This window comes from Sinohyriopsis cumingii, chromosome 2, assembly GCF_028554795.1.
Source record: "Sinohyriopsis cumingii isolate HCF-2022 chromosome 2, ASM2855479v2, whole genome shotgun sequence".
In the NCBI taxonomy this organism is placed as follows: domain Eukaryota; kingdom Metazoa; phylum Mollusca; class Bivalvia; order Unionida; family Unionidae; genus Sinohyriopsis; species Sinohyriopsis cumingii.
Window position 1 is genome coordinate 67469926 of NC_142962.1, and position 144179 is coordinate 67614104.

The 144179-nt window shown below is 35.2% G+C and overlaps 1 protein-coding gene and 1 pseudogene across 2 annotated transcripts; one reads left to right on the forward strand and one right to left on the reverse strand.

Moving 5' to 3' along the window:
* Nucleotides 1–2172: 2172 nt before the first annotated feature.
* LOC149805085 (uncharacterized) lies at nucleotides 2173–60685 on the reverse strand (annotated as a pseudogene). The gene is made up of 16 exons (XR_016414229.1): nucleotides 60563–60685; nucleotides 34690–34903; nucleotides 31452–31574; nucleotides 23767–23942; nucleotides 12029–12140; nucleotides 11139–11365; nucleotides 10514–10642; nucleotides 9857–9970; nucleotides 7944–8065; nucleotides 7269–7377; nucleotides 6538–6621; nucleotides 5547–5727; nucleotides 4632–4712; nucleotides 3576–3636; nucleotides 2753–2821; nucleotides 2173–2416 (listed from the first exon to the last, which is right to left on the reverse strand). The product of XR_016414229.1 is annotated as an uncharacterized LOC149805085 (transcript).
* A 15443-nt stretch (nucleotides 60686–76128) lies between these two features.
* LOC149805086 (cadherin-related family member 1a-like) lies at nucleotides 76129–116344 on the forward strand. The gene is made up of 12 exons (XM_089933574.1): nucleotides 76129–76291; nucleotides 80267–80446; nucleotides 80755–80876; nucleotides 82931–83099; nucleotides 88435–88569; nucleotides 90338–90457; nucleotides 93698–93883; nucleotides 95012–95205; nucleotides 96741–96987; nucleotides 100324–100610; nucleotides 103609–103651; nucleotides 116265–116344. The coding sequence occupies exons 1-12, from the start codon at nucleotides 76129–76131 to the stop codon at nucleotides 116342–116344; spliced, it is 1926 nt and encodes a 641-aa protein (XP_089789700.1).
* Nucleotides 116345–144179: the final 27835 nt, after the last annotated feature.

Consider the following 144179-nt stretch of genomic DNA (forward strand, 5'->3'; position numbering starts at 1 on the left):
CAACACTGTTCTCAATTGACTCAATTTTTTTTCTGTCAATGAAATACGCAGCGCTTTCAAACAAGACCATAATTCCGTTATTGACAAAACCAATTTGAACCTCATTCCCGTATACTGTATCATCTGTTTTTATAATTTCACCTTCTACTTCGATAAATGCTTCAGTGGGCAAGAAATATCTACTTGTGTCTTGAACCTACAATTCAATTCGTCCTTGTTGATCTGGATGTTGTATGCCATAAGAATAATACTGAAAATCACGCACTGATTCATCCTTAAGTACTGGTGCATCCATGTCAAATGCTGGGTCGGATTGACGTTTAAACATTTTATTATAATTTGTTATCTTCTAAAACAAAGACCACTTCCTGACACCAGACTTGTATTTATTTGTTCAGCCCCTTGATTTATTAACGCTGCTAGTTTTTGATTTGCAGCTTGATTTATTACTTTACTAACATCTGCAGGCATCACTTTAGTGCTTGGTAATTTCATCGGTGGTTTTGGTCTGTGTATTAATCGTGCTAGTCTGTCTTTGATTGCCAAGAGTGCTTTACTGGCAATGTTACCGACAGCACCAGTAGCTTTATCACGAATTACGTCAATAGCTTTCATTGACAATTGTTTTACGATCGGTATTGCTTTAGGAGCCATTCCCGCAAATAAACCTTGAACAACATCACCAAATCCATCAGTTATTTTGTATACTGGCAATTGTGAATTTACCACCCTGACCATAACTGACCTACGATGAGAATCGTGTATGATCATTTTATATAATTATTTATTTATCTAACAACTAGTCACTATGATAGTCATCAACGAGCTCATTAATAAACTCTCGGTAGATATCGATATCCATGATACCACCTTGAAATAGTCACTGACAGATATCAGCTGCTTCATTAATTATTTCTGGTGAGTTATTCCCAGCTCGCTTTCCTCCTATGAGAACTTCTAGCCGTTGCGCATCATTGATGATATTGTTAGGACAGTCAATAAAACCACTTCCCAGACCACTGCCAGTAGCTCCTTCTTCTGTTGTTTCTGTGCTTTTCTTAAATAGTCTTAAGGGCGATCTTTCTCCTTTTGCTTTTTTAAGTAGCTCCTCAGACCTTTTAAGTTCCGACATCAACTTTTGCTGTGGTGAAGAAGACTGTTGTTGTTCTATCTGTTGCAGATGTGAAGGAAGTTGATATGAAGGTTCCTGCTGGGAGAGTTGTTGTTGTTCTATTTGTTTCACACTCTCTTTATAAAGTTTCTGTATTTCTTCAAAAAGATTTCTGTATTCTAAATCATCATATTTGGCTTGTTTTTGTTCTACATATGCGATATATCCACTTAATAAGATTATCATCAGTTACTTTTTCAGAACTGGGTTTTAAGATACTAGATTTATTAAATATACTAATTAATATTTTTTCGGGTAATTTTTCTCTTTTAATATTTCTAATATCTTTGACAAAACCCTCCCTAAATTTTGCAATCAGTTTAATATTTTTCTTTATTGGTTTAGACGCAAGTTCTTTTTTCACGTCGGCAACTTCAGTATGAATTTGTCCAATACCTTCAAGTATTTCTTCGCCGATGGGTGGAGGTTGAGCTACAGCTACGCCAGCGGGAAGGCCTCGTAAAATCTTTTTTGTTTGTTTAGTTCTCCTCACAATTTTTTCAGCTTGCTCAGCGGTCTGTTTTAACATTGAAAGAATACCTTTTTTCTTTCCTCCTCATCCTTAATATCTCCCAATAAAGCTCTTTCAGTGACCATCGCAGCTTTTTCAGTAGCTGTTGTAATGGGTTTAAATAATTGTTCTGTGCCTGTAGCATATTCAACTTGTGCTTCCTGCCACGCTTGTAATTTTTGTCTTACAGAATCTCTCACAGGAAGAAATTTTTTTATTGCTTCTAGTCGTTCTCGAGGTAATCTAGTGGTATATGCTTCTCCAATATTTGCCATTATCAATAACATAAATTTTTAATTCATTGCAGCAGGGAGGGCGACGACAACGAATTGGTTCATTTTTTGCAATCGAAGCACCATTAATGGGTTTTTCAACCAGAAACCACATTTGGACTAACTCAGGAGGACCTCCCAAGGAGGTTTATCTCCAAGGGTTCCTCTTGAAACATAGTCAACATTATTTCCGGTTGAAACCTTTTTTTTTTGAGACCTTATTTTGACATTTGGAACCTTCTAAATTTTGTAGGGTTCGCCCTCCCTGCTGCTCCTGCATATTTTTTCATCAATGACAAGAGAAAAGTTCTCTCAGTGGCAGAGTCTTTCAGGATGTTTATTAAAGTGGTCTTTTTCTTCTCTCTGTATAGTTTGAGATGCAACTGAAAATTCTCACTGGTGCCTGTCCATCTCTCTGTTAACTTTATCTTCTTCTCTGCCAAAACCAAGTTTTTCTCCAATCTAAAATGGTAGGAAAGTTCCAATTGAGATGTATATTTTTACTATATTTCCATAATTTTACTGCAGTTTCAAAATGAACTAAATAATGGATGTCATCGCAAAGTTATACACCCATTTTAAATACAAACATTTGTCTGAACTAGAAGAGTTATTGATTTAAATTTCTTATTAAGATATAACATGGATATATTGCTGCTTTAACCAATCTGTTATTTAAAACTGAATGAAAATAAGGTATCTAACAGTATTTTGCTGAACTGAAGATGGTTACATTTTAAAGAGTCCAATCCTTACCTGAAACTGATATGAAGATTAAGTAAATAACCAAAATCAAACCTTTCCAGTTCACTTTTCAGCATGCGTTCATCTTCTTGAGCATTTTCAGGCAAGGCATTAATTTTGTCTCTGAAATTAATCATATTCTATTTAAGTGAAAAAGTTCTTGCTGAATTTAGGACAAAAATTATCTTGTGTCTCATGTTTTGATATATATGAAATACCATTCTAAAGCATTGGTGCTTAATATTGGAAATAATACATTTATTTTTGTTTTGAAAGACAATAAAGTATATTTCATAAAAACTCGGTCCAGCTTTTTGACACTGAAATACACATGTTGTTTACAGTAAAATGACTTTAAAAGAGTCAAAAAGGATTCTTTAATTTAAGGCAGTCTTCATTCTCAAAATAAATTGGTAAACATTAGCTCATAAGAGTAACGAAACAATCAAAATAAAAAAGACCCCAAATGAGAACATGTATGTACTGGGTTTGATGGGCCATTGCCATAGAGTACTAATTAAGTTCAGGCATTCACCACAAAACCCAGATAAAACAAAGATAATGCAAAACAGGTAAAATCCTTAAAATGCCAACTTAAATTATTGCAATAAACGTAACCAATATAAAAAACACAAGATCTTCTGTGCATGCAAGTACTGGATTAGTAGTCAAGTTATGACATCAAAATGTTGTACTATTTGATGTGTGCAAGACAGGACTAAGAAAAGAAGCCAAGAGTTAAGATACATCATACACACAGCAATCTTAGAATGTACTAAAATGACTGTAAGGAAGTGGGTCCATCCTAGTCATGCAAGCAGTGTGCAAGTCTGTGTGTTTCTCTAGCAATGTGTCTGCCAAAAATTAATATAAGTACCTTATCTGATAGAACTGAAACAATGAACTACAGTACTTTTCAACAGAAGTAAGTTCACCACCTATAAAAAAAGTGAATGTTATTATAATGTGGCCTTAAAGATATAAAACTAATGGACTTTATTCCCATTTATACTCTTGTCTGGGAGTAAGTTTCACATTTATAATATTCATAATAATGGATGTAAAGTGGAAAATATCTCAGAGACATGTTTATTATATTCATGTTTTGACCTTCATCATTTAGTGTAACCTACAAATTCACGCTATTGGCAGCATTCATATATATATATATATATATATATATATATATATATATATATATATATATATATATATGTATATATGTATATATATTAGGAATTTCTTGCATTAAATTTCCTTTTCTTTCATTAAAAAGTATAGTTGATTTCAATATTATCCAATCAGTAATCAAGCTGCATATCAACTACTCAGTTTTAGTTACACAAAAGAAGGTAACAAAAAACAAAACAGGAACTTTAACAAAGTCTAGAAAAATGGTCATATGCATCTATCTTTCACATTTTTTGTTTGTGTTTGTGACTTGGACTTCTTAGTATCTGCCCACTGACTGATCTCTTCCATGGAAGCTTGCATGAAAATAAGATAAAACTAGTGATTAACAATATATATATATATATATATATATATATATATATATATGTATATATATAAAGGTACGATAGCAAATTTACAAATCGGCATCAGAATGTGGTGGAGATGAAATAAACGAAAAGCAGATCCATGTCTGTAAGACAATATACACACCAAACAAAGTCTGCTTAATGGTTCCTGCTCTATGCTAGTTACAAGGACTTGCAAAAACAATGATTTAAATGGATCAAAAAGGGCAACATGGTATTAAGATGAAAGTTTTACAAGGTATGTCCATCTATCACAGGCAAATTAAAATTTGTTAAGTGCAAGCAGCATTGGTGGTTACCATAACATCCATGTTTATATTGATAATAGCAGAAAATCAGACTTGTTATAGTTTATGAAATTTTTCACAGTTAATATTTGAAAGTTTTCATACCATGTGTTAACTTTTTCAATGACTCGAGTGAAGAAGTCTTCTGCTCAATGGCACGCAAGTGCTTCTGTTCTAGTCTGGAACCTGAAAAATAAACTGATGTTCTTACAGCACAGTAAAGATGTAAAAACTGGAGTGACACAATTTTACATTAATCTACAATGTTCACAATAAGTACAAGTCCTGGTGGAGAAATTAGTTTTAAAACAGCAAAAGCTCTGATCAAGATTAGGATTCTTTTAGTTCCAACAAGTTTTACAAGATGTATACAATGTATCAAGAAAGCATCATGGCACATATGAATTGACTTCCAATTATATAGCATAATTTGGAATGGGACAAACTGTTTAAATATATCTGGAAGGAGGCTGGGAATCGTATTTGTAAATTATTTCTTGTGTTGGTGCTGGTGAATCAGCTTTTGTATGTTTTCAAAATTCATAATTTCATTTGATATTTCCTATTAAAAACAAAAAGCTGGCTAGGGTTTGTATGTCATACCAACCAAAATATTCTGGTAAATTGCATTGTACACATCAATATCCAAATAAAAAACTTCAACATTGAACTTAATCTGAAAGACCGATTCAGATATTGATGTACCAAAGTAAAAATAAATGGACAAGCACATGGTCATGAAAGTGATTGGTATGAGCAACTTGAATCAGAGTGGACTCAACAAAATGCACCAGTCTCCACTCAAAAAAATGCACCATTCTTCACTCAATTGTTAAAATTATTATCCCCTGTTACAAAAAAGTCATCGGTAGAATGAAGTCTGAAGTTTGGTATGGAAAGACTAAATTAACTAAATAATTGATACTTAAGCTGACTTTGAAGCAATGTGTAGAAAAATATCATTTGTACAATTTATTATTTTCTCTTATGCTCAAATTTACAGCATAAGCATATACTTACATAGCTTCAGTTTCAGTTTCTCACTATAATGGAACAAGGCATCCACCAGAAGATCCTGTCTGTTGTCCAAGTTCATCTCTTTGGTGATTTTGGAAAATCTACGAAGATAGGACCAAAGACGCCCCATGCCTTCTCCATCTGTTAGGCCAGTCCCTGTCACATTTCTCTGTCCATACTGTAACTGTTTAATAATAATAATAATAATAATAAAAACTAATGATGACATTTCTTTTATGTATTTAATGCAAAGCATTCAAATTTCTGCCAGCTCATCTCTTGACTGTTCCAAGTAAGGAAATTCATGTCACAATGCATTTCCTTCATGAAATATCATTGGTTTTGGTTAATTTAGACTGTTTTAAAAGTTAAAAGATAATAGTCAAAAAAACATAAGATATGTAGTGAGATCTATGAAAGCAGTTCTAAGGAACCCAATGTCTAACATACATCCAAATGCCTGTCAGTATAACCACTGTTTCCAAATTTTAAAAAATATTGAACATTGTTGACAACAATGCAGTTTCCAGAACGGTTACCAATATTTCTCACCACCCTTGCATCAGTATTACAAGGTGCTGGGCACTCACACCACACTGCCATTATGGAAGATGACAAATATGAAATAGCTGCATAACTCAAATGAAAAAGGTCTAATGCAATGGGCTAAAAATTAAGGGTTTTTCTCCTTGAAACGGAAATAACAAATTTTTCACCATACTAAACATTTTTACTGGTCTGTAAAATTTGATAAACTATTGCCTAATTATGCTAGCAAGAATTTCCAAGCCCACAGACCAATGTGATGAGGTCAATGCATCAAAAACACTGCAGTCTCATTAAATAAAATATAAGTTTCAATGCAACACAAACGTATCACCACACTGCCTGAGAAACTTTACCAGCTTGATATACAGATATATGTAATAAGTAATACAATATGCCCCCACAATAACATATATAGTGGAGCATACAAATCCCACACAATATTTACCTGACATGACATATTATGTGCAAAACTATGAAAAACTGGAACACAAAAGCTGACCCAGTCTAAAATGTCATTCTTCCCATTTTTCTGAAGAAGAAAATATATATGTATACAATATTTATATATTTATTTATTACATCAAATCAAAGATCCTGATTATATGTTATCAAAGCATACAAGTATACATACAAATATGGTTAGAACAAAAATGGATACAGCACAACTTTGCCAAAAGTACAAAGTTATTTTGTTTCCCAGTTAAAGAGCAATGTGTACATAATCATCTGTACACAAGTTAATTGTTAGGTATCCCATGTGGTTCATTATCAACAAGTTATGCTGTACTAGCATGATGCATACACTATTAATATGATTAAAAAAATTATACACATATTAATTCCAATTTCATAAATCAAAATACTTGTTGTAGTACAGGTATATTTGGTTCATGTTCCAACAGATTTTGTTTACAATTCTTTATCATTAGGAACTCAACTTTAAACTAGTGGTATATGCCAGTGCTCTGCTGAAGTGCCCTTAAATCCTATATATACATACATACTAAGCCAACACTGTGGTAACATTATTTTAGCTGATTGAATCAAACAAGCCATTATTCAAAAATAAGAGCCAGAAATTGTTTCCATGTGAAGGACTAATATAAATAAAATCGTAAAAGAACACATGAACAACAATAACATCTGAACAGTTTACTACCTATATTGCAAACATACCATGAGATGTTTGTGAAGCATGCATGCAATATCATACATTGCAATGATCTTTTCCTCTTTTTGTCCCTCACGAATGAAATTCTCCAGTAGGTTTACTGCATAACTCAACCTAAATAGAAAGCAATATACAAAATGAATACATAGATGTTAAATTTTAAGATCCAAACTGAATCTGCTGCTTGACATTTTGCTATGTGGTAGGTTTAATTGACTGATTATCCAACACAAAAAAGAACTAAAAAAGGCATAATTATAAATGTTTTTGAAATAGGTCACCATATCATGTCTTCACCTTGAAACTCCATGTCAGTATGATGGAAAATGAACAGAAAACAGGTTTTGTGGAAAATGACGCTTGTAGGGTTTTTCTCCCAGAATCCGAAGTACATTTACTAACCATTAAACACAATGGACAACTTGTTGACATTTGATAACCTACCTCAAGTTCAATCATTCTGGATACTTTAATTTGAAAAACCAAAAGCTTACCAGACAGACATAAACACAGCCAGTGTAAGAGAAAGGAACAAAAACTAATGTCCTGCATAATAATTTCAACAAACAAGCACACCGTGACTCTATGAATGAATTTTGCATCATTCAGACACCTAAAACAGACTCGAACTTTACGACAAAATTAGACGAGGTTTATAATATCAAATATCGCCATGTCGCATGTTACAGAAAAGTACAGGGAACTCGTGCTTGCATACAGATCCGAAAACACCAGTCACATCAAGCTTTTAATTTTTTATTTTGGATCTAAGAATGCTTCCAGCCTGAAAACTGGAACAACCCTGAAAAATATCAGTACCTTTCAGTCATGAATATTAGAGATAGTACTTGGTATACTGTATTTATACTTGGTGGACTGTACTGTCTAATTTGGTTGTGCATCTTTTTCATGCATCATTAATTTATAAAAAAACTGATTATATTTTTTTATATTTAATTCTATAACTTTCATAAAAGTAAAAAAGATAAAGGTGAAATATGTAGTGATCAATTATTTAATATGTAATATTGTTATCTATAATTTATTATGTAATATTGTTATCTATAATTATTTGGATACCCAAATTAAATGAATGTTCTCGTTCACTTGGTTTATAAAATCTCTCATCTACCAAGTAAAAAAAACTATTTATTCTTCCCTCCCTGGACCCATCCTGTAGCTCTCTTGAGAGTGAGAGGGAGAGAACTAAATGGTTTGTGGTCTGTTTTACTTAACTGATAAGATCTTCCCCATTCTTTTTCTCAGATTTCATTTTTAAAAAATAATACAGATTAAGATGACCATTTATTTAGATGTAGCAATAACAAGATTATCAAGACTGCAGCTCTGAGAACTATACTGGCTGACAAAATAGCACCACTTCATCAAGGCCTTATTAGACATCATTACAGCTATACTGGCTGTCAGAATAGCACCTTTTCATCAAGGCCTCATTAGACAGCTATACTGACTGTCAGAATAGCACCACTTCATCAAGGCCTCATTAGACAGCTATAGTGGCTGTCAGAATAGCACCACTTCATCAAGGCCTCATTAGACAGCCATACTGGCTGTCAGAATAGCACCATTTCATCAAGGCCTCATTAGACAACTATACTGGCTGTCAGAATAGCACCATTTCATCAAGGCCTCATTAGACATCATTATGAAGTAGCAAAAAACAATGTCAATATGACTTTCTGTTCAGGAAGGGAAATCATAGGAAGTTACATACGGCCACTGATGTGGCCATATTGGCTGTACAAGTGGCAACATTTTCATTTATGACCAACTAGACATCTCAAGTCTTTCAGCGAAAACCCCATGACAATAAGATTTTCTAGTCATGATGAGTTCTGATATCAAGATTTTCAAGATGGCTGCTGTGGCAGCCATATTAGAGGACTAAGGAGCAGCAACATTTTGAATTTGGACCAGGTGAACAATGGGATGAACATATGTGTAAAATTTCATGTCCAGTAGTTTAGGAGGAGTAGCAACAATAGACTTATGCTGATAGACAGATGACAAACAGGTCATCGCATAAGCTCATCAGGACTATGACCTGTAGAGCAAATTTTTGAAAAATATATTACATAAACTAATAAGATACAATATCTGAACTAGTAACTAGTTTTTTTTTCAAAACACTGCATACAATTTATAGACTGTAATAAATCACAATACAAGGTTACGACTTAATGATCATTGCAATATTTCATTTATGCAACTGAAAAAATGAATACGTTTATACCTAATAGTTGGCTTCATTGCAGCATCTCCATTCTACACACAGAACATAATCACTTCCATTTTCATCTTCAATCATAGATATTCTAATAAAAATGAGCTAGTGCCTTATCGCTGTATATTTAGAATTGAAAATGATCAATCAAATAATATAACCAACATAAACAGCTTCAAATAATTATCACTGAGAAAAATGATTCTATTTGGCTGAAAAACGTGTTGTGTGCATAATGATCATTTACTGGTGGGTAACATCTGCCTATTTGAGTCATTATGTTTCATGAATGACAGGTCCTCAATAAACTTTAAAGTTTTTAACTGCTTTCACAACACTGATACATACTTCTGATCTTTTAGGATCACTGTAGCTATCCACAAAGCTGTCAACCTGGTCCTGGTTCATGAAGTAGCTATTTTCATGTCTTGCTTTCCCCAGACCTTGTCCATGCCCAGAAGACTGTTTGTGAACTAACCCAAAGTTTGCATCCATGCAAATTACTTTTGTAAATCCCCGTTTAAAATTATGATAGTAATTATTTACTCATTCAAAAAGTAAACCATTTTATGAATGAATATGGAAAAACTGAGTAATTCTCAGAAGTTTTCTTCTAATATTTATTTTGCACTCCACACTATAAAGTTTAGATTGCCAGCTTAAAAGGTATTATACACAAAATTTTGTCATAAAATATAAGTTTACAAATGAAGTCAATCAGATGTGGTTTATATAGTGATTAGAAGGGAAAACAATAGCCATGGGCCATTTTGATATTGAATTTGGAAAACTCCAATGAAGTATATCAAATGAGCCATGCAATATTTTAAACCTATGTATAAAATTATAAATCAGGGCCAAATAAAATCATCAAAATTGTCTGAAAATTAGAAATTTCCCATACATTCTCCATACCACTTGGCAAAATTACTAGATTATTTTACTATTTAAAAAAAAAAACAATATAAAATTGTTATATCTGCAAATTTTCATTTAGAAATCTACCTGGCTACATGGTGGGCATTTTCCAAAATCTAACTGGCCTGTGAGGTTCCTAGCACTATTGAAAATTGTGGCGTGATAGCGATACTCATTAGAACAGTCACCAATAATCAGTCTGTATATATTCTCTACCTGAAACAATGAAAGTGTACATTACATTTAGTGACAATTAAAAATAGAATTTAATATTCTAACCGTAATACTTGTAAATAAGACCATACATACTTTTCATATCGGCTTTAAAGCTGTACAGTTGTTTACAACTGTAGATTATAAAGTATGAAACAAAAGAGATTACTACTAAATGTTAGAAAGGAAAAATGCAGAATCTTCAAAACTCAGCATCCATGTAACGTATTCATTTTGTATCCTTGACAGGGATTATTAAGGATTTGTCCTCTTATGCCAAATATTTATCTACTTGCAAAAATTTCCAATTACTATAGTAAAATACATTTTTAATATTGCATATCATTTGACACACAATGGTTGAATTTCTCCACATTTAATATTTTATAATAAAATGAAAAAGAATTTATTACAATCTTTGACTTTTACAATGTATGGAGAAATACAATACTAATAATGCATTGAAAGCTCAAAAGTATTACCATGACAAAGTATATACCTCTCTTATGTCATGAATTTGATATTTTTTCATGCTGGAGAGAGCATCACAAAAGGCTCTCAGGGACAGTTGGCCCTCTAACTGCAACATGGTGGCTTGTTCCATTAGGTCCCTATGAATAGCTACTCCTGGTAACTCTGGTGTAGCAGGCCAGAGACCATATCGCAGAATTGTCACTGCTTCTTTTTCACAGTGACAAAATTGCATTTTTACTTTGTGTTGGGTACCTGAAAATAAAAATTATGACCTAGAAACGTGCTCATTGAATGCAGCTGCCCAACAGAAGTTAAATGAACCAAGATATGTCAAATGGACAAATGTAATGATGGCACAACAACTGTAGTGTTCCCATCACTGTCATCATAAAATGATTGCATTCTAAGGACAACTTAGCACCTGCAAAAATCAGTAAAGTGATGGTTGAATGAGCAATAATTACGAAATTCTGCCAGGCAGCCAGAAGCAGACATGTAAACTCAATATTTAATTACAAAATATACATAGTTGTAATTACCAGTAAGCTTAATCAGATAATAAATAAACATTTATTACCCATAATGTTAAATGTAACATTAATCACTTTTCTACTGGTTATTAACATAATTTTTAACACAGAGTCAGTACTAATTAAACTTAACAACTGTATCACTTGCAAGGCTATAATACTGTGCTGCAGGTAAAAGATTTGAAAAGTTCAAGTAAATCATCATGTACAGGTGACCATTCAAGGAGTCAAGATAAATGATAAAAACATGCCCCGATAATAATGAGCATGTATGTCCAAAGATAAAGTGCTATGTCTGAACATTAGGATACATGAATGCTTAAATAAGACTGATTTTGTCTGAGGACAAAAGATGGAGAAAGACAGAAATTTTAAATATGCTCACCTTTGCAATCAATAAAACACAAAGACTGTAAATATGAAGACACGCAGACTTCAGGATCTTTTCGCCTCAGCATATCTTCTGACCTAGCCACAAATGGAATGAAGAGTTTACCCTGTAGGAAAAACAGAGAAAACATATATTACAGAATCTGACATGTACATAAAGATGATAATCATCTCAATACATGCCAATCTGATCCCTACAAGAATGCAAAGTTTTTAAATAAATAGGGCCATAAGGTCTACTCAAGTCAAATTATTGTGGCTTTAAAGCCCTTACACTTTATGCAGGATCTATTCTAAAAGAAAACATTTAGAGATGAAATTCCACATCCATGTGAAAACAAGTGGGTATTACTATTACTCCTGGCAGTGGCATTAGATGATGAAGGCAAGTCCCCATTGTCATTAATATTAATTTCAATGCAGTTATTTCATATGATCTCTAAATTCATAGGAACTGCATTTATATTAGCCCAGCAGTTGTTATCAACTTCAAAAAACTTAAGTATTCATCATAAAGAAGTGAGACATCTTGTCATTCTTTAGGTTTTACTTAAGGTGGCAGGGTCCAGTTTCGTAATTTGGCCCCTGGCAAATTTCTTAACTTAAGGCTATGGTGTGACTTTTTCAGCTATTATTGTTTACTATTTATAGATATGGATATATTTGTGAACTAGGTGTTTTGGGCTTGTGTTGTTCTTGAAATTGATGTCAGTCATGTACACCTTCCATAGTTGCTCTGCAGTATGTTGATAGTGAAATACCAATAGTTGGCTAGGAAGAAGAGCTAGCCTCCCATAGCAGTAGACACGTGGGTTCAAGGCAAGCCGAGTATCTCAAAAACGGCTTGGATGACAACTATTCTGAATTGCATCAAACTATTTAGTAGACAATGTTTTTCAAAAGTTTCATCCAGGGAAAGGGCTTGCGTTTGCACTGTGAGTACTACATGCTGTCAAAAATGGCATTTGGATGTGAAAAATGCAGGTATAAAATAGGGGTTGGGGTGCATAAACCTCTTCTGCTATGAACTGCCATTGACTTCTCTGGTCAAGTGAATACTATTCTTATGCTCTGTTTTAATATAGGTATCTAAAAATATGGACCTTTTTGACCTCACTTGTGTATTTGATTTTTTATGATTTTTTATACTAGGTCACTGATTGCGGCATTAAATTTGTACATAAAAACTGGACCCTGCCCCCTAAAGCACTATCAACATACAAAAAAAAACTAGATGAAAGAGAAGCTTACCACATTTACATCGTTAAATTCATTCATTTTGATAAGTTAGTGGACTTGCCTAATTGACGGGACAAGATAAGAAATGATACAGTGTTGCTTTTAGTGCCTTATAAGAATCAATGCTGATGTTTAAGTGTGGAAAATAAGAAGCAATGGCGAAGCTTGGGGGTATACACTTAAAATATGTAAAATCTGCGGCACACACTGTTCTTTAAAAATGAGCCAGGTTTACAAATACAAATATTTAGCAAATTAATATATCTGAAACTATTTGTGAAGGTTGAAAATCAATTACACACCACATGGATAAATAAAGGAAAAAAAGGCAGTTCATGTATAATTGATTTTCAGGTTTAATGAGTTAAAAAATCCAGTCTAATATTAAGTTAAATTCTTATATTGAACAACAACTATAAAAATATAATAATAAATTTCAGAAATACAAAACACTATATAAAACAGTTTACAAATAGTGTCAAAGCACATAAGAAAGGTACATGCAGGTATATGAAGTTCATATATGGTGTTTTAATGACATCTTTGAAATATCAAATATTGAAACTATCTGAAAAACAAATGAAAAGCAGCCTTCACAGCAGTTTCTTGAACAAATGTGTTGAGGAGGGGATCGTTCCATCAGGTTTACGACTGAAACTGAAGATATACATAGGAAGCGGAAATGAAGATTTCCAAGATTCTATCGACAGACTGTTACATAAAGTCTTGCTAAACATAGTTGAGAGATTAGCAGAAGAACAACAAAAAATATCACAAAACGTTGGAAAACAGATGGAAAATGTTAGGGATGAGCTGAGGAAGAAAATAGATGGGCAAAGACTTTTCAGTTTCGACCAAGAAATATATCAAAAAACAGAATCAACGAAAAATGATATACTTCTGAAGCAAAATAAAAACTGAACAATTTACGAAAAAGTAAAGAAGAGAAAAAAAAATAAACAAGTAAAAAAATGGAGAACAGCATATAATCCATCAACAACCGAAAAAACAGCAGCAGAAAAGCAACAAATTATCACAACAGAAGAATAAAAGCAGCATAAAAGCAACAAATCAACACAACAACAGAGTAATAAACAGCAAGAAAAGAAGTATTCTAAACCCAAAGAAGCTACTGCAAGGAAGAGTAATACTCCTATAGCACCTCCCAAAACTTCAGTAACCCAAAGAGTCAACATAAGTAAGAATTTTGAAAATTCAAATAAGAACCAACAGGATGAACAACAGCGAAAAAACTTGACTCCCCAGGGCACAACAAAGAAGACATACGCAGAAGCCGTAAAACGGGGGGAATCAGAAACAGTGACCATGAGAAAGACGCTGACAAACCTGGTAAAGATTTTACAAGGTCTAATAGAGACATCACAAGACAAAATAATAGGAGGTTCCACAGATTCAAAAGTAGAAGAGAGTGGAAAAAAGAAACAAAGCGAAGAAAACAAATTAAGAGAGGTAAAGAAACAGTCTTAAACCTCTCATGTAGAATATTAACTGATAATGACTATATACTGTTAGGCAAAGGGCTAAAATTTTGTCCCAAACCAAAATGTCACAATAAAATTAAATTAGCTGAAGGAATTTTTAATTTCTCTATGCACTTAAAATTAAAAGAATTATTTTTATGATAAAGCATACAAGAATTCAGAGAATAAATCGATTTCTTTTCATTCTAAAAAAATGGGTTATTTTAACACAATTAAATCATCTTTTACACCAATAAAACTAGCATCAAATCACTTTTCAAAATTAAACCAGTTCTCGCTTATAGAAGACCCAAGAATTTGCAAGATTTTTTAATCAGAACTAAACAGACAGAAAATAAAAAAATACACTTTTCGTCATCTAAATGTAAGACACCGGTGTTCTCAATGTGCAAACATAAGAGAAAGTATTTCTTTCAGTAGTGCTAATATAAAAGAGGTATTTTCTCTATGCAATAACACTAACTGCATATCAACTGATGTGATTTATTTAATAACCTGTAAAAAATGTGGCATGCAATATGTTGGATAAACACTACAGCAAGTTTCTAAGAGAATGAATAATCATCGCTTTCATATAAAAAATTATAGAGATCCTCAGTTTTCCTCTAATGTTTCAACACACTTTAACACCAATAATCACTCTCTACTTGATTTTTCTTTCATGCCAATGGATATTGTGCATGGTGACATGAATAGACTCATAAAAGAAACTTACTGGATTCATAAGTTAGATACTCTGTATCCTAATGGACTTAATGCTAATGCACTATATAAAATTGTATAATTTAAACTGATATATTGTATATCCTTTATAACAATATAATTATATGTATGACTGTTTGTCTCTAGTTTATTTTATTTTTTTACTAATATATGGTGTTAGTAACTTTAAGTTTTCTTCATCATGTGATTATATATTTTAACCAATTAAATTCCTTATTACAAATACTGGGTAACAAAAAATAATTCAAAATTCATTCCATGATTTGTAATATTTTCAGTAATATGCAAATTCCTGACGATCTATACAATATATTACTGCAAAACATCAAGTGATGACAAAGGATAAAATAAAACCTGTATTGAAAGAACACAAATTCTGCCAAAACAAGTTGCAAGAAAAGCATCCTATAAAGATAACCGCCAGCAGCAGGGAGGGCGAGCCGACCCAGGGGTTCCGACAAAAAAATAAACCCTCCAGAGAAATCTAATCCAGAGAAAGGTTCTATTTACCGAATAAAGGCTTCCTGGAGGAGTTATATCTTTATTGACCCCCAGTCCGAAAATAAAACCCTGGTTCGAAGATCTAGCTGCAGAATAATATGTTCATGATTTTTTATTTATCTCTGATTTAAGATTGACGACCGCCTTGAGGCAGACGCCCTCCCTGCTGCTGTCGTGTTTAAATGGATTTTAAGATTTTCAGATTGTATTAAAATATTCTATCTAGGCCGACTCGATATCTGGTTCGTGGATCACATAAATTGACTGTCACAAATCCATATGGCGTAGACTGAGCTCGTCCAAAGAAATTTTTAAATTTATTTATATCCATATCACCGCTACACCACGTTTGATGAACATTTCTTAACGTATGTATATCTACACCGTTGAAGATCGCTAGCATGTTACAATTATCTCTGATTACTTTAGGAATTTGTGTATATCTCTGAGTTACATAAATGACGTCAGTATTTTTATGTCGTCCACGTGAAAAGATTCTAGCAGGATTAGTTTGTTTATCTAGCATGACGTCGTCGTATACCACCAAATTATTTATCGAACCATGTAGAACATCAACCGAAGGAGCTTCTTCTACATCAGTGATAAAATCAATTATATTCTCACCGTTATTCAACAACGTCGCATTTTCATTAAATTCCTTGAGTACCTGATAACATCGTTGATCTTCTACGGATGGTGCAACTAAATATAATTTATCCCATTTTAGCCATCTCATTATCAGATTCAACAATAACTGTGTTTTACCTGATCCAGATGGTCCTACAATAATCATTCTAATCGAATTAGGTAAGGCAACATGATGTTTCACTGGAACAGATTTCTTTATAGCCGAAAAATCAATTACATTCATGATATAATAATATCATGGATTTTTTATTGTGTACGGTGTAGAACACGAACACCAACGGTGGATCTAGTTACTGTTGTCACAAAAAATAATAGATCAGCCGTCACCGGTAAATGCGAAATATGTGGCACAAAAAAGTTTAGATTCTCTTCATCTGATCAAAAACCAGCTAAAGTAAAAACCATTAAAAAAAAAAGAAAAAGATACCGAGGTGATATTACCTCAGGATTATCGTCGTTACCAGGATTTTTTTGGTCCAAATATCCAGGAGAAAAACATCTACCAGGATATAACTACTGCGGACCAGGTACCAGACTCGATATCAGATTAAATGATCAAGATCAACCAAATCCTAGTGAGGACCCTGTAAATGCAATTGATCGGGCGTGTTACATTCACGATATTGAATATCGAAGCAAGGATCTGCAACAGCGACATCTAGCTGACATCAAATTGCTTCATGCGATAAATTCTATAAAAAATAAGACTATCAAAGAAAGATTAGCTAGCTGGGTGATTAATGCCGCTATGAAAGGCAAATTAGTTCTAGGTGGCAATTAATATTATATGGAAGAAATTTATTATTCTCCTGTTGGATTTTGGAAAGGTAAATCAGCGATCAAGAAACTAGCAAAAGCTGCTAAGGTAAAACCATCAGTAGCTGCTGCGTTTGTATCTAAACAGGCTATCTGGCAGATTTATCTACCACCACCAAGACGAATCGAATACGCACATTTTGATGTCAGCGTACCAAATGAGGTTGATCAGGCTGATATAATGTTTTTACCACACGATACCGTTAACGATAAAACCTACAAATACGTATTAACCGTGGTAGATATTGCTAGTAGATACAAAGAAGCTGAGCCGCTGATAACGAAAACAGCAACTGAGGTTGCTAACACATTTGAAAAAATATATCAACGAGGTCCATTAACGTGGCCGAGATTGCTTCAGGTTGATCCTGGACGAGAATTCCTTGGTGCTGTTACTTATTTGATGAACAAAAAGAATGTAGCAATACGACGTGGTAAAGTTAACATTCACAACGATCAGGCTATTGCTGAGCGATTTAACAAAACACTAGCCGAAAAACTATTTGGCTATCAATACGAGAGAGAATTCATTCAGGATAAACGATCTAGCGACTGGGTCATTAGGCTACCAAATGTTATATCAGCAATAAATAACGAGATAACAAGATCGATAAATATGAAACCAGCAATAGCTATACAAAAAAAAATTTATACCGATCCGTAGAAAGGATTTTTCAATTCGACCGGTCCTCGGTGATGTTATCGTTAGGTACTTACATAAACACGGTGAAGCTGAGGGTGGCAGGAAAAGAGCAACAGATCCTATCTGGAGTGTAACGAGACATAAAATAGTATCCGTAACAAGATCATCAGGTAGACCAGCTATATACACACTTGACGTTTTCGCTCCTCAACGTGGTTTTACTCGTGAAGAATTACAAGTAATCCCGGCTGATACTCAGTTACCACCTCAGTCACTCAAATAATCAATTCCGCGTCTGTTACACTCTAAACAGGCTAGAGTAACATTTTTTCTGTTATGTCCCAGATTATTATTTATTCTGTCCACGGTGAATTGTCTTGAATCGTTCTTTTGATATGTCCAAGTCATAACACAATTACAACCGGAACAGTGGTTACCCTGTTTTTCTTTCAGTGATAAAATGAAATCTACATCCAGATCGAATTCGTGATTATTTTTCTTATCAGATTGTTTATAGCTGAATAATTTTTTTTAATCACGTATTCGTTGGTTTCGTCGTTAATAACTGATCTATCTAGGGTGATTCTACCTAATTGAGATATTTTTCTCACTCTGGATACAGCTAAATATACTAGATTAGACCATTCTATGTTGTCATCTACAATCCAAACTCGACAATCTGAGATAGTTAATCCCAGTGAGGAGTGTATCGTCATAGTGTATCCCAACGTCCACGAAGATTTCTCCGCACTTAACATATCACTAACGAAACAGATATCAACAACAATAATATCATTCAATACAAGATTCTGTTTACCTTTACCAGGTATATCGACGTCAATATTTTGTAATCTGGTATCGATTGGCCTATAACACAGCGGAACAGGCATAAGAGGGAATTTTTCTTTATGTATCTTAAATAGTTTTTGCTGAAGTACGTCTCTGATTATTTTTCTACTAGCTACTATCAGATCGTTTGGTGTCCACATTGATAAGAAATCTTTCATTGATGTTTCTGGAATTACTTCTCTCATTACATCACGCTGAATTTTATTTGATTTTAATCGAATTAGTTTCTTAAATTCACTCAATCTGCCATCTAGCGATCTATAATCAGTGTCGACCTCCTCATAGTAGTCAACAAAATTCTTCAGCCACTCGTGAGGAGATTCACCATCAATAGGATTTGGTTGACCGTGATCGCCACACATAATTACAGCAGTATTTTTTGTTGATAGCCACTCTAAGAACATTTTTAATGTACCAGCAAATACTGTGCAAATTTCGTCCCATATAATTTTTTTATTTATATATTTTTCTCCCATCCTAGACGGACTCCACATACCACCGTTGTACTTGAAAAAATTATGATATATACACGAATTTACTCCTCGTTGTTTCATCTCCCTCGCTAACCGATGTGTTGGTGTCAACACAATCATATCAGAGTTCTTAAATAATTCTATCATTCTGGTCGTTTTTCCTGATCCTCCTGGTCCGTTTATGTAGATCATTTTATATCTCGTAGCAGGATCATACACAGATGGCGCTGCGGATGTTTCTGATACGCTATCTGAGTGGTATTTTTCTTCATCAGATACGTCAGCATCTTCACAGTGATGTAGAATATACTCGTCTTTCACTCGCCATGTTCCCCATGATCCATCTCCAGTTGGTTTTTCCAACTCCGGTAGGTATTTTTTATCAGTATAAAACGAATCTGTAGCTACTCTAACCGCGGTATCAGGAAATTTATTTATCATCGATAAAAGATTTATACTGGCATATGCTAACATTGACGATCTTAAATGAACATACTGAGGTGATTCTCCCTCAAGATAATTGACCACGGTACCTAATTTCATTCCATCAGCGACGTAAACATCTTCTCTGCTACAAAATATACCTCTCTCAGCGGTATCAGCTATTATAAAATCTAACTCAGCCTCATCCATGATCAATCTGCAATTACGTCTCTGATGATCGTAAGCACCGCCCTGAGTGAATTTGCCGATTATTTTTCTACCTAAATCCTTTGCGTCATCGTGTTCGGTAGGTAGCCAGACGCTAAATTGCTTCTGATACGAAATAATTACTTCGCTGACCGTCAGCAACGTTAACATGTCAGAATCTAGCATATATCTCAATAATACTATCGGAACCCATTTTTGTTCTGATAAGTGTCTTCCAACCCAAAGATAACATATTTTGTGTAACCCTGCAGCAAACTTGAATGATGTGACCTTAGCGAATCCTGTTAGGGGGAAATCTGGCAACGGACCATTAATTGATACTCTTGTCATCTCGTCGCATGGATTACCAAACTGAGTGAAGTATTTGCTACATTCTCCCATTCCTAAGAAACTACCTGGATAACACGCTATCATGTCAAACGAGATCATATCAATAAAATTGTATTTTGTGTTCCACAATCCACCATGACCGTATTCAACGCAACTCTGTTGGATATCTTTAAGAAAATCTTTTCTGGTTGGTTTCCATGAATTTTTCTCTCTTGCTGCGTGTGCAACAATAGACGGAATCGTGAAACAATTGACTAATAATTCTTTATTTACTGAATATTTTTCTGCTATCTCCGTCATAGAATCATGTAAAGATTCACTTCGATAAGTATCTCCGTTGGGTCTGACGAACTGATCGTATCGATCATCACTGGAAAACAACCAAACAGATACTGGATCTGATTTACTTATTTTATAAATAAAATCAAATATATTTCCCGCAGCGGTAGAATAGAATTTAATAAAACGATTCCGAGGAAAAACGGTTACTGCGCTACTCCAAGCATGTGAGTTATGATCAATTATTTCGATAGGAGATCCTTTGGATTTATACGCAGAAGAATACAATATCTCACCAGATATCATTTTCACAGTGATTGGGAATTTTAATTTCGCTGATAACACATCAACGTCACTTATTGATGAACCATCAGCAACTGATTCTGCCCATTTATTTATTTTTTCTTTTCTTAAGTCTGTTAATCCGTTAAAGCGTTTAATGTTCGTGAAATGTTCTATGACTCGTTCAGCTACACAATTTATCTTCACTGACATTTTCATCTTAGCAAGATTCTCATCAACAGGCTTATTTAGTCTGTAAATGCCATAGACAACAGCTGCTACAGGATATGCTCATACACAATATGGTTTATCTATTCCTGTTAGTAATCCTGGTTTAGAATTATTGCTCACCGTGACAGATTTTTTGCTATTAATTACAGGATCTCGTTTATCGCATGTAATCCAAACGTCGTTCTCGTTATTCACAATAAATTTTATTCTGAATATAAATTTATCAGTACCGAGCGAATTAATTATCTTTTTAGCTCGTGTATCGTTCATCGTGTTATCAATATCAGCTGCTCTCCATGTCGACCATACATGAGCTGCTCCGTCATCGTAAAATTCTTTCTTAGCCTGATCTAGCTCAGGAATAATATATTCTGCTTCGTCGAGATCAAAAACCATTTTGTTATATTTTAAACAAGTATATCTTTAAATATATAATGAATAACTGCAAATGGCTCATGGTTGGTTCGTTTACTTGTTGCGACAGATCGTGTAGAAAAGAATATTGCAGGATATATTTAGCTTACATACGACGAGGTGGAGTTGGTCCTACGAGATGCATCAGATGCAACATTGGAATTCGTGGAAAAACTAGATATGTGCAGAATGTGGCGGAAAAAGATACAGAGAGTAAAACGGCATTATGATAAAAAATCACCTAATAGCAATATTGCTATCAAGTGTGAGGAGGATTATTTAAGTAGGTTCTCAGACAAACTTTGATTTAGACAAATGGAATATAGTATATGAATTCCCAATACAGGAAGCATCCAATCATTGATGAATATGAAGCATCTGCTGATGGTACAGTCAGACATTGCAAAACAAAAAATAAGGTTGGTAGCGTTAATAATACTGGTTATCTTCGTTTACTTTTGGTAAGAGAAGAACGTGTTACAGCAATCACAGATTTGTGTTTGAGTGTTTTCATGGACCAATCGAACACGGATTAGTGACTGATCATATCGATGGAAATAAATTAAATAATTCCATAGATAACCTTCAGGCAATAACACTAAGTGAGAATATTCGGAAAGGTAATATTTGTTGCGGAAAAAAGATTTCTAAAGCTGTAAAATCAATAAATATAGAGACAGGTGAAGATTTATATTTTCAATCTATGACCTCTGCTGCAAAATATTTTGGCATCAATAATAATTCAGTGAGACTTTTTGCAGAGGGAATACAAAAATCAACCTTCTCATACAAATTTGGATCGTGGATCGAATTTAGTTATTTTCCTCTCGTATTAGATAAATAAATTATTTATACAATATGAATCAAGAAAATATTAATGAGATAATCAAATCTATTAAGATACTGAAAACAAAAGAAATACCGCTATCTGATGATCTAGATTCTGATAAGATCACTACGGATTTTGATACAATAACGCAACACAAACAAGAAAATAGATACACGCTGTCGTCCGAATATAGACTCATCAAAAAAATACAATCTGCGATGTATAAATCGCTCATTAATATTGATGAAGCTGGCATAGGTGATTTTGCTCCGTTGGCGCGTGTCGTTGAAAAGATTCGATCGTCGTTATCTGATGAATACGAGTCCAAAAAAAAATAGATACACGTGCACGACAATTGCGAAGATTGATAGATATTGAAAAACAATAAATATTTTATTTTATTTTCTGTAAATATTTTATTTTTTCTGTCAATATTTTTTTTCTGTTATTTTCAGTGATTTTTGGCTATTTTGGACGAAAAAATGACCATTTTGGTCGATTTTTGGCCATTTTGGTCGATTTCACTCATTAGATAGGTTAAGTAAGATATCCGATTCTTTAATTGATTTCAATTAGAGATGATGCAAGAGTCAATAAAAACCAGTAAATTTTGACCTTTTTGACTGTTTTTTGGCTGTTTTCTGAGTTAATTTTGTTGATTTTTGGTCGATTTTGGTTGATTTTTACTTGTTTTTGTTGACTCTTATATTTCTTCTAATTGAAATCAATTAGAGAATCGACCAGATTGGGTAACTCATCTAATGGGTAAAATGGGCAAAATAGTCAAAAAATCGACCAAAACAGTCAAAACATCGACCAAAACAGTCAAATTTCACTGAATTTTACAAAAAATCACTAAAATTCACTAGAATCTACAGATTATAAATATTTTTTATTTTTATGATTTTAGTAATAAATTTATACTCAGCGTTTCTCCACGTGTATTAGCAGATGTCCGGATTGATCAGTCAGGGAGAAATTCACTTGTTGCAACAATCTATTGTGGCATCTAAGATAAACAGGATTAATTGGCTCTTGTATCAGCAAAAATCCTGGTGGATCCTTTGGTGAAAACGAATACAAAACAAATCCTTGTTTCGCCTGATCAGAAACAGATGCATCAGCGATGTAGCTGCCTTCGACGATATCACAACTGAGACTGACCGCGATGGTGGTTGTTATATTGACTATCTCAGGCGAGAGATGTCTGCCGGTGCCATCCTCGGCGTTGTCGCGCTTGAGAATAGATGGTGGTGGTAGTTTTTTTCTCCATGCGGTGTGTAATTTAGGAAATAATTCATCGATGGTTTTATTAAATAATACTTCTAATTTGTTAACGTCGTAGCCAGGTACATTGAAATCATTTAATCCCGTTCCACTCAGCAACGAGTATGCACCTCTAAATGATTCTCGTTGCTGTCCCGATATGGAGTATCTTATCACACTCATCAATTTATCATCCAGCATCATTGTAGCTCCAACAAATCCACTTATCTCTCCTATAAAATCAATGATTTTAGCACATGATAGGTTAGATATATCAAGAATACATTCTTCAAAATAATTCTTTAGCAGCTGTAAATATTCATTAAATTTTTGCTCAAGCTCACCAAACAGACCGATAATATCGCTTAGTTCATAGTGATTGTTATTTATTGTCCACATCATATCATCTTTTTATCTGAAAATAAAACTTTTTTTGCGGTGAATCAGATCAAATGCACGATGATGTGGTGCAATATTTCTACTGCTCACTTCTTTAATTATACCTGTCCAATCGCGGTGTATGCTTATACCCTGGAGATTAAAATCCTCCCTCCGCGGTACTGGTGGTATCGGTGGTGGTGGTGGTCTAACCTCTTGCCAACCTAGTACGGTTCTTATTGAACTAGCATAAATATCAACCTGATAATTCGAGTTTATCTCGATAATTGATTTTGATGTTGGTTCGTGCACTGTTATCTTTATTCCTGGATCGGATCCTGTTATATTTTTTATTCTGTGCACGAGCTCATCATTGATCTGATCAATCTGATAACTACCCGCTGGCAATCCAACCACATTTCAATCAGGAGTACCATCGTCTTTGTTTTTATAAGCAAAAACAAAGGAATTATTTGAATGCAGTCCACCAAATGATTTTGATCTAATATTTGGCCAGCTGTAATAAACGCGTAACTCAGCTAATGCTATCTCGTCGATAGAGATAGGAGTAGGAAAAATGATACTGAATTCGGGTTTAGTTGAGCTAGCTGAGATCATGGTCGTTCTTGTCACCGTCGTGTTCGTTGCAATCTGTTGCAGCAGCTCGGTCATTATTTATATTGATATCTTTAATCGTTTGATTATAAATCCTATATATCAGCGCGAATTCTACGTCGGATATAACGCCGTCGTTGAGACTCTCTGACAGCAGCAAATATAATTTAGAGTACGCTGCCGATGCTGTATTCAGTTTATCTTTATACGCGATTAATTTTGTGTTGGTACACGAAGATATCTTTTTTGTTATGATACCGAATACACCAGCTAACGTGGTGATTGTCGAAACAATAACCGTGATAACAATAGGAACGGTCATCGTTAACGCGGATAGGATTATTCCAACACCAGTTATGACCGCTGAGACAGAATAAACAGTAACATCGATGATAACTAATCTGCGTTGATATTTTTTTATTTTTACCTGATAGACGTCGATGATACTCTTCAATGACATCTGCCACGCACGAGCTTGACTGTACCTGTATTCCATTATATTTATCGATCAAAAACTAAATGAAGGAGGTGTCTCAGCGATAAATTCTATGCACCACCATATGGGTGTATCTGGTGGTGGTGTTGGTTTATTAGCGTCAGTGGGTTCGAATTTAAATGTCTCTTCGATATCTTTATTTAACAAAATATTTAGCACGCCGAGAAATCTATCTGAGTGATGTCTCCATTTATATTTATCGCAGGTGATTCTGAATCTCTCTGAGGAAAAAATATTTATTCTGTATGCGCCAGTGACAGGTGCTGTATAATTGAAAGAAACATTTGATACATTCGTCCACTTGAATACTCCTGATGCAATAGCAGGCGTTAGATTGATGAATAAATCCTTCATCGCAGATGGAATTTTGCTAAGATCGATTTTACCATTGACTGAGGTATTAACGACGGCGAGTTTTTTTATTTATTTTATCTGTTTCATCTACGCCAGCCTTTTGAATCATCTGCTCAGACATGATCTTGATGTATCCGCTATTTCTCTAGATGGCATTGCTATTTTTCCTGGTGTCTTCTTTGACGACGTTAAAATCAGCCACGTGAGCGTTGTATTCGTTTCGTTTGATTATATCGCCTATCTTTACGTTGCTAGTCTTTAGTTTTCCATATTCATCCTGAAAAACAGCAACCTCACCAGGATCTGCTTCTGCTAACGATAAAATATTGTTAACGTCGTCCTTCGTAGCGTATCTTGATAAATCACCGGTATCAAATTTTTCTCTCTCTAGTATTTTTCTTATTGTTCTTGTTAACAGAGATCTACCGTAGATGTCAACCATTATACTCTTTGTTTTTGATCTAATTTATCTGATGTATACTCGTGTACTGTTTTATGATAGGGTTTCTTTGACCTGGATATCGCTGATAAAATATTGATTGCTTCATCACCACATATCGGTGGATCGGTTAGTGTTTGTGTCGGTAGCGTAGAGTACCACGTTGGAGTATTCAGTTGAGCTACATATTTTAAGAACTCTCTAGGTGGGGCTAACCCGTATGAGTCAGCATAGATAATCTCGCGCGGATTTATCGCGTACGCTACCCAATGAGTACCTGGTCCGGCGTTGCTGTCGAGATTTATAATCCCTGTTTCGTATTTATTCGGACGAGCCGGTAATTGATCTCGCATAAATACGCCTCTGAAAAATTTTATTTTTTGCTTTTTAAAAGCATTAATTAGATCGTAATTTGACATCGGTGTTATCTTCTGTACCACACCGAGGGAGTTCCTGGCAGAGGAACTCCTTTCCCGTAGTACCATGGAGGTGTCCCTGGTAATCGGAGTCCTCGTCTTTTTTTTTACCGTATCGTCCACCGGTGACTTTTTGTGCTAGTTTATGACCTGCGTATCCGACCGCACCTAACGCAGCCGCCTTTGCTACAGCTGGTGCAGCCGCGGCTATTAATGCTGGTATCACAGCTAATAGTGGGAAAATACCACCTACCTTAATCATATCCTTTATAGCGGCCGGAGATAGCGTGATTTGTGTTCCGGCATTAGATGACTTAGCTTTATTGAAATGTTTTTGTTGCATTTTAGTTATAGATAATTTATTTGGACCACCTTGAATCTGATCGTGTTTCAACGTCAATTTTGTCCCACATATTTTTGTTATATCTGATTGTAGCTTTTTTATCTGACCCGAAGTCAGAGTCACACTAACATGTTCATAGGGCATTTATAAAATTTACGATTGATTTAAATCACATTTTCTCCACAGGAGCGTCGACGATACTCATTTTACCCTCGATACCCTCGAGAATCATGGTCTTGTCGCTGAGTATAACAGCAATAGCTCTAAACGCAGCAGCAGGATCTGGTATTTTATTTATTCTAGCCTTAAAATGCATGTCGACAACAGATTGTTTTATCAAACCCATATGCTCCAGCGAAAAGTAATAGATAGGATAGAAATTTTTGAAATCTAACTGAGATATTTGTAATCCGGTATCAATATTTTGATCTCGGCCCATATAGCTCCACAAACGATGATAACCACGTGCTACTGAGCCTTCTGCATAATTTAATTGAATCTCTTCAACGGGCTCTTGATGTCTATTTACCCTTAGTGATACATCACTGGCATTGAAATGATCGAAAATCATATGAGTTTGACGCTGATCATTTAATCTAGTAGCCCGTTGAAGAGCCACAAAGATATGTCTTGGTGCAGATACACCTTGCTGAGATGCTATATGCCAGGTGAAGTTGCCGTTGATGTTACTCTGAATGCTATCTGTGAGCATAGTTAACCACGACATCACCGATTTACCGCCCTGATTCATGAAAGATAACAGATTTCTCTCTTCTTCTATCGATGGCGTCATTGATGGCATCCACAGAGTTAGTTTTTCTAATACAACCTTACCGTTGTTATCTGCAGCTCCAGTCCTCCAGATAGCGTCATTGCTGTCGCCTTTTCGATAAAAGACAACGGTATGTTTAGCTCCAAATATAACTTTTCTGAAATCTCTGCAGAATCCAAATATATGTGACAGCGGGATAGCACATGAAATTTTTTTATCGTCACCTGATAACATATCCCTACGCGCTTTAAATCCGAGATTATAACCAGCAATAGGTTTAATCATCAAGGGTTCTATGTTAGCAACATCTATTGCACCATCAGCGATACCTACCTTTGGTATTCTCATGAGAAATGGATCAGGATCAGCAAATTCTGTATTATCTTTAGTGAACATCATGCTAGGACCAGCTGATCTAGTGAAATCATCTGAGTACCTCGCTAGGCCTATTATTGTGGTTGCCACATCAACGTTGTCGTTTATTGATTCGATTTCTCTGCCATCGATCATGTATGCGGCACTTTTGAATAGCGCCATAATACCGTTATTGACTAATCCAAATTGACGTCGGCGGCGTAATTAGTATCGTTGCTTCTCACAATCTTACCAACCACCTCGATAAACGCCTCACACGGTAGAAAATATCTTGTTGTATCTTGTACTTGTAATTCGATTCTGCTACTGCTATTTGGTTCTCTTGCGTCGTACGAGTAATATTGGTAATCTCGCACTGAGTCGTCTCTCTCTGCTGGTTCGTCCAATCTAAAAGCTTTATTGGATGTCCGCGAGAACATATTTTATTAATAAAATATTTTATCGTCTAAAACGAAGACGCCCTCCGAATGCAGAGGTACTAATTATTTCCTGCTGTGGTTGTTGTACCTGTTCTAACGCCAACGATGTTAGGTTTTGATTAGCCGCGTCATTTATAATCTTGCTGATGTCGCCAGGCATCTCAGCCGTAACAGGCAATTTATCAAATGGCTTTGGTTTCCCTCTCACCAATCGCAGTATTCTATCTTTAATAGCGTCGTATGCTTTGCTGGCAGCAGTACCAGCGGTGCCTATGACTTTGTCGCGAACAACCCCTATGGCTTTCGACGATAGCTGCTTAGCTAGCGGACCAGCCTTAGGAGCTATTCGAGTGAAAAATTTAATAATTGAATCACCTATCCCCGATCCGTATTTGCGTTTATACACAGGTAACCTTGAATTCATGATACGAGCCTGTATCGCTCTCTGATGACTTTTATGCACGATCATCTTTATTTATAATCTAATTATTTAATCGCTGTGATAATCATCGACGAGTTCATCAATAAGATCGCGATAAATAGATACGTCGATGATTTTTCCTTGAAACAATCTTCGACAGATGTCGGTTGCCTCATTAACTATTTCGTGTGAGTTATTTCCAGCTCGTTTCCCCCCACAAGAACCTCCAGTCGAGATACATCGTTAACGACGCTATCGGGGCAGGTAGAATTATATCCACTACCAGTAGGAGGAGGTCGTAAAAATCCTTCTCTTTTTTTTGTTCCTTCTACTTTTTCACAAAAATCTTTATATTCTGGATCAGAAGAATCAATTTCTTTATTTTTATACACAGTATATACCATGAATGGCCATAAATCTTCTAATATCAATTTATCGTGATGTTTTGGTTTTATGTACTCATCTTTCATTTTATAACGAGAAGCAATTACAATCGCGTTTTCTTTGCTACTTTGAATTCTCCGGATAACTGCATCAATAAGTAAATCTTTATAACTATCCAAGACCCACAATTCACCAACAGGAGAAGTAGAGGGAGTACTTTGACTAGATGAAGCTATCTTAGTACCAGGACCACCTGTAGCACCAAGTGAGAGAGATTTTTGTTTCTTCTCGTTAACTTTTTGGAGAAAATTTTTAAAATCCGGATCATTAGATTCCATTTTTTTAATTTTTATGAACAGAATAAATTACTTGATTCCATAAATGTTCTGGCACTAAATCAGCATATCCTGATCTCAAATAAACGTCTCTATTTTCATAACTAGAAGCTGCGATATCAGCTGCTAAATTTTCACTAGCACGAATTGTATCAATAGCAGATTTTGAAAACATTTCGGAATAATTTACGGGTATTCCCTGAGGTACAGGATCAGATTGATATATTTTTTCTTGTTCATTCTTTTCCTCCTCTGGTTTTCCTTTTTCTGATAATTCTTTACTTTTTTCTATTTTCTGTTTTCTCTCTAATTGTTTTTGTTCTTTTTCTAATTGTTTTTGTTCTTTTTCTAATCGTTTTTGTTGTTTTTCTTTTGCTTTTCTATCCTCCTTCATTTTTTTCTCAAGTCCTTTAAGTCTTTTTTGTTTTTCCTTATATTCCCTTTCTTGTTGTTCTTGATATCCTTTCCTTTCCTTCCGATCATCTTCTTCGCGCTTAAATCCTCCAATATACGCATTATACTTTTCATCACTTATATCTAGTTTGCTAACATTTTGTTTCGCCTTAAATAATAAACCTATCCATTCTTTTCGAGTGTCAACAAAATGCTCAGGATGTAAATAAGGTCTCCTAAATGAAAAGTTTTTACTTGCGAATCGACCAAACTCAAACGCGTCTTCAACATCTTTTAGTGGTTCTCCTATCCTCATTTCATCTATTCCTTGATCAGTAAATCTTTTTGCAAGTAAAGCAGGACTTTGTATTTTTTTAGCCCTAACCACTGCCGGTACAACAGGTGCAGCAGCAGCAGGTTGCGGTCGTGTTTGTTCCTCAGTTTTTTTTTAACACAGGAAGGATACCGTGTTTTTTCACATCAAGATCTTTTATATCACCTAAAAGAATCTTTTCTGTTTTTTTGGTCACTGGTTTAAATAATTCCTGAGTCGCCTCCGCAAATCCTTCTTTTGCGTCTTGAATAGCTCGTATTTTTTTCTTAACAGCTTTTTGCACTGGTAGGTATTCTTCTATTGCTTTTAGTCACTCTCGTGCTATTCTTGATCTAAGTGATTCCCCTACATCCATGTTATTTTATTTTTATTTGTATCTTTAAATTGAAAATTAAAATTTATTTTTAATTCAATATTATATCTCATTAATAATCCGAATTCTAAAATCCATTTAAACACGACAGCAGCAGGGAGGGCGTCTACCTCAAGTCGGTCGTCAATCTTAAATCAGAGATAAATAAAAAATTATGAACATACTATTCTGCAGCTAGATCTTCGAACTAAAGTTTTATTTTCGGATTGGGGGTCAATAAAGATATAACTCCTCCAGGAAGCCTTTATTCGGTAAATAGAACCTTTCTCCGGATTAGATTTCTCTGGAGGGTTTATTTTTTTGTCGGAACCCCTGGGTCGGCTCGCCCTCCCTGCTGCTTAACCGCCAGTCCATTAAATGACATCATTTACAAAAAAGTAATCTGATAATTCCTGAATGGTTGTCCAATAAAAAAAACTACAGTATTTCAAGTTACAATACTCCTTACTGGGCAAAATGTCATTTGACAATAAGCAACTCAAGCCGATCAGCTAATGACTGGGCCAGCATGAGGATGGCTTGGAGGTTATAGGCTGTATTTGCATAGGTAATACTGTTTTCTTACTTTGACCTTAACCCCATGAACACCAAAATAGGGTGGGTGATCATATTTTGCATGGCACTTTAATTCCTGAATGCAGCCCCTGTAATTGTTTTGAGGGTGGGGGGAGAGGGTGTCTTAAGATAAAGTAATGAGTAATGTGTGGATATTTGTAATAGTTTCTATCTTACATAATCACTGAATCTGCAATATGATGTCAGTTTACCTTCCATATTTGGGGAGTATGAAATAAAACAGTCTGATGAACCTCATTACAACACATCTGACAATAATAAGCAATTGTGCTGCAATCAAGACATCAGATTATTTCCTGTTCCTCTCTGCAACACTTGCTGCATCTGTGTGTAGCTGGCGACATTTCTTCAACCCTTGCATCTAAAAGGTTTACTCTTAGAGCAGACCAAGCTTCTGCAAGCTTTTGCCTTCTGCTCTGGTATCTTGTCAAGGGTCCTCTACCTTAAAATATAAAGAAACAGTTATTTCTCAGAATAGACTGCTTTTGTAAGATCGGTCATCATGCTGCATCTCAAAAATAAGTGTTCATGACTTTATGATGTCACTGATACGTCACTTTTTACAAAGGTGTATTAGAGCACTATGAACTCTGCATGAGACAAAATGACCAACATAGCTTTGACTTATGTCTCTTTAAGTTTGTAATAACATTTACTAACTGAAATAATAGTGTGAAATAAAATGACCAATTAAACAAAACTGTAAGTTGGAAATCTTAAACACTAATAACCTAACCAATATAACCCCAATAACCGACTCATAATGGGAAAAATCACAAACTTTAAGAATTTCTAAATACTCATTCAGCCATTATGTTCTTGGAAATTCGGGGCACGTTACATTTCCCCATTGTGTATCTAGGTAGTGGCCTTGGAGATAAATATACAACCATTTGTTTGTATTGCAAACAAACGCAAACCAACTAATGCATTTTTACGTCACTTTGGATTGCTTGGGATTTAACTAAGCAGTGTGAATGCATATTTTATACAATCAAACTGACTATCATCAAAGAAGAAATTTTTAAATGCATTCAAATTTAATTACTGGCATTAAGTCAGAAGTTTTTGACATAATTCTTCCTGCTAAAAAGCACAGTTCCTGTTTCATGATACAATCAATTTAAACAGTGCTTACAGGACAAGAATTGTTGTATACATATTGAAAATTACAGTAAACATACTTGATTACACACCAACTCCAATACAACACTATAATCCTATGTACCATGAATTAGTCTCCAACACTATACTGTCTCAAGTCTCAAATACTTGAGTAGCATACGGCTGATGAAGCTTCATTCTGGTAGGTATGTGTTCTCAAAACACCTTGCATGTTTAAAAAAATTCAATTAACTCCAAACATGGGAGTACACTAGTTATTTCACATTATTATCTACAAACCTGCAAGGATCCTTCTCACAATATAAATAATCTTTTAATAAGCAAAATACTCAAACAGTTCAGAAGCAATCATCCTTGTAAGTTTTGATGGGAAAAAACTTGTTCTTCTGTATTTTAATAAACATTCACAAGTGAAGGCATGTGGGAATCATTACATAAGTATTCATGTAACCCTAAGTTTGTCACTAACATTTTCAAACAGAACATGTACAAAATTCAAGTAGTTAGAATTTCAAATTCTTTCATATCACCTTATCTAAAAAAATTAATTTTCTAAATAAGTACTAAGCTTTCCAAAACAAAATCTTTGACAATATTGAAGAAGCCAAGCTAATTAATAGGCTTAGGTTTTCCAATTCCCATAGAGAACATGACTTGCCTACAACCTAACTGTGTTGCTAATTAATAGGCTTAGGTTTTCCAATTCCCATTGAGAACATGACTTGCCTACAACCTAACTGTGTTGCTAATTAATAGGCTTAGGTTTTCCAATTCCCATTGAGAACATGACTTGCTTACAACCTGAATGTGTTGCTAATTAATAGGCTTAGGTTTTCCAATTCCCATTGAGAACATGACTTGCCTACAACCTAACTGTGTTGCTAATTAATAGGCTTAGGTTTTCCAATTCCCAATGAGAACATGACTTGCCTACAACCTAAATGTATTGCTAATTAATAGGCTTAGGTTTTCCAATTCCCATTGAGAACATGACTTGCCTACAACCTAACTGTGTTGCTAATTAATAGGCTTAGGTTTTCCAATTCCCAATGAGAACATGACTTGCCTACAACCTAAATGTGTTGCTAATTAATAGGCTTAGGTTTTCCAATTCCCAATGAGAACATGACTTGCCTACAACCTAAATGTGTTGCTAATTAATAGGCTTAGGTTTTCCAATTCCCATTGAGAACATGACTTGCCTACAACCTGAATGTGTTGCTAATTAATAGGCTTAGGTTTTCCAATTCCCAATGAGAACATGACTTGCCTACAACCTAAATGTGTTGCTAATTAATAGGCTTAGGTTTTCCAATTCCCAATGAGAACATGACTTGCCTACAACCTAAATGTATTGCTAATTAATAGGCTTAGGTTTTCCAATTCCCATTGAGAACATGACTTGCCTACAACCTAAATGTGTTGCTAATTAATAGGCTTAGGTTTTCCAATTCCCAATGAGAACATGACTTGCCTACAACCTAAATGTGTTGCTAATTAATAGGCTTAGGTTTTCCAATTCCCATTGAGAACATGACTTGCCTACAACCTAAGTGTGTTGCTAATTAATAGGCTTAGGTTTTCCAATTCCCAATGAGAACATGACTTGCCTACAACCTGAATGTGTTGCTAATTAATAGGCTTAGGTTTTCCAATTCCCATTGAGAACATGACTTGCCTACAACCTAACTGTGTTGCTAATTAATAGGCTTAGGTTTTCCAATTCCCAATGAGAACATGACTTGCCTACAACCTAAATGTGTTGCTAATTAATAGGCTTAGGTTTTCCAATTCCCAATGAGAACATGACTTGCCTACAACCTAAATGTGTTAGTTTACGGCTTCATCTATGTTCAATACACCCAACTGTTTTATTGCTGCCACTAACTTTAATATGCATTATTTGCTTTCCAATATATGTTTGTTCTTCATTTCTTTTTGATGGAGTTAAATATTGATAAAAAGTTTATCATAATACAGCAGTATAGCACAAACTGTGGTTTTATGCTAAGAAAGTTTCTCACAGGGTTGTAAATTTCTGGAAGTTAACTGTTTTCTGGGATATGCACAATGTCATATATGACTTGGATTATGGTAAACTATTGACCTCTATCTTCCTAATGACAATAGCACATAACTTTGCAGATCAAACCTTTTGGTTAGCATACTGAAATATGGACATCTCTGTAGACCTCTCTTTTATTACATTTAGCAACATTACTTGTACACTGTCATCATAAAAGTTCAAACATGATTTAGTGTTACTTTCTGCTAAACATCATCACATAACTGTCTTAAAAAAATCTATCTACTTACACTAAACAGCAGTACCCATTAAGACCTTGTTTACATTTTATAGTTATTTTTCAAGATCCATAAATATATTTTTTGTAAATAAACAAAACTATATGCATAAGAAATAATTCTATCACCTGCATCGTCATGAGAAGCTTGTAATGATGATGCTGAGGAACCTGGAATGCTCTCAAATTCAGTGGCAGTAGACTGAAATCCACTGGAATGATCTGGTGTGGGCACAGATGAGCTCCTCGAAAATGAAAATCTTACATATTCTGTTCTTCTTCTTGATCCAGAATATACAATTCTCTTCACTTTTGGAAACTTTTTTAAGAATCGCACCATTTTCTGCAAAGCAAATAATTCTAAGAATTCATAATAAAAACTGCTACTTGTAAGCTTTTGATAGTATCATGCACTGTTTTTCTTCCCATCATAAAAGACTGTCAGATTCAATACAGTGAAAGACCATCTTTTCCAGTCATCTTAATCATATTTCTTTTTAACAGCAATGTGTGTTGCCTATATCCTGTGTACTGCATGGGATCGCCATCACATTTTAAATCAATTACATTTGACCTTTAGTTGTGCAACTTATGAATACTTTCGATTATGCCGTACTAAATGGGAAAATCCTAAGTTTTATAAATTGTAAGGATTATTTGCGATTACTTTTGTTTAAACACATCATAATTTAACGATTTATTTCACAAAGGGGTAGGGGTGGGTGGGAGAAAACTAAACAATTTATATCAATATAATGATCTTCCAAATGATTACAGTAACAATGGTAACCAGCATGCATAATACCAGCCTAACATTTACTCAAACCAAAGACTATGCTTATCGATGATATACTTATATTCATTATAAAATTGGTCATATAGGCAAAATCCACTACTGTAAATATACAGCTATCTCTAAGAAGTAGATTTTATCTTCGATATAGGCCTATTGGCGAAAAACAATTATCAAGGTATAAAATAGAACCTGTATCATTAGCAGCAGGGAGGGCGAATCCTATAAAATTTAGAAGGTTCCAAATGTCGAAATAAACCCTCCAAAAAAAAAAAAGGGTTTCAACCGGAAATAAACCGTCGACTACGTTTCAAGAGGAACCCTTGGAGGGAGAAATCTCCTTGGGAGGTCCTCCTGAGTTAGTCCAAATACGGTTTCTGGTTGAAAAACTCATTAATGGCGCTTCGATTACAAAAAATGAACCAATTCGTTGTCGTCACCCTGCCTGCTGCTATGAATTAAAAATTTATGTTATTGATAATGGCTAACATCGGAGAAGCACATTCCGCTAGACTAGCTCGAGAGCGACTAGAAGCAATCAAAAAATTTCTTCCTGTGAGAGATTCTGTAAGACAAAAATTACAAGCGCGGCAACAAGCACAAGTTGAATACGCTACAGGCATGGAACAGTTGTTTAAACCCGTTACAACAGCTACTGAAAAAGTTGCTGCGGTCACTGAAAGAGCTTTATTGGGGGATATTAAGGATGAGGAGGAAAGAAGAAAGGGTATTCTTCCAATATTAAAACAGTCCGCTGAGCAAGCTGAAAAAATTGCGAGGAGAACTAAAAAAACAAAAAAGATTTTACAAGATCTTCCAACTGATATAGCTGCAGCTCAACTTGAAGGTATTGAACAAATTCGTACTGAAATTGCCGACGTGAAAAAAGAACTTGCGCCTAAACCAATAAAGGAAAATATTGGAATAATTGCAAAATTTAGGGAGGATTTTCTTGAAGATATTAAAGGTATTAAAATAAAAGAATTGCCTGAAAAAATATTACCTGGTATATTTAATAAATCTGGTATCTTGAAACCTGGTTTTGAAACAACAACTGATGATAATCTTATTAAATGGATATATCGTATACGTGAAAACAAACCAAGAGCCAGCGGTATTGAATATAGTTTTGATTACGACGTAAGGAAACTTCGTAAAAAGACTGTGAAACAAATAGAACAACAGATAGAACAACAGTCTTCTTCACCACAGCATAAACCCCTGCAGCGATTATATACCCGACAACATAATATATCGGGGAGTCCAATAGAAATGGAACAGATGTTAACAGGAAAGGATGATGATGATCCTCTGGCGCTACTGGCAGTGGTTTAGGAAGTGGTTTTATTGACTGTCCTAACAATATCATCAATGATGTGCAACGGTTAGAAGTTCTCATAGGAGGAAAACGAGCTGGAAACAACTCACCAGAAATAATTAATGAAGCAGCTGATATTTGCAGACGATTATTTCAAGGTGGTATTATGGATACTGGTATCTACCGAGAACTTATTAATGAGCTTGCTGATGACTACCTCAGTGACTAGTTGTTAGATAAATGAATAATTATATAAAATGATCATACACACTTCTCATCGTGGACCCGTACCAGTCAGGGTAATAAGCTCGCGATTACCAACCTATAGAGTAACTTACGGAGATGGACTCGGTGATGTTGTTCAGGGTTTATTCAGAAGGATAGCTCCCAAAGCAGTACCAATCGCAAAACAATTATCAATGAAATCTATTGATGTTGTTCGTGATAAAGCTACTGGCGCTATTGGTAATGTTGCCAGTAAAGCGTTCTTGGCAATTAAGGATAGACTAGCACGATTAATACCTAGACCAAAACCACCGGTGAAATTACCAAGCACCGAAGTGATGCCTGCAGATGTCAGCAAAGTAATAAATCAAGCTGCAAATCAAAAACTAGCAGAGTTGATAAATCAAGGGGCTGAACAAAATACAAGTTTTATATCAGGAAGTGGTCTTCGTTTTAGACGATAATAAATTATAATAAAATGTTTAAACGTCAATCTGACCCAGCGTTCGACATGGATGCACCAGTACTCAAGGACGAATCCTTGCGTGATTATCAGTATTATTCTTATGAGGCAATATCGCCAAATCAACGTGGACGAATTGAATTACTAGTTCAGGATACAAGTAGGTATTTCTTACCCGCTGAAGCATTTATTGAAGTCACAGGTGAATTTGTAACAAACGTCGTCGCTAATACCGAATACGGAGCTAATGTCAAAGTTGGATTTGTTAATAATGGCATCATGGCGTTATTTAAAAATGCCGCCTATACGATTGATGGAAAAGAAATTGAGACAATTCAGGATAATGTTGACGTTGCTACAACAATTATAGGTCTAGCAAGATATTCGGATGATTATATTAGATCAGCTGGCCCAACTATGATGTTCACTAAGGATAATTCTGATCGTCCTAATCCCGATCCATTTCTTCGTGTACAAGTACCACGAAATACCGCAGTTGACCCACAATCTGCTGGAGCGATAGATAGACCAGCTGCTGATTTTTTGATGCCTTATAATTCCAATCCAGATTACAACTTAGGATTCGCTACGCGTCAATTAATGTTAAAAGATGTTCGTAGAAGATTTTTGTGTGCAATTCCACTATCCCACATCTTTGGATTTTGCAGAAATGTTAGAAAGGTTATTTTTGGAGCCAAACACACAGTTGGTCTTCATCGAAAAGAGAATGATAATGATGCTATCTGGCGAGAAGGTGGCGTTGCTGAGGGTAAAGTAATATTATTTAAACTCACGTTATGGATGCCGGTAATGTCACCATCAATCACTGAGGAACAGCGTCTACTTTCTTTTATGGATCAAGGCGGTAAATCAATATTGTCGTGGTTAACGGTAACTACTGTCAGTAATCAAAATTTTGTCAACGGTTTATTCACTTGGCATATATCATCACAGCAGGGTGTTTCTGCACCAAGACATATCTTTGTTACTTTTCAGCTGGCTAACCGATTAAACAATCAAGAAAGAAATCCAATGGCATTTGACCAACTTGGCGTCTCTGAAGTATCTTTAAGAACAAACGGGCATCAAGAACCATCCGAGGATATAACGTTGAATTTTGAAAACAATCAAGTAGCACGTGCATATCTTCGCTTGATGACATTTATGGGAAGCGATCAAAACATAGACACTGGTTTGCAAATATCACAACTGGATTTTACAAGGTTGTTCCCGATTTATTACTTTTCGTTGGAGCATCTTGATTTAGTTAAGCAACCTGGCGTTGATGTACACTTTAGAGCCATGGTAAATTCAGCTGATAATTACAGAGAAATTGCTGTTATACTCAGTGACAAATCAATGATACTTGAAGGTATTAGTGGCCGAATGAGAATCATTGATGCACCAGTAGAAAACATGTAGACAATTAGATCAATCGCGTTTATTATAAAATGTCATATAGTCACGTTAATGTCACTTTGACTTCTGGTCAGATAAAGAAATTACAATCGAAAAACACAAAAGCATGTGGGGCAACGATAACACTAAAAATTGATCAAATCGCTAGCGGCGGTCCAAACAAGTTATCGCTGACTAAAAGCCAACTAAAACATTTCAATAAAGCAAAGCAAGCAAAAACCGGAGTTCAACTTGATTTCGCTCCAAAAGCTATCAAGGATATGGTTAAAACCGGTGGTATATTTCCACTTCTCGCAGCAATACCAGCGCTGATAGCTGCTGCTGCCCCAGCTGTCGCAAAAGCAACCGCGTTGGGAGCTGTTGGAACAGCTGCTCGGATGGCATTAAAGAAAGCAACTGGAAAAGGATACAAAAAAAAGGACGGGGTCTAAGACTTCCAGGAACTCCACCTTCATGGTACCCAAAACGGTTTTGACACAATACGAAGTACTGCACACACCGATGTCAAATTTTGATTTGCTCGATGCTGCTAAACAATTAGATATAACAAATTTCAAAGGTGTTTTTATGCGAGATCAATTACCACAACAACCGAATAATCCAGAAACTGGAATTATTAATCTCGATAACAGTGATGGTCCAGGAACTCACTGGGTTGCTTACGCGATCGATCCACGTGGAATTATCTATTTCGATTCGTATGGGTTAGCACCGCCAGTCGAATTTCTCAAATACGCACGTAGAGTACGAAGTACTCCAACTCCAATCTGGTATTCAACGCTACCAACACAAGCACTAACTGATCCACCAATATGTGGCCGTGAAGTATTAAATGTTCTCACCGCGATATCAAAATCAACCAAACCACCTCACAAAGTCGTGCACGAGTATATCGCGGGTCGATTTAAACAATCCTTAAGAGAATAATGGTAGATATTTACGAAAGATCTCTCATCGAAGCAAACATAAAAAAACGCGGTGAGGTAGATTTATCAAAATATGCGACCAAAGATGAAATTGACAATCTTTAACGTTATCCGGGATAGACCCAGATGAGGTTGTTATTTTTCAGGACCGGTACGGAAAACTAAAAACCAGCAATATCAAATGGAATGACATAGTTGGCAGGGTTCTCGGAGCTACCCCGGATAACATCCCTGTGTTTACTGACAGTGGAAAAATCAGGGATTCAAGTGTATCGTTTACAACCATCAGAGACGAGATGAAAAAAGTTGTATCAAATCGTTTAAAAAATACCGGTGACACAATGACAGGTGAACTCAGCATGAACGGAAACAAGATAACAGTGTTAAGAAATCCAACATCCCCGGAAGATGCCTCAAACAAACAATATGTTGACGCGCATTTCGCAACCCTAGAAGCGTTATTATCAAATCGTTTAAAAAATACCGGTGACACAATGACAGGTGAACTCAACATGAACGGGAACAAAATAATAGCTGTAACAACTCCAAAATCTGACAACGACGTCGTAAACAAATTATACGTTGACACCGTAGACAGTAAATTATCCACGCTGCGGGTCGAGTATGCGTTTTCAAGGCTTCGTAGAAACTTTCAAAAAATTAATGAAACCGCGGAAGGATTCTTCGGCACTCCGCTCACTGTCGATATAAATCTTTCTGATATCAAAACCAACATTGACACGATCAAACAAAGACAGCAGGATATCGTAAGTGGGATTCCTGAGATCGTTAGCAAAACCAGTTTGATTAAATTCCCACCTGGAGTTACTCCTGGGCATTTTAGCAACATCGTGTACACGGTATCATCTGGATTTGCAACATGGTCTAAACAAAATAATACTATCAAACACACCGCAACAGTTACTGGTGTGTCTGTGTTCAGTGCTGAAAAATTTGAGATTTTCACAAAATATCCCTGGCGATATTCCACCGATAAATTTTCCGGGGTTGTGACTGTAATAATAAATAGCGGAACCGAAGAGGAGTTTATACTGGAAGCAGCCGATAAGACATTAGAAGCAACATGTTACTGGTGGTGTTTGGAATTTGTAGCTGTAACACCTCAATTGGTTACTGCGTAAAATAATAAATGACTCCGTTAACAGAGTCAACGACAACGGCATCATCGACAACATTAGATGCGCAACAATATAGATACGATCAAGTACGCGAATGGCAAGCAGAGTTAAAAACCCTCATCGACAAATACAACCTAAAGGTAAAAAAATATAAACGACGAGCAGTCATCCTGGATGCGTTAGTATACTCAGTATCCGCGTTAGTTGCATCCACCGGAGTAGTATTATCAGCGCTAACACCAGTAACAATCGCAGTAACAATCGTCTCTTCATCAACTGCCATCGCAGGGGTTTTTAATATAATCGCAAAAAAAATATCCTCGTGCACGAGCACAAAATTGCACGATTACGTCATACAACTAAACACAGCCACAGCCGCATACTCAAAATTATCGTCGTTGATATCATCAAGCATCGATGATACAACAATATCAGATTCCAAATTCGCTCTAATGATTAATATATACGAAGACTGCACCCGCCATTTAAAAACAACAAAGATAAATAATGACAGAATTACTTCAGCAGATAGTCGAAAATACAACCCCCAAGAGAATTTCAATGATAACGGTCAGTTCGACTAACCCTGAATTTAGTATTAATTTTCCAACTGCAATTCCCGTGAAAGAAATCGCACTAGCACAATTACGAGTATACCACAGTTGGCCCAATATCAGATCAAAATCGTTTGGTGGATTACCAGCGAATAATTCGTTTGTGTTTGCACATAAAAACCGACCCGATGGCACTCCCGACTGGAACGTCATTGAGATACCAACCGGGTTTTTATCAAATTGATGAAATCGATGAGGAATTACAGCGTCGAATAAAAAATATCACAGGAAAAGAATCCAAGATAAAAATAACTGTTCATGAACCAACGCTGTCTTCTGCGATCGAAATAAGCATCCCAGACTACGCTGTGGATATATATCAGAGTTCGTTCAGAACAGTGTTAGGATGGCCTGAAATCCCACCCGAAGCACCACCGATACAACCAGAACTGAAAAAGTCTGATTATGTCACGGATAAGACTTCGTACCACGATATGGCACCATCATACAAAGATCTTTTACTTAAAATAAGAAATTCACCGTTGAGTAAAGATGGGCTTTATATTGAGAGTATAGACAAGGGAGGGGCTGAATTTTGGTCATTTGGTGGAAATCTACTTACTCCAAATCAAATATTTAGATACTTCAGCGAAATTAATCAAGAACATAAAAGAAAACTACAGCAATTGCGGCAACTCTTTCAAGAACATCTTTCCGATATAACTTCACGCGATGAAATCATTAAACACGTAGAAATGTTAAATCAACTTGCATCCGACATGGAACATATCGACTATCGGGTAATTCAGATAATGATTTCTCTCTCAGATGACGATAGTTTTAAGCAGCGATTTTTAACTGCGCGCTCGTTAACAACAGCAGATCTGCCAAATTATAAATTCCCTCAGTATAGTGTCCCCGAACAAAAAAAATCAGTCAGCGATCTCATTGATGAGTTCTTTGATGACATACTCGCTGCGCGGAGAAAAACACTACCGCGGGCAACTATTCTTCGGCACAACAATGACCCAACAGGGAAAGGCCGACATGTGTCCCCGGAAATTGTAAATATAACCCCTGTGGTCGCGGTCAGTCTTGTGTGTGATGTAATCGATGGCAGCTACAGCACGGACACGACAGTATCAAATCAAGCCCAGCAAGGAGTTGTTCTTTATTCATTCACCCTGAAAGACCCACGTGGATATCTGATTGTGCAAGAGCCGATCAATCAGGTTTATCTGCAGTGTTATAATCCACTGTTATCAAGAATAAATTTCAAACTAACAGATCAATCTAACCACCTTCTTGATTTAAGACATGAAACACTACATATTAATCTACTTGTGAAATCGTAAAGATTTCTATCCTAAGGATTTTCAATCTTCAGAATCTTATTCAAAAAAAAAAAATCCTGACAGTCAGGGTGGATATTTTTTTCTGTCGCTCAGAATTATAAGAAATTTATTTTTTACTGAAAAACTGTCAAATTTCTTAATTCTGAAGGGTAATATGCCTGTCAAAATCATTAAAATCGTCCGATTTCTCAATTCTGAAGGGTAATATGCCTGACAGAATCATGAAAATCGTCCGATTTGCTAATTCGGAAGGGTATTATGCCTGTCAAAATCATGAAAATCGACTGAAATTCACAAGCAAGTGCACGAGCAACAGTAAAAATATTTTATTTATATATATTTTGTACACATCGACCGATTTGATAATTCTGAAGGGTAATATGCCTGACAGAATCATGAAAATCGACCGATTTGCTAATTCGGAAGGGTAATATGCCTGACAGAATCATGAAAATCGACCGATTTGCTAATTCGGAAGGGTAATATGCCTGTCAAAATCATGAAAATCGTCCGCAATTCACAAGCAAGTATAATAATTTTATTTTTTGTGCACAAGCAACAGTAAAAATATTTTATTTATATATATTTTGTACACATCATCCGATTTGCTGATTCTGAAGGGTAATATGCCTGTCAAAATCATGAAAATCATCCGATTTCCTAATTCTGAAGGGTAATATGCCTGACAAATTCAGTAAAATACATATATCTGCAAAGAATTTTATTCCTGACAGACCCTGATTTCTAATTAATCAAACGAGTATTATATATGTACCAGCATGTGAAAGTTTTTATTCTCAACAACCAAGCACTTGAAAACTACATCAAAGAGGTGTTTATGCAATCCCCGGTCAGCACAGTTGATTTATTCATCGATGTATTCGGTAATGAAGACTTTTTATTAACACAGGAACAGTTAGATGAACTGCGGCAAAAACGTGCTTGCATGATCACATATGACAGAGACCAGATTTCAAATTACATGCATTCCTGCATTACACTTGATCGGCTTAAGGAAATATTTAACCCGGCAGGTCAGATTGATCCAGATGCAGATGATATAAGTGAATCAGATTGATTGATGCAGGTCAGATTGATGCAGGTAAAAAAAAAATCATGCAGGTCAGATTGATGTGGGTAAAAAATATATTTTTTTCTGTCAGTGCGAGACTGACATTCTACATTCAATTTCATTTCCACGTACCTGACTTCATTTCCTAGTAATCAAGGGATCTAACTCACGATCTGATATAATTTTTCTCAACTGTCTTGTACGCGTATTAATTACCTTCCTGGCTTCGTATTCTTCGGATAACGCTGACCTGATTTTTTCGATTGTACGGCAGAGAGGGACAAATTCATCTAGTTGCTGTTCTTCTATTGTAGCTAGTGATTTATATAACGCTGTCTGGATTTTTTAAAATAAATTTATACTGATCAGGCAAAATATACCGACCTTCCAATTTAGCCTCATATAGTGCTTCAAAATCAGACAATATTTTTTTCAGGATTTAATTCATCAGACGTATTAATTTTGTTTTCTTCTAATTTTTTTAATAGCAACAATTACTTCATTGATATTTTCGTAATTCATATTATTATAATTATATATTTAAAAGAAAAAAAAAATTGTACACCATTTATGTGAACTCCTAGGTTGTCTTATAACATCCGAGCAACTCCAGAATTTTTTTTTTTTTTTTTTTTTTTACACTATTGACCGTGTCCCCTCCAAATTGCCTTATGACATTTTGGTAGGTTTGACGATAGTGTAAGGACAGCACAAATATATACACTATTGACCGTGCCTCCTCCAAATTGTTTTATAACATTTTGGCAGGTTTGACGGGTAGTGTTGGACAGCATAAACATACACGGGGTTATATTCTACGATCAACAGGTTGCACACCCTCCCCCAAATCAATCCCGCGAGGTGTAAAATGTCACCCTGAGGGGGGTAACCCCAGTATATAATTCGGATCCTATAGTATATAAACTGACTGATACTTGAAAACTCAAAAATAGTTCACACGGTGGGCTGGGTTTTTTGTATTTCTTATCTTAAATATAATCGAGAAACAATGCAGATGAACCAAGAAACCAAACGAATTCAGTAAAACAAAGATATTGCTTGTGAAAAAAATGTAAATAAACGATTACACCTACCGATCCCTGACCTTGTCAACCCTGACCCTGTCACCCTGACTTTGTCAAGGGAAGTAATTGGAGATATTTACTTCCGTGTTAGGTAACACGGAGAACCGTTTACCTGTTTTAGTGTGTTTCCGTGTTAGATAACACGGAAAACCGTTTACCTGTTGTAGTGTGTATACGATTCGTTACAATCAACTGTTGACTTTTGGTTGTTGCAAAATAATACTTGAAATTAGTTCTACTTTTCCCGCAGAGGATAATGACATGTGTTATGCAATCTTCTGAAAGTCAAGGGGAGGGAACTAATTGCATGACACTTGCTTAACAGAGTTATCTCCCTTAAATTTATATAAAAAAAACCCCCTCGGATTGAAGTACACAATCTAACAATAATGAAAAACAATTTTTTGATTATGGTTTTTGGACAGAGCAGATTTGGTTATATTTTCTGCGACTTTCCATACTGAAGCGCTGCAGATATTAAAATACTTGCTAGCTGCATATATCGAACAAAATATTTTTTCTTCATTTGTCTTTAGATTTATAGATACAACGGTTTTGGCGCTATTATCATTACAGCCAATGTTTCCAGATTTACAATTCTCGCTCGGTGTGACGATTCTCAGATTGGATAAAGAATTATTAAATTTATTTTTGCCTATATGATCGATCACAAGACCGTCTTCGATCACTCCGTTAAATACCTCAAACACAAACGATGACAGAGATATTTTTTCCCCAGCACTAAACATTAGATAGCCAGTATTAGTAACAAAACCAACTGTTTTTTTCAACCTGCAATTTCTAATTTCACCATTACGTGACGCTTCGTAATTCTTGATGATAGGGTGTCGGACAAATTCCTGGGTCATTTTATATAATAATGTTATTTGTCTAATTTATATTTGTCTGAGAACTTAGTTATATAATCGCGCTCACATTTCAACGCGTCATAATTATTTTTTTTGTTATAATATCTTTTAAGTTCACGGTATCTTTTCCCCACGCAACCCGCGCATAACTGTGTTTACTCCTGACTCCAATACCACATTGCAGACACGGTACTGGTCCTGAACTCCCCCTTCGGATGCTTTGGGAATGTTCCCCGCATAATTCTTTTCTGCAGGATTTGTTACAAACAGTTACAGATCCTACCTTGAGCCACTTGCACTGATTGGTTTGAGACATTATATATATTATTTCTTATTTAAATGTTTATCTTAAATATAATATGGAGGAGTTTGAGAGATTATCTGCAATCAAACCCCGGAAAGCTTCTAGATTTGATCTTGACAGACTAATCCCTGATTCACGAAGGCGAGCTCTGACTGATCTGTTTGATATTATCAGAGATGCCAAAGACGAATTTCGTAATGATGGAACATCTCACGTGTGGTCCACATTCAAAATTATACACCACGACGATGTCAAGGACGCTACAATGAACGATACACGAACGAAAACAATTATCGATTACCTCAATCAGAAATATTTTTTCAGAGTAAAGTTTATTGTGCGCTCGGATGATGATACGTGGATTATCCGTGACAGACGTGACCCTGTCCTTGCTAATGGAAAAACCGCTCTGTTAAGTAAAGATTCCAAACGAGGAATGCTGACTGGGATTGACAAACCATATTACGCTCGAGCGTATCCTGTGACCGCGGTCATTTATGGAATTTATCCGATAAAAACACCCAACATTAATGATCTTGCCCCGATGAGATTTTCAAAGCTGAATTGTGTAGCCGAGCGAGTAACAGAATATTTTAAAAATGCGAAGCGTGGAAACGGTTTAACTGATCTGCGACGTGAAGAAATAAACAAATGGGCCGAATCGGTTAAGGATACAGGAGCGTCAATAAAAGATGTTGCCGAGTTATAAAAGGCATTAAGATTCCCCATAACCGTAGCAATGATAACAGGGGAAGTATTATACAAATCAAAATATAATCGGAATGGAGCTCCAATAAATAACATTGACCATAACTCTCACGCTTGGACCTCCGCGGTAACAATATTTCCACGAAATCGTGTTGTGAGATATTACTCGTCAGAGAGCTTTTGGGGTGGAATATTTGATGCTATCAGCCGAATAAGCAAAAACGACCCTGTGTCAGTATGGTTGTTTAAAAGTTCCGAAGAAGGCGAGTATGATCAATTTGTAAGACCTAACGGCGAATTATATCGTAAAGAATCTCTCCACAAAGAAATGAGAAAACTTGCACAGAGATACTCAGACAAATACTGAGCAATTATCAACTAATTGTTTTACAGTCCCGTCAGTTGCTGCCCATGCCGCGAGAGAGAGAGAAACTCATGGAGACCTACACACGCTGAGTTCCTTGAAGATGTCCAGAATAATTGTATCGAATACGGACACGGCGGTTTGTGGAACACCAAGTATAATATCGGTGAGATGATTTCCGTGGACATGACCGCGTGTTATCCCGGAAGTTTTCTTGGGATGGGCGAGTGCGCCGGATATTTTGAAAGATTTGGTCATCCTTGTCATGAGATGGTAAGAGTATCAATTAATGGTCCATTACCCGATTTTGATCTGATAGGATTTGCTCGTGTAACGTCGTTTGAATTCACTATGAATCTTCATCCGATTTGTTATGTTTGGTTTGGCAGACACTTCTCGGATAAACGTTGGGCGCCAATAGTGTTATTACGATATATGATCGACAGTAAAATATTGATATCGTTGGTTGTCAGTGAAGCGATCATATCGTACCGAAAACAGACTTCCGTTTGGTTACCAACACCGGAGCGTATCAGTCTCGATGAAGTCATCGAAGAATGCAAAAGATCTCGGTAGAAGAATAATCGGTAAATTTACTCAGGGTGGTGCATATGATCATAAACGACATCACTCACGATTGATTATGGATGATGTTGAACTAGATTATATAATTAATTATGCCACTGCGAGAGATATACTTTGTAATCGGGAAGACGCTTACTTGTCTGACGGAACACGGTTGGGTACAATTGTTAGTTACATTAATGAAGAATCACCTCAGTACACTCATTTAAGATCTTTGATGCTCGCTTATGTTTCTATAAATTTGATATCGATGATAAATAGATTTCCTGACACTGCAGTTAGAGTTGCTACGGATTCATTTTATATCGATAAAAGATATTCAGAATTACTGGCTCGTTTTACAAGCAATGATGAATCATGGAGTTCATGGAGAATAAAAAAAGAAATGTTACATTGCTATTGTGAATCCGCTGATGTTGAGATCAAAGATAGTTATTGTAAATCAGAATTATCAGAAATGTCGAATGCACCATCTGTGTACGATCCAGTATCCAGACACAAAACCGTTTATTTGAACGGAGCGGGTAGGTCTGGTAAGACAACTCGAATAATCGAATTATTTCGACAGAATTCAGATATGATTGTGCTAACACCTACACACAGACTTGCCAGGGAGATGAAACAACGAGGAGTCAATTCTAGTACTTATCACAGCTTTTTCAAATACAGTGGTGGTGTGTGGACTTCAGGTCGAATGGGGGAGAAATATATTCCAAAGGTTATTATCTGGGATGAAATATGTACGGTACCGTTAGAAACATTAAAAACATTTCTCGATTGGTTATTAACAAAAAATACAGCTGTGATAATGTGCGGCGATCACGGTCAGCCACCTCCGTTTGTTGGACCATCCCCACACGATTGGTTGAAGAATTTTGTTGATTATTACGAGGAGATAACTGATGATCATAGATCCCTCGATGCAGAATTAAAGGAATTTAAAACATTAATCAGACTACAACCGAATAAAATTCAGTGCGAAATTATGCGCAAGGTGATTTCAGAAACTTCCTTGAACGACTTTTGGAAAACGTGGAGATCAAACGATTTGATAGTGGCAAGTAGAAAGATAGTCAGAGACACACTTCAACAACAGTTATTTCAATTATACAAGAAAACATTTCCAACACTGCCAGTGCCATTGTGTTATAGACCAGCTGATACGCTGTTACAGAATATCGACGTTGATATACCAGGACAGTCAGGGGGGAAGCAGAATTTAGTATTAAATGATATTGTTACAGTTGATGTCAATGTTGTTGAAGATGCACTGCGCACCGATAAATCCCCGTGGACGCTAGGATACGCAATGACGATACATTCATCTCAAGGACTAACTATCTCTGATACAGTTGTTTGGATCATTGATGATCGAATCGAGTGTTCAAACTTAGTTTACTTGGCTGTGTCCAGAGTCAGAAGAATATCTCAGCTGCGATGAATTGTCTTGGATGAGTCAATGGCTGATGAAATTAATAATGAAAACAACAGTGATATAATAAGAAAAAAATTAGCTTGCTACAAACAGAGTGACAAAAAGAAATAATCGAGAATTTGACATTAATGTTGAATTTATCATGACACTGAAACAACAGCAGAATAATCACTGTGCAAGTTGTAATTGTATAATGTTGTGGCAGTATTCGGATAAACATTCAAGACAATTCACCGTGGATAGAAAAGATAATCGTCTTGGTCATACACGTGAAAATGTCATGCTGACCTGTCTTGAGTGTTATCGACGTACAGGCGCTAGTTAAGTGATGTAGGCGGTAATTGTGTGTCCTCGGGAATTACTTGTAATTGTTCACGTGTAAACCCACGTTGAGGAACAGTCGAATCCAGTCTGTAGATTGCTGGTCTACCAGTAGATCTAGTTATGTTAGATATCTTGTGTGTAGTGATGCTCCAGATAGGATCAGTCGCTCTTTTTTTTACTCTTTTCAAGCTCACCTGGTTCATATAAATATCTCACAGTGACATCACCCAGTATCGGCTGTGCTGAAAAATCACGTCGTTGTGGTATATGTTTTTTGGTAATTGCATTAATAGGTTTCATGTTGGTTGTTCGAGTAATTTCATTATTTAATACAGTTATCACGCTTGATAATCTTGCGACACATTCGCGTGATCTCTTGTCCTGAATGAATTCCTTCGCGTACTGATATCCAAATAACCGCTCAGCAAGTGTTCGATTAAATCACTCAACAATTGCCTGATCACGGTGAATTTCAGTTTGTCCCCGTCTGATGGTGACGTTATGTTGTTTCATCAGCGATGATACTGCACCCTGAAATTCTTTGCCAGGATCAACTTGTAAGAGATGTGGCCATCGTAGAAGTCCTCGTTGATAAATTCGTTCAAAAGCATTGGCTACTTCAGATGCTGTTTTAGTCGTTAACGGTTCCGCATCTTTTGTATCTACTTGCAACATCAACTACAGTTAACGCGTATTTATATGTTATTTGACGTGTTCGGATTTTAATGGTATCATGTGGCAGAAATAATATGTCAGCCTGATGAACTTCATTAGGAACACTGACACTGAAATGTGCAAAGTGAATTTGTTTAGGCGGTGGTTGGTAAATTTGCCATATTGCCTGTTTGGATAACCAATTTTTAGCAGTAACGCGTGTAACTGTTGCTGCTTCAGCGAGTTTACTAATTGCTGCGCTACCCCTCCAATATCCTTTTGGGGAATAATAAATCGACTCCATTTTAATTAATTACCAGCATCTAGTGTTAATTTACCTTTCATTGCGGATTTTATTAACCAGCTAGCTAATTTTTCCTTGAGAGATTTATCAGTGATGGAATTTAACGCGCGAATTAATGTCTATGCTAAAGATCATTACTTTTATAAGCTACATCATGAGCATGACACGCCTTATCAATAGCGTTTATCGGATACTCACCTGGTTTTGGTTGATCTTGGTCATCAAGTCTGATACCAAGTCGGGTTCCTGGACCGCAGTAACTATATCCTGGAAGATGTTTTTCTCCTGGGTATTTAGCCCACGGAGTCCCCGGTAGTTTTCCTAATTTTGCTGCAATATCACCTCCGTGTTGCTTTTTTTTTACTTGATTTTGGTTTTTCACCTGACTTGCCAGTGGAGATAAATTTAAATTTCTTTGTACCTCATCGCTCACACTTGCCCGTAACCGCAGATCTATTATTTTTTGTTGTAATGGTTGTTAGGTCACTTGTTGGCGTGCGCGCCCTGCATTTCACACAATATAAATTCATATTCTTTTTATATATTTTCTAATGGAAATCACTGGCTTTTCTGCAACAAGGAAACGAGAACCAGTTAAGCATCACGCAGCGCTACCAAATTCTGTTCGTATGATTATTATAGGTCCATCTGGAAGTGGCAAGACGCAGTTGTTACATAATTTAATAATGAAGTGGATGAGGTGGGATAAATTATATTTGGTAGCTCCATCTGTAGACGATCAACGATGCTATGATGTAATAAAAGATTTTAATGAAAGCGCAAAATAGTTAAATGAGAACGGGGACGGTGTTGTTGAATTTATCACTGATATTAATGAAGTACCAAGTATTGATGATATTGATGGGTCAATTAACAATTTAGTTGTTTACGATGACGTAATGCTGGATAGACAATCAAATCCAGCTAGGATATTTTCCAGAGGTAGACACAAAAACACATATGTCATATATGTAACCCAGCGGTATACACAGATCCCTAAAGTAATCAGGGATAACTGTAATATTCTTACTGTCTTTAACGGAGTTGATACTCACACGTTACGAAATATTCATCAGACCTGGTGTAGTGGTGATATGGACATAAACAAGTTTAGAAATTTCTTTACTCGTGCTAAAATAAACCCACACGAATTTGTAACAATAAATTTACACGATTCTCGAACACGGTATCGAGTTGGTCTTGATAAAAATTTTAATTGAGCAGCAGGGAGGGCGACGACAACGAATTGGTTCATTTGTTTGTAATCGAAGCGCTTTAATGAGTTTTTCAACCAGAAACCGTATTTGGACTAACTCAGGAGGACCTCCCAAGGAGATTTCTCCCTCCAAGGGTTCCTCTTGAAACGTAGTCGACGGTTTATTTCCGATTGAAACCCTTTTTTGGAGGGTTTATTTCGACATTTGGAACCTTCTAAATTTTGTAGGATTCGCCCTCCCTGCTGCTTCATTGCTTCATGGTCCTACACGCGCTAACTGCTATTTTATGTTAAAAGAAACAAATTCATACTTACTAAGATATATGAGAACGCTTGTTAGAAATACGCTGATAAATCTTCAAAGCAAGAACGCTTCTTTGAACTAGGATGAAATTTTTTTCTAAATAAAGCAGTATTTTCAGCTTGAAAATGGCGGTGAGGCTGTTGGTGATGGAGCTATTGGCAAACGAAATGACGCGAGAGTAGATGATTGGTCAGCAGAAAGTTCTGTTGAACTGATTGACACGGTCGCTTGCGGGAGTACGGTATACCGTGTCAAGTGATAAAGAGACTAACACAGTAGATATATTTCCTATTAAAGAGAGTGACTCCAGTCGTATGGGGTGTATATTTTCTAAGGCGTGAACGGTTGGCGGTACGGAAACATGATGAAGACAAACCATGCAGATGTGCGGTTGATATATATTTGGCAGGTTGTTTTATCTGTGGTCTTACATTAATTAGAGGAAAAGTTAGGTATAGATTGGACACGTCGGGCTTTCTAATTTACAACTGAAGTTGTATGGAAGTCTTTGGAAAGTTAGGGTAAACTTATGACTTCTAGCGAGAATCGCGCCAGGGTTTGACAACCGCTCAGTCAAGTAAATACCCCTGTGCGTGTAACAGTAGCTAAGAAATCAGTTTTTGGATTATTATTGCAACCTGCAGTAAGTGGGAGTGGGTGCTAGGTAGCTTAAACTTGAACCATGAGCTCTGTTACACGCATCGCGTTACCGAGCTAATCAAATACCTGCATGAGCATGGTTTAAAGACCTCCTGATAACAGTCGTTGGCAACTGAAAGGTTCTTAAACGCGCAAATGCTATACATTTTCTCCAACCACCTAATTAACACACATCACGAAACTCCAATTTCACATTTGCATGGTCTTTCTTGTTTCGCATATGTATGATTCGCCAGTAATAATTTTCGAGCCGAACAGTAATACTTCACGCTATGCAATGTAAATCACGACCCAAAAACATAATAGAAAGAACTGATCCTATCTCAAATTACTAACACATATACATACAAATATCCAAAATAATTCCTTATGTTAAGAATGGAGGGTCCATTTCACGGAACTAATCCATGTTATCATAAAATCTGGTGAATACTGTTAATCATAACTTATGCTGCTAGAAATGGGTTAATTACTCGAGCTGAGAAATATTTCTATCCAACACTGACTCCCTATAAACAACAAATAAATACTAAAATCTAAAATCGATAAGGTAAATACAAACAGTACATGCACTTGATCAGAGTGGCTCAATTTCAGGCCCGCGGGTAATTTTATTGTGGCCCGCACTCAAACAAAAACTCAGTCCTATAATTATAGTATTATATATATATATATATATATATATATATATATATATATATATATATATATATATGGCTCATGGACTTTATATTTTGGTCCATATAGTCCATTGTGTTAAAGATGTTGGACCAACCTGCATTAGGTTTATTTCTTTTTTTAGCACGAATTTTTTAATACAAAAATAAGTGCATGACAACAAAGGTTTCTGATCTCATATACAGCTTCAGATGATAAAAAGTGTAGATGTTTAGTATGGGAATGGGCGTCCACAGGAATTTGTCCAAGAAGGGGGTGGGGTGGGCAAAGAAAAGATCAAAGGGACACACTTTCAAAAAGTGACGCAGTTAGGTTCAAGGGGAGTCAAGCTACCACAGTCCTACAGTAGGATCTTGGTGGTTTAATATTTTGGGGTTTAGTTTAAACCTCACTGCAAGGGTATATATATATATATATATATATATATATATATATATATATATATATATATATATATATATATGTCAAACCCCCAAGCTGGAGCCATGGATATGGTTTCATTCTCCAGTGATGCTGATATTAATGTAGATATGTGTAAATTAGCTTATATAAAGCATTTTGTTCAAATGCTATTGTGACAAAGCAGTAAATACGATATGTCTACTTGAATGAGTTATTACTATGATCACTATTTAGGTGAGGAATTCATTTACTTTTCCTACACCGTCCACTTCTACATTAGTGTAGATACTTTAATTCACTTAACTCAGAGAGCAAATGCTGAAGCAGTAGAGCATTAACTCGTAATATAATGGAAGCTGGTTATATACCAGCCCAGGACACCGCGGATCGCCTATTTCCATCTGCCCTTGAAAAATGGACTAACGTACCACTCCTCTGCCTTATATAAGGAATACTGTGGTAAATGTGCCGCTAAAAGCCAACCAACCGATCAACGAATGAAATCGAACACGTCTACTTCACTTTGACTGCCACGAAGCCGGTTAGCATTGATAGAGATATTTCCAAATAAAAATGAATAATTGTACACAAAAATGTAAAAATGTGTCACTTTAATAGCTTTCCCAAAGGAAGCTAATATAACAATGATGAATGCTAAAAGAGTCACTAGAAAGCTATTTCAGCCACCATGTATCCTTCAGAGTTTTAATGTTTAACATTTAAAAGTGAAACTTTCAGGGAAGGGGGTACTTGGTCTTCTACTTTACCGGCTTATACTGAACTTTTATCATGACAAATAACTTTCAAGTTCAGTTTTCTTTGCATTCAAATTCCAAATTGTCGTATTGCATATTGTTTATTATCTAATCTTCTTTAATCATTGTACAATTAGCCTTTTTCATATTGTCACATGACGTAACTGGGCTTTTTCGTGGTTTTTATTGGCATATAATTGTTAGAAGTTCTTCGCTTGTTTTAAAATATGTCCCCAAGTTCTATATTTTACAATATACTTTCAAATGGTTTTGGGATGTAGCAATGGAAAGTTCATTCAGTATTTTATTCAGTAAATATTGTTGTTAACATGATATTTCTACCATTCAGGATTTTTGTCGAATTTGGTATTTTCACAACGACTGTTTACGTACTTGTGTATAATGTTTATATCAAGTGCTTGTTAAATTTATTTGTGCCATCTGATGGGTAAATCCATACAAATTTTTCTTAGGGTAAATTATTTCAATAAACAATTCACAAGTGGTGGAATTACCATGTCATCGTAATGTGCTTTTAACGCAAAGCACTGAAGCTTGGGTTTTAGTATTTCGACAGACTTCATTAGAGTATATAAAATTCCCTCGACACTAGTCAACAAACATTTAACGGACTCTCTCATATTCAAAATACGACCTACCTGATAAAGCGATTAAAACTTTCTTCAGAAATCGCATTGAAATTGCTCTAATATTGCTAATGCACAAAGATTACAAATCATCTTGTCATCTTCAACCATATTTGCTGACAAGTTTCTTCGCATGTAATATATATATATATATATATATATATATATATATATATATATATATATTAAAAATGCAGTTACTCATTTATTCGATTTCCTTTCACACCGGTCATAGATAAAACCCAAATAATCAATTTATTATGTAAAATGAGGAAGAGCTATATGTTTAAATATTTTGCTACATCGACTACACTTCCCTGTCTTATATTTTACTGAAGTATCCTGTATCATATCCATCGTCATGGTCATCATCATTACCAAAACCACCAGCACCACCATCAACATAATTAGTATTATTTCACCATTGTATAAAACTTAATAGCCGACAACTACATGTTTGCCCCCACCCCCACCCCCCGCTCTATAAATAATTCTGATGAGGCCCCTGTCTAGACGTGATCAGTAAACAGTGAATAGGCCATTCAAGCATGAAAAAGGAAATTCGAAACTATCTAAGGGAAACTTATATTTTATTTTATATCCATCAGTAAAAGTCTGGGGTCCTGATTTATGTACTAGCTTTAATAGAAAACCGTGAAACATCCATATTACACTTGATTGCTAAGACTGATAGCTTAAGTCAGGGTCTTTACTTCAGTTACATCAAGGCATTCATTTACAGAGTTAGGGCAACAATTCAGGCATGTACATCAAGGCATTCATTTACAGAATTACGGCAACAATTCAGGCATTTTAACTAAGATGACTGATCTTAGAAAATGTCAAATATTGTTGATAAAACGGGTATTCAGTTAAGAAAAACGATTTTTCTACTAAAAGATCTGTGACTGTGCATGAAGCGCTCATTCTTTCTGAAATCAGAATCTTTTTAGGCATTTTTTAAGTTATATATTTTCTTTTATCGTATTGTTACACGCACACGGGTATTTACTTGACCGAGCGGTTGTCAAACCCTGGCGCGATTCTCGCTAGAAGTCATAAGTTTACCCCGACTTTCCAAAGACTTCCATACAACCTCAGTTGTAAATCAGAAAGCCCGACGTGTCCATTCTATACCTAAATTTTCCTCTAATTAATGCAAGACCACAGATAAACCAAACTGCCAACTATCTATCAACCGTACATCTGCGTGTTTTGGCTTCATTATGTTTCCGTACCACCAACCGTTCACGCCTTAGAACATATATGAGTACTCCCTAACAATGGGAACTATTTTAACTCCGCCACCTTAGGCCAGTCAATGTATGCTTTCCAGGCACATTTCGCCGATATAACTGCACCATATTCGCCCACATGGCGACATAAACGGTGTCTGTCAAGTCCCTTTTTATTTATGCCCTTGTGTAATTTACCGGTTTAATACCGTAAGTACTGTCCTTGCAGTCACGCTACCAATGTATACCACTAGATTTTAATATGTACTATTTTACGACAGGGACATTCATTCGGTTTTGGTCGGAATTCACTACTAGTGAACCAGGACATCATGGAAACACACTAACACTTCACTCCGTGACGTTTGCACCTATTAATTAGCTCATTAGTTCGGGCCAGGAATATTTCCATGGCGCCGAATTCCAATAATCAAACAAGTAATCACACAAATCTAAGAATTGCTTAAAACGGGGCACTACAACCAAGTGCACATACTCTAAATTTACTACAGTATTCATGACGTAGTCAAGGCAGTACATGTCTCTCCTTTTCAATCTGCTTCAAAAGAAATGCTTTATATGAAAAATGCTATACACATTAGTTTTAAGTTGGTATTTTTACACTTTTAATATGCATAAACGATGTATAATAACTTGAGGCGAGACAATATCTGATTATGAGATTGTTGTATGTATGTATGTATGTATGTATATGTGTGTATATATATATATATATATATATATATATATATATATATATATATATATATATATATATATATATATATATATATATATGTGTGTGTGTGTGTGTGTGTGCGTGTGTGTGTGTTGCAATAGGGAAATATCTTTTAATCTTTCAGATTACAAATATTAAAACGTGTATACATTTAGATTTAGTTTGCTGTTGATGATGATCCGCTTTATTGAATATTATTTTCACCATGACTTTTAGCAATAACACCAACAGGACACTCTTGAGTTTTTCTTTTTCATTGAAATTCATGAATTAATTTCTTTGATTGGAAAGTTTAATCCCTGTCCTCTCCTGCGTTAATATTTAGCATGTGATGTCCATTTTCAGTTTCTTTAATTCCTTGACATGTCTATGTTTTTAGTGTTTAGTGTTGTTTAAATCATGAATGTTTTATTTTGCATGAATGCTGGTGAACGAAAACAATAAAATAAAAATAAAACAAATCATCCGCACAGACGCAACTGCCATACACTTGCACATAGAGTAGTTAAACATTTTACATGAATAATTTTAATGGTAATCTGAAAATCTTATTAATCTCTTTAAATCGATCCATCATTCCATCCATCTATTGATCGAAATACGTGTATCAGATATGTCGGTATACACTATATTACATATTCACGTCACGTACTTAACGGAAAGATTCTTTCATAGGATTAATATTTAGTACATATGCCATTCAAACAGACTTTAAATTCTGTTTATATTCCTTGTATGTTGATGATTACCCATTAGTCGCGGAGAATTTCATATCTATGTATATTACTTTCTGCATATACCTGAGTTTGTCAAGTAAAGAAAAATTAATCCACGGGGTGAAAAAGGTACGTGTTTTTAAAGACATATAGTGAGCATCCAACTCCATGCCTTGACCTTCAAAAAGTTTAAAAGTACATGTCTGAAATTAACTTTAAAAAATGCTTAAAATGACGTCTTATTCAGAGAGAGAGAGGGAGAGACAGACAGAGACAGACAGACAGATAGAGACACACAGATAGAGAGAGACAGAGATAGAATCACCATACCAGTCAAACCTTAAATAGAAACCACCTGCATATAAGTTACATATATATGTAGCAGCCAATTGTCCCAATTATATATACTGTCTGTTTACAAGTGGTGGAAAGTGTTGCGTGGAAAATAAGTTTCCCTACGTTTCGATTTAATGCAAGATCTTCCTCAGTAGTGTCATAATAGGCCATTTAGATTATGTAGTTGGGATAGGTCAACGCCCTTTCATACCCCATGACTTTACTACTTTTAGCCCGATCGTCATACGCGAGTGTATACGGTATGAGGCAGTAAAAAAACAACAACAAAAAAAAAACCGCTAACGTCATAGATTTTGCATAGACAAATTGGCTAGCGTTGAACTATGTAGTTGTTATTAATTTGCGGAAATAATGTTTGAAAATACAATTATTTATTTATTTTAAAATACAATTACTACACCCGAGTTACTTGTGCATAAAAGTGTATATCGATCATAGTGCGTGTTTGAAAGTCCAGGTGTTACAACGAAAAGTAATAAATTGATTGTAACGTGGTGAAGTCTTTCTGGGAAATTTACAGACCTGTATCAACGTTTTCATCCCGCCCTATAAAAGATATCAGCTTTGTTATATGCACATGTCCTATAATTACTTCTGAGGTCAAGCAAAATTTCTTTGGAGGGTTCTTGATGACCGTTTAACCACAAACCGGTCAAATGCAATTTTGAGCCACGCATCTCTTGAAAAATCACAAAGGCATGTTTTGGTGCGCAGACACCTTTTGAGCGCCGTTTTCTATCGAGTCTGTGGTACGAGTGTGAAATGACAACAGTGGCTTGCCTCCAGTACTTATAAACGACAACAAAGGTGTTTCTGCAGCCATTGACTTGATTATCAAAGGCATCCACAATGTTAATTTCGACAACTCAACTTGACTTTTATTGACGCCTTCTTCATGCCAAATTGCATCTTTTCTGTCAGTATAATGTAATTGTGTGCTAGTCTCCGAAAGACACTTTGCGAACTGCAAAACCCAAATACGCGACTGAGAGGAATCACACACGAAAACGATAATGAGGCTCCATTAAGTTCTCATCGACGCTGTGCGAATCCGACATTGTTATTCGGGATTGATGGTAATTACAGTTTGCGTTTTAGCAGTTCCTCCCGTATTGTTTGAGTTTTCTAGTGGTATGCTAAAACTGACCTGCATGGACGAATCCATCTTTGTAGAACATTGTAGATGGGACAACGTTACTTGCATAATCATCACTGTATCTGGAGAGTCCGAAAATTGTTGTAGCAATATCAACGTTACTCAAACATGCTTCAATTTCATTTCCATCGAAGAAATATCATGCGACATGAACGACACCATGATACAGTTGTTGACAAATCCACCCTTTTTACCGTCGTTGTAATCAGCATCATCGGTTCCCATAAGTTTTACATCGATTTAAAATAAAATTTCACACGGAAGAAAGCACCGAGACCTATATGGCGCTTGTACTTCTATTCTGTTATTATGATTAGGAACCTTAGCTGGTTGTAAATAATGATGAATATCTTTATTCCTTTGGTCCATATTCAAAGGCACTTCCATGTCAAATACTGGAACGGATACTTATTCAAATTTTACTATTGTTTATACAATACGAATTTCGTCTAATACCTTTTGATGGCTTCTCCTCTCGCGTCCACAAACATAATGTTCTTCCCATTCTGCACTTGCAATCATCGAATCGGTTATGCGTTCTTGCTGTTGATGCAAGTGAAATAGGCTTTGCTTATATCCGCGATGTCCTAGTCACTACTTGTTGTCGATCTTGAATCAAATGAATCGCTCGCAATCCCAGATTTTCAACCGATCCAGAGCAACTCTTTTAATGCTGTTAACGACTCGCATTGCAACCTGTTTAGCGATAGGTGCAGCGCGCGAAGACAGGGATCCGAACACCTCTGTTATACCTGTAAAAACATCACGTGCCACCACCAAGGCCAGTTCTGTAATATGTCATGTCGAGTTTTTTCGATTTAACAACTCGTAGGGGGTATCTTACATCCAGGCACGATTGTCATTGTATTAAATGCCAACTCCATCTCGAATGTGCAGATGTATTGTCAAACTTTCGATACGGAGATCAAGCATGTGCCCATTCTAGTTTACAAGAGTAAAACAAAGATGTATCAGCCGTAGATTATGATATAGAAGAGGCACTGGCGCTGCCGGAGTAATCTATGTAATATCACCCGAAAACAAAGTTTGCAAATATTTAAACAGTATGTAACATTGAGGAGCTATGGCTGCAGAAGCTCCACTTTCATAACTGCCACTGACCCCACCAATGCTTCCAACCGATCAATATGTTTGTTTACATGTTGCTTGCCCACAGACACATATTTAGACTCTGCGGGTTTGATAAATAAGCTTCGTTAAATTTAGCTTAACTTTCTTACTGTAAACAGCAATGAATCTGTCTTCAATGATTGAAATGCCAGGTCAGTAAAAAGCCTGCGAAGTTTGTCTTGTTCACTATTGTTGTCAAGATCAACTATGACCTGTTTGCGGAAGTTTTCCATTGTTTTTCCGATCACAGTTCCGATTCATGAGTTTAAAGAAATCTTTCTCAAGCTCGTTCGTGGCATTTTCCCTGAGATCTTTGTTCTTGTGGATGTATGGAGTCGTCCACACAAGTTGGCGTAACCTGAACACCCAATCAGTTCGTTGTATACGCATACCCAATCACATAATACGTTAGTGCACATCATGTACATGTAGTACTTATTTGCTCTTAGTTCTCAGGTTCTGAACAAGGTTGGCGCAATCTGCATAAGGGTGGCCGAACTCCTCAAAGATTCGACAGTGATACGGGAACATCCACGACTTCAATACAGCTATTGCTTCTGGTGCCAGTGGGTAGTCGTTCATCTGGATACTCCAAGTCGACTAAATAATACTACTCAAAGTCTCTGTCATGATCATACCCACATATTTTCTTTTTATATATCCCCATCTGTGGCATCGATTCATGTAAACTACGATTCATGATACAAGTTGGAGATTGGAGTAAATGTGCATATCGTAACTGTTTGGGTCAGCGGGGTCATACCCATGCACGAGAGTATTGTTCGTATAGGTCGAAATACCGCTACTTATTCCCCACTCAATAAAGAAGTGCTGATGAGTGTCTGTGAGAAACTCCAGTTTTACTTTTATTTTTGTAAATATCTCATCGCATGCCCTACCCGTTGACGAAAAGTAATATGCAGAATCGAGCTTATACTCACAGACAGCAGTATCACGAAACGTCTCGGAGACATCCGCTAGCAAAAGCACATCGGTGCGTAAATACAGGTCGTGAAAATCACTGAGGTTTTGACAGACTCTGACTAGACATTGTTTGCTGTGCAAAGTCCTTAGCAGAAATTACTTCCAGAGACAGCGGTGGCAACTGAGTTTCTTCAAACCTGGCCCAGTCGTTCGTGTACTTACATAAAAAGATTGCCTTTACGAGTAAGCAAAGTAAACATTCCATTATCAGTGGCACCACCGTATCGACGACTGGTTTGAAACGATTATTATTATTCGTTGCAAGGATGCTCGCGAGTTTGTCGAAGCTTAAATTATAACGTCATATCTTTCTCCATAGTGTTGGCAATAATGCTTATTGCTGTGTTTAATGCGACCTCGAACTCTGGCTTTAATCAGATATCCATCATGTCCACGCATATTATGAAGCACAATAGGGATTTTTATATTGTTACGGTAAATTCGTAACCGTAATTGCATAGGCTCAGTGATGTGACAGTGTTCACGGACCTTTTCGCTGTTGTAGCTGAAAGGTTCATTACAGATCCAACAATGTCTTGTCTTGGAAATACATTGGAGATAATCATGTCTGCAGTAAGGTAAATTGTTGCCGTGACATCGATTGATTTTATAAATACCTGTACCCTATTCTTGACGCAGCACAACATAATGAGCTTAGTTTGCCCGTCGCATCTGACTTCTATATTGCTTGGTTGTGGTACAATTATACGCTGAGGCTTTTTACTAATTTCACCACAGTAAAATCTATACGTGTTAAATAAACGCAGGCATCCTTGATACGGAATTATTTTACCATACAACTTACAATCTCGGTTAAATAACTTGGAAAGATTCTTGATCCATACGTAATGATAAATCGCCTCTGAATCACTCATATTGTTCAACAAAACAGGTCAATCTGGATACGCCTTTGCAAAGTTTTGATTTGTACATTTGGAGATAGTGCAAGCGCATAAAAACCTTTCTTCCAAGCGTACACGTTAACGGTGATACCACGGTTGAGCTCTTCAAACTATTTGATTGTGGTCTTAGCAACATGCACCGGAAATTTTTTGTAAACAACATTGAGTTCATTCGAATATTGCTGGTATTGTCTATGCTGATCTGAATTGTCACGTGCGGGATGTCCCACGGACGCGAGCGCCCATGTTAAAAGATTCATATAAGTTATTTTGCACGTTTATTACCGACTTCAGCTGCAGATACCTTACCTTTGGTATGTAACTCAATTCTCAGGATGGTATATTTAGGGAAGTATTCAGTTGAACTTTCACACACCTGTCAAATGTCCATCCTGATCATGTGATGGTTTATTTTTCCAACGTCTCCGACAATCTTTTCAAAGTGTTTTTTGTGGAGTTCGTCATTGATAGCCGCTGTCCCATTACAGATCAAGATCACACAAACACTGATGTGAATCCACGGTGTTGACATTTTAACCCATCCTTGTTTGATGACCTACAATTAAGTGACTTAGTCCAATGTACACCAAGAACAATATCTGTTTTAACTCCGGTGATACAAGAGAGCTGTAGTGTCGATATGATTCCTAGACACATCTTTGGCAGAAGTTTTCTAGCATCTTTGGTTTGTACGTATGCGTTGGGAATAATCGCATGATCATATTCAAAGAACCCTGATGTTTATGTAAAAGAAAAATAAACACAATTACGGACCTAATAACTCAAGTGTGCTGTCTTTTCATACACTACTCAGTGTTCGTATCCGATGCGCTTGCATGAATTTCTTTAGTTGATTGACGATATGCATAATGATATCTAACGGAAATTCATTGTTTAATTGCAAATTCCTTCAATGATTTTTTAAATCTTTTTTATATACTTTATCAGGACCAGAAAATGCAATCGCTTCAGTCGTGGTTATTATATCTTTTTATCGACAGTGTGGACGTCGTCGAGTGTTTCTACAAATCAAAAGGTTCTATACGTGTTGCTTTGGCGAATCTAAGTCGTCACGTAGATAATACTCGGGAACAGATCCACGTGGTAGGCAGAACTGATTTTACTCCGATACCACATTTAAGGCATGGTCTAGTGCCACTTATACTTATAATACACACATTCCATTCTTTGGTTTAATATATATTTAGTAAATGTATCACAATGTGCAAGCTGTTTTGCATCTTGCTCACTATGTAATTTGTCATATTTATTTTACAAGTCGGTGCGTGTTATGCCATTGCTTTATTATAATGCAGAACTCATCTCTCTTGATGATCTCTACTACTTCTACTGTATGCACTAAATGTTTTGATATTTTCATTGGAGTCTTAATTACTGTTTTTATTATCTGCATTGGGTGGTCTAGTCCACATAAGCGACTTCATTTTTTCATGCACAATCTCATATTCACTTATTTTTCTTCTCATAAAATTGACCAAGTTTGCCCCGTTTCTGTTCCAAGATAAATCTTCAGTCGATTCATTTATCAAGATGTTACATCATATAATATAATATAATATAATATAATATAATATAGTATAATATAATATAATATAACATAATATAATACAATGTAATGTAATGTAATGTAATGTAATGTACTATACCATACTATGCAATGCTATACTATACTATACTACACTATACTATACTATAATACAATACAATACAATCCAGTACAATATAATATAATATAATATAATATAATATAATATAATATAATATAATATAATATAATATTCTTATACAATCTCTGCAACAGTCGATAAAGAATATGACTACACAGATAGAAAAAAATATAGTTACGCAAAGAAACTAATATCAGCGGAATATTGTATTCTGTATAGTGCTGTTTAATAACACTGGACAACAAATTTTTACAAAAGTCATGTTACTGAAATAAAATTTGTCAATTCTTATCAATTTTTATGTGCTGAACACGAATATGACAGTCAAATTGCAAAATTGGCTCTAGCTTTTTTGTAATCTGCAAGAAATTAATGTTTACATAACGAAATGCATTCCAATAGTAAAAGGTCAACTGTAATAGCCTACCTATAAAAAATCAAGTCATTGACTACATCTTAGATTTCTTCGCCTGTCTCTTGTACAGCTGTTCGGGAGCATCTCTGAGGAGTGTCCAGCAGTAGTCAGCCAGCATTGTAGTGGACCATTTTCCCTGGTATCTTTGTTCCATTGTTGCGATATCTTGATGAAAACGTTCGCCGTGTTCATCACTAACAATACCACAGTTGCTAGGAAAGAAATCCAAATGGGAATGAAGGAAGTGAATCTTTAGAGACATATTGCAGCCAAGTTTCTTATACTTCATCAACATGTCTTCTACTAGTTCCTTATAGTTTTCTGCCCTAACATTTTCGAGGAAGTTTGTAGAAACTAGGCGAAAAGCATTCCATGCTTGTTTCGCGTCACCTTCCAGCAAGTTGTTGAACCGGTCATCTTTGAAAAGCTCTCGAATCTGAGGACCCACAAAAACTCCCTCTTTAATCTTTGCTTCGCTGAGTCGAGGGAATTTTTCATGCAGGTATCGGAATGCTGGCAAAGTCCGGTCAATGGCTTTCACGAAGTTCTTCATCAAACCTAGTTTGATGTGAAGGGGTGGTAGCAAGATTTTCTGAGCCTCAACCAGAGCTGGGTGTTGGATATTCTTCTCTCCAATGGCTACATTCTGCCTGTGAGTCCATTCCTTCCTCATGTAGTGCATTTCCCTTGCTCGGCTATCCCACTCGCATAAGAAACACATGTATTTTGTATATCCTTGCTGCAGTCCCATTAAAAGGGCAACTACCTTCAAATCACCACAGAGGTGCCAGCTGTACTTGTTATACTCAATGGAATTCAGTAGCTGCCTTAAGTTATCGTATGTCTCTTTCATGTGGACAGCATACGCTACTGGAATAGATGGAAGAATGTTTCCATTGTGCAAAAGCACAGCCTTGAGACTCAGTTTCGAAAAGTCCACAAATAGTCTCCATTCTTGTGGGTAATGAGTGATTTTTAAAGCATTCATGAGGCCCTCAATATCGGAACAGAATATCAGATTACTTTCCTTTCTGAAGAAAGGCTCCAATTGCTGGTGGCGCTTTCGATATGCAGTAATTGTGACATCTTCTTCTAGAAGATTCCATTGTTGGAGTCTTGATCCTAGCAATTCTGCCTTGTTCTTTGATAAGTCCAAATCACGAATCAGGTCATTTAGTTCTTCCTGTGTTATTCTGTGTGGGGTTGATGATGCACCACAGTGAAAATCTGGATCACTGCATGCTGATGGACCAGGAGAAGAACAGGTCGACTCACCTTTGTCTTCGTCAGATGAATCAAGAGAATATTCTGCTGGAGGTTCTGGAATAGGAAGTCCCTCACCATGTGGAACTGGTCTCAATGTAGACGGAATGTTTGGGTAGACTATTCTCGACTTCTTTCGCTTCGTTATTCCGCCGGAAAGAGGAGGAACCAAGCAGAAGTAACAGTCATTTAGGTGGTTGCTTGGCTCTCTCCACACCATTGGGACTGCAAACGGCATTGATGACCTTTTGCAATTCAACCACTGTGAAAGCTGTGTTGTACATGTAGCACAGCATATATGCGGAGCCCAAGGCTTGTCTTGGTCACCAACCTTGCATCCGAAGTAAAGATGATATGCCTTCTTCACTTGAGAATTGATACTTTTCTTCTGGTTGGCAAATGTCACTTCCCCACAAATATAGCAAAAATTGTCCGCGGTATTAACACACTTTCGAGGCATTACTGTTCTTTATTGTACGTAAATGGATAAAATAATAAGTTTTATGTAACAGTAGCTTGAACTGTCTCGCACAACGTCTAAAATATTTTAAATGCTGAACCTATCTGATTGGGCTTTATATAGTACACTGCTTACGTCAGCTTCAGCAGCCGCCTGGCATTAGTATAATAGGCCTACACATGTATAGTACACTGCTGACGTCAACTTACTTCAGCAGCCGCATGGCATTAGTATTGCATTGCATCAGAAAATGATGCAATCAACTGTGGATGATGTGAGCATGATGGTATTATGCAATGTTACATCATTATTCCGGATGTTGCTGCAGTCCTATTGGAGAAATTTACACAGTGAAACATAGAAAATGAGGTATATGAATATCTTCAAAACGAGAGCCAATACAAATTTTTCACGGTTATATTCGTGTTCGGCACACCAAAATACTACAGATTAGGGCCTTTTCAAGTCAGTAATGATTTCACTGTTGACCAGTGTAATCCTATTCCTGCAAAGGTATCTTTAGCCGCACAGAAAATGAATCTCTGTGGAATAATTACAATCAGTTAACAACGTATTTGGCCGACTGTGGCAGATTATGTTTTGTAAAGTTGTTTACGCTACCAAATGGTAAAATCATTTACGCCAGTCGATTTTGTTGCGCAAAATTCGTTAACGCAAGTAAAGAGTATCTACAATGATAACGCGGTTGGTACGCGGAATTATTTGCACCTGCGGTGGCAGTGTTTTGACGGTGTTATTTTGTCATCGTTTCTGCGACCAAAGGTGGTAGTTATTGTATTTAAAAATAATCATTGTATTTCAATACATTAATAACAGCTACATATATTTAAGTTAGCCAATTTTTTTTTACTGCCCATTCCGCATAAACTCGTGTGTTGCAATCGCAGTTAGATTAGTAAAGTCATAGCGTATTGAAGGGCGTTGACCTTTCACAGGTATCGAAATCTAAGCGGCTTATATGTATGTATGTATGTATGTATGTATGTATGTATGTATGTATGTTTTTTCTCCGTACTTCGATGGCAAAACCCATTTGATATAGTCAGCATATATAATCTATGCTAAATATTTTCTCGTAAGACCATATATTCTGAAATTTTGTATGATTTTGCATGTAAAGAGTTAACACAGTTAAAACATAAACTGGTTCATCGATATTTTCTTGTTTTTTTGTCTCAGAAATCTTATATGCTCGAACTATAGCGTACCTTTCAAAGTTACACTTATATATTGTCATTTATAGACCCACGTTTTATTTTCCGTATATAATGCGACAAACTGGCAACATGATATTAAGTAAATAATGTTATTCTGTTTCATTTTATGGAAGATTTTCTCACGTATTTGACCAATATCTCATTGACGTACCCATTTGTTGTTTGTTGAGTTTAATTATAGTAGCGTTCGCACAATTGTGCATATGCCACTTTTTTCTGACTGCACCGCAGCCTGCTAGTTGTTCCTGGGGAAGGGATGGTGCCACCTCCCCCAGGCTTTTATGGATTCAAGGAACCCTGAGAGTTTGGCCTCAATCTGTGGGTCCATAAAGGTCCCTACAGTTGAATGGTTGGCTGTCATTAGTGGGAAGGAGAGCTCGGGAACGGTCCTGCTTGCTTTACATCGCTGGTTTCTTGTTGCATTTGCCTTTTTTTTTTTTTTTTTTTTTCGAGATTTTTTTTTTTTTTTCGAGATTTTTTTTTTTCGAGATTTTTTTTTTTCTCTTCAGAATGTTCTAAAAGGAGGGGGGATGTTCTATGCTGTTTATAGAGGTTCTTAGTAGATATCATGTATGAAGAGAGATTTTCAAGATTATTATGGTATTACTAGTCGAGGTGTTTAGGGTGTGTTTCCTACGTTATGTTATTTATAAGTTTTTAGATATTACCTCTTTAAGTTATTTATTAATTGATGTTTTTAGAGATTGAATGTTATTTTCGGAGATATATAACAAATGTCTCATTGACATATCCAATAATTATTTTCTCTCATATTTATCCAGTATCTTATTGAAGTATCCAATCATTATTACATATTTTAAACAACATTGATTTGATAACATACAATGTACTTTTAATACACACGGAGTAGATTATAAAAAAAGCATTACAACTGTTAACTAGAATAATTTATAACACGATGGTTTTACGTAAATCATTGATGTATTCTTTGTTTTATCAAAATGTGAGTGAACGGCGCTTACACATTATTTTACTGAAAAAGGTTTTTTGTCTCGATGAATTTGTATTGTGCCTTTTGGCGAAGGAAAGTTGCATGGAAAATATCAATGATGGTTTTTTTTATTAGCATAAAAAATTAATGATTGCTGTTCTCAGTTCGAATTCCAAACTTCATTCAACAGTACACAAATAACCAAGTCTGGATGGATATTGGGTTTAACATAACCGTAAAAGTAATAAGACGTTTTCATTCAGATTAATTCGATAAGCCCAGCAATTCAATCATCGATATCTGACAGACTCATTTATTCCGTTGGAGTGGGGCATTGGAAAGCCCACTGTGACTAAAGTTGTTCACGGAAAAAAGTTGACCTAAAGAAAGTGAACGGTCGGCCCAACCAAATGCAGTAATTTGTATTTACCGTTCCTTAGAATATTATCTTTATCTCAAGAATGAACAAACTTGTGTACGTACGGGCTGTCGGATCCACAAATATAATTATGTCAATATGCTCTGCCTTACGGACGCAGCACCGGCTTTATGGACGTGCCGGTCCGGTGCGAAACGAGGACAATGGGACAGTAAAACATAATTTCTGTGTCACTGAGGAAATTCGGTGAGATAGTCATAGAGAAATACAGGTTTTGCTTTCAAAATCAAATTTATTTTTAAATAAACTTCTTTATTTATTACCGGTTTTAAACAAACCACCAAATTTTCGCTCCTTTCGCACCTCGCTAAGGCCGCTGCTGATGGACGGAGTATACTAATGGGAGAGAATCGCGCAAAACTGATCACAACCTCTAATTAGGCATCCGTACAATTCGGTTTCGTAATCACACAACCGTTTCGAAGGCATTTAGGCTGGATGGAAAGTGTTTTTTTCTTCTTCTCAATTTCTCCCTTATTTCAGAACATATACAATTTTCATTTTACTAATGTGATATGTCTTGATGTGCGCAATGTATCATTGAACTACGTATACATTAATGTATTCACTCTGTACTCCAGCTCGTAAATGTTCAACTTTAATAAGTCTGTTTTTATGCAAGCTATATCCGAGTCACGTAAAGTACTAAGACACTATCTACTCATACAATAACTGGTCAAACGTTTGTCCTGAAACTTTGGTCGATGCTTAGATGAAGACAATTTTCTGGCGAAGTGTAAAGCAAACGTAATGAATTTGGATTTAGGTTATGCTGAGTATTTCGCGTAGACAGCCTTATGCACAGTGGGAGTCTGACCCTTAACTTCAATAGACTGTCCAATGACCCATCACAAAGGAATAATTCAGTCTTTCAAATATCTGAGTGAATTAAGGCCCTTATTCGCAGTCGATTTACGCGTGAGCAAATCGTAAAAGATATTGACGTCGGGAACTACGATCTGTCCCATAGACCTTTCGTGTTTTTATGGTGAAATAAAAACTGAAAGACCTGATGCACATTTCAGTTATACCAGCTGGAAAGACAAGATATAGTAAGGACTAAACACTTTGAAGAATGAACTTTAATGTTATTATAGTCATATGTCTGTCAATCGTTAGATATACTGAGGAAGCGTACCCTTTTTCTGGCAAGTATTTATTCTGCATTATTTTATTATTAAAACAATCGTTATATGATTATTCAACGTTTATCTAAAAGTTAGAAAGGAAGCTGAATGAAATATCTAACAACATCATTTTTGCCTACGTAAATATTTTAATTATTATAAAGTTTTCTTAAATTTCCTTTTATTTCTTATTTAGGGATAATAGATTTCATGATTTAAAAAAAGTAATCGAATATAATATGCATTTTGTTATATGTGTGGAGTCTCAACAGTTAAAAAATGCTAGTGGGTTCCTAGCTCATTAGACAAACGTTTCATCTGCTCGATATGTAAAAGTAGAAGAACATATCGAAATACGAACAAAAATATTTATGAAGAGAGACAAGCTTACAAATATTGTTGTTGCTTCGATGGCTAGTTTTGGAGCCCAACCTACGATCTTATGAATGGAATTCTATTAAAGATTATATAGTATCGGTATAGACTTTTACAGATATATTACTTGAAATAAAAGGTAAAACGATAGCTTCGTTGTAGGTACATTACAGTTACTAAATTATTATAGCTTAAATGTGCTATTTATTTTCGCATTTCTACACATGCTATTGTATTTCCCGTTGACATTAGATAAATTCAGAAGAAAATAACCTCAATTTTTATAATTATGTACTTTTTATATTATTTTATGTTGAATGTACAATTAAACTAATATCAGACAAAATATATAACCTGTCTAAAATGTATCTTAAAACAACAGTTTGTTTACATAAGTATTGTAATAAATTTGGAGTATGCGCATTTGGTTATAGCACCCCATTTTAAGGAATTCTTAGATTTGTGTGATTCCTTGTTTGATTATTGGAACTCGGTGCAATAGAAATGTTAGCCACTTACTAGGAGCAAACGTCACAAAGTAAAGTGTTAGTGAGTTTCCATCATGCCATGGCTCACGTTTAGTGAATTCAGGTCGGAACCACATGAGTGTCCCTGTCGTTCCATAGTCCCTATTAAAATCTAGTGGTGTACATTGGTGGTGTGACTGCAGTGGCAGTATTTACGGTAGGAAACCGGTAAATTACACAACGGGATCAACAAGTATGGACTTGGCAGATACCGTTTATGTCGCCATGATGGAAAATGTGATGAAGTTTTACTGGCGAATGTGCCTTGAAACCATGAATTGACTGGCCAAAGGTGGCGTAGTTAAAATAGTTCCCTGCGTTAGTAGATAGTTGTATAGTTTCTTTGGCGTGAACTGCTGAGTGTATGGAAACTAGATGAAGAGAAACCATGCAGATGTGCGGTTGATATATATTTGGCAAGGTGTGAGATATGTGATCTTGCATTGATTAGAGTAAAATTTATGGATAGAATGGAAACGTCGGAGTTTCTAATTTACAACTTAAGTTGTATAGAAGTCTTTGAAAATCTGGGGTAAGCTTGCGACTTTTTGCGGCAGGGTTTGACACCGCTCGGTCAAGCAAATACCCCTGGATTGTAACATTATTATAGTGCATTAAGTCACAAGAATAGGTTTACAAAATAGTGTTTAAGACTTTCTACGAATAGAACAGACCAGCTTTACGTATAGTTTGTTAGGCAGCTAGAAAAGTATTTACAAAGCAATCACTCAGATTAATTATCTTACCATTATATTGATAAAAAGTTATTTTGCTGTATTAATTTTCTCTAAGTACGGCATTTTATTATTAAAAAAAATGGTACTGACCCACCATATTATTACTGTATGAAGCTGGGGGCTACATTGTATGTTTAGATATGAGGTAGTGATCGTGACGTCACACGAAGGCCACTGCTAAACAACCGCTGTGTAACAGGTGTACAGATCGGAATGATGCTTTTTTTTAAAAAACACATATATGAATGCAATAGTTTCAATGCGTGATAGATTATTATGCAACGTATGCATTCGTTTAATCGTAAATATGTATTATTACATTTATCTACGTGCTTATGAAGAGATGAAAGGCATATATCTCAGGGCGACCACATAATTTTTTTTTTCGGAGGAAGGGGCAAACATGTAGTGGTCAGCAACTAAGTGTTATGGATGTTGGACAAAACATATTTATAGGAGAAATGGGAGGGGCAGGAAGCCCCTTTCACCCCTTTTGTGCGAGCGCCCATGATATATCTAGACCAATTTAACTGTTTGCAGAAAGAAAACAGCATGATACATCCATGGAATACACATAATGTATATACACAAGATACATTTTATTGGTACACCACAATACTCCATCCCAAAGTGTAATAGACGACTCTGATAATATTTTCTTGACATTATTTGCATTACATCATAATCTGTATTTAACAATACTGTCTTTGTAAAATTCGTTATCTGTTCTTGTTTTGTGTGAATAAGTTCTACAAGACAATCCGTATTACGGAACATGATGTACTAGTAATTTTACTCGTATGTGGCCTGAACTATTAACCCAAGTATTGACTGGGGGTGAAACAACATGGCGGAATAAAAAGCAGTCTGAAGCAACGGGACCATGGTCTTCGTTTAGTACAAGATTGACTTTAGTACAAACACCATTGGTAAGGTGAACTTAGATATTGGAACTATATTAATGACCACTCATGTCGTTAAAATACTGATTTTTCACGAAGAAATCATATCACGAAAATTTGACTTGTAAAAATGAAGAGTTTTTATAAAAAGATTTCACGCAAAAGTCACTTTTCATGGGCTAAGAGGATTAAACATATATGACAATCATGAACAGGTCTCGATAAATTTTACACCCATACATTCGAGAAGCATGATGATATCCCAAAGGTCAGAACACTTAAGCTGTCCTCTCTACAATCAAAACTTAATTTTATTTACTCATTAAATTACCACGTCAACATGGATGACTATTGGTAACACTATCCAACTGAAATTGTCATCGCACAATATCAACTAAACTTAAGCTCAAAGAGCAGCAGAAGTAGAAAGTTATTTCTGCGATATATGAATCTGCTCATTTAAATTTTAAAAAAATATAGACGTAACAATAAAAATGAGTTAAAATCATAAATGCTATTAAAATTCTTCAGCAAAATGCAAAATATGCATGAAAATCGGGAACCATCACGTATAACCTAAAAACTCATATATTATTTGGATATACTACGACTATCACATGACTCTTTAACTTGTGAATTACGTTCAACAGATTGTACAGCTGTCGGTTACATTGGAGTATCAAACCCAACATTCTATGGGACGCAGAACAATTCACAAGTTTCCGGAACGGACACAGGTAGTTCTCTTCTCTTCTCTTCTCTTCTCTTCTCTTTCTCTCTCTCTCTCTGTCTCTCTCTCTCTCTCTCACACACACACACACACACACACTGAATATTTTGCATCGGCCGCTCCAATGAAGTTCAACAATAATGACTATAAAGATTACGACTATTGTTACCCCTTAAACTTAAAGCGAAGAGCACTGGGATATTGATGTAAATATAGTTCGTATGTTCGTATGTAGTTAGAGCGGTTGGTAAGTGGATGAGAATTTCCTACCATTCAAGCTCTTTTTTATTTAACAATCCAGAGACACTACCTTTAGGTTACATCCTGAAACAGGTTTCAACTTGAGAATTACGAAAATCCCCTTTTATACACCTATCCATACAGCTTTAGAAAGGGGAAAAATCAGATTAGAGATGGATTCTATGAACTTGCACGCGTATATAGATACGTACGATCTCATTTCTTTAAAGAACAAACAAATACAGACAATATCATCATGAATCTATTCAAAAATACAATCAACAAAAACAACAACAACAACAAAACAGCAACAACAGGGAACGTAAACGTTCATGGAATTTGATACAGCTGTTCCTAGTATTTCTTTATTAGAGTTTCTCTAATTGAGTCGTCTTCAAAGTGTTTATATTCCCTCACATATACAAAAACCACAACCATTTTGTTTCATGCAGATCAGTAAATATGTATCGATTATTCATATGATAAATTGTAAATCAAACTACGAGATTTCGGTATGCTTTTAATAATTTTGAGAGCCATGAATCTGTCTTTATGTATGTATCCATGCACGTTATTACGTAAATTTCTATATGCACGTCTGGCTGTAATCATATATGTATGGCTGTATCCTTTCATGCAGCAGTCTGTTTCTTTTCAAAACTAGGTATATTAAAACACGAGGTGTCAAAAAAAGTATGCATATTTTGTCATGACTTCTTTGTTTCTTTGAACCTGTCAGTAAATTTAATGACGACAATAGACAACTAATCTTCTATAAAAGATTTGCAGCTGCACGTGCAACATGCTGGACAGCTGCAGATATATGCGTGTGACGTAACATAGGTAGATGACCCAGGACACTGACATAATAATGTCGGAGATGTGATGTGATTTTTATTTTTAACGTAGCTTTAACAATTTTTCAGTCATATCGCTACGATGTCTGCAATGTGGCAGTTTATAGTGATGTCTAGCACTGGGGCATCATGCCGCAGACATGTAACATGATGTCCCACCCAGTCACATTATACTGACACCAGGCCGACCAGTCCTAACACTAACCTCTTAATGCTGAACGCCAAGCGAGGCAGCTCTTAGTACCATTTTTTAAGTCTCTGGTATGACTCAGCCGGGGATCGAACCCACGACCTCCCGCATCCGAGGCGGACGCTCTAACCACTAGGCCACCGGAGCGGTAAATGTCGGAGAAGGAGAACAATTCAGCTACTGTGTAAAATAGGCACACTTAGGGCGTTTTCTGAATGATATCTATGCCGACCTAGGTTTCGTTGTTTTAAAGATGTTTGAGAATTCATGGAAGAACCGTTGTCCACATTTGGTGAACGGGAAGTGGCTGTTGTGAAAGAGGCAGTCGATCACGATGCTCGATACAAAGTTGTATATATTTCTATTATCACTGGAATTAAAATTGGTCAGATGTTTTTAATATACTGAAAAATCGTTTTAAGCTCGAAAACATTATAGACTGGTCCACATTTATTGATGATTGATCAAAAATAGACTTGGGTTGAAATCGCCAAACAACTACTTGCCAAACATGAAAAGAGTGAACAGAGACATTTAAATGAAGCTGTCGCACGCGAGGAAGGAAACATTTATGTTTCTGTAACCGACTTAAGAGAAAATGATACAGTGTATGAGAAAACGAGCAAATACCGCGTGGTCGGCTGAAAAAAGAATGTTATACTATTATTTTTCGATGCAAAAGGTCCAGAGGCCAAATTACATGTGCCCGACTCTGCTAGTGCCATTTGACATTTGTATACCTCTTAATTATTGCCAAAGTTGCGGAACATTAACGAATATTAAATATCCCTCATATACTTAGAGGGGTACTCTGCATGTAACTCGAGGTATCTATATGCTATATATGAAAGCACCGGCTCAAAATCCGCCGTCGTGGCGGACTTCGAGAAGGTACACATAATCCGAACTTTGCCACGTCCTCTATGCAGTTCTGACATAGCTCCAGATGATTTTTGGCTGAACTCCGTTATCAAAGAGGGCATATGATTTAAAGCCACCATGAGGTTGCCTAGTGTATGAACAACATGCCAAAAAGCGAATACATAATGACATTTAATAATGAGATAATCAGACTGGGAAAAAGTGTATTGCGAGTAATTTCAGAGGATGCACTGATGTAATGTTCACTAATAAATAACTTAGTATGCATCACACTAATGTTCGTAACGTTTTAAATACCCCTCATGTACTTAGCAGGAGAGCGTCCGCAGAGTTACCCTTTCCTTATAATTTTTGATGAAGAAGCTTGAAATTTATTACTCAAGTCATTCATTTATATTTTACACCAATATTTTGTAATCGTCTGAATTAAAAAAATCAGACGTTTGCTCTTTAAAAATATAACAAAATAGATCAATCAGTGAAATAAAGGAATTGGATATACATTGCTTTTAACATCAAATTAATAACTATTTCCATTTTCACATATAATTGGGAAATATTATTTTTATAAGCAAATTGAATGTCGAATATCCTTCCGAACATTTAGCTTGACAACAATTAAGGACGTTTTTGGTAACTATGGACGGTTGTTGGAATTTCACTCTAACCACTCACTGGCTATATTCTTTCGTAGATATCCTAGATATCCTATGGATTTCACGTGCTTTTTCTCTGAATCAAGGCCTTATTTTTCATTGACTTTCAGACATGGCTTACTTAATTAATGATCCTGATACGGTGTTTCCTTGTTGTGGGGTCATAGAGGAATGGCAGGCTTATGTCAAACATACCGGTACGATAAAGTTTGACATCTGGCGATCAACTGATGGCATAAACTTCAAACTGGTCGGTTCCAACGAGTACACATCAGGTGAGTTCATTAAAATGGTTCCTAGTTGTGGCTATGGTTGCTGAAAGCGATAACCGTAGTTTCTGCTGCCTATACGTCAAACTGGTCGGTTCCAACGAGTACACATCAGGTGAGTTCATTAAAATGGTTCCTAGTTGTGGCTATGGTTGCTGAAGCGATAATTATAACCGTAGTTTCTGCTGACTATACGTCATTTCCGATCGTTTTATAGTTTGAAATGTGTGGCACAATTTTAAATCGTTAAGCACTTCGTAGTTTGTTCGTTAAATAATTCACACAAGTTCGAAAACGGTCATAGAAGCACATAAATGTTTATATGGATAAAAATAGTCTCCTTTGCATTTCTTCAGGTAAATGTAGACAAAGGCCAGGTTTGAAAAACCTGTTTCTTAAGCCTAGTGTCACCTGTCTGTGTGCGTGAGCAGTGTACATGTTGCGTACATAACCCGATAATAAAAGAAAAGTACTTTTAGTTTCAATTTTGTTTAATAGTGTTTAATAATAGGAAAAATAGTAAGTGGTTAGTTCAAAATAAAGACTGATTGTGAAATGTTAAATAAGAGACACAACAAAAGTTTTCCACACGTTTTCTATTCGAGATCTCCGTCACCTACCTGTCTGATCACCAACAACTGAGCTAACACAACAAAAGGTTTTCCAACACGTTTTCTATCCGAGATCTGCGTCACCTACCTGTCTGATCACCAACAACTGAACTAACACAACAAAGGTTTTCCAACACGTTTTCTATCCGAGATCTGAGTCACCTACCTGTCTGATCACCAACAACGGAACTAACAACAAAGGTTTTCCACACGTTTTCTATCTGAGATCTCCGTCACCTACCTGTCTGATCACCAACAACTGAACTAACACAGCAAAGGTTTTCCACACGTTTTATTTCCCAGATCTCCGTCACCTACCTGTCTTGATCACCAACAACTGAGCTAACACAACACAGGTTTTCCACACGATTTCTATCTGAGATCTATGTCGCCTACCGGTCTGATCACCAACAACTGAGCTAACAAGAAAACTTTAGTGAATCAATATAAAGACATTTTATGATTAAAACGGCATTTTACATATTTTTCACAATGTAATATTTTCGTTTAGAGCACAGGCAAGTCCTCCGTAATTTATCTTTACTATAAATGTGTTTTCTTTGTCTGATATTTTTGCAGCAAAACTCGCGGAGAAAACAATTATTTTAAAGTCGAGACTACTCTCCTCCCATCAAATATTTCAAGCTGATCAAAACGGTTTGATGTTTGACGTTTTATTTAAGTCTTATTTAAATATTTCAAGCTGCTGTATCAATTTTTAGCCTTCTGTGAGTACTTCAGATATAATTATTGTAAACTAAAAGATTTTTGTCTGATCAAAATCTTATTTTTGTTCAAAACCATTTTCTGAGCGGGAAATAATACCCAATTTGATAGGGATTTTATTTTTATCCCTATATTTCTGTGGTTACACAAAACATTCGTCTAAAAATCAAAACAATTCGAGAGAATGATGAAAGGTTGGTAAGAGAACATTATTTTACCTATCGTATTTTTTCTCTTGATAGTATGTAAAAGGAAACTTTAATTCCTTAAAAATGGCATCACAGCTGAAATGACATGGCATGGCATCACCAAAAGCAGTTTTCTACCTTTACATTTTGCTAAGATAAAATTCACATGAGATCTGATTGTTGACTTACAGGCGATATTTTGGATGATTATGGTATGTTAAGACCTGGACTAGAATTAGGCAGGGACATACATCTTCTCTCCTCACCAAAAAGCTCATGCGTGCCACATATCCTACCAGGGACTAGTTGTTGTTGTTGTTTTTGTAGGGTTTAACGCCATTTTTCGGCACAAGATAGGCTATACATGGCGGCCAGTAAAAACGGTGGAGGAAGAACCCGGGAAAACACCGGAAAGAATCCCCGACCCACGAGAAGTTACTGGCAAGCTTTCTCACATACCCACATTGGCCGAATTTGAGACTTGAATCTACGCAGACAGAGGTGAGATGGCAGTGATCGGTAACAGTGAGCACTTTAGACCACTCGGCCACTCGTGGCCCTCCAGGAACTAGCAATATTACCTTATGCTATCTGATTTGTGCATTGAGACTAATTTTTTTATTACTAAATTTATACACGCATCTTTACATTTATAAAACAGACCGCCCTGGTGGCCTGGTGATTAAAGCGTCCGCCTCGGATGTGGGTTGTCGAAGGTTCGAAACCTGGCCGAGTCACACCAAAGACTTATAAAAATGGTACTTGCAGCTGTGCCTCGCTTGGCGCTCAGCATTAAGAGGTCAGTGTTAGGACTGTCGGTTTTGTGCCAAAATAATGTGCCTCAGTGCTAGATATCACTATAAACTGTCACACTGCAGACATCGTAACGATATGATTGAAAAATTGTTAAAGCTACGTTACAAATCCAAAATACACACATTTATAAAACATTATAACATGTACTGATTTAATTTATTTTGACTTTGTATTGTAGTTGTAATGAAAAATCCGATGAAAGTTAAACCACTGAGCTGACTGATTTTTTTAACCATCAATTAAGTAGTAAACCATTTTCTAAACATTGTTGAAAATATGGTAAACATTTTTACGAACAAAAGTGGTTGCATTTAAGGTCATAATTTGCGCGCACTATTATCCCCATTAAAATAATATTCGTATCAGCGCTAAGTAATAGGAAAACAACTGCTTTTTGTAGTCAAATAGGCAGGAGATGATTCAGGGTTTCTTGCTGTATTAGTTCTCGCAGATTAATGAAGGATAATTTGGAAACTGCAAATTCAGCATAGGTAGGTATATATAACAGACTTGCCCGTGCTGTCTGTTGGTAACATTAGAGTGGTTCTTTTAAAAAATATAATCGAATTTATTGTGCATGTCTTTACTTTACAGCGATTTCAGACGGAACAGTAGTTATGAATGTCCCGCCTGGGGCCCAGTACACGGTGTATCCTGGAGACTATATAGGATGGTAACAAAGGATCTCTGATATACTTCAACTATTCTTCAGTATTTACACACTCTCTCTGTCTGTCTGTCTGTCTCACACACATAAACACACAAATTATATATATATATATATATATATATATATATATATATATATATATATATATATATATATATATATATATATATATATATATATATAGAGAGAGAGAGAGAGAGAGAGAGAGAGAGAGAGAGGAACCTACTGATGATTACTGAATAGGTATGTACAGATCGCATTTCCTTTTTGTACTTGAAAGGTATACACCATTAGAGGAAATGATAGCTTACACTCCCGGCTATACTGGTGAAGCAACTAATGTACAATTTTTCAAGTTACGTCCTAGTTCCATGCTCCTTGCACAGGGACTCAGTTGGTCCACGGCTGCGTCACAATCGAACAACACATACGCAATCAGGGCCCGATATGGTGTCAGTGAGTACCATTTTCACCAGTCCACTTCATCTGCTTCACTCTGTAAATTGCAGTGTAACATCCGATGAAATTTCTTCTAGCTGTGATTAAACGCATTTTTTTTAAAATAAAAAAATCTTTGTATCAATGAAAATTGGATTTGTGTTTCGATTGCAAACTGAATTGAATGCTCCTATCACCGATTCTTCACAAGCACAACTTTACTATTTAATTTTTTTTAAAACATAGATTGACAAATTAAGTAAGATGATGAATGCCTTAGCGAACAAGTACGCTGTTTCGAATAAGGCACTTTGACGTGAAGAAGTTTATAAGCAGGAATTATACATAACATGATTTGTCTCAACTGGAAGCAGTACTGTAGTGCATAAAAATAGAATCACCTACCCCATCTCATATTTACGTTATTACACATGTCTAAAATAAACTCCGACTTGACAAAATGCCGAAGGATAACAGTGTAACTGTACGTGGAATATACTATGTTCACATCAAATAAAATGTTATCCTACAGATGATCCTCCAACGTTTGTGAACCTTGACGCCCAGATTCAGGTTGTTCCTCCGCAACTGGTAGGCACCGTCATCTATACCATTAATGCGACCGATCCTGACATCTCAGATACTACAATCACAGATCTCACATATAGAATGACAAGCGCAAATGGGCTTTTCTCATTCAATCCTACCACAAGTATAAAACTGTTCTGTCTGTCTCTCTATCTATTTTGTTCTTATTTCTTTTGTGTCCTTTTGAAGCTGAATGTTTGGTACTCGGACGTGTCATGTTGCGGTATGTATGTATGTATGTATGTATGTATGTACGTATGTAATGCTGGTAATACTAAAATTTCCTTAGTAAGAATAAATAAATAATACAATAAATAAATTCAGCCAAATTCATGTGAATGAAAAAATCACATATAGAAGAATTAAATATGTTAAAACTTACAATGGTATGTTCGAATAATATTTTTCCACGTGTTTCTTTCTATCTTATAGGACAAGTGAGTGTGGCCGCTAACCTGACGGCGTATGTCGGATACCAGTGTATCACCTTTGAAGTTGAGGATATCTGCAAAAATAAGGACACGGGATCTCTTTGTATCTTCATTTACAACCAGGTATTTTCGTTCTTACCAGCCCCTATATCAATCAACCAGTCTCTCTGTCTGTGTTGATGTTCTTCTTTCGTGTTCTTTCTTGCTTTCTTTGTTATATTGTTTCTTTTGAAGTTCTATACTTTTTTATCACTGTGGGAAAATATATGTTGGTCAGGGAAAATAAAAAGTCTCCCTATTCCGTCTCATTTTAGACGTTGAAAGAATATTATATCATTTCATGTTTAAAGAAAGGTAGTCTTCCAAAAGAGAAGCTATTTGCATATTCACTTGTCATTATCGGTGCAACAGAGTAACTAATGTATACATATTTTTTGTATAGAGCAGTAAATAATATTGTAGTTACTAGCATTTGTTTTTTTTATTTAGAACAATCAATACTAAAGGTAATGTTATTTACATAGAAATGTTTCTATGTATGTATGTATGTATGTATGTATGTATGTATGTATGTATGTATGTATTGTCACTACTCTATGATAATAAAAATCTAACAGAAAAATGCAAATTAACAAATTTAGCAAAATCAACAACGAATTTACTTCTCTAAGCTAGAAAGTGGAAATTTAAGAGGAATTTGCAATATTATGAATTAAATCCCAAATGATCCGAAATGTTATATCACAAGTCCAAAAGTATAGAACGTTCCGAATGAATTCCTATAATACTGAATGTGCTGAAGCACCATTATTTGATATATCACAATGATGTATTCGAGAATGTCTTTGAAAGAGTCCTCAATAATCCAAAAGTATCCGAAGTCTGGTGGACTCGAATAAAAGTTTGGATAATACCGGGGTTTCGAAAAACCGATGGTCATGAATTTGCAAGTATTCATCAATCCACAGAAGTAAAACAAAGTACCGTTTCAGTTATTCTTGTCTTCTGTTTCCTTACTACGTATCTAGGAAGTCACTTCATTGGAACAGCATAAAACAAAGACAAACACAACAGTGAAAATTATCGTTTTCATCATCGTTTCAATATGCATGAAAATGGTCAACATCGAACAAATTCTAGATTTGATGAATCAATGGATCACATGATAACTTAATTTTTTTTCCACATGATATTTGCTTCTCTTCAGCTGTCTTTTTTAAATTATTTTTGGATAATGTGTTCGTCGGAGCGTTGTTCTGCTTGGCGATCTCGGCTTTGCTTTTCAGTCACTTTCTACTTCCGTTTGGTTTCCGTACAGTTAGGCTTTCTCTTCCGCTTTGTACCTCTTCCAGTTTCCATGGCTTGGCATTTGAGATGCAATGTAGTAAGCAAAGTGACTTCCTACCAATTTTTAGAACTATGCATGTATAGTCGAATGTAACTGTCTATCGTTTTATATGATTTTCAGACTTAATTTTATCAAATCAACTTTACATACAATTACTGCCATTAATTGAATTAGTTGCCGGGTTATCAAAATGCGAGTCAATTGTTGGATTAAGGATAAATAATAAAGATAACTCGGTTTTTAGTTAATCAGTGCTTACAGTTTGGGCCGGCAAGTGTCTTGATTCAAGAAATCAAACATGCCGCTCATGACGGTTTATACACTTCGGATAAGGCGTCGTGATTTCAATAGGATTAGAGGATTTCGGACCGCTAAACTACTTCGACTAATAGAGTGTATTCGAATAAATGTTCGTATGGTAATGGATGTAAAAATGATATAAACAAAGAATAAATTTAACCGGGACCGAACGAATAGTTCGGATAATAAAATGTATTCGGACAAGAGGAATTTGAATAACTGAGAGTCTACTGTATATTCTTTTTTATCTTTATGTTACTATTCTCTTATCACAATACACATGTGTTGATGCACAAAAAATGCACTAGGTTCTGCAGGTAAGCACTACTATTTATCTTTCGCTCTCTGTCACAAACTACCAATCTGTTAACTGTCTATTAACTTGATATATAAGCGGTCGATTGATTGTGTGCGAGTATTTCTTAAATTTTGCATATCTTTACTCCGGTCGACATGCTATGTCCGCTCCTCTTGTATGTCTTATACATCGGTCTGCTTATCATATATTTCTTTTCAACTATTATTTTAGCCACCAACGGTGACATGTAACCCATTGACAGCGACTGTCACAGAAACTACAACCGGAAATCTTGCCTTGACCACCATGGGTGTTTCAGACCCAACTGATGACGTCACTTGCTCTTTATCCAGGACATCACCACTAAATAGTCCATTTTATCTACGATATGATAACTTCGGTAATTGTTTTTCTACAATGTTATATACATTATATACATATAAATGTACACCTATTGGTTCAAAACAGTAGATGCATTTCATTTCTGTATAAGAGACACTAATAGCGTTATATTCGTATCATTAGTATCTCCATGACATGGAAAAGCCGATTCAAGTGTTTAAAAGAGTCCATACTTTTACTCACGTCATAAAGCAGAATTGTATCAATACAGTTGAGCCTTTCATAAATAAAGTCTCTCTGTGGCTTGCTGAATGAATTGGACTTGTACAGCTATATGGTAGATTTTGAACTTATTACTGTGTATCACAATCTTTGTTTGATACTCATATTTATATTTTGACTTAATATTGAATCAATCGAAGCCACTTAAAATTATTTATACATGATTCCACTATAAATATTTATATTATAGTGGTGCGTTAAAAACATTTCTTAGACATTCAAGTGAAATCCCCTATTTTCAGATTAATGGAATTTGAAATTCAAACGAAAATTCTTTTTATTGTCATCAAGAAATATATGGTATAATCAATGTAGCAAAGTGACTATTTTAAGCAGATATAATTTTGGAGGAGCAAGTACATTTAAATACAAACTATTTCTAATAATTCTTTCATTTGACGACATCTACCTTGACGTGCAAAGGTTTATTTGTCATTAACAATATATTACAAAACATAAAATGCGTATACATGAAAATTATTAAACGCCAGCAAGCAATGTATGACCGACAAATAACTGCCAATATGTCATTACTTTATAAACTACTTACACACCGCATAACTTTAATTCTATCAGGTAATAAATTTGTTTTCGAGAGGGCACATAATGTATATATCTAGAATGTATATCTTAGAATAAGAGTCATCATTCACACATCTTAAAAATTATCTTATATTTAATTTTATCCACGTATTTTTAAATTGTCATCTGACAACATGATTTGTAATGTTTAATAAAGTTTGCAATGTTTGTGGCAATTTCGCAAAAAATAGTTTCATCTGCATGTAACATTACAAAAATGCATATTTTTCCATCGTATAATTGTCATTAGTTAAATAATTCATAATGCCATTTATGAAAAGGACAAATAAAATTGGCAACAAGTGGTTAATTGCTTTAACTCAATTGTCGGAATTGACATCTCTGACAAAGTTCCAAGAGATATAAGATGTTGCAAATAGTTACAGCAATGTACGAGTGTGAGTGAAATATACAAGCGCTTTTTAGAGATTGTATTTGTCCGATTTATAAATGAGTATAAACATTTCCCCACAATAAATAAGTGGTCTACTTACCAGTCAACAAAAGAGCATTCATGCATAATTCAAACTTTCAGAGTACAAGATATACGTGAACCCTAACCCGGGATTTCGGCAGGCTTCACGAGATACCTACACCGTGACCATCGCCTGTACTGACACGAAGAATTCCACGTCAGCCACTTGTAACATAAAAATACTTCCAAGTTCTCCCCCAGTGTTCACCAATTTACCAGGTATTTGGCTTGTTGAATATGCATATTTTTTTGCCTCTAGTTAAAGAGCGCTTTATCTGGTTATTTTTCCAAAAGTTTCAATCAAGAACTGATGAATCATTAAGAACAAGAGATGCATATGTCATTTGATTTTGACGACACACTCATTTGAAAATAATCACATTTACAAAATTAAGAAAAGATGTATCAGACATAAATCTGTTATCTCATAGTTTCCATAACAAGCCAAGGTAATGGTTTGGTTTGAACCTGCGCGGACTATTCCTCTTTTACACCCCAACCATAAAAAGACCCCGGTGTACACGTTTTGTAATACAAGAAGAATGCCACTTTATTTTAGAACGTAGACTTTATTCTTCGCCTAGAAGGCGATATATCAATTGATATTGGATGAATCAAGAATGTTTAAAGTCCCAATGTCACCGTTTATCATACATTTCAATGTTCTTCCAATCTAACCAATGTTTAGAAGGAATGAAATGAATTGTTGAAAAAGCTATCTGACATAAACACTTCTTTGAACTAAAGAAGATGTTATGTTTAAGCGACGTTCAGATATTCAGTTTAGAATTAATAGGTGCCACCCCCTTAATTCAGTTAGTCAAGTCATTCGTGATTCCGATCTTAATCAGGATTGCTGCAAAGGTAGTGATATGATATATTCGACAAATTCCGTTAGTCACTTAATCTAATAACAACAACATTCGCACGTGGCACACAAATTGATTCGAGAGGGAATGAAGACAAGCAGGCATGTTCTTTTTATTATCATTTTCAAGCGGATCTGGGAAGAAAAAGCATGCATTAGATTGAAATAAGACTTTGTTGAATGCTGGTATTAAGCTGGGACGCTGAAGTATATATTGAAGAGAGAAATTATATGGCTCATACATGCCCGTTTTATTTGGTTTCAGTGGAATCCAACGATGCTTAGGACCAATATATTTCAAGATTCGGTATTATTCAGACGATTTGGCATATAAAACTTTTTGCACGTAACGGAGGCATTGGGGCTTTAAGGAGCGAAACACTCTTCAGTTAGAAAACGTCATTGATAGAGCTCTCTGCCTGAATGCTTGCATAAGCTGACATGGTTTGCCTATTTATAGCACTACTAAGTGACCTATGAACTGTCTTAAGGCTACACATATTGTATTATCAGAGGTAACAGTTATTAATATTTTTTTCTCTCCATTTTATAACTTTTGAAAGCAATAGATCGAAAACATGGTGCGAGATGCTTATCTGGGAAATAGGCAAACATAACTAAACCTCAGTTTGATGGGATAATAAGGTAATGAAAAAAATTATCTTCCTTGAGTTTCGATCTCGGAACCTCTGTCAAACGTTCGATCACTCTACACACTGATCTAATATGAATACAAAATTCGCTATGAAGAAATTTTCCGAAAACTATAGAACATTTATAAGTTTGAAAATCACTTTTTAAAATATTTTAAAGGTAGATTTTTGTGTGAAGTCTATGGTTTATCTTGAAAATTATCACATTCTGTTAGGTAATTCTTTGGAGCAAATTTACGGAAACACGCATATTGATGTACGGTGAAATTGCTGATAAATTTGGCTAAACCTTTTATAACATTCCAAAAATTGGAAAATATATTTTCAGATTCTTTCTGTATGTTGAAATTATATCCATTATATTAAACGTTTTCTTCAAATTAATCTGGTAAGTTTGAAAACTAAAAGCGACCTCTTTGGGATAAAATAGAACAAATGAATAATATCATATATTTTGAGTGCATGTGTGCATGCGCGCGTTTTTTCCATTGGACAGGTCGGTCAGCTGGTATCTTAAAAGAATTAAGTAATTACCCATTATGTACGTTAGGTCACATGAAACAAGGACTGACTTAAAGACTTAATAATGTTTACTTCATTTATTATTGTCAGCATGTTTTTGTTTTGCAAGGTGTTTGTTTTTGTAATTTTGTAGTAAATCCACATTATTATTATTATTATTATTATTATTAATGACAACAAGATAAAAATAAAAATTTCATGTGATTACTTGGGTAAATACTATCGCAGTAATTTTCGTACGGGTTTAAAACTGATAAGTGGCTGTAATTTTTATAAGACTGCAGCGGTTAGATTGTTTTAATTTAGGCCGAACTCCCCATGTGTTTTTAATTGTATCATCAAGAGTCATTCCTTATAATGTGTTTTTAATTGTATCATCAAGAGTCATTCCTTATAACGTGTTTTTAATTGTATCATCAAGAGTCATTCCTTATAATGTGTTTTTAATTGTATCATCAAGAGTCATTCCTTATAATGTGCTTTTAATTGTATCATCAAGAGTCATTCCTTATAATGTGTTTTTAATTGTATCATCAAGAGTCATTCCTTATAATGTGTTTTTAATTGTATCATCAAGAGTCATTCCTCATTCCAGTTTTGATTCAATATGTAGCTTCTCAGGGAACTCAGCTGAATGTTCAGTCGAGTTGAGGTGGTTGGCTACTTTCTAGTGGATTTTGTTGCGAATGTGGCTTTTGTGTTTATTCATTCGCTTTCTAAAATCAATGGTTTCGCCAACGTATTGAGTGAAAGAGCTCTTGGATGTCAGATAAATTGTATTCTTGGCTCGACATTCTAATAACTTCGTGTAGCTAACTCCTGTTGTTGATTTCTAAAAGATTCGGCCACCGGCATATGTTTGCAAATTATTAACACTAACCTTTGCAGCAGCGCGTGCCTGAATCGGTGGTCTTGTTTGAAGTTAACTGGAACATACCAGATGGCCCTTGAGATATTTAGATCTACGTTACGCAATCATTTAAACTTCTTTTTAAAAAAACTCTTCATACCTTTGGACAATTCAGTAAGGTGTCAATGCTTCCAAATGATCTGTTTAAGGTTGGGGCATTGGGATTGAAAGTTACCACAAAACGGGACAAACTTGTTGGTTTACTAGCTTTTATGTTTCAGGACGGATCCTCTGTTATGGAGTATGGCCTTGTTAATAGCCCCCTCAATGTAGCTACGTCTGTACCCTTTCCAAGTTTCCCCTTGAGCTCTCGAAGTCTCTTATCAAATTTAGCAGGGTACGAACGCGAATACCATAAGGGAGATATTTTTCTTTTGCGTGCTGGGGGTGGCAGTTGGACTAGAGTAGATATTATTGAAAGTATGTACATACGGATGGTTCATAGAAAACATGCACCGTTCTTATAAGACAATTCACAATGATTTGATTAATAATATAACTTAAACGTTATTTAAGTACAAGAGTAAGTATGGGTTTAATATTTAACATTCATCAGTGTGCTAGCGTATTTTGCAATTGTAAGATGCTTTGTTAATTATACATAACCGCAACCATAATTTTGAACATATTGAAATACTCTTCATGTAATTGCTGAAGGACAATTGGCCTACAATTTACTTTTAAATTAAATTAATGTTTTTGAACACCAAATCATCTCTGTATCTTTCGTGTCCATTTTGATGTTCCCCGCTACTGGTGTAAGATTTACGCTCTTTTCACGTCACGTGCATTGCAGCTCTTGAATTGTTATGTCCCTATGCGATAATCACGTTGGTGAGTTATTGAAGACACGATGCTACTAATACTGCGACTACTACGATGATAACAACAACAAAACAACAAGACAACAAGAACAACAACATCTTCAACAAGAACAACAACAACAATAATAAAACAACATCAACAATAATACTAATACTACTACTACTAATAATAATAATAATCACGACATCTTGATTAACTGTAGATACTTTCAATGGTTTGGTTTAATAACTGTCACGTAATGATACCATTCATTTATTGATTTTGTTTTTTACGCAGCTCTTGTTCCCCTCAGTACGGCTAACGTCAACACCGACCCAGTGTATGCCGTGTCCGTTACCGATCCTGACAGCACATCATTTAATTATTCAATGACCTGTAAACCGACTCCTTGCCCATTTACGCTGTACAATAGTAAGTAACTGATGGTCAAATTACTTTTTGTATTTTTCACGTGCATATTTGTATTTATATAAGAGATCATCCTAAAAATGGAAATTCAAAAGTAAACAGTATATAATGAAGACAGGTTAATTTGATATAAGGAAATGCACATTTTGTGAATTATGTTCACAAACTAATGTTCATATATTAAAATTTTCTGATTAGACGCTGCGTTTGATACAATCCTCCTTATTTGTATTGTTCGACCCGTTCAGGCAACGTATGGCTGGTTGTCTACACACGTCATTTCCAGGTACAGCAGCTGCAAACAATTTCATATATATATATATATATATATACCTGCAAAAAGGTCAGTTTCGGAAACTCATTTCGCGTGCAAAGACAATGTATTGTGACAATACAGATATAAGCAACTTTGTATAAAATAGTTTAGATAGTACATAAAAACTTTTCAAATTTATCAGCCCCGCCGGTATCATAATATTGCAAGAGTTAATAAATATTTTGGAAAAAGAAAACTAAAAAAGAAATGAAGTTACTATAAACATAAGAGACTATATCTGCTATGGAAATATGCTGTTTAATTACGTGTTGTCTTTACTACAACTGTGGTAAGCAAGGATATATTTCCATTCAATCTTGAATGAACTCGTTTTTTTGTAAATGTGGGCACTATGGCAATGTATGTATGTATGTATATATATATATATATATATATATATATATATATATATATATATATATATATATATATATATATATATATATATGAAATAGAGTATTATGTTACATGTTTAGGCTCTAATGAACAGTAACAAAAGAAAGAGTGAAAACAATAAGCTTTGAAAAATTTAACAAATATTTTATTCTCTGGAAAAACCTGTAAAAATAAAAAATAGGAAGTTACGATTTTAAGAATCAAATCCAAAAATAATCCAAGAATAGTCCACGAATTAAATTTTAGAAGTCCTAGTTATGAAATGTTTTAATGAATTCAAGTTCGAGTCCCGACGAAAAATCCAAAATGGAGGGCGATGACGTATACCGTAGTCAGTATGATTTGAAGTGTCTACAGTTCTTTGCTGTTTCACAAACAATATTCCGGTGTTTGAAGTTCCGAATAAAATTCAGAGAAATGTCTGTGTCCAGGAATTATGTATGAGCACTCAAATATTTCCAGGAAAAACAATTAATCTTTCAGAATCCAAATAATTTGAATAAAAATTAAAATATAACTCCAAACTGGTCACAAACAAACACTTTCCAGTGTAAAGCCCAACTAATTAATTTCTCTATAGACATCGTTGTAAAACCTGAATACTGCACAATTTCTGAAAATCCAGAATTGCAAAATAGAGGCTGTTTACATATAAAGTCACGTACAAATAATTTAACAAATAATTTATTCTCTGGAGAAACCTGTTAAAATGACCTTGATAAAAACCAATCATTTAATTCTGAGAATAAAATAAAATTAAAAAGTTATTTACTTGTCTCAGTGATTTCTGAATCAAGGTCGGGAACTAAGTCAAAATAGAAACAGTGTTTCTATATTTAGGCATTTATGAAAAGATTCAGGTCAAACTGAATTTTCTGGAAAATATAAAATTCCTAGTAAAAAAATTACATTACATTGACATTTAATGAACTTAAAAATAAAAAGATTTTGAAACTTACAGACAATTAAATTAAATCAAATATAATTTAAATCAAATATACATGACAATAGCTACGCGATTAATTATTTTTGTCACGTGCCAATATATTCATTTTTCAGCGGGTAACATACAACTTAATCAAGATTTAGTCAATAGTCAAGTTGGCGGTTATGATCTATCAATCACAGTGACGGATGGATACAACACTGTCACCGACACCCTCACCGTTACCATATCTGGTAAGTCCATGATTACTGAAATAATTTAGAATGCTGATACAGGTAGCAATATGGGTATATAGCACCGGTTCCAGCTGAAGGATGGACTATAACATACGTAAAGAAATCTCACCTTCGTGTCTGCTAACGATCCTAAACATTTCTAAGGCTTCTCACTTTGAAAATCTATAAAGGAAATAATTTCAAATAGGGTAACATCCCAACGAAAATTTACTGATATTCCAGTCACTCAAATACCATTAGGCCGATGTAATTACAATATCGTATATACTGGACTGGTTCTTTTATTCTATTTATTTTGCTTAGGAGAATATCGCCAGCTTCAATCTTAGGACTATAATTTGCAATACTGACCATAAGTGATATGCATGTAAATATGACCTTTTCTTTTTTTTATGACAACGTTCACAAAGGATTAGTAATGTGTGAAAATAATTTCTCTCTTTCAAATAATTCGTTAGGTTACCTAAAGCAGCAGAGTTTTCACCATGTCTGTCAGGTTTTTGTATGGGAAACAACGAGCAATGGTAAATTACGTTAATAAACGATGCGCTATAATGTACATAGGACATTTTTATGCATCTAGAGTCAAGCGTGACTTGTAGTCATATATATGAAACAATAAGGAACTCAATCTCGTTTATGTGACTACCATTAATCAATGAATACTATTTTGTTTAAAGAACAACAGATATTATTTAAACACATGACCTATTTTAGGGGTATCTCTTATTATACATTTTACAGGCACCATGCGTAACAATGCCTTGTTTATTAACCAATATAGTGATAATCGAAGTGCAGTTGTCGAGAAAGACAACAATTCGGGTAAGACAATCTAATGCGAGTTTCGTGCGTGCTCCCTTCCAGGCAGTGATATAAGAGAATAGACGACTTTGTTTATATTTATGACGTAGTTTTATTTTGAATTCAACGGAGGTTAAATCGAAGAATTAACATTTTTTAACACCTTCTTTAAAACTGGTTTTAGTCCATGTAGTCATTCTAAAATAGCTAATTGGATAGGAAATTCGCCGACGTCATGGTCAGCCGGACCTGGATAACACATCTTCCTTCAAAGAAGTAATGGAAATATTCATTGAATTCTTCATTCTTCATCTGCTTGTTGCACTCGTTTCGGCACTAAATTACGGCAGCAGGGTTCATGGTTCTCACTATGATCCTAAACTACTTAGGGACCAATAGTAGTGTGAATTTGCTGAGTTTGGCTCACACTTCCTCGAAGTAAAAATGCGATAAGACAAGGAGCAAAAATGTTCTCACCTCTATAACAGGACTTTTCCGTAAAACGACTGAATGTAAGAAAACCTTATTAAAGAATTAAACAACAACAAATTAAAGAATTTGAAAGAAACTATATTGAAGGAATGTGTAAGCTTTATTAAAAATATAAAAGGAACAACACTATTTAAACAAATTAAAAAAACAAAAAACAGACAATTTAAAAACAATATCAAGTAGTGACGCTTTTCAATATGAATAATAACATTGACAATATCACTGGAGATAACATGATACATTATAATGCTAATGTTTGCATTATTTACTATACTATATAATAATGTAAACAATGACCTTTGTAAAATTTATTTGTATGCAATAGCGTCAAAAGATAATCGAAAAATGGCTTGATGCTAGAAAGAAAATTAAAGACCAAATTTTAGATAAGAATAGAGAAAACAATATGATTTCAAAGGGAAATCGCAGAACCAATAGCTAAGCTATTCAAAAATATTTTTGAGCCATTATTAAAGATGTTACACAACTGGAAGCATTACCTGTACCAACGGCAGCAATGCTTGTGAAAGCTAGCAGGACATTTTTTCTACGATAAAAAATATTACATGTGCCAAAAGGTACCAGCAGGCATGTTCCGCATAATTTATTAGAAGAGTAAGTAGCAGTCTTATCGTCAGAGAGTAGGTACATAAAGTGATGGGTGGAGAGTATGGTCTTCCACCGTTAGTATTAGAATTGATATGAATACACTTTTTTTTGGCAACGTACTTTGCAGCAAAGGAAATGCAGAAGTTTATTATTAGCACAAACAGATTAAAAAATATATGATTACGTCTTGTTCCATTATGACTACAGTTAAAATTGTAGTAAATGTTTCTACAATTAAAATTGTACGTACCGGATCACACCAAACACTGTCCTTCTGATCTTATCATTCATTCATCCTTTACATTTCATTACATGTATGTACATTACTTGTCTTGACTTTTCCCAGAACTATTTCCTGCATGCTCATTAATTATATTTATATATTCCTATAATGGAGAGGAACTTGTAAGTTTAAAAACATTTTTCCAATCCCTTTGCTATGTATCATTACTTGTAATATTGGCAATATAATATGTTTAATCTTATGTACCACCGTTTTATACAGTAGCTAATATTTCAGAAAAGTAATCATAAAACCTAGCCACAAATTATCCAGAAATTTTGATGAGCACAACAGCGACTGAAATAGATAAGGCATTAGAAAAGTAGGAAAACGAAACATCATAGAATTACGGTTGAAAACATGGAGACAGTTAATAAGTTAAAAGATGAATATGTCTCTACTTAGTTAGAAGAAAACCAAAATTAGCAACAAAAGCAGTGAAATCAAAGAAATGAATTTAACACATTGGTAAATAATACTTTTGCAGAGCTTATTCAGGGAAATGTTTGTGTTTGTGGAATTTTCCGACGCTTTAATTTTCCCGCATGATTTGTGTTTTCGTCATAACGTGGCAAAATTACTTCACGTTGCAACATGTGGCCCTTATGTTCAGTGGCGTCGCTAGGGGGGTGCGAGGGATGCGGACCGCACCGGGTGACACCATCTCAGAGGGGTGACACCAAAATGAAAAATTGCAAATTTTACAGAGCACACACTGCTCGGTCTAGTCTGGAGGGGTGACACCATGAGTTTACCGCACTGGGTGACACCAACCCTAGCGACGCCGCTGCTTATGTTTGATGTCGTTTTTTTCTAAAAGGCTCTCTGAAGTCTGTTCTAATTTAGACAACAGAGAGAGAGAGAGAGAGAGATGGGGGCATTTCGTTCTTCATTGTATATAAAATATAAATAATAAAAGCAAACGTTCTTGAAGACAATACAAAAGTGTTATTTTGGTAAGTTTTGTTTTAGGTAGAGCGTTCATTTTAATCATGGAACAAACGGAAACTTACATAGTTTAATGACGTCTTTTTTTCTGGAATCTGTAGGTGTAAATGTAGCGCCGAAATTTAACAACTTGCCATTAGCTACAGACCTCTATGTACAAGAAAATATAGCGCTTGGATCGTCAGTTTACAAGGCCAGCGCCACCGACAATGACGGAGATGCCCTCACTTATAGCATGACGTCATCTCCAGGAACTGGAATGAACTATTTTAGTATCGACAGCTCCAGTAAGTGTGTGGATCTTAACATATGCAAATTTTTAAAGGATTTTGTCGGCATTACAGAGTGAGAAGAAATAAGTTTATATCAGTCTTTGTTGATAAATATAACAGCAAACATTGACGTATATACAATATAACACTTTTGACCCCTTCAGTTTTAAAATAAACTTCGGAATAGTGACCATTGTATAATAAATGTACACGTTTAGACCTACCAGATGCAATTTAACTATAATATTGAACAATGTTGTTTTTCACACGAAACGACTTCGACAGAGATTTTCTAAGACATATGCAGAATTTGAGTTTCTTTTTTTAAATTAGAATTGATGGAAGATTACGCAGTTGAATCTATTAATTAGACAATGTTTAGTATAAACTGAGTTCATCAGACAAAAGGTAACAATTATAGAGTTTGACAGCATGTAAATAAACTGAAATTATCTTTCTTGAAACACATTTAAAGCTTCGGATGTGAAATAAGTAAATACGTTTAATTAAAAAATTCTAATTTTAACAAAGTTTGTTTCTAAAGTTTGAAACAAGCAAAGATAATGTCTTTTATTCACGCAAACTCTTGAAATATTATTTCATTTTCATCATAAAGGTGTTTAAATAAAATAAACTACATCACAATTAAGTAAGACCACCTTTGCATGCCGTTAGTTTGAGAAATAAGCTACATTATCAGTCATTTGATGGGCATTATTCATAGAAATGAAATCCAACTTTTTCTTTGTCCCATGCATTGTTTACAGCATTTTGGTGTGCTTTTAATTAATTGTTAGTAATAATTTATGAATTGTCATTTCGAACATTATTAGTCGTTACTGAGGTCATGAAATGACATGTCAATTTAAATTAAAAATTAACAGTCTGAGGTAAATGTGTATTTTGTTTCAAAGATCATAAATCAAGTCTATATTCTACACCTCTACAGCAACCTAGAAAGCTAACTAACTTTCTCTCTCTCTCTCTCTCTCTCTCTCTCTCTCTCTCTCTATATATATATATATATATATATATATATATATACAATTACCATCCAATTAATCAATCTATCCATATTTATAGCCATGTAGGTTATGTTCATAAGTAATTGTGTATATACACATGTACATTTTTCCTTTCTAGGTGGTTTAATAAGTGCGTCAACTACGAATTTAATAAACTACGAGGCCATGACAGACAAGGTGTTTACGTTCAAGGTGTCAGTCACCGATGGAAAACTCACTGATTCCCAAAATCTCGTGATACGTATTTCCAATGTGAACGAAGGACTATCATTCTCTCAAAATACATACAGACTAGATGCCAATGAAAGTTTGGTACGTCGAGATAATTGTTGCTTTTTCATATCGATCTATACGAAATTTCGTATTAAAGGTACTGATAACATAATATCTGTCAGACCGTATGTGTTTGCATCAATGTATTCGTTTTAGTGTAATGACATGCGGCTGTTTATACACCCGCAGGTTTTGATTAGCCACGGAAAAAGTAAAGGAGAGAAAATGTGTACATGAATACTTCTAAAACGAAACACATTATGTCCCTTTAGAGTTAAACAAAAACTTGTATATGGCCTAGAACTTGGAGATTAATCTATAGCAATACTTGAATGTTTATATGCATTTCTTGAACATACAAAAGTCTGGTGAAACCCTGCTTACTTCTGGTGCGAAAGATGAATTAATCATCGATTTACATAGATATTCATAAGATGATGTGAAAATCAGCTAGCAAATCATGTTATTCTTAGCATTTTTCAGTGACATAAAATGACATCGGTATGAATACGTCCGACGGGTAATTTTCTCCTCGATATCTTTGTAGGTCTTTTAATGTGCTTTAACGGGTAGGTTGATTTTTCCAAGTAGTTTACACGGGATAGGATCAAATAAATTGTTTCATGAATTATTAATGAGCTCAATAGCTTACTTTTAAATATACCAAGGGGTGAGGATTATAGCGAACTGGACTTTATTAGCTCTGGAAATCCAAAGGTGACAATCGATCGAAAATATGACATCTCTTCATGTAACATTAGATTTGTCTCTCATACATGTCATGTAAATGGGGTAAAAGTGGGGTGGGGGGTTTACATTTTCTCCAGCATTTTGCATCGAATCTAATCAAATTGATGGAATTGTTTCAAGAATAATTCATGTGTCCGACAGTTTTCTTTTCAATGCATTCATGAGTGAGGAACATATAGAATAGGAGTTTGTACCTTGATATACGGGGGTGGGTGGGGTAAAATGTAGATAATAAGCGATCTTAGACCGAGTACCTACTTAAAAAAGTGGTTATTGGCTTCGAAAGACATCTTTCTTTAATTGGGACAGATAAACTATTTCGATTAATATATTTTGTGAGATTTTCATTGATCTTTTCCAATCCAAAATGAAATCTTCATTAAATCTACAAGCTCAAAGGAGGTCATGGCTCGTGAAATTCAGGGCAGAGTGTAGTTTTGCTATATTTATCTCCACAAAACTATTGTACTGGTGGAGAAAGTATTCTTTATTCCATACGTGTAAATAATTTTCATGCATCTTTGATGATATTCATGGCTTCATTAAATATCAGCTTGTAATGCAGTATTGTATTGTATTGTAGTGTATTGTATTGTATTGTATTGTAATGTATTGTATTGTATCGTTCGAAGTCTGGTTTTCACGACACTTTCAACACATTCTTTGGCTATATCATGCCAAAGAAATTGGAGCAAAGGTACCCAACCAAGGCTTGTCTCTACGGGTATCGTAACCCTTGGATTATGAGTCCGACTCTCCACCAACTGACTTGATGCAGCTTCCCAGTATTATATTTTATCGTATTGCATTGTTTTGCATTGTAGGCCGGTACACAGCTTCCAAATCCGGGATTTGTTGTAACCGACATTGATATTGGGGACACTCACACATTCAACGAGGATTGTGGCGCTTATACAGGATACTTTACCATGAATTCCGCTAGCGGCTTACTTACATTCGCCGTCAATTATGATCTTGACGTTCCAGGCAAACCAACGTTGATCACCTGTATCGTAACAACTACTGATAGCGGCGGTCTGACAGCCACGGCAACACTATCAATCTCGTTGAGTAAGAAAATAAGAATAATTATCTATTTATTTATCTTCCAATATCTTCTTTTGTGTCACTGTTTGTCATGATTTCTGCCTTACCATATGTATGTACGTATATATGTCTGTCTGTCTGTCTGTATGTATGTATGTATGTATGTATGTATGTATGTATGTTGAGAGTCGTGGATAAAACATGTTTTCTTTAATAGTCTATGCATTTAGTGAGAGACCGAAAAAGTTCTATGAAAATTGCATTTACAGTACAGAGAAAAATGCGTTTACTTTCACTTAGTTTGTAATACTATACCTTTTGTTGCTATACTCAGATCAATTTAAATGTTAAAATTGGCGCAACTATCTCAGGGAGTTTATACGCCCAAAAGGGCAAACGTCTATAGATTACACAAGGAATTCGAAAATTGCTGAAAATTATCAATATTTAGGCGCAAAGCACAATATTTTTAAAAATATATTTCTATAGCTTCAGATGTATTTCGGAGATCTGAAATGTATACATAAATTCATTCACAAATTCAAATGTTTTGGTTTGATAGCTAAGCTGTGTTGAAATGATTTCATCCCTCCCTTTTGTGTGGATATATATTATATGAGAGAGAGAGAGAGAGAGAGAGAGAGAGAGAGAGAGAGAGAGAGAGAATTACAAATATTAACCTATCACAACGGAAAGTGCCATCTCTGGATTCTATTGGATAATGCTTGATACTACTAGGCAGAACTAAAATTTAATGCAAATAATACTATCATACAGGTTAGAGAATTTATAATTTGTACTCTACGGAGATTTGAACCCAGATCCGCGGGTAAAGGTATCCATCGCCTTGCCATCACGCACCAGTCCATATTCCATCACGTGTAAGAAAACGTCACCAAATATCGACGCTTCTGAGTCCGTATTATATGCGTTCTTACGTAGAAGGCACACTCGCATGGCGATCTTATAATTAATTCTAATCTATCTACACATTCATTCCAGATTCCCACGAAATAAATCAAGGTATATAGGATTAATTAAATAGAATTACAAATATACATCAAACAGAACGGAAAGTAATATCCCTGGATTCTGCAGGAGAATGCTTCATAATACTAGGCAGAATTAATATGTAATACAAATATTATTATCATACAGGTTAGAGAAACTTTCTTTCGTACTCTACGGAAATTCGAATGCGGGTCCGAGGATAAATTAATCCAATATAGTAATAGCTCTGAATAGGGCAATGACACTATGAATCAAAGGCTTTGTTTACGTGATCCCCATTCACACTCGCATGTCATTCTTGACCTGCTTAGTTGCTGATTTCACATTCGCGATCAGCCTTGTCACGAATGAAACTCTTACGACGAAGTATACATGCACTTTTACTATATTACTAACCACTGAATTATAGGATTTAAAATCTAACTTCATTGTCCTAAACGACTTAAATAATAATTATATTATAATTCAAAAGATGATACATGATATCTGCGACATGTCATGTTGACTCAGATATGTGTAATACTTGTGCCATGCTATGTTGCTTCAGATGAGTATATCTGTGCCATATTGACTCAGATATGTATATCTTTACCACGCCATGCTGAAATAAAATAACCAGTAAAAAATGAGCAGTGGTGAAGACCTATTAAAATCACTATTTATGCGTGACCATTTGTATTTTATAGCTTAAGGGTCTATTTCGTTTCATTTGTATGATTTAATTCACGGATCTAAACACCGGATCAAGCACAGATTCCTTATAATAGTTTGCCATAAAAGCCTCAATAAAATTTGAGCCCAAGGGATCAACGTATTTTACAAAGATCTGGTAAATGTTTGCACTTATACAACCGTTTATAATTGTATTGTTGCCATGTCGATTAGAAAATGATGACACCTCATTTGTATACCAAAATTAAAGTTAAAAATAAATTTTATTATATATTACATAATGAGATATTAAAATATATATGTGGGATAAAATGATATTGCCGCAGTGAAGATATCACACTTGAAAGTACTTTCTTTATAAATTTAGACGTTTATTCAGAGCTGCATTTCCATATTTAGGCCTAGTATTTTCTTATTCCTTTCCTCCTGCCTCTCTCCCTCCCTTCCTCTTCCCCCCCCCCCCATCTATCTATCTCATGAGAATGAATAGATCTTAGATCTTAACATGTGTCAGGACTGAGGACCCTATAAGAAGCCATAATGTTTGCATACAAATGAACAAACAACAACAACAACAACAACAACAAAAGGATTCAAGTATTATGTTTGTATAATTAGTTTATTTTTCTTCTCAACATGACAACTGTCAGTGAATGAACTTGCATGACATGTTATATATTCGATATTCGGTGTCGCGCTTATGGTATTGTCTATCTGTTACACTCAACGACAAAACGTATACGTTTTTAGGAACACATCTTGATTACATATAGTAATACAATGGTTTAAGTAGCGATTTTAACTGTGTTTACAATCAAAATCATGACTGAAAGTAATGGATAAATGAAACATTGAATAGTGTCGCTTGCAAAACGAAAATAAGTGACAATCGAAATTAGGGTGCGGCATCGCTAAACGAAATATACAGCAAGTATGCCAAAACGCATACGTCACATCTGAACGCAGACATCAACAAAAATAGAAGCCATACTTCTTAGAAGCAAACTTACGTTCAGTAAAATATGTTGTTTAATGATGTTATTTTCTGACACCTGTTGGAGCGTTCTGCCATGTTGCTATAGTACCATCTACACAGCAATGCTCACTGTGTCAATTCGCACAAGAAATGTGTTAACGAAAATAAAATATCTTCATTTTCGCACGAAAACATTCATTAATTTGTCAAAATACAGAATTTGAAGCATTATATGTACAATCTAAAGTTTTAAAATGTTGCTGTCCAAAAACTTATTGTATAATTTTGGAACTTGTTTCTATCGATGTAGTAATTCAGCCGTGAATCGTATTGATAAAGAATAGGAAATCAAATCCATGCAAATCAAAGATATTTGATGTTTAAAATATATAATAAAAAGAAAATCTACATTTTTACGTAGATATCTGGGTATATTTCGCTTGTGAAGTGGAAACATTTGTTTTGTCACTCGTAAAATATTTAATTTTATCTTCTAAAAAACCCGTAGATATCCTCAGTATATTTAGTTGAATGTTTGCGTACAGCTGTCAGAACATCACATTTTCAATTCAGCTAGAACCTACACAATTATATAAGAATGACTAACATGTAGTACCGGGATGTCATGATAAGAAATATTTTATACTCGTTCTTAGTGTATATAATAAAGTTTGTTTCAAGAAACATTCTGATCTTTTTAGAGAATATAAATGACCACACTCCCACTTTCAAGTACTCTTCATACACCTTCTACGCTTACAATAATGCAGCCGTTGGTATGGTACTAGGCAATATATCGGCTACTGATGCAGATAGCGGGGCGGACGGACAGTTTGTCTTCAGTACTGACCAAACTGGACTCTCTCAAAACTACTTCGATGTGTCCTCAACGGGTCGCGTTACGCTTCAAGAAAGTCTTAATGGAATTAAAGGAGGAACAAGTTTGCCTTTCATCGTGTATGCAACTGATGCCGGATCCCCAGCACGGGTGGGTTCGACGTCAGTTACAGTAATTGTATTCGATCCAACAACGACAACCTCAAGCACAACGACAACTGGCTACAAAACATTCATTGAGGACAAACGAAACATTGTGTGGATTGTCTTTCTTGCACTACTTGCTCTTTTACTGGCTTTAATCACAGCCTGGGTTTGCTGGAGATACATTGGAAATTGGCCTATCGGATTTGACCCATTTTCAGAATGGTATGTATAATATCAATATATACCCATATTGGTATAACTCCCACTATTTATACTATTTCTTCGTCAACAACGACATGCAATGACATTACAGGCTTTTAATTTGCGTTGTCATGTTTTGACTATGGTGAATGCATTTAAAAATCATGCTATTCTTGAATTACAAGTAAAATTACATGCATCTCTTCTCGTGAACATATATTTCGATACATTCCGCCGATGTCGTTGATTTCTAAAACTCATGTTTTTCACTTTTCGGTGTATATATGTATGTGTCTGTATATCCGTCTCAGTTACGTTTAATTGTTAACGCGTTGGCACAGTGGTTAGCGTGCCGGACAGATAATTAATGGGGTTGGAGGTTGGAATTCTGCCCATTTTAGTCCGGGTCGGATTCTGTCCTTTGTCTTTCAGCAAGATACATTATTCTTTTAAACGCTAATTTATTCTTCTCTCTCTCTCTCTCTCTCTCTCTCTCTCTCTCTCTCTCTCTCTATATATATATATATATATATATATATATATATATATATATATATATATATATATGTGTGTGTGTGTGTGTGTGTGTGTGTGTGTGTGTGTGTGTGTGTTTTAACAACACTGCTACGTCTTGTATAGCGCCAAAGGTTTCAAAAGACCAGACTGCTGTAGAAATGGCTTCAAGGACTGTTGTAAAGGTTCTGATCGTCCAGTATTTAAAAGACCACCACCAAAGACCAATAAACCAAGAAAACAACCACCATTGACAACAGCAATGTCCTCTGATTTCACCCTACCAGATGCACCAGCACGAGGTAATATCCATAGTCTGCTGTTTAGTCTGCGTTCATGTGATTCCAGTTGGAATATTAAACTCGTATACCTTATCCAAACGTCAGCTAAATCTTAAATTTGTTTATTTAAATTGAAAAATGATAATTTACGAATCCATGCTTACTCCGGGTAGCATATACAATAATTAGAGATGTCACACATTTCCTATACTATCGTTGTTCCGTTTTGTACGAATGCGTTTCTGAAGATGAGTAGTTTTTTTTTTCTTCTGTAAAATTACAGATTTATTAAAACCAATTAACATCTGGTAGACATATACTGGCAATGCTAATGATGTACTGAGATGTCTGTCAAGTAAGGACGAATTACAAGGTGGTACTATTGATCTTTTCTCTTTGGTATTATTGTTTTATCACGTTTTGTTTTCTAATCTTCCTTACTTGCGCATAGGTTTAGAATTTCAAGGGAAGCCACTCACTAAGATGGCTTTCACTACTACTACACTCTGCAGCTCTTTGAACTAGGAATCTGTCATCTGTTGACTAAATTGATACAAATAAGAAATTATTTGAATATTGAGGAACTCCATAAGAGGACAGGCTTTTATCTCTGACAGAAGTCATCAATAAAAATGCTCCCTTTTTGAACTATTGTCAGTTAATATTTTGCTACTGACCTACTTCAGGAAACCAAATCAATAATTTTGCTTTGATTTCCAAGGTACATTTTTGTGTCTTTTTATAGATTTCTTTATGATCAACCTTGAAAATAGCTTTTGATAGTTTAGAATCAATAATTAAATTTGCGTTTCTTTTGTTTTATATTTTTTTACTCCTCAGTAGCTGTGTCTTTAGCAGTCTGTCTCCTGCAGTAACACAAAGTATCTCAATAGAATGAAGCTGTGTTAAAGATATGCATATAAACTTAATTTGACTGTGTTGCAATGTTGACATAGTATCCAAAATAAATCACAATGCCTTTGGCAAATGTGGTATTGATATTTAAAGAAAGGCTAGCAAAGACACGTACCTTACCTCAGAGTTTTAAAAATAGTAAAGTAAAAATCTCTTGATAATATGTCGAAATAGTTTGAAAATCTATAATAATATTCTCTCTATGGTTTAATGAAATAATGGTCGATACAACCGTAGTTTGGTATCTAATTTGAAGTTTCAAACCCAACTCAATTGTAATTTTCCCTAAAGCATTTTGGAACGCTGGAAAAATCATATCTATCAATATAACGAAAATTAAACTTTGGGGACATGTTTAACTTTTGATCTTTCCTAAAAAAGCATTTTTTTCTTTCGTTCTCATTTGTAGGTAATTACCATTATTTTTAGTTTTTAATACAAGAGCGAATAAAGATATGAGAAATGCTTTCAACTTGTTTACTTCCCTTGCATTTTAGACTAACTGAATTCCACTGTATTTAAATTAGGTCATGTTTAAAAAGAACATGTTTAAATTTTCTCATCCACCATCATTTCAGTATTTTGCTACTGTTGTTGCTCGTTATTTTAAGTGACAGTCATGAAATCTTAAAATCTTTTATTGCTAAAACATACTTATTGTTGACCTAATTTTCAGGTGTCCCTACGCCGATGCGAGCAGCGGGTATGTACATATCATTTCTGTCAATGCTACGATGTAAACTATACGGTGGTCCTGTCACTTTTATCGAATATTTCGAACTATGTGTCCTTTTATTCACTTTTCGTCGTGCTTTTCGTTTTATTAATGAAAACTATAATGGTCTATATAAACTCTGACCATATAGATACCCAAACAACTTAATTTTTTGCTTGTTTATATTCAAAATCTATCTTTATGGTTTTTACATCGTTAATTATGTACTTCATACCTTGTGTCTGAAGCATGCAAACCACAATTTTGTATAACCATCCCTGTTTGTTACATTATTAATTTATTTTCTCTTCTGAGTTACAATCAATCAAACATTTCAATACAATCATTAAATATATATGTTTTCGTATACTTTGCAGATGATCCCGATTTCCGAGTTTATGATTTCTGGCAAGAAAAATGGTAAGTATATTGGATTATGGCATTTCTTGTGGCAGATAGGTTTGGTGTACAATTTTGTTTTAACGAAAATCTATTTAAGATACAACGAAAGGGTCTAAACATATAGCACAAAATACAAGAGTACTACAAAAATACTGTTTATATTTACGCAAGTATATAACCTGGCTTTTCTTTTTTATGTACACAGAGTGACCATGACTGATTATTCATACTGAAACATGCGGTAACTACATTGCTTATTGTAATATACACATAGGAAGCGTCTCGTCTCTGTGTTGATTGCTGCTTATAATAACCACATTTATATACATTTGTTTCGTTTAAGAAAATAGTGTGACAATATGTTATGCGAGGACCTCAAAAACATTCAGTGAATATTAGAAACTTTTTCTTCGGTTACACCAAAAATTTATATTTAAAAAAAGCAGCCGCCAGTGTGCTCGTAAGAAACCAGAAATATTCAAAGGAAACACACAGACTTATTGCTAAAATGTTAGATGTAGTCACTGTAACGGACACAAGCATCTACAAAGAGTAGTTAAACAACCGTGCATTCGTTGCTTGATGTCCATATTTCAATAATTTTAAAATGGGTCGACTCAGTCAAGTTAAACAATAATGATAACTGAAGCTATATTGAATACAGCTAACGAATCTTTAATTTACTTTGATAAGTGTTGACGTTTATTTATTTTGCAGGCAAGGAGATGACAAAATGATTATATAGAGGATTTGTGAAAGCCGGATGAAGATTTTAATATGTAATGCACAGAAACGTTATTGCAGATTAAAGTTTCAAGTCTTATATTTGTTCTTTCTTAACGGGGTATCGAGGATTTTTTGTTGTTGTAAATATCACTGAGACACAGAGTATTTGCTATGTACGATATGTTTGTGATTGCTAATATTTGGGCGATAGTTTTGAAGGCATGACTATTCTATTTTAAAATGGACAGTATTCATTGAAAGATCATAAACTATGTGTCAGTGCTTATATTAAGTCTTTCATTTCTGATGACTTTTATACAAGTATTTTTATTTTTGGATAACATATTGATGACCTCTTAACTATTGTGAAATACTCGTTCTGATCTCTTTTGGTATATTTGTCTAACAGACGATGAATAAATATTTTCTTAAATAAGTACTTTCTTTTTTATTTAAATAGCCCACATTTAGATCGTAAAATGAATACTAATTATACACGTGTATTGTATGTACATATGAGTTTTCAAAGCTTATGTTTATATGCTAGATAGTCTTCTTGTTCAGGATTGTACTCCTGGTAAGCAATGACTAAGATACGGGTTGTCACACTTTGTCAACAAACTGTGCCCTTTACTATATACGATAGACCAATAATCAATATTACAAAATAAAGCCTTTTTAATGAAAACTACCGATACAATGAGTGGCATATTGAACATCAGTGAAAATAAAAACTCACAAAAAAAAATAAAACTTTTGATAATGTTGACCTGACAAAATAAAAAGAATGTTGATTATAAAACAGTTGATAATATAAATAAAAGAGAAAAAGAGGTTTGTATAAAATTTGGCCAATGACTGTTCAAATCCAACCCAAAAATAAAATTTGATGCTATAACAATTTAACAGTATGACAGGAAAGATGCCTGCAATATGCAATTCAACATAGGCTACAATGACTACTCTGTTTTACAAAAGATACAAAAGCAATTATAATATAATAGTTATTGTGCGTGCAGGGGAGTAAGTTGTTCCTGAATGGAAATTGTATTTCTGATGGGGAAAATCAAAGTTGATTTTGAAGTAATTATGTATCAAGAGAGTGACTATGTTGAAATTCAATTACCAGAATTAAAATTAAATTGAGAAAAGGGTAATTTAATATTATCGTACGGTATGTCATCATCTTTTCATGAAGGTTCATATTTTTATGTTTCAGATACCTGGATGTTAATGATATTAGTTACAATTTATTGAGTTGGTCGATAGAGATATATATATTAAACAGAAAAACAAAATAATAGCTAACCATCATTTTTGTTTGGAAAAATGTTTCCAAATATAATTTTATAGAAACTCTAATTAAGTGACAACACATTTTTTTTGTTGAGTTACTCAATAAGCAACGTTATTCAACTGCAAATTGCAACACTATCTCGACTATTATTCTCATAGGTTATTTCCTTGTACATATAAGCTACAGTTCGCAATAAGAAAAAGCGATACACACACCCCGTCAAGCCTTTCATGTATATTTGTTTGTGATTATGATTGAAGGGATTTGAATATCTGGAAAATCGATAATATAGCTGCATTGAAAGTGTTGTCGGAATCCTCTTTAATAGATAACAAAGGGCTGGTAGTTTTGAAGAAACGACGGTAATTGGAATTCGGTCTAATGCTACATTTGTGTTTGACGCTTTTATGTTAATTTTGAGGTTTCTATATCAATAATGCATACTAGTACAAATGTTGATTAATACAAAAATTAATTTTAGATAATTATTGTGGTAATATTGAATGTTATTCGTGTGATAGCTATAGTTAGAACACGTGCATTGAAATTGCGTGTTTAAGGATCGTCTTTTAAATACAATCACCGATTTTTTGAAAAGGATTAGTGATGCATACAATTTCGATAGTGATGAAAAAAAAGCATAAGATATGCCTTAGGAATTTTGCTTTTCTAAACGACTGAAACCTATGTGGAAATCTTATAAAATATTTAAATTTGTCCAAGCTCAAGGACTATGTGGAAACCTTATAAAATATTTAAAATTGTCCAAGCTCAAGGACTATGTAGAAACCTTATAAAATATTTAAATTTGTCGAAGCTCAAGGACTATGTGGAAACCTTATAAAATATTTAAATTTGTCCAGTTTCAAAGATTATGTGGAAACCTTATAAATATTTAAATTGTCCAACTCAAGGACTATGTGGAAACTAAGCATCATAACGGAAATAATAAAATTTAATTCTGATGATAAAGCAGTAATTTTCTTTACCAAACACCACTTCTTGATACCTGACTTCCGTTATATGCTAGTTAGAGCAACTGGAAATGTTCAACAAAACAATGATAAAATTTATTATTAAAATATATAAATTATGACATAATAGCTATTTATGCAGTAAATATTGAACAACCAATGTATAGTATTCTGAAATTACTATTGTTTGTATTAGAAAAAGAAACTGGATGCAAATTTTGAAACAAACTGAAAATGTTTTTGGAGTAGAGAAGTTAAAAATTATACCAATAAAAATAATTGTATTTGATAATATTTATATTAATGTCAAGATACATTGAACATATGTATGTACACTGCTTTAATCATTACTGTCTTTTTGAAGCACTAAACATTAAAATTCGAAAATTCAAAAACAAAATTGAAACAACAGTTTTCACTATCGCGAACTAAACATAAATTGTTATGCATCTAAAGCAACCAGGTAATGATGTGGCAAAATATAATGGACGAAATACAAAAATATCAGATTATCATTGCTCAGGTTATTTTTAGTAAGTATTTTGATTTCAAAGATACACTAATAAATCATTTAGTTTCCTGTTGTTCGATAAAACAATTGTGCAAACACCACAACAATATAGGCACGGCTTTGTTGCGCTTTTTATACCATGAGAGATTTGCAAAAGGCATCTTCTAGTCCTTTTATGGCAGCCCTTAGGACAGTCATCATATGAATTCACTCCGTTTTATAACGGTCGATTGGCCGCAGTGATTAGAGTCACGTGTTTAAATTCAACACCATTGTAGTTCACAGAGAGGAAATGCTAGCAATTCCGCATGAAATTCAATATATGTAATAAGTCACCCCTCATATGATAAAGTGCATAGGGAACTGCTTGTATGTATACAATTTGACACATTAATTGCATTACAATCAACCGTAACACTAGAGAACGAATTAATAAGAGCTAATATATGCGTCCAATTAAATAAAAAGTTTAGTGTGGTTTTCTTTCTCGAACAAGTAATTGCTTTTACGTTTTAGATCCGGTTAGGTTTTCTAACGTCTTGCATATCGCAACTAACAATCAACTTAATATATGTTGGTTTTGTTTGTTTAGCAAAAGCTGTCTGTCTAGTCTCGGTGTGTAAATTCTCTAATTTGAACCTTCATGTTTTCCGTACCGGAGAGAAGGACTAACTTTACAGCGAATTTTCAAACACGGATAGCCAAATCCCTCTGAGTACTGAAAAATTTAACTCCATGTATTTAAAGCCACTGTTTTTAGAATGTTACATACATCCCTTAGTTTTGCCGGTGGTAACGTTTCTTATAAACGGTTTGTAGTACGCTGTTGTGTGTGAATGATGTCTGTCGATCTGATTGTGCCATGTGATTCAATCAAAAGCCTTCATATGAATTCGTTGTATGATAATAAGGCTTGCATCTGGGAAATGACATCTTATCTAATCACTGTGCATGATAATAAAGTGTGGATCTGGGGAATGACTTACTTCGATAGTGTTTTCCTCATACCGGAAGTTGTTTCCATCAATTACCATTTTCCATTTGCAAATTAAAATAAATAAATAAACAACAGTATTGACATCATGAGTGAATCGATCAGAAATTCCAAACATTCTAGAAATCCTGGATGAAGAAATGAAATTATCCAATTTTATGCAATTTCATCGCAAAAAATACACAAAGTCATAATAGGTGAAATCGGAAGAATGATAAACTCTTCGAAAACTTTCTTTACCTTGAATTAGATAAAATTGTCCGCTGTATGATTGTTCTATGCCGATATAACATGGGTCCAGCATACTATGCACAGATAACAAAATAGTCATATAATTCTAACATTTCCTATTACCTCACCAGTCACATACATGTATTTTAGAGAAACCCAAATGATCGTTTAGAAAATTTAGTGCAATAAGCTTTACTTATTTAACAACAAAGTTTGGTGGTGAGGATTAGTCATGTCATTCAAAATGCTTTATTTAAATCAGTCTTTATATGTACTAAGTTTAACAATCTTAAGTTGTGTATACAAGTGAAAAGTTTCTTTGAAAATTGTAAAATTCTTTACCCACTCTATAGCTGCTTCAACAACGATTCACAGTTAAGCTATGAGATGAGTACTATATTCCTGTTCTAATGTCATTATTGAAACACTCTTATAATTAGTGGATGATCTACTCTCACTCAGGGTTCATCAAGAAGTCTACGACATGGTCCTTTGCCTCGAGTACTTTTGGCAAAACCACAGTCCTTTGCGGTGTCAACGTTAGTTGCTGATCAGTATATAGATATAAGAAAAAGGGTCATTCAGTACAGTCTGTTTTGCCAGGATGTCAATAATATTTTTTCATGATTGAAATCTAATACTTTTTCAGACTTTTCCAGATGCTTATATTTCATTTGGTGAGCGGTAAATAATTTCCACAAATGCCACTTATGCAGTCTATTAATGGTAAAATAGCCTTTTTTGGTAAACATTTCGCTTATATTCTGCAGTTTAGACGTTGCCTTGATAATCGAGATCCTTAGGAAACATATTAATATTTAGGTCTGCATTTCCTAGCATGTAACAAATGAAGTGCATTGGTATTTTTCCTCTGCAATCATCTACCTTGTCTACCAAGAAGAAAACGTTAATCATTGTATATAAGGTCTGTACAAAGAAATATTGCTGAAGTACCCTTTAAAAACCTGTTTACGACGCACTTCACATATTCAAGTGCACAGTGGAATCTTTTGATTCTATCTGCTACCTACCATGCTGGGTATTATGGTAACCAATATTGAGAAACACCCTAGACGGAAATAAATTAAGGTCACGTGGTTACATTATGACTATATTGTGATCTTTTGTGCAATTCCTTATCAGCAGCATCTTTTCCTTTCATTTTAACATTTACATTTTGCATTTGTAAACAAACAATAATTAAACACTGTGCGGTTTTTTTATATCTTTATCTGTATATGGGTATTTTTTGTATTTGTTTATGTTTTCTCTTCTTTTTAATTTAAATTTGTTTCGCATGATTCAGTTTATCAAGATCAAATAAACATCAGTCGTCATGAAAAGAACCTAAAACTCATTACCCATTCTGTTACCATGCTTACAAGGCATATATCAATTAACATTTTTGAAGTCAGTGTTCTTGATGGGTCATGTATTCGATATTATTTGAAAGTTTTATCCTACTCGTACTATATTCGTTAATTAATCCTACTTGTAATTGTAAGAAACCATCATCATTCAAAATAAGGAAGATTTATGCAGAAATAGTTTTCTTCAAACACTTTATTGAAGTAGTATGGAGGCAAAGTGTAAATTTCTTGACAGGGAAACGGTTAATACTGTATGTGTAAGAGTGACATTGAAATAATGAGAGAGAATACTGCATTTTTCGGGATTATTTTCTGACAAGCATACTGCATATCTCATTATTATGTCAAACCACTATTTTCCGTTTAGCATCATATTGATTTCATGACATAAAATTCATTCTGAGTACCTACAATAACATTACAGGGATTGATTTGAAGCATTTATACCACTCATATTCACATACATTAATAATATTCTTGACAGAAATTTAAAATGTAAGTGTAAATTTCATGATAAATATTGCAGAGGACAAAGATTGTTTCACTGTAAATATTTACAGAGTCAATGAATTTGAAGACGTGAATTGCTTAGCTACCATTATGTGCATCTGGACGAAAGAAAGGGTCATAAAAGGAATCACCAATAGCTTCTTTATATAATTAGCATGATAATTCGACGTTTACGTTCTCATTTCAAATTCCAACCTTAACAACATTCCGGCAACCAGTTTGGATGCTTATTGTATTAGCATAACAAAATTATATAAAGTCTTCATTCAGATAAATTTGATAAGCTCAATCTACCGATATTTGAAAGATTGATTTAATCCGTTCGGATGGGGCATATAAATATCTATTTAAATTAACTTCCGCATGAATAAGTCGTAAAAGACATTTACGTGGGGAACTTTGAAATGTTCACACAGATATTTTGTGTTTATGGTGAGAAAAGCTTCATGATATCAATGGAAAAGAAAAACTATAGCAAGGACTTTACATTTTTAAGAATGAAGTATAATATTGTTATGATTATATAAAGCATTTAATATTCCGAAGAAGTCATCTTTTCCTGGCAGATATTGTTTATTTTCAATTAGATAGTTCAGTGATTTGCTTTTAATCGCATTGACACTAACAAGTGCAGGATAATCTTTTACGATGTGCCAAAATATATAAGCTATTTAAGATTGTGTGTTTTAGTTAGGCTAGGTTAAATTTGTTACTTACAGTCCTGTCAGTCAAATACATTGCGTAACATGATTTAATTGCTGCCACCGGGCCTGAGCTTAACACACTTATTGTGGCAATGGAATAGAAGTAAGGAACTGTATTTGTTTCGAATCATAATTGACATATAAGGGCTATGAACTACACAATTATAATGTTGTACAGATTGGTATTAACTTATTTAATATAATGAAATTCAAATCTACATTAAAATTAATAGCTTTAAGGTCTGACATATCTTTAATGAGGCATAAACACTGGTTTAGTCATGAATGCATGTAAATTCATTTACCCACGTAACAACAGACAAGTAGAACAATCACATGCATATGCAAAATTCCATACGACGACAGAATCAAAACATTGGAGGTCAGTTTTGTTAGAAACGTATCGAATTTTAATGTTTAGTGCTTCAAAACCACAGTAATGATTAAAGCAGTGTACATGCATATATTCAATGTATCTTGACATTAATCATATAATGATCAAGATGTAGAGAAGTGCCTTTCTCTATAAAATAAGATTTTCTGGGTTTTTGTAAATTATATCTGAACAGGTCCCACCTTCCAACTTGAATTACCAATCGGTATGTACTTGAAATTTTAACAGAAATGATTATAACTGTAAACATATTTAAATTATATTCAACAGTGTGCACAGCCGTTGGGCATATTGGAGTGTCAAATCCAAATGCTTATGGAACGTAGAGCGGGTTACAGGTTTACGGAACCAACCCAAGTAAATATTCTCTCTCTCTCTCTCTCTCTTAAAAAAATCGGAAAAAAGCACTATTAAAATTGTATGTCTCTCAATACATTATTAACACACACAATGCAGGTTGTTGTAAGTACTGACACTATATTACATTCATGACCGTATCTCATATTTTCTCGGGGCCCCGAGTGGCCGAGTGGTCTAAAGCGCTCTTCGTTACGGATCACTGCCATCTCACCTCTGTCTGCGGCGGTTCGAGTCTAAGATTCAGCCAATGTGGGCATGTGAGAAAGCTTGCCAGTAGCTTCTCGTGGGTCGGTGGTTCTTTCCGGGGTTTTCCGGGTTCTTCCTCCACCATTAATACTGGCCGCCATGAATAGCCCATCGTGCTGAAAAATGGCGTTAAACCCCACAACAACAACAACAACAACATATTTTCTCAATTTTGTTAAATAAGCAATGAAGTACAGGTACATATCAATATACACGATATAGTCAATGTTCTAACTGGCAACTGACGTTCAGGCTATGGGATATAACATTTTAGGACCATTTATGATATTGAAAAGACGTGTACTATCACTTTCACTTGGAGCTTTACACGCATATCGAGCTACTACTCATGCTGTTTCTATATATAATATAAAGAACAAATAAATACCACCAGTGATCTTAAGCAAACCTCTTTAAAAAGAAAAGAAGTGCGTTCAAGGTGGATACTCTCCCATACACCTCTTTAATGAATGTCTTTAAAGAAAAATAAACACTCCCAATAATTGTGAACTTACCGCTTTAAGAAGAAAAGAAGTACTGGACTTCCTAGTATGTCTTGGTTTATATTAATTTTTTAAAATAAAAATGCCAGATTTCCTTACATATGGACTACTTCCTCTGTATGTATGTATGTACGATCTGTTGTAAGAAGTTAGAACGTAACATTGCGTAGGATCTATAAATTAATGCTTATGTGCGTGTTGACAGTTACTAATATTAGAATTATTAGTAAATATGTTTAGTAATTTCGAGCTTGTTCAAAATGGACAGGTGAGTCAGGTGGTATCTTAGTATTATATTATGTTCACTGGAACTATTGTGAATTATTAGGAGTTCTGGACAGCGCCATTTTGACAAAGCAACGATTCTTGGTGGACCAGTACATTTCCGGTTCTGACATTTATATAGAATTTTGCATTCTTTTGAACTTTAATAGAAATTTTTAAATATCATTTTGGATTTGTTTCATAATACTGTAAGTTCCTCTCACATTTTCATTTATAATATTGATAATTAAATTGTTTGTTAAGTTTTATAACACTTATTGGTTTTGCTTCTTTCTGTTACTTAGTTTATGACGATATAGACATACTCAACGACAATGCGTCTTCACACAGCTAATTTTTGGTGATAATTTTCGGGGAAGCACTAAGTTTGTCTACCCAATTGACTACCGTACATGTTTTATATGCGTATATCTTCAAGATAATATAATTGATTGAAGAAAAAAACAAACATGTTGTATCTGTCTTTATTTAATAAAACATAACCATTTGTTCCATTTCTTCATTGTTGAAAAAAAATGTTATTTCGATTTTAACATGAATTTAGAGAATATTATTCTTTCGATAAGAAAATGTAATGTCAAATGTCCTTTTGAAACTTTTTTTAAAGACAGCTGTGGATGCTTTGACGACGGAGATTCTTAGATGTTTTAGTCCTTGATCAGCTCTGCCAATTTTATTCATTGAATTTTTCGGACACCGCATATTTAATTAATGACCCTAATACGGCATTTCTTTGCTGTGGGGTTATAGAAAAATGGGAAACCTATGTGAAACAAAGCGGAGCCATCAAATTTGACATCTGGAGGTCCACTGATGGTATTAATTTCAAGTTAGTCTTTCCAACGAGTTAACACCAGGTGCGTACACACACACACACACACACACACACACACACACACATGATCACTTCTAAAAGAAAATACTGAACACACACCCTTTATCCACATTTATAAAGAGAACAAAAAAGTAGTTTGCATTATTCACAAACCATTGTATCGTGTAAACCGCGCACATTAACCTTTCCACATAAACCAGTTATATCATTTAAGAGATATACTAATCAGGGTAAATTTGAAGTCCCTCTCAGATAAAAAATAGATTGGGAATCGAAGCCTTGTGGAAACGAAAGATGCAAAACGTGCAAACACAATTAGGAAACAAACATGTTTTAGCACAGCCACACGTGAAAAGTTGCATATTCACAGCCGAACTGTAACATGCAACACAGAAAATATAATTTATGCCGCACTCAATATGTTGGAGAAACGGAGAAATTAAATATTTGAATGGTACCTTCGCAGATGAGATTGGCAAACCAATAGAGCCCAGTGGTCGAACATTTATCTTTTTAATGCCATACTTTCAATGATGCAATCCCGACTGAAATCGCCAATAACTTTAATTGGAGCACAGAAAACAGGAAATAAAAAGAAACCTATTTGATTCGCAGGTTTAGAATACACAAATTCAGCGGCTTAAAGCAGTTAGAATCCAAGCTGACATTTTTCTTTCATAGGTACAAATAATGTACAAGGTATCGAAAAATAAACATTTTCTTCCTGTTAATTCGTTTTCTCATACCAATGTTCCAAACTATCAAATTATAAAAATATCCATTTATACATTTATTTAAAAGTGATTTAAGTCATTAAGTAGTACCTACTCAATTCTACAATATTACTTTAGAATATAACTTTTGTTAGTTTTAAGAAATGGCTCGTTCAAAACATTTTTGGTCGCGGATAAGAAATGTAATTGGACAATTGTAGTTGGCGCGAAGGTTCATTACTTGAGAACTAGCTTACGTCATCAATTGGTGTCTTTTGTTCTAGTCATTACAAGCAAGCAAATGTAGCAACGTTACTAGTGTGCAACCTTGCTCGTTTTATTTATCAATTCATGTATATATCCTATGTACGTATCTATTGCAACATCAGTTAGATTCTGTATAGTACTTGATGTTTTTGCAGTTTATGTTTTGTTCTGGTTTTGTTTTTGTAATTGTCTTATGTGGCTTTATACGGAGAAAGGGATCCAAAAGCGCTGGGGCTGGATTCGCAGCAGTATTATACTCTTGTTTGTCAGTATTTCTGTTATATGGATTATTTCACTGACCAACACGATCATTTTAGACCTGTGCTCTTGGAAGGATTGCTATTTGCCGTGTGATTTGTAAAACACTTTTGTCTTCATTGCAAATACATTGTACACGCAATGAAAATTAATATATATAATATAATTTAATAAAATATATAAAACTTCCAAACTGGGTACAAAGTACCAAAGCAAGCAAAACTAATGAAAAATGTTATGAGAGCAAGATTTAATTTAATCAGTATTTAAAAACAAATTAATGTTTTTTTTTTTATTCTGCATTCGTTCTTCATTATGACGTTATTTCTGCTTTAGATAAACATAAGCTACTTACATTTGTTGTTGCTTACAATCAGCAAGAAAAGCATATAACTTTTGAGTTCATATTTATGTCATTTGTAATGTACGATAGTTGTTAACAATTTTGAAAGAATGCCGATTAAAGCCCCATGCTTACAACATGTAAATGATGTTCAGAGATATTGTTTAAAACAACATCTGTCAGAAGAAATAAGAACAAAAAATAAGGTATAATAAATGTAAAACTGATAAGGTTAAGATCAGGAACTGGTAACTCATGAAACACACGTACAGAGAGTTTTCTTTGCATTGCATACGGAAAGAAAATCATAATGCCACGCGATTTTCAAAAATTGACAGAGCATTGTCTGTTGTAACTGTTTGTTCTTCTTCAAGATATGGGGTTTATAATTACACCGGAAAAGCATCTGAACTGATGGAAGGTACAAACTATGATTATGAACTGTGGAATATTAGTATCCAGTAAGAAATAATTACATCTTACATAATGGCTAATTCTCTGTTTGATTTTATTGTCATTGTTTTCTAAAGACCTTTGTGCGATAAGACTGATAACATAAAAATGGCCTTTTCTTAAAAAGGAAAATGTAATGGTAATAGATCATCGTGTTAAGTTAGATAAATGGTTAGAATTACTTCATACAAATACCTACTTATATGAATAGACTGCGTTTTGTTGCATGCTATTAAATTAAAACGGGCACGTAATACTGATCTAAAATTGGTTGCATATTGGTCAGTATCGGTTCCTAGTTGGTTCTGAGTTCTTTTCTATCAATCTTCGCCTATATCAGCGTCTAATAAAATCACACTAGCAATACCTCACCCCCCAAAAAAAATCTGACCGTAAATCACTCGGAATAAATCTTTAATTAGATGTTCAAACATTGAAATTACTAGTTCATCTTTCAACCAAACACTCCTTGCTGTAGCAAAATAAAATCGTTTGGTGTCTAATTTGTACACTTTAACCTGAAATTGTTGCAGATTCCTTCTCTTTGTCCATTACAAATTTTAACTGTGATGTTGATTTGAATTTGTAATGATATCAATGCTCTGATAGTGCAGTCTTTTTGTAGGAATGGGATTTCTTCTATTCTTTCTTTTTCAGGAATTTTCTTGCCGCTTGCTACAAGTTTGAATGCTTGTGATCGACACATGCAGATTTTGGCAACTTCAGCTATCAGTTGACCTGTTGATGACTTCAGATTTACACACACAACCTCAACAATTCTTGTCCTCGCTGCTGTTATTGTGTCAATTCTGAACCAAGTATACATAGGGTGAACAAGGTGAAGTTTGAGAGATACTCTGCGGTGATTACTATGATATCGCTGTAGAAGACCATCGATGAAACTAAGTACTAAATCATTATTAAGCAAAACATCCTCTTTAGTGAAACACGTATTTTCCACTGTAAGCAAAGTTGGTTGCAGTTCAGAGATAACCTTGATCAGTACATTTTTGAAAGACACAATGGTATGCAGGGAGGATATCCTTACTGCTATATCCTTTGTTTGAAATTTGGGTACTGGCGCCATACAAGGTTAATATACATTAGCATGCTTTCTTCAACAACTAGCACGTCATAAGATTTCACAGCATCCTCAAATTTATAAATTTCCTTCACTTTCTTCTTGTTCAGAATCAATGCAAAATAATTCATTCGTAGCTTGTATTTTTCCTGTAAGTCTTGCTTTAATTTAGAGACATTTTCTTTTTTTGGAAAAAGCACACAGCATATATATCTTGTATCAATGAATCCAATTCTCTGATGTCATATTCACATCTCTGTCAACCAGGAGTATTATAAGAATGTGTGATTCAGAGTGGACCGGATCTACTACAATCAAAATGCCATAATGGTCTGTCTGCAAACGAAATTTATCATTGTCTAAAAATAGCACATGCTGTTTTGGTACCTTCAACGAGTTAGCAGTATGTCCTCTTATTTTGTCCAACTTTATAGATGGGGAAATATTGTCATGTGAGCAAGGGGGTATTATGCTACCAATTGTGTGTAGCATATCAAAGACAGGTATATATGGTTTTTGTCCATATCTGTAATAATTCTTAAATATGGATCTTCCTTACATTATAAATAGCTGTGATTGATTCTGAAAAAGAAACAAAATGATGAAATTATATACCTTCTGATTTTTGCCTGAGACAGGGGCTTATTGCAAGCATTTGCAGAGTACAAAACATTCTATTGTATGAAGAAAATGAAGAGAAACATATTTTCTTAGGGTCTTCTATTTTGTACAAGTAATTACTCTACTGATAAATATTTAAAGAAGCTATGTACACGTATTTACAAAACTATGTTATCCAATGCATTCACGGTAGAATAAAAAGAAAGGAAGTTAAGTCGAAAAATAAAAAGCCATGATTTTCGGGTATTCTGATGCATGTACCTATTTTCATACACTTTGATGCTTCTTTCTTTAAAGCAGTCCATATCAGGGGGCCAAAATGTTCAAAACTTTCCTTAATTCTTTCTGAAGCTCTGTAATTTTAAAACTTCTAGTTGAAACAGACAACCGAATTTGGATTTGCTGGCTGTGGATTAACAATAGTTTGGAGATAATGAGGACTAATTTAGATTTGCTCATAAATATCCTTACCCTATATGGTAGTATTATTCTTATTCTGTCCATATTTTGATGTGCATCTGTATAGTTTCACCAAAAAATAATCCTAGATGCTTGTCTGATTAGCATGCTTAGTTAGGGTTGACAGTCATACAATACAGTAATAAATGTAGAACTGAATATTGGTTTTGGAAAAACATAACTCATTGAGAAATAGGAAAAAAGTATTTAAAATTGTATGGCAACCTTTGTTGGTAAACTTGGCCTTTCTTAACATCCTGTAAAGCTACATATCAGATAATTCATTTCTTTTTAGAAGGTGTTCTTTGGGACCCAGTGTCATTGCATCCATGCAATGTTGTATCCCCTCAATATCTGACTTGACAATACAACTTTATTCTGTTGTTGTTTAATGATGCTTCGACCACATCCTACCCTATATCTTTCCAAGTAAATGGGAGAGAAGTGCCTTTCCCAAAGGATACACTGAGGCAGCTGACACTGGCTGGCCTAAGTAAATACTGAACCTGTGAACATGTTGGAGTACAAGTCCAACCTTGACCAAAAACGAACAACCCATCCTCACCGCATACAATGAATGTATGTGAAATCAGATCAAATTTTAAAAAGTTATCAGCTCATTTGTTTTACAGAAAACATTTAAAGTTCAGAAGTGACAATAGCAAAGATGAAATGGCATCTTTTTTATATGTGCACATTTAAAGGCCAAGCTGCACACCATAAAAAATTAAACCCATTAATCATAATCATAAAAATAAAAGGAATTAAAAGTTCTTAATAATAATACCAAAACTATACAAGGTCTTTTATAAATAAGCAAGCAACCACTGAGGACAATCTGGGCAATTATTTTTTTTATAGAAATTAAAACATACAGAAAGTATGAAACTTTAAAGTGCACTTTGTGTTTAAAAAGGAAGTGTGTTTGTCAGGTGATCAACCAGTTTATAGTGATAACTTTTCAAGGACATTTTATAATCTATGAGAGAAAGAAACAACGAAAATACCATAGTAACACCTAACATACCATTTTCTTCAGGCTACCAGATGTGATACTGCCTTGAGCCAAATAATTATGTGCTTCTCAGCAGTTAGCCTTTTCAGTTTGATAGTTATTTGTGGTAATATCTGCCAGGAATGCTGGCTGAATCGGACCAATTTGTGGGCCGATTAGGACCAAATGCCAGGCTGATTTGGGCCATATGTAATATTTTAAGAAACCCAATAATCACAGATACCTGATTTATTTTAGTAGTTATTAATATGTTCATAAACATTGTACGAGGATGTAAAGAGTTGATTTTTAGCTCTTAAATTTATTACTTCGTAAATTTTCAACCAAAATAAAAATGAAATAGATATCAACCATTACATCTAATTTCCTTTAATCAACTTTTCTTTTATTTCAATAACGAAAAAACCGTGTTCTTTAAAATAATATCTTTGAAATTTGTTTCAAAACTATTAATAAATCAAGCCAATATTGCCAATTTTATCACTTTCGAACAGTACTGCATATATACCGACCTATTGAGTTCTGTAGCAGATTCTGTTTTCTTCACTATATATTTACCTAAAAATATTGTGTAAAGAGTTACTGATCATAATAAAATTTTAAGCTGTACCTTTGAATTAAAGTTTGAGTTTTATCCCGAGAATAAAATCTCAGACCAGTAAACCAACTTTTTTTATTTCATTTGAAGATGTTGCAAATATTAAAGAATGCAAATATTTTTCTCTTAAAGCATATATTAGATCTATTAAAGCATGACTGCTGAATAAATATTTTATTATAATATAATAGCACTTACATCACAAACGTATAAGAAGTCAACATTATATTTTGTGTTCTATAATAGCAAAATCACAGCGTAATGTAAAATATCACCTCGCTAAAAAGATTAAAAAAGTTTAGTTTTACTTTGTCTGAGCATCATATATTCTGGGAGATGTTAAAGCCGTTCATGAATCGCGGATAGGTAGAATTTTATGGTGGTCCAAAAATATAAAATTTGATTTTCTGTTTGATAAGAGTTTTAACCTGATGCAGAGTGATTTGCACTCCACGCGAAGGCAGCATTTAATATCATTGTGCATGCCAGTGAAATTTAAGTTTGTCCTTTTGAAATACGAAAAGATTTACTGTGATTGGATCGCTCGCGATCTGATTAAAGAATTTTTTTTTATTTCACTAGTTGGTATCCAACTATTAAAACGGTCACTATAACCTCGATATGTAACCAAACTTTGTTTACGGTTTCTTGCTATTACTCACTCAATGACGAATATATCCTGCTCTGTCCGCTGAAGCTTCCGTTCGTAAAAACGTCAACAATTTCCTCTCCTGCTAGATCTTACAGCTATTACGTGACATATATTGTTGTTAAAATTTTATCCACAGCAAATACTGCCTCTGACCAATTTGGAGTAAATTCTTTTTCGAATGTTTTCTTCACTAACGAAATTCTAACTCTATCTCCTATGCTAAACTTGTGTCTTCGGTACATATTCTCATTCACCAATATTGGATTAATAACTGCATCGTTGAGCGACATTCCAAGTGTTTTATTTTTAGTTTCATTATGATCAGATACAATCTTTGGCAGATCATCAGCATACCCGTTAGTGTTTTTAGTTGTGAGTTGTTAATATATATTTTCTTTGAACGTGCAATTAAATCTCTCGACAATAACACTTTTCCCCTCATTTCCAGTGATGTACTTGATGATGTTATTTTGTTCTAGAAACTGATCGAATTGCTTATTAAAAATCTCCGCTCCATGATTCGTAAAAAATTGTTTGGTGTTCTTTCAATGTTGATAATAACATCTCTTAATGCTTTAGTTATGGTTTTTCCTGTTTTATCTGCAACATGTATGCTAAACGCGTATTTGCTAAAAATATCAACAAGGTTCATCATGTATCTTTTGTTGTCGTTGTATTATGGAATGTTTGACATATCAGCAAGATCTCTCGCCCAAATGTCATCATGTGTGTTTGCGACGACCTTTCGTCGAGAAAACTTTTTTGGCTTGTGCAGTTCATGTGCAAGAGTGCTCTACACTTCGTTATCGACAAGTACATCTGCAAGTGGCATTGTCTCAATGCCAAATTTATAATTTGCTCCAATAATACCTTGCGCTCGTTTACGATCAATTCGCTCTCGAATTCCGTTCGGTTGCATATCTCTTAGTTCCTCAAGCATAACAAGATCACAACCTGGTTTATCGTTTTCGTTGTCCCGGTAACACATGCCATGACGCTTTGCACTTGCATCAGTCTGATTATACGGTTCTTGCCCTGGAATCGGGTTGTGATTTTCAACTAGTTGTTGATCGAGCGGGTTTCATGGACCTATGTACTTATGCCGTGGCAATGTCCATCCTTTGCTGGGCCCGGCCGAGTCATACCAAAGACTCACAAAAATGGTACTAACAGCTGCATCGGTTGGTCTCAGCATCAAGAGGTTAGTGTTAGGACTGGTCTGCCTGGTGTCAGGATAATGTGACTGGGTGGGACATCATGTTACATATCTGCGGCACGATGCCCTAGTGCCAGACATCACTATAATCTGTCACATTGCAGACATCGTTGCGATATGACTGAAAAAATGTTGAAGCAACATTATAAATCCATATCACACACACATAATTTTGCTGGGTTTAGGCAACTGGCCAATTAACTTATGAATATCTAAGCTGGATCCGATTATAGCTCCTTAATTGTAATACATGCAGTAAGTTATTATTTTATCCTGCCCTATAAAGAGATCGTTGTCAGCTTTACATTTGCATGAAGTGCTCTGCATTTTTTTATAATGTTATTGTCGACTAAAACAACATGAGCAATTCTTCGCATTCCATGATCTCCAGGTAGTGAGTCATTCAGTTTAGTTTTTAGAAACATCTCTTTTTTCTGCCATAGGTAGAACCAACATTTGTTTAGCAATATTCTGTTATTTGTAGTTGTTTCCTTTGTGGGGATAGTATTTTCTGTTATACGCCTGCACTTGAGACAATACTTATTCATTTTTATATTGCTATGTTAGATAAAATTTTGTAATAGCTATATTATCGTCTTCCAAGTTCAGTTTAGTTGTAAACGTCAATATAAATTTCGGAAAATCAACCACATCCTAGACATTTATTTGATAAATAGAGCACAGTAACATCCACAAGCTGCAATTCCAACTGGCTGAGGTTGATTAGAGGAGTAGTTTATTTGTTTGTATTTTTTAGATGCAGAAACGTACTTCTTGATAACAATACTCGGATGTAGACCAAACTAGTCAACTTAGAGGTTGTTGTAAAGCGCAACCCAATGTATACCAGATCCATTGTTCAAATTGTGAAAATTTATTGCACAACATTGGCAGCAAGCTGCTGATATCAGCAGAGAGCGAAGCTCTCCGGGTTGAGATGCTAACTCATCTTTAGAAAATACTTTGATGAATCCACTGACATCTTTTAGTTTATCTAGAACTGCAAAGTTGTTTAACGGCGGGTACCAGGTAGCAACAGGCCTTTTCCTTTCGTTTGTTTTCTTTTCTTGTTTGCATTCTCCACTCTATCTCCCAACAGATTCTGAATGAGATTTCCTGCTATTCCTGCTAGTAACGGCTCTATGAAAACACCTTGCTTTGTCTTTGGGCCACTTTAAGTCCTCTTTTTTAAGTTGTTTTACGTATCTGAACACTTCACGTTTTTGGCATTTCTTATTACTGTTAGATAAAAGTGAAATGCCTAGCATTTTACACACTTTGTTTTACACCGTCTCCGAACACATCCTTTTTGGTTGCTTCGGATATGGCATCTGATGCTGCAGCTATTACTAATGTTCCTAGTACTGGCAATAATTTTGATTGTACCGTTTTTGCAATAGTTGCTAGTGGTGGTCCCTGAAACGCTCCACTTATTTATTTACTTCGCGCATTTGCATTTACCTGTGCTGTTGATAAATTCAAAATAAATGGCATGCGTTACTGTATTTTATTGATTTGTCTTTGTGTTAGCACCAGTTTTGCTGGCAGAACGCCTTGCGTTCCGATCTCTATCTTCAGTGAAAAAGATTTTCGTTTAATGAAAGCTTATGTTAGAATTTTTGAAACTTGTATCGGCGATAAGTTCATTTCGTGTGTAATATATTTTATTGTATTTTATTTTCTTTTTGTTGGATAAAATTGTACCTCAGTCATTCTGTCTTTTGTTACAAACTCAATACATTCCTCCGCCTGGTAGAAAATCAGTACACGCCAACTGTAAAGTGCAAAGCACTTAAGACCTGGATAGTCATTCTTGATAGAAAATATATCCTTTCTGCCTTGTGTCTGATACAATTATACCACTCACACCTGGATAATAATTCTACCTTTTGTAGAATCGATTGTAAGGAACTTATCAGATACGATCAGCGCATAAGCATAATAATTAAAAGTCGGAATCCCTTCTATTATCCATATAACCTCAATATCTGAAGTTGATCCAATAGCTCGTTCGGTCTGTTTTGATACGTCAAAGTTAAATATCTGATAAAGTTTTCTAAACTCTTCGATTGAAATTTGAGATCCGCTATCAGCATCCTGATACTTTTATATTGCTTCCATAAGGTGCATGTAAGCTCGAGATACACTTTATGAGCTGCATCTCTAAAATCACATTCTATTGCTCGTTCTTGGTACTCTTCAGAATTTATTCTGACATATATCTGTCTGACATCGGCATTGTCGAAAACTGAATTGTTTTGCTCTTGACTAACACGTCGGTTTTGTTGCTGGAACACAATAATTACATGTCTTGGTAACTTTCCGCTTGGTGCTGTTGTTATTCTCTGTGTGCTATTTACTGTATTTGGTACTGCTGTTTGATATATCTTATTTTGCATAAAATACAATTTCTTAGTATACACTGTCAACGTTGCCTCAAATTCGATTGTTTTATCAATCGAAGGAGCGACATGTGACATCCACAGTACTATCCGTGAAATTTCAAACTGACAACCAGCACCACCAACTGGCTTCAGACATTTTGATCTGCTCGTTCAAGTATAAAACGTATGTTTGATATCACGAAATACTTTATTTTAGTAGTGATTAAATCCAAATATTGTGCTAAGTGGAAGCATCAATGCTATATGATCTGAGCTGTCTGTGAATATTCCTCGTTTAGCGTATCACTCGTTATAGTTGGACCGCTGAACATTATTAAGGGTACTTCTTATTGCTTAATTTTATCAGCAACAATGGTTTCACCGGCCGTATCTGCTATGAGTGCTGCTACGGTAAGTGGTCCTGCTACATCAACACCAGCTGTTGTTAGAATCAGTCCACTTTTTGCTGCAGCATCAACATCACTGTAGGTTGTAAATTAATTTGAAATAGCATTCCTAGCTCTAGTGTCTTAGAACCACGGCAAATTTGTTACAACAGATCGTGATTAATCTTCATTAACGACAAAACGTTTAAGAATAGTACTTACTATTTGCATGTGCATAGAAATATCTGCCATTGTTTGATTGGCACTTCTAAACAAACTCCAACAGTTGTTCACGATGTGATACTTTAGTACCAGCAGCAATATTATCAGGTACTGCTCCATCTTGTGGAGCTGTTTGGATTATATCTCGTATTTCAAGCACGGCTTTCTGTTGCAGCAGAAACAAATCTTCGTAACGTGTATAAAACATTCATATGCATATCTTTTTAGGCTTGCTTGAATTTGAATTGAGATACTCAACATACTCAGATTCTGTTGTTGAGTTATCTGTTGGTATTTCCTCGGTCAGGTCAAGGTAAATTTTGATAGACATTTTTATTTTTAATTGTTAGATAAAATCATGAACCGCTTTGCGGTTTGAGGTAAAGCAGCCCACTAAAATGCGGCAAAGTCAACGAACCTCGCCGCGGCTTGACGTCGTGTTTTCGTAAAAGTGTTTCTAATAATTTCTTCGTCGGACGGATATAGGATTTTTTCCAACGTCTTGTCATTCTCTGATGTTAGTGCTATTTCATAAATTGCTAGTTTTCCATCCCAATCGGTAGCGATAGGTGGAGTTCTCTTAATTTTATCAGCAATCGTTCATGCAACAGTTGCACCTGCTTCAGATGCGGCTCCTGTGGCAAAGAATTTTGATGCATCTAACGCAATATGTGCTACTTTATTAAAAATTGCACGTACATTTTCAGTTATTTTAGAGAAAATATTTCGAAGAAACCTCCTACAATATTTCTGCTATAATTGTTTCGTGGTTTCATTTTGTTATACAAAACTGTCTGAGAAAATGTATCCTAGCGAGCAGAGCCTACCCCATCAGCTAGTTGATGGACCTCAAATGCAGATAATATGTTACAATTTCGTTATTCGTTGTTGAGATTTAGTTGGCGCCCTTATTGGGATAGACGATCGTGATAGACGATATTTGACACTAACAGATTATTTGCTATTGAGTTACTTGCATCAGCGAAACTGGTGAAACATCCAGAGAAAAACTAGAAATAGTTTGTCCTTGGCTACCTCGTGCTGAATACGACCCAGTTGCAGTCGAGCAGTTTACTAAAATCATATTTACATCTGTGGCGTTGACAGCTGATTCTCATTGATAGTGTATTGTTGCAACTTTTTTTGATCCATACTGTTGTTTATTAAATCCGAGTAATGATCCGATTGTACCTTGTTTACTGAGATTGATGAACAAGTTATTTTTAATGTTATTCTTGATCGTAACGTATTATAGTTTGGAATGAGCTCAAGATTACCTGATGAAATGCTGCTGCGGCCAGTGGTTATAAGATAGTTTATTGTTTTGTTGAGATCTGTAACGTTTAGGCACCTTGTTGCATCTTAACAGAGCTCCATATGATAAAACTTTCTATTCTTACTCCGAATGTAAAATCATCATTGATGCTAGTTTTAACATTTACCACTGATTGTCAGACAATAGCTGATGCTAGTCCTATTTGGTATTGATTATCGCTGTTAAGTTCGATTGGTGGATTATAAAATACAGATAAGTTTGCGCTGTCTGCCGTTGTTTGAGATTAGTCTAGTAGTAATGTAGTTGATAACATTTTTATTCTATTTGATAAAATAAAACTCCGTTAGCGAATTAATTCGCCGCGATAAGACCACAATGCAACATACAATATTCGTTGGATGTTTGATAACCGTTTGATATGAGATTATCTAAAATATCAACAATTTCATTATCGATTTTTGTGCTTACGTTTATAGCTTCTTTTGATGATATAAGGAGTATTAGTCGATCAACTGTTTCAGCTTGAGAGTTAAAGATTTTGATTAAATGACCAACAAACTGTGGTCTGAGTGACTCATCTCGGTCAGATGATTCATCTTGTTGCTTGACCTGAAGGTAAATCATTCTGAAATTACTATCAGACTCATCTAAGACGTGTCTTTCTTCTTTTTTAAACGTTCATATCTTTTCTCACTCAGAACACTGAAAACATATTTTTTTCAATGGTCTACCTTTACTTTTTTCTGTACCTGTGTATTGTCTCTGAGATATTACTTGCTAGAAAAACATTTCAATAGATGATCCCATAACAGTAATATTTTTGTTAAAATTCTAAGTAAATCATTTGTAAACTATGCAAGTTTGCTGTTATCATTAATCAAGTCATCATATTTTTGTAATTCCATGATGTGAACATCAAGTTTTGATCTAACATCATCGTACTCATTATTTCTCCATTATCTCACTTTTGACAAATGTTTTGTTATATTACTACTTTCCAGAAAGGTTACTAAGCATTTGTGATTTTTATTTTGATACGTTTTGATGCTTTCTTTTATTTTTCTGACTCGTAAAATAAACCTGTCAGGATCTTTAGATAACATCTCCTGTAACTTTATCATTTTTTCTGCCTCCTCGATGTGACAAAACCAGTCTGTTTTAAAATATCATCAGATAATATGTTTTGCTGTTTTTTACATTTTCAAGTTCAGAAGAAGTTTTTGCAATGATATCTTCGGCAAACTTTCTTTTGTTCCTCTTCGAGGATACCTTTAAAACCTTTCTCTTTCAGTTTTTCAATATCCTCTGCTGATAATTTATCAACACCGGGTCGCTTTCTAAGCATAGACTTTGTGAAAGGCTTTAAAAGGTCTTGCTGTTCCTTCTTCGGTTTGTTGTTGCCTGCGACGTTTTTGCTCAGCTTATTTCTTGAATGCAGCTCCTGTTGGAACAAATTTCTTTAGAACCTTTATTCATTTCGCGTCCATCTTTATAAGTATCTGTTAGATTAATTGTCACAATCTAAAAATTTGTCTATTCCACATCTGAAAATGTGATTCCGATCTCGTGCTATTTATCAAATAAAAAGATATTGTGCTTTCCTTCTTAAGTAGCGTCATGATAAAGCTCAGCAAATTTATTTTTTAATAAGTCTTCGCACTGCTGTCGCGCTTTATTTTGTAGGTCAACGTTGTCGAGTCCAGCAAATAATACAAAACAACCCGTATTTCGCCTGATAAATTGTGCCAGGTAAACTGCGATACATGTTCTGTTGCGCGACAGTGAAAGGTACGATTTTATCTTATCCATTCTGCTGTTGCTTAGCTTGATGTCATCAAATACAACTATTTTATGCTCGTCAGAATCTAGCTTGGCAACTAGAATTAGATCTTCAGGTTGTTTTATGATACGAATATCATTACCAACGTCAAGGTATAATGATATAAGTATATAATAAGTACATAGATTTTTTTTGCTGATCTTGTTTATATTTAATTTAGTGCTCTGGTTGATAAGGCTGCTGCTCAAAATGCCTTTACTAGGTCAGTTGAAATAATTACTGAAACATTATCATAATTACAATAAAGAAATTATTGATTTCAGTCATATCTCATCAAGTCTCTCAGACAACGATAGGGATGCGACAATCAAATACTACAAATACTATCATAAAAAATTTACTGCAGAATAATAGGCGTGCCGAACTACATTCCAATAATAATAACAACAATTGGAATTGCATAAGCAGTCGAAACAGCAGTTACTTCTGATAGTGTCAGGAACAGCTATTATATTATCAGCAATAAACAAAAAGATCGAGCCAAGAAATACGAGAATTAGAAAATAGCAATAGCTACCTACAACAATATTCTTAATCAATTTCGAGGTTATATCAGAGGTGAGATGTTTATAATGTCAGATCTGATACAGGAACAGCGAGTCAAAGATGATTTGCTTGTTGATGTGATACCGAACATAGTTGTGAGATACGAAAAACGATATTCAGTAAATCTTGTGTGAACTTTGAAATATGACAGATATAACAGAGGCAGATATCACGTTAAAGATGATAAGAAATCTTTTCCGATGTATGTATATGTCAATTATGCTTGACAATGAGAAGTATAGTACATGTTTAAAGTTATCTCTGGTTCGCGCCAGAAGTTCGGTGTATTTTAGTAAGATTGCTTTGATCACACACTCACTTTCTGATGTTTTTGATAATCTTTACAATCCGATATCAGAAGACAAATACCCAAAGATTATAGTCGATGACGAACTAAAAATAAATGTTATGTCAATAAATCAATAGTCTCACATGAAAATTTTATTGAGACGTTATAACCAGGTTCTCTCTTCAGTGCTAATATTAATTTGTACATGTTCTGTCATGATGATGAGAGTTATATAATAAAAAATATTTCGAAAAGTGGCTGTATAAAGGTTTGTGTGAAATATAGTGAGCATAAAGGGAATTGTTGTTGAGCCCACCATATTTTTATTTGACGATTATGATGATTTTCTATGATAGGTCATCGAGTTAGGTAATGAGAATGAAATCGACACTGCTGCCTCAACATAGTTCGTTTCGTATTTGTTTTGACTAACACTGGGGGATGAATGGGAGGGGGAAAAATCATGCTATTGTTCAAAATAGTAATTAAGGTTTGGCTAAGACACCCCCTTGAAACTCACAACTGTTTATTTTGATTAATATAGATTATCACCACCCAAAGAATTTTTAACGTATATCAGCGGATCTGCTAGAACAGTGCGGATCGCTAGTGATCAAAGCACTCGATCAATCTGGTATTCAACATTATCAACACAGAAAATAACAGATCCACCTATATGTGGTCCAGAAGCACTCGATGCTATATCAAGTTTTCCAGAACCACGGCATAAAATTGTGCACAAATAAACGTGTAGACGTTTTATACAACTCTAAGTTTATAAGGGTATATATTTCTGGAAGAGTTTCCAGTGCTAGGACTGGGGGCAGGGTTAAGAAACCTAGTGATGTTAATTTGTCAAAATATGTGACGAAAGATCAGCTTGCTGATCTAATGTTCCTCGCCGGGGTTGACCAGGATGAGGTTTTCGTTTTTCAGGACCAGCATGGGCGGCTAAAAGCGAGCAATATCAAGTGGGTCGATATGATCCTGCGAGTTTCAGGTGCGACACGATAACATCATGGTATTTACCGGCGACGGAAAAAACAGCGACTCAAGCGTATCACTCACGATTAACCACAGTGATCACGGTCGACGTGTTGCTAAAGCCGCCGATACAATGACTGGTGAACTCTATATAGCCAAGACTAGAATTGTTGGTCTGATAGAACCAGAATTAGACGATAACGCTACAACGAAAAAATACATGGACAACAACGACATCGCGATAAGGACCTCGTTAATAACAATCAGTGATGGATTGGCCATATTTAGATCTGAATGTAATAATCATGTAACCGTGTTTACGAATTTGAGCAAAAACATAAGTAGAGTTGCTACTGATTCTTTCAAAACCTAATGGTGACAGAAATCGAAGAAAAAATACAAAGATTCGATATAATATAAATCACACGACTCCATTCATCAATGCGGTATAGACATTAGCGTCTGGATCAACAACATGATCCCAACAAAACAACTCCATCAAACATACAGCTGAGGTCGTCGTGGTTTACAGGTTCTCAGAGTTTAGTGCGGGAAAATTTTGCATATTTACTTCAAACGTGGTGTCATTCAACCGATAGATTTTCCGGAACCGTGTCAGTCGTGTTAAATCAAAATACCTAGGAAACATTCATACTGGAACCAGCAGATAAAGACTTAACCGCAATTTACGTACTGTTGGTATCTGGAATTTGTCACAAAATCTCTTCAGTTAATTACTTGGCATTTGAAGTATTAACACTTAAAGTGCTAGAACTTAGTGTTTTAATACTCGCATAATGAGCCTAATGACGTTAACGTCGGCGATGGTCAGCCGTCTCACACAATCCTACAGATATGAAAAAGTATGTGCATCTTTGGAATCGCTGAATATGTCACATGGCAAAACAAACAAAATACCGCGGACGCATCATGGTTATCGACGTTGTTGTATACCCGTTATCCACCGTAGTAGCTGGAACAATAACGTTATTGGGTACTGTATCAGTGATATACGTGATAGCAGAAGTAAAAGGAATTGGCGTAATATCAATGCGAACAAATTATCAACATGTGCGACCGAATCCAAGATAGCACTAACTGTATACGAGCCGACGCTAAGTGTTGTTAATGAAATATTAAAACCAGATCATTCCCTTGATATATATCAATCATCGATCAGCCAAGTGCTTGGATGGCCAGCAACACCACGACTGCCACAACCACAACGATCCGATTATTAGACGGACAAGCAAGTGTTTATAAGACTTCCCGAGTATAGAAACAGTAGCAATTGATTGGCTAAATGTAAAAAATATTACAAGTGGCCAGTTTTTGATATTATTCTTACAGAAGAAAAACTCAAGGAGACACGACAGAAAAAAAGAATCATCGATGCAGCTCGCTAAGGATATAACAGTGGAGTTCTCGTGCATATGTGATAAATTACTATCGCGGCTTGATGATTATGTACTTGAATATCCACATGATAATCTTAAATGAGAGATCATTCAGATGACTCAGCACATAATTCAGGTAAACGCTGACGCTAAATTATTTCACGAACCTGTGAAACAAACAGTGATTTAGCAGGGCAGCGACATGCGTATAGGACAGTCTAAAGCAACATATAAAGAAGATTTTCTCGCTTGTTTTAAGATCAGAGAAGCGGCTTTATCGACGTTTAAGCTAAGATGGCTTGACGTTGATGATATTCATATCAGCCAGATCATTGATGCATACCTCCTCCGAATGATAGCAGCTTGGCAAAAGCACAAATATACGCTGATGTCATCGACGATTATCAAACACAACCATAGCTCTATCGCTAACGTTGGTGGTAGTGGTTGTGATATATCACTAGGTGTTGTGGCGATCACATCAATGACATCCGTAAACCTCGTATGTGAACCTGAAAAATCAGAACACTCACAGCAGACACAGCAGGGATGTATTCTTTACTCATTTATCCCTCATGTCCCCCATTACCCGTCATTTGATTTTATCGATACCCGTTAATCCTGTGTATTTACGATGTCATAATCCGCTGTTGTCACGGCTACATTTCAGATTTACAAATCAAAATGTACACTTGCTTGATTTACGTGAAGAACCTTTGACGATAAGTTTGTATGTGAGATCTTATGACCTCCGGTCTTAAGTCCGGGACCTAACGTTCGGACACTAGTGTCTCCGGAGATCAAACATTAAAAAGGTACTTTATTTCTGTTTAGAAAAAAGAAATATTTTTTGTGCGTATACCGTAAACGGTCTATCGCTAGTCCGGAATTAACTCCGGCCCTCCATACAATTTTCTTAGCCATCTTACACGCGTAAAAATAATCTTTATCGTTTCGTATCCTTGAGACAACTCTGAGCTGATTTTCTCTATCGCCTGCGCGAGCAGAATGAATATGTGTATCATCGCATACACGAGCTAGCGATTGTATCATTGCCTGCTGAAGTAATTTGATAAACCTGTGTTCGGCTGCTAGTGTATATCTTCCTTTGGATTTTCGTTCTTGTAACATTTCAAAATCATTTATGATTTTTTTTCAGGATCAATTTGATCAGAAAGTGAGATCTTAAGATCATGGGATACCCTTCAATGGGTACCCTTCATGGAGGCTTCTTCTTTTTGCCAGTTTTTTGCCGTTCCATGGGATGCCTTCATAGGGTACCTTCAGTGAGGCTTGCCTATGTATTGTTGGCTATTGTTGGCTATATTCGTGCTCATTACGCTTACTGTATATTTTTGCCATGAAGAGGGTGTGTGTGGGTTTTGTCAGTCAAAAGATTCGAAATCATGATGTTTCACATGCCGATAGTTTTATTCCAACACTTTAACATTTAGACGACCAGGAATCATATGGATATATGTTCGGAAGTTTTAAATAAAGATAACTAACAGAACATATTAGATCAAACCTAATCGAGAAACCCTTTGACATGGCTCAGGAGTTTATTTTATATACATGATTCCACGCACCGTTTTAATGATAACCTATATACACGAAAATGTTAAGTGAATCGGAAACCTTCGGCACCGTTTGCGACTTAAGTCTGTATTATGTCAGGTATTGATTATTAAGACAAAATGACACGCACGCACTGCAGCATGTGGTTGGTGGGACGTTCTATGTTTTGATCACTAAACCACTTTTAGATCATCAGGCCTTAAGGTCGGACATAAACACATCATTTCCAGGATACAAGTACATTTTATGTAATCAGGTTTTAATTTCCCACTAAAAAAAAAAAAACACACCTGGAATTTTCTTGTAAATCCAAAAGCCTACTGGAGACAAGCAGAGTTGCTGTTCTTCTGTCATACTGTTTAGTCTCAGCAGAGTTATCTCCCTTAAATACGTGTACTGGTAGATGACAGTTAATAATGACATAAACCTTTAGATTTCTATGTTTAATTATATATATTGAAATTATATTTTTTGATAGTATTTCTTTGAAAAAGTTGAGTTAATTATGCCTTCTGCGACACGCTGTACTGAAATTGAATAAATACCAAAATATTCTACTGTTTTGTTCATTGATGGAAATTCTATTATTATTTCTTTACGGGATTCTGAGTCTACGCTTATTGGAAAAAAATCCTGACAGTGAATTTCTGTACCCCTTCCTATCCCTTCACTTTCATACAATTTTCTCATACAAGATTCTGCATACAATTATTGTGTGGATTACGGTCAAGGTGATTGACGACATGACCATCCTTGATCAAGCCATTAAAACATTCTTAAACAAATCTATATGAGTGATACTTTTTTCCTCAACAGAGAAAATGAGATAAGACATTAGTAGCAAAACTTACTGGGGTCGACAGTTTCTGATTTCACCAGCGCGATTTGCCCCACAATTATCAAAGATAGGATGACTTCTGAATTTTTCGACTGCGTTTCCTTGCTCCATTTGGATAGTATTTATCTTTTGTCTAAATTAATAATCTCATATTACTTATTAACGATTGGTGAATTGTAAAACAATATTTTCCCATCGTTATATCGCTAGCGATCGACGGCGTAAACGCCAACGTATAGGTTGGTGGTGGTAGAAAATCTTCTGAAATAATCATCAGGATCCTTTATTGGAAAAAGATCGTTCTTTTTTATCATAATACTGTTTCAAAACTCTGTATTTCTGCCACCACAATTTATGAAAAGTTATGATTTGCCCCGGACATGGATTTCACATTTTATGAATGTTTTTGGCCCTAAGATTATCTATTATCAAGGTTTCTCACTCCAGGTTCGAGCTTGACAGATTAACCAATAAGTGAAAACGCGCCACAGTACAAAATTTGCAATCACGCAATAGTATCCGTGAAAACAAGCAGGTGTTTAGCGACGATTCAGAGGCAAATGTTTGGTCAACATTCAGAATTAGGCAAGACACTATTTTCATTGTTGCTACAATGAATGACCAACGAGCAGCTACGACTATGAATTATCTAGAGGAACAAAGATACATTTTTAGTATAAAATTTATCGTTGCCGTCGTTACGCTAACTAGTGATGGCGATAACATTGATGACATAAGATGGATTACCTGTGACAAACGTGACCCTTTTCGGGAATCACACCGCCGTTCTGGAACTATCACCTGTGCTTGCACTGCGGGTGTTGTCACGTTCAGTGAAAATTCCAGACCAGGGATGCTGACAGGTATTGGTAAACCATATTATGAGCGAGCATATCCTGTGACAGAAATTGTTTACGCAATTTATCCATTGAACGAGGAGCCTAATATTGATGCTCCTGGACCGATAAAAGCCAGTGTTGTTTTAAATTGTGCTGCCTAAAGAAGCGCAGAACATTTTACAAACGCATCACGAGAAATGGTCTGACAGATCTGCGACGCAAACAAATAAATGAATGGGCTGAACGTGTAACAGAAACTGGAGCAACAATAAAGGATAGAGCTGAGTTGGAAAAGAAATTAACATTTTCAATACAGGTACGAAGAATAACCAATGAAATTTTATCGAGAGGAGCTCCAGTAATAATAACTGATCATAAATCACACACATGGACAATATTTTCACGACCAAAATTTTTTGCGTATATTCGAGATATTGATAAGGAAGATCCCGTATTGGTATGGTTGTTTCAGAGTCATCCTGGTCGTAGTTTTGATCGGTTGTTCTGCTATCTAATCAACTTTATGGTAATCTATTCATGAAGAAATGACTAATGTTTTGTTGAAGTAAACCAATGACATGAACGTGATAAATGATTAGTTAAATAACTGTCTTACAGTCTCATCTGTCGTTGCTCATTTAGCCGCATAACAAAGCTCATGGAAACTAACAAGAACAGAATTTCTTGCAGATATTCAACGTTCATGTATCGAATACGGACATGGTGGACTTTGAAATACCAAATATGACTGCAACCATGTAATTTTGATTGATATGGTTGCATGTTATTCTGGAAGTTTCCTCTGAATGGGCAAGTATAAGCCTTATTTTGAAAGATTTGGACATCCTACTTATGAAATAATTAGAGTGTCAATGGGTTCCAAGGGTTGTCATCGCCGGGGGGCGGATGTGGGATATAAGCACCCATATTCCTTGGAAAATTCCCAATGCATTTCGTCTGATAGAACCTCTGACAACCAAATCCATCTCCTGGCCTTCAGGAGTGGCGGAACCTGTTTAAACTGACTGGAGAAGGGATGACAGGCGAGTTTCTGGCGCCTCAGAACCAGATGCTTCGGGTAGATGGGACTCGTTAACCTTGGGTTGTCGCCCATCTAGGAGAAGGTAAACTCAAATTTCAAACCTTCGCTGACTTGCGACTATACCCTCTCATGGGAAAGCTCAGGGAGTAAACCCCAACAGAAAATCTGGAGACGGAGTCATTAAGGCGACTTGGCAGTGTCATCTCGGCAACTCCTGCGACACAGCTGATGCCATGACGTATCGGCTTTTCCTTTGCCATGAATCCACCAGCTGCGTGGAGAGGGGGGAATCAGCTGTATGGGCAACAGTTGATTCTCTATATCACCCTGCCTAGGCCTGCGCCCTGGAGAGGACACTCCAGCTTCGCTCCACAGCGTCGACACAACACGGGAAGCAGCAGTTTACCGGTTATAAGTCACCGCTCGATTGGCGTAGAGCCAGACGCCAGGGATTGCTTCTGACCTTGGGAGAGACCTACAGGTTTCACTGGACAGCTACCGCCCGCCTCAGACTGGGCAGCCCCGAGCCTGCCTTGTTGGCTGCGTAAGGCTTAAGGTACGTGAGTACCTGACAAGCGGACTGCTGCTACTGCACCAAGAAATAACAAAAGAAAAAATAATAAGGAAGCCACCAATCCTCAAGCTAGGTACCTGGAATGTCAGGACCATGTTGACTGCGCTTTCAGATGATCTCCAGGCAATCAGCGATGTTCGACGAACTTGCAAGACTCCAGGTCGACATCGCCTCGCTACAGGAGACACGACTACCAGATTCCGGGTCCCTCAGAGAAAAGAACCACACATTCTTCTGGCAAGGAAAGAGCGCCGACGAAGACAGAGTGCTTGGTGTCAGATTTTCTGTCAGGAACACTCTGCTGGGGATGATATTACCCTGTCAACAAAGAGGTGGAATACTGCTATCCCTCTCAACTGAAGTTTCGATAATACAATTAAAACTGTAATTAATTTAGTCATATCGATACAGTAACGATCAGACACTTATGACACGAGATCCTGATGTTACTGCATGTTTTGCGATCACGTGTTCGCTTAATCAGCTTCCAAAACTTTGATAAATCTTACCTTGGTTCAATTAATTCCTTTTCTTTTTACGCTTATAATTCTCTTTTTTCGTGTGTATAACATTTTTGAACCTCTGTAACATTGTCTCCCGACATCCATTGTAAATGTATGCTACAGTTGTTATTTTCGGATGTATACACAATTATTCTGCGAATGGTATACATGCTTTGTAATTTTCACCATAATTCTGTGAATAGTTTACCTTGTACAAAGTGTACATCGTCGGCTACTTGCGCTTGTACCCCAGTTGGTCGCAAAGTACATGGTCGATAGTTCTAAGGAAAACTGCAAGAAACAAGGAGGAACGTAGAAAATCGAAAGATCGGGAGTACTGATGTTTTGAGCATTCCCCTCATGCGGAGTCTTTGATCAACCTGGTGTGTAACACCTTTGGGACCCCTCCGTCGACGAATATACAGCGAACATTACCTGTTGTTACCGTTACATCTGGATAAATATGGTTCACCGCCAACGTCGTCTCTGGTTACACGTACGTAGTAAAATGCAGCAAGTAATGACACAGATGATTAGTTATGGCCAGTATTTCCCCGTCCTTCCGTCTTCTGTTTTAGCCAAGACTTTCAACACTTTGGATAATTTCCACCTAATTATATGCAGCCCAGTGGGGCAAACAACCTCCACCTACCTCTAGATGTGCGAGCATAGCCTTCGGACCTGTTCGAGTGCATAGGGTGTTAAATCAATTAAATGAGCCGTGCCGTATAGCCTCACCAGTTTTGATGCCGTAGAGGCTTGTCGTCCAGTCGTTCTCGATCCATGTCATCTAGTCACACATCAGTTTTGATGCCGTATCTGCTGCCGGCCGTAATGTCCACCCGACATGTTCTCTATCCACACTGTTTAGTGACCCAATGGCTTCCGTTACGTATCGTACTTTGCCTTGTCAAGTTGAACCATGGGATGTTGACATTGTCGGAGGTCTTATTGACAGATCCTTTAGTCTGTTTAACATTACCATTACTCCTGCAGTTCAGTCATCTGTGCTGTGGGTTGTACATCCGACACCCATACTGGCTGATTTTGATTTCGACAAGTCATCATACCGATTCGACGACTACGTCCTACTGATACAGTTAGCCACTTACTTACAGCTTACCCTTTTGGGTGGTACCGTATCTATGTTAGAAACGACATACATGCCTCATCTATGCATCTGGTAATTTATTATTCAGATATTGATATTGATCCCACCCAGACGACCCGCACACTGAGTGTTAGGATAACCTGGTGATGGTTCATGCTCAGATCCTATCATGGAGTGGATTGAATTTAGTTTTACGGTGGCAATAGAGGAATTTACGAGGTGTTGCCAAACTCAGAAAGTCCCGAACTCCTTTCTATACCAGCAAATAAGATAATATCCTTAGTCGATATTGACGACGAGGAAGTCAGTCCATCCTTCCATCTTACAGATCAGTCCGGAACAATCATGGACATTGCCGATTGTCTATTTACCAAGATGAGTGAACCAGACGATTCCACCATCACTGGCCAGTGGGTCCCAGAAGACACATATCCACATCAATCTCTTTGACATGAAAGCTATCATAAAAGCCTTTCATTTTTGGAGCGATTATCTCAGATGAAACATGTCAGACAACTTGGTGGTACTGACGTACATCCTCAAACAGAACCTGTACCAAAACACCCCAATTCTGTCTGGGAATTTCGCCGTTGGTGCGCATATCGCAATAACGACATCCAGATCAGATATATTCCCTTCAGACTTAAAAAGTTATACTAGATGAAGCAGACACTGCATCTAATATGTGGTTGTTGTCGTTGGTATTACTACAGTTGTAGATAGTTCTTGTTTAAAATTCTTCTCTTGAATTTCCCAGTGTATTAAATTAGGACATACACGAAAAGTTCTACAAATGTATTAGCATAGAAATCCTGAAATATTTGTAAGTTGAAGCAGACATATATAATATACATGTTTCTGTTTTATAGTAATGTATTTGTTTATATCTGGACCTGATGCGTTATGAATTGTAAACGGCGCTAAATCTCCGAAGATAACTGCATGCCACATCTCAAATGCAAATTATAATAATGATATCTTCTTCCATAACTTTCAAAATAGATTAGTTTAACAGCAAGTATTTAAATCTCAACGTTGTGTTTTATGACGATCAGTATTGTGTATGCGTGTGGGTGTGCGTGTTCATCTTTGAGTTGGTTTTCTTCATTTACAGAGAAATGGGGAGGGGGGATGAATGCATATTTAGCATGATGTTCCATGACGATTAGTCAAAGAAATATGATCCTGTTTACAAGCTCTGACAGGTGCGGGTGGATGAGAAGGAGTTGAAGTTTGTTAGTAAAGTTCTGTCTACACCAATTGTCGCAGGGTGATCAAAATTAGATACTTCACAAAGATTAGTAGGAATCGTTAAAGGGTTTCGGATCCATTTTGCAGTGTCCTAAAGGTGCGGGGATAGGAGGAAATTTAAGCTGTAATCTTGCCTCTGTCTACATCAATTTACACAAAGGGAGTTCACATTTACTATGTTTCACAGGGATTAGTAGGTATCGATACAGGTTTCGGATCCTGCTTGTAGCCTTCAATAGGCGTGGAGGGGTTTTAATAGGAGGGTTTAAGCTTGTAACATGCTCACGGTCTTCACTCATTTTTATTTCCGTGTTCCAGTACTCACTATTTACATGGGAGTTACATACTGTCGTTTTCCATTGAACATGTATGTCGAATAATTAACTGAAATCCAACATTTACATTAAATTTAAGAATCAGAAATAATCACCTGAAATCCAATATTTTATTCCACATTGAGAACCATAAATAATTAATTAAAATCCAACATTTTTACTTCACTTCGATAATCATAAGACTGGGTCAGTAGTTTTAAAGATATTTTATATACAATTATAAATACAAATACAAAACCTTTATAGCTTTACCTTGAAGAAGCACAGATAATACTGACAAATGTAAACATTGACATTAGAAAGTTACTGAAATGAGATGTTATTCTCAGCTTGATAACACTGAAAACTAGAAACCGTTGTTTATATCTTGGTCTTCATTTTGAGTGATCGACACTGAAACTTTCGTGCTACAAATACTTTGGGCATGTTGAAATATTTAATCCTCTTTTAAATTTTAACTATGACGCTCCAATGTATTGCAGCAAGACGTAACTATTTTCACGTGGTTTTCATTTTTATCTGATTGCTAAACAGGTAAATTATTTTATTTTCAAATATATCGTCATGTTAAATTTGTTAAAATTTACTTTCCGATGCATATGATTTGAATGCAGCAGTGGTAAGTTTATTTAGTATTTTATTCAGTCAATAACTAAAAATGAATGTCGATATAATTTTCTATCATTCATTATCGCGTCTTTTTCACGTGCTTAGCATTTTGTGCAACAACTGTTTACGTATTTGTGTCTAATATTTGTGTCATTTGCATTGCGTCACTAATGGGTGGCACAAATATAATTCTTGATTTAAGGGTAAATTAGTTTGTAAAACCATACTTCTGAGGCGTAATTAGCATTTCATCATAATGTACGTTTGAGGTAAAGCAGTGAAGCATGGGATTTGTATTTGAATAGACTTTGTTAACTATATAAAGTTCCCTCGACAGTGCTATATTAGTCACCGACACATCTGCAACGGTCTCATATTCACATCACGACATAGTTGATAACGCGATTAGAAAGTTTTATATTTATCGATGTTAAACGTTTTTTATTATTAGTGCCTCACAAATATTACAAATATTATTTAATCCTACTTGTTGACAAGTTTCATCTTATATAGTATATGTCTCACTTACAATTAACTCTGCATGCTTGTCTATCATATATATATATATATATATATATATATATATATATATATATATATATATATATATATATATATATATATATTGTTACAAGTCGTTTTTTTTCTTCAGTCATAACAGGAATATGCGTATGCAACAACATAAAAATATTTTATACAAGTGTGTCAATGGTGATGAGTAAATCAAGATAAAGTTATGATGCAGATATCCAATCCAAGCAAACAAATCAATCATACGTCATATTAAAGGCATATATGAAACTGCTGTTGAAAATACGAACGAATTCCTTGCACATTAGTTTTAGAATTACGTACTTATACCAACTGACTGTGAACTCAAAACACATTTTTCGAGGCGAGGCTTCACTATTTTGAACAGAAGCCCAAACTGTGACAACCGCATTATTCAATTAACTGTATCCGCTCAATTTATATAATTTCCCTACTTAGCATGAAAACAACGGCAGAACATATGATCAACTCGTCACCTACACTATTATAATGTCATCATATGGCGACGGACCTAATATATTAGATGCGTGTCATTTAACTATTACTTCAAAAACATTATTATTCTTAACTTGTACAAAAATAAAAAGTGTTTGAAGGATATTAAAATTATATATTTAAACAAAGAATAAATTTAAAAAAAACTTTCGTTTAATCATCATTTTTGCTTTTGTAACTATTATCTTGTTAGTTTTCCCTTCTTCTCTTCATGGAAAGCGAGTTATGATAATCTAGGATATTCTTGCATAAAATATAATGAGGGATGACATCGACGTCTGCATAGGATATAGTGATCATATCGCATTTATTAGCTGTGACTACACGTGGCCTCTGCGTAAATGCAGGGGTAAACTCAAATTGATTGGAGTTTTGCTTCACTGTAATAATCTTCAATGAATTTTTGCAAAGTTCTCTGAGTTGGACTCCAATGTTCTGCTCTTATAGTTCTTTCGTATCCAAAATCTGACAATATTCTATGAATAAATGCTACTGTAGCATTTACACATGCAGACTTTAATCTTTCCTCAACTAGATATCCCAAGTATTCATTTTGCATTACAAGAAGACAGACCACACTTTGAAGTGGTCCACAAAAGTCCATATTTAAACACCACGATAGATTAGAGGCATTTTCGAAATATTTCATAGACAAGGCAATCTGGTCTCAAATATTTTGAGAAAAAAAAAACACCTTTGTGATAAGCTAATATAGTGTTATGTTATGGATATTTAATTTAATTATTAGTCTATTAGTTTTAAATTGTTTTATTTCATTACATATTACTGTAATGTAACATTGCTGGATTTGACATTGTCTAAAATTGAGTTCATTTCTGCTTGTCCTGATTGACTTTTTTATTTTTTATTTTATTTATGTAAACAGCTAATAAAAGTTTCATTATTCCCTATGTGTAAGAGCTTATTATCAGATTATTATTCAGGTAAGCAAAAAAGAAGTAAATATGTTCATCAGGGTCAGGATTTTGGAGATTCCTAAGTGAATTTTGTAGGCTATTGTGTTGTAAATAAACAAGGCTCATTAGATCATTCTAGAAGTTTATTTTCTATTAAGTAATGGTTACTTTTAGGAGATGCTAACTGTCACCTGAGGTCAACCAGAGAACTATATTATCTTGGGACAGTGAGAATTCTGCAAGTCGTGCTTTAACATCTAGCACTTTAAGTTGTATTTTTTTTGTGACCAGTTTCGGCTGAATTTTATTGTCTTCAAATTATCGAATTCAAGTGATTATTTTCTTTTGAAATATAAAAGTGCTCTGACAAAATTCTTGGATAAAGACATTCATTGGAATTTATACTGAATTCAAGCTTGGAATAATATTTCTGTGATTCAACAAGAGACTGTTAACACATCAGGACTTTTATTACTAGGACTTGTGTCTTTAATTCTAGAATTATTTTTTGAATTAATTCGCAATACCGTAGGCTCTATTTTCTCATTTTTAATTTTGTGTTCTAGGGATTTAAATTATTTGTTAAATTTTACAAAGCTTCGTGTAATCATTCTTTACTGTTAAATATTTTAAGAGCATAGACTAGTATTCAGAAAATTAAGCGCTCGTCCGGGATACGAATTTTGCTAAAATATTCAGAAAGCTTCGTTTTTTTAAATTTAAATTCCCCTAGTTTCGGAATTTTTTAAATCCAAAGTATTTTTTCACATTTTAGAAATCTTTAGTGAAATCAGCAAGCATTTTACAATGTCATGAAAAGTGCATATCTTTATTCCAAATCCTACCCATAAGCGGTTGGATTCCGTGACAAAGAATGGATTGCTTCAACTTGCCAGAAAGTGTAATCTTTCTGAGGCAAAAGCTTCTTTATCGAAGCAAGAAATAAAATATATTTTGGTCCAATTTTGGTGGAAAAGAATGGTTTGGATAAAGTTGCTTTGGCTTTGATCAGTAAATCTGTATCAGACTCTAACATAAAAGTAAAGGAATTAAAATTAAAATATAAGATGGAATTAGAGTTAAGAAAGCTTGAACTTCAAGAAAATAAGAGGAGAAACAAATGCAATTAGATGAAGAGGAAAGAAAGAGTGAAATGCAACTGGAGAAAGAGGAGAAACAAATACAATTAGATAAGGATGAAAAATAGAGGAAAATGCTGTTGGAAACAGAGGAGAGAGAGAGAGAGAAAAAAAAACACAAATGCAAATGCAATTAGATAAGGAGGAAAGAGTTAGTAAAATTGCTGTTGAAGAACAAAAGAGAGAAATAAATGCGGTTACAGAAAGAAGACAAACAAATGCAAATGCAGAAAGAAAAGAAAGACAGAGAATTGCAGAGAGAAAGAGAGGAGGAAGAAAGGGAATATCAATTTAGATTAAATATATTAGAGCTGGCAAGTGAAATGCACATCCCCACTTTACATACGCATTCAAGTTTTGATGTTGCTAAGAATATTAGGTTATTGCCCCGTTTAAGAGAAAAAGAAGTAGACAAATATCTTCCTCATTTTCAAAAAAAATGCTGAAAATTCGAAATGGACAAGGGAGCATTGGACTCTATTATTACAGAGTGCACCTTTTGGCAAAGCCCGATATATCTATGATTCCCTGTTAGTACAACAGAGTGCTGACTATATTTGGTTAAGGAATGTATCCTAAAGGGTTATTAGTTAGTCCCTGAGTATTAATGACAAAAATTGACGAACTATAAAAAAAGAAGCTGGACAAACTCATTTCAAATTTGCAAGAGGAAAAGAGCAGTTATTTGACAGGTGGTGTTTAGCCAAGAAAGTTGATCAAAATTACAAAAATCTAAAATATAACTCGTTGAAGAGTTCAAGAATTGTGTCCCTAGTGATATTAAGACTTATCTTGATCAGCAATAGGTCGAAACTTCAGAAAATGCTGCTCGTACTGCTGATGAGCATTTCTTAGCTCATAATTTTTTTTTTCCTAAGTCATCCACTCAGCAGTCTTCTGGTAAAAAAAGTATTTTAGCTTTATACCAGCCCTTCTAAATTTCAATCTGGCACAACTGTTATAAAACAAGTTTCTGATAGGATTGATCAGAAATTCTTATCTCTGCCTACGCGTACCTCTCGCAAGAAAAAAGGACACGTTATTTCTTATTGCTACAAATTGAAATATAAGCATCTAAGACTGCAGTGTTGCAAAGCAAACGCGTAACGTATGCACTATCCAGGTTACAAGTTCATTGTCTTGACAACAAAATCATTCAAATGTGTTAATGTTTCGAGTTAATGCATTCCAGCTATACAACCTAATCATCCATATATTTGTAATATAAAAACAAACCAATTTGGTGAAATAAAATTTTCTTCAATTTAAACTTTGAAAATGGCATTACGACTTCAGGATCATCCTTTGGAATAGCTCGGATAGGAGCACATTTCACTTGAGTCACTGGATAGCATTTTAGCCGTCATGAATAGAACCATATTAGGTCCTTGTTCCTACCGAAGTGTGACCCCTAAAAATGAGTATTTCGTCAGTGTATAATTTTGCGCGTATGTGATTGATTGTAATGTGGTGCTTTTGTCTTCGCAGATGGATAACCCTAGGTTGTGGCTTTATATACGCGCTTTTTAATGATCCATGAGTTGACGTAAAATCATCATCGCTACCAGACTGTTATCACATATGGGACGTAAATCTTGTACATACACAACATTCAAAAACCATTAACCAAACCCCCACCTTTCGTTCAATTCTCACCCCTACATTCAAATTCTCACACCTGTAACACGTAATAGTAAAGTTACCACAGAAGTAGGGATGCGTGAATCTTACTACTGTTATTATGATTTCTTTCTGAAAAGATTTAGTTACACTTGAATAATTGTTTAAGTTATTAATTTATTAAATTCTGTACCAAATTGGAG

Coding starts and splice junctions, on each gene's coding strand:
- LOC149805086 (XM_089933574.1), top strand. CDS start 76,129: ATGGCTTACTTAATTAATGATCCTGATACGGTGTTTCCTTGTTGTGGG. Junction 80,447..80,754: donor CTCATTCAATCCTACCACAA/GTATAAAACTGT, acceptor TCTATCTTATAG/GACAAGTGAGTGTGGCCGCT. Junction 96,988..100,323: donor AACACTATCAATCTCGTTGA/GTAAGAAAATAA, acceptor TGATCTTTTTAG/AGAATATAAATGACCACACT.